Source organism: Solanum dulcamara, chromosome 5, assembly GCF_947179165.1.
Source record: "Solanum dulcamara chromosome 5, daSolDulc1.2, whole genome shotgun sequence".
Taxonomy (NCBI): domain Eukaryota; kingdom Viridiplantae; phylum Streptophyta; class Magnoliopsida; order Solanales; family Solanaceae; genus Solanum; species Solanum dulcamara.
In genome coordinates, this window is record NC_077241.1 from 78,672,176 (window position 1) to 78,794,546 (window position 122,371).

Below are 122,371 nucleotides of genomic sequence, written 5' to 3' on the forward strand. Positions count from 1 at the left end.
AAGTTTAGTACAAGTTGCACCTATTGGCTGAAGCTAGATACTCTTAGGCCGTTTTGTTTGGATTGAATCTGTTTGTTTGGATGATCAAGAATCCAACTGTATGAACTGGATAAGTTTCACAGTCCTATTCTTTTATTCCTTTTTATCAAAATTATCATTTCATTTTATTGTTTTTTTACAAATTAAAAGAAATCTTGGAAAGTTAAGCACGTTCTATGAAGTTATCTGACTCTCAAGAAAAAAATCTTATAAAGATGTACTTATTCTTGGTTTAAAAGAACAATATTATCAGGTCACCTAAATAATATCTATATATTTTTAAAATATGATATTTATAATTTTAAAAGTAAAATAAATTATCTCCAGTGACAATTTTATGAATAATATAATTATTTTATAACTCAATCGTTAATCATATCTCTTCTTATTTATGAAAAAAAATGAAATTTAAGTTATACTTTCATTATAAAGGACCAAAAAACTATAAGTATCAACATATTCTATATGTTATAAATATACTGTATTGTGGATGTCCATTTAAGTACTTTTATAATTTCTTGAAAATTTTTTGCAATCAAACAAGTAGCTAGCTTATGCAAACAGCTTGCTAGTAGATTTCTGAAAAGCCTTTAGTAACCGGCAAACAACTAAATTGCAAATAATTTAAGTAAATAAATTGTAACTCGCAATAATTTCTTTTTTTATATTTTAATAATAAGTAAAATCACTATGTATTCTAAAGTTAACTTTTTACCCTAAATTTGAAACTTTATTTCATGGTAAGAATTTAATCAGAAAAAGGAAAAGAATTGGGAAGCCACGGGTAATGAAAAAACTGATTATAGGAGAAGTTGGTGACGATTGGGGAAATAGAAAGTTAGAAACTACTAAAATTTTGGAAAGAAAAGTAGAAGTGAACATAGTCATAATAAAATAATAATAATTAAGATTAAAAAAATAAAAAATAATTAAGATTAAAAAAACAGAACATTATTTAAGATTTGACCGGAAAACGAGGTTGCCTTCCCACGTTGTTCTGTTCCTACCTGTAATTAAGGTGGTTAAAACTTTGAAAATGTATTGATTAAAATAAGTTTAAACCAAGTCAAGTGGTAAAAGATTAAACTTTTTTCTGTTATAAAAGGCCTCGAGTCATTTAGGCGCCAAATACTGAATAACAGAAATTATTAAGAAAGGTACTAAAGTTAAATCCTACGATCGAAGTAAATATTTCAGATTATATACAATGGCGGATTCAAGATCAAAAAAATTAAAATATAACGCTTGAGATTTAAATATTTCAGTATAATTTAATCCATAATAATAAATTACTAAAATTAGTATAAAATTATCTTTACTAAAAAATATTTTATTCTAACACACACGTTCAAATTTAATTAATTCCTAATATCTATATCAATCAGTAGAACTAAAAAAGAGTATAATGAGCTACACTCAGCTAATTATCATTTTTCCTAGGTTACTAGTTCACATGTATCGTATCACAACATCTTAATTGATAAATACTTATTTACATTTTCTTTTAGATTTTTTTTTGATATTTAGTATTTTTATTAAAATTTGACTAATCTAAATTTTATTGTGTAAGATTCATTATGCATTTTCAAGCAAAGATTTATTTTATTCAAGATTCAAAATCAAGACATCTGATTAATAAAGGAATATCCTCATCTGCTGCAATACATGGGTGAGTATTTGCATTCCATGTAATACTATAACTTTAAAAGCTACTATAAATTAATATAAAAAACTTATGACATTCATCACTATTAATGACAGAAATTTATACTACAAACAGACCATTTAAACCAATTTTTATAAAAAAAAATTTGTTTTGTTGTAAACAACGTAATTAAATATGGGTGGACCCCCTTTTTTATGCAATAGAAAAATCCATTTAAAAAAAAACAAACGTAATTAAAGATGGGAGGTTAAAATTACTTTTTAGTCAAAGATAGACTGACGTGGTAGTACTTAAGCCATTTGACTGACTAAATTAACGGAACCATGCGGTCCGCTATCACGTGACCTGAATTCGCAGTTTTCAAGGCTCACAAGTTTCCGCCAATTGCTGAGTCACCTCCATTTATCTACACCGTTAGTTCACGCCGTTAGTGGGGCCAAATCCACGTGTCGCCACCACCTTCTACCAAAAATGCGGCGGTTCGTAAAAATATCTCATCACCCCTCGTCGGTATCTTAAACCTCCGGTAAAACCCCATTGTTAATTTCATTTTACTGTTTAATTAGTCATAATTAATCTTGATTAATTATTTGTTTTTTTATAATTTTTTTACTGTTTCGACTAGAGGATCCTATATAATAGGATTTCCAGATGTTTCGGTCTCCACTCTTCACTTCCAACTATAGGTCTTTCTCCTTTACACTCAGTTCAAAATTGTACTCTGTTTTCAACTTTCTCAGAAATTTTCACAAGAAAATCATTCTGTAATTTCACAGAATACTAATTTCTTCAGAAATTTTACTTCTTATAGCAAAGTGATTGATTCTCCAAAGTTTATTCTTTTCTTTTTTGTTTCCCCTTTTACACAGTTCTGTGTGTCTCTGTTTTCTTCTGAAACTTTTTTCTGTGTATTTCCTGCTTCTGGTGTTTCAGAACTGACGTAACCCATATTTTTTTTTTGATATTCTTATCCTAGAAAAAAGATTTTGAAGATCCTAATCTTCTTTTTTCTGCTACTTTTTTGGGTTTAAAAGGGGAGGTTTCCAACACAATCAGTTCTTGAGGATTTTTGTTTTTAAGCTTTTCATACCAAAAACTGTTACAAAAGCTTGTGCCTTAAAGACCCTCTTCTCTCTTTAGTCTTCTTTATTCGAAGAATCTTTTTTCCCTTTTCTACTTCACGCCCTCTCTCACACTTTCGCTTTCAATGCGAATCTGAGAAAATCACATAAAAATGGACCAACAAACCATGTTTTCTAGTGGTGTTAAGTATACTGAACACAGAAAGCAAATCACTATGGTTAGACCATCAGCTCCGGCGAGTTTTACTGGCCGGAGGAGGAGCTCAGAGATGAATGCCAGCGGTCCTAGAGTTGTACGGATTACTGTTACTGATGCTGATGCTACTGACTCTTCAAGTGATGAAGGAGAACAGGGGTTTTATGGCCGTCAAAGAGTGAGAAAATTTGTGAACGAAGTTAGGATAGAGCAGAGTAGCAACTGTAATGGAAGTGTTAATGGGGTTCTGAGAAATGTGTCGTCGTCGTCGGAAACTGTTGCCGCCGCCGCTCCACCAAAGAGGCGGAAGAAGAATGCCGGAGCAACGACGGCGGCGAGTAAGCTGAAAGTGAACAATGTTAAAAAGTTTCGCGGCGTACGGCAACGGCCATGGGGCAAATGGGCGGCAGAAATCAGAGATCCACTGAGACGTGTACGATTATGGCTAGGCACTTACGATACTGCTGAAGAAGCTGCTATGGTGTATGACCACGCGGCCATTCAGCTACGTGGACCTGACGCGCTCACAAACTTCGCCACTTCTCCGGCGACTGCGAAGACTAGCTGCTCCGGCTACAACTCCGGCGAGGAATCTCACAACGATCAACGCTCACCGAAGTCAGTTCTCCGTTGTGCTTCAACTTCATTTGATGAGTCTCAGAATAACGAAGAAGCTGAAGCTGAGTCATTACCAATTTTACCCTCCGAGGAGTCCGTTAAGAAGAACTCGGATTTCAGGGACGGTAATGACATTTCCATGTCGGAAAACTTCTGCGACTTTCCACCATTTGAGAGTTTCTTCACCGATGATTTGTTTCAGTTCGAAAACCCGGTTACTCTATCCGACTTGTTTGAACCGACTACTTTACCCGACTGCAGTAACATATTATTCGGGTCAAGTACTACTGACTTCGGTTTCGGATCTTCATCCTGGCCAGAGGAGGATTACTTTCAGGATTTCGGAGATGTATTCGGGTCTGACCCGCTTGTGGCTCTTTGATTATCGGCTATTTCCATTGGCAGTTTAATCGGCGATCAGTGAATGGTTTAATATCGTATTATTATTTTGTTTATTTTTTTAAGTTTCGTTTTTAGTTTATCAGTTTTGTCTAAATTCGTTTATTAATGTGAGTGATTAATGAGTAATTAGTAATTAGTAGTATTAATATGTAACAGCTCCGTCACATTAACGGTGATGATGGATGAGATTTTGCGGTACAGTGTTGTTTTTGTGTTTCGTGCTTCTCTTTCGTTGTTAAAAATAATAAACCACTTGAGCAATTATTAAAATTTCAGTAATTATTCTTTTATATGCTAATTAATGGATGGATTAAATTTAAGGTCCTCAATAAGTTAGTGCAAAAATTGAATATGACTGAAGATTTTTGGCTTTGAGGAGTTGGGGTGGGGTGGTCTGATAAAGGCACGTGACTTGAATAGCAATTGGAATTAGGTGAAAGAAGGAAATGGCATGAGTGCTTTAGCCTGCATTCACACATTCTCAATGCTTCAATTTTGAGTCTTGTGTTAGCACTTTTTTTTTTCGCATTTGGTGTTCTATATTTGCATCTCCGTTTGATTAATTTGAATTTGCTACTATACGGCTTATTAAAAGACAATACATTTCTTGACATAATAGTTTTTTATACACAAGATTAAATTTGAGACTTTTGATTAAGAGTTAAAAGAGATCCTATTTAATCACCACAACTCTTGATGTTGTATACTACCACTAATTTTAACTCATGTAAAAACAAATAGTATAAATTTTTTATACTATTAGTATATTTTAGACGATGATTATGCTCGTCTTGAACCTAATCCTGTCCTTTTAGGCGATCGCTTATGCAACTTCGGTGTGAATGATGGTGTCAATGAAAAATGTTCGGCAACAACCTCTCTATCATTAAGGTAATAATAATAAAGATAATAATGATAAGATCGATGTACATTCTACCCTCGTAAATTTTATTTTATGAAATTATACTTAATAATTGTTAGTGTTGTTATTAAATATACTTTAACTTGCTATAACACCTATCATGAATGATTGTATACTTGCTATAACAATTCTTGGAATGTGAATCTTAAAAATGCTCATTTCATGTGGACAAAAAATTAAATGTAAGAACTTTTTACTTCACTAATTGTGGCTCCACGATTAGTAATAAATTGGGAAAAAGGGTCTTACATTATTTAACCTATAAATGTAGGATGATACTTTTGGTAGCACCACCATGTAATAGAGGACAATAAGAGGTTTTGGTTTTGGTTTTTCCACGTTGCATTTCCTTGCTCATCAAAATCCAAGGTTCATAAAGCCTTTGTACTTGTGACTTTCTATTCATGATTAACCAATTAATACAGCTAATTTATTTTATAATAGCATCGTTGATTTCTAGATTTTATTTATTTTTCAGGTAGGATAAAATAATTTCAAGTTTGATGGAATAAGGTGGAATATTCATGATTAAGTTTAGGGGAAAATTCAAAAGACTGAGTTTATCGAGTTTAAATATTCAGTTGGTAAAGTCGTAAATAGAAGGGTCGAGTTGACAATTCAAACTAAATACAAAGACCTTTAAAATCATTTCACATAAAATTTATATTGTATTTAGTTGACAGTATAAATATTTTAAAATAAATTTATACCGTCAATTAAACATAATATAAGTTTTCTTCCAAACTTAATCCTTAGATATCTATCTCAACTTATCTCATTACCCAAATACACCTTGGGAATTGTTAGTGGGATTAAAACTCTCCACTTAAGAATGTAAGACAGATTTGCAACTACTACTATTGTACTTTCTTTGTCTGCGTTCTTTATATTTGTTTATATTTTTATGGTTTTATTATATGATCTTTTTAGTGAAATTAGACAATAATTTAGTATAGCATTTAATCATCTAAAGCAAATTGCAAGAAAGCGGGGCAAATAGGTCACATGTGTATATTAGATTTATTAATATAGCCTTTTAGCATAATGTTTGTAGATATATAAATACTAGTTCACACAAATTAAAATGGCATGTATGAGTTGTAAAAGGACTTAACTAACTAAATGCCACACAATAGTACAATTATTTTACTAGTGAGCCTTCATTGAATATAAATAGGGGAGAAAATCGAATTTAATTCTTTATTTATATAAAAAATTATTTAAAAAATAGAAATAAGTTCGTGACACATTTGTATTAGCTAATTAAAAATACCTGAAATTAAATATATATATTAGATGCTGAAATTAACTTTATAATTAAAAATATATATGTTTGAATAGAAGTGTTGATTTTGATAATAAGCAGTTAGTTGTATTTGATAAAAAAAAAATATTTAAAGTATTTTTCCATTAAATTTATTGAATTGCACCTAAAGCTATTTGCAAAAAAAAAACATGATGTAAATTTAGAAGTATTTTTACATTAAATAAAGGACGAATAACGAATATTGAAAAGAGAGACAACTAAAGGTTGTTTTAGGAAAAGTACTTTGAATATTATAAAAGATATTAAGGGGGTGAATTGCAAAACATCAACTTAAACTAAAAATGCTTATGTAACTTTATCTGATTTTAACTTAAAAATATTTTATGTTTACCAAATATGTTAATAAGCTAAAATATACTAATAAGCTAATTAATTTGATCAACTTATAAGTTTACCTCCTTGTCTTAATTTAGTAAGTATTCTTGTTAATTTGACCAGCCGATAAGTTTACCTCGTTGTCTTAATTTAGTAAGTACTCTTACTAATTTTGACAAGCTTATAAGTCTCCTTGTTGTCCTAGTTTAGTAGTTGATTTTCTAATATTGTCACAACATTAATTTCTCTTCTAATTTGACACCTATAAGTAACATCTAAAGAATGAAGGAATAATTTGTTGAAAAATGAATGTCATTTTTGAGATGAAATGTGGTCAGTAAGACAGAAATTCAGTTAGAGAAACACAAAATAATGTTGGAATTATAGGAAAATGAGGCAATAATTGTGGGGATTGACGACATGTTTGTTTGGGACAGAAGAGATCTCCATTTATCGTCAAAAAATATGAATTTTGTTTCCATTTTTTCTTCAGGTGATGATTTATTGGGACCCCTTTTCTCGTGCTTATGTCCTTTTCCTCAAATTAGCAATGTTTACACACACAAAAAAATTTTAAAAAAATTGTATACCAATATAAAGAGTTCATTTGCATTCCACAAATTTAACAAATTTAAGTTCGTTTTGATCTTGAACGCGATACATTTAGAAATATCATATATTGATATGAAGTTTATTAATGTGTTTTTGCATGTAGAGTGGTAAGGTATCTCTTTTTTCATTCCGATCTGAAATACCATCTTGAATTAATATAATTGTTTGCGTGCAATGTGGTAAGACATCTTTTTTTTTTTCATTTTCATGCCAACATGCAATTCATACACAAAAGAGAGATTTAAAATGATTATCTAACACTTAAATAGTAATCATACGTTAAGTTTAATATGTAAATGATTTAAGATTACAATTTATTAGAAATATGAATGATCACCATGAACGTTATTGTTATATCTAGTATGGTAAGGCATCTTCTTTTTTTCGTGCAAACATGCAATTTGTACACAGAGGACAACGATGATCGATGATTATTCCGTCTTCTTCTTTTTCAAAAAAAATCAATGAAGAAAGAAGATATAAGATGATTATTCCGTCTTCTCCCTTTAGCGATTCGCTTTCTACTTGTTTTCTTTTTCTTGGTGGTAAGTGAGCAACAAGTGATAAAAAAGGAGTCTACAAGAATTTCAAAAAACATTTACGTTAATTTGTTTGTAAAATCAATATCAAACTCAACATGGTAAGTGGTCCTATGATGATGAGCTGTTATTGATTCAAGAAATGACAAATTTTGGACAATCAACTAGGCCTCTCTCTGTTATTACACTGCAACACCCAAACAGATCCTTCTGCATCCCTCTTTTTTTTTTTTTTTTTTACAGAATTAACACATATTATCAGACAAAATCCAAGAATTACATTAATTACGCTTTTTTTTGGAATATTGTTCTTTTCCTCCTAAATAACCAACAAATTGACAGCAAATCCAACTTTCTATATTGGACCCCTTTAAAGAACCTAACACAACAAAATGTCCCCTCAACTTCTCCTGATTTCTGCCTGAAGAAATCAGCCTTTTCTGATATTATTATCTTTCTTAAATATTTGTGAAATCTTAAAAGATTTATTTTCAAAAAAATGGAACATGTGAATGAGGGGTCCAATTCAAGTTCTTGGTAAATTGAACAATTATTCATTCAGATTTAATTTATAGCAAAAATTTAAATAAAATATAAACCAAATTTTGCATGAAGGAAAATGCTTCCACTCTATTCCGATTGAGGTGGTTTTACATTTATCAGCACGTAAGTGTTCTAAATTTCATGATTGAATTTTTCTGGCCTCTATAAATATTTTTTTTCAATTAATATATTAAAGAGAGCCTCTCTAACTGGTGAAAAATGATGGAGATCCACTAAGGACCATCCCTAGGTATGGTTCGTCGATCATATGTTCATTCTTAAGAAAAATTAATTATATGTATAGAAAGATGATCTTTTAGATATATACAAATAAAATTCACATTGTAGAGAACATCACCATTCTTGAATTAGTTCTTCTTTCGTTTCAATGTCATCATGTCATATTAAAATGAAGTAGACTCAAGCAATCACCACGATGAACAATATCCTACAAAAAAACAAAAAAAAAAAAAAGAGGAAAGGGGAATTGTGAAATTTTTTTTGGAATAAAGGGAGGTATATATTTTGGTTGGTCTAGAATGTTTATAATTTATATTTTGAAAAGCATAAAAAAAAGGGATAGGAAGGGACCTACAATTAGTAGGATCTTCTGAGCTTTCTAGCCTTAGTTCCAATTTGCCTCGTAAAGACAGCAATTTGCTGGCAAAAGTCATTTTCTTTAGAAATTCTAGTATCTTTGTTTTGGGTCCCAGAAAATCTTGTAGAATAATAACAAGTGCAATTTTTCCCTCTCCAACTACTACTTGCATTGCTTGTATTCTTATTATTACACAAATTTCCATGACCTTCATTACTACTTTATGTCTTTTGTGTCTTCTCTTTTGATGATATTTCAATTTTGTATACTGTTGTTAAAGTATTGTTTACTAACTAGGTCATAAAGAAAAGTAAATGATATAAGGTTCTCTTACCCTACATTTCCTAACACTATATGTGGTATCATTAGCTAAACACCATATCTAGTGTACGTAATTTTATAATAAGTGAAATTTGAAGAGGGTATATTGTATATAAACCTAATGATCCTTAATTATATTTGTGAGATAAGAAGATTATTTTTCGGTAATAAACCCTCGCTTCAAAAGAAGTGTTACATGTATGTATCAGAAGCTCCTAAACAATATTTAATTTGTTTTAATTTAGGTGACATACGTAATTTATAGTCTCTGCAAAAAAATATATATCAGATCTTCATATATATTTTATAGTCTCTCCAAAAAAATTCATTTTTCATAAACTTTCTTGTCCAATCTACCAAAATTGAGATGAAGGAAGTATATGTTATTATATACATATACTCAACCAAGAATGCTCCAAATATAGTATGTTATAAAAAGTTTTTTTATGCAAATTTCAAAAATTGTCTCCACCTCAAATTAATTATCACATAATCAATCACCCCGATTCATGAGCTTATATAAAGATTCATATTCATATTCTTCGAATATTTATGACGATCAAAACCCAAATACATACATATTTCATTAGCTCATACGCATGTTTCCAGAAAATGGAACGAACAGTTCTTTTGCTGTTTTTTTTTTTTGGGGACTCTTTTCTCGTGCTTTTTTTCTACAACATTAATTTCAAAGTCTCAATTCTCATCTAATAAAAGATAAGATACACTGTTCAATTAAATTAAAAATAAAAAAGTAAGCGTGAGCATGTATGAGCTACATTTACGTGAAATTAAATTAAAGGTGTGCTTTGGATGTTTCCACGCTTCAAAATATGATTTCCTTTTTCTTACTTTTTGACAAGTATTGATATTTTCGAAACACAACTTTTATTTAAATTCACTAGAAACTTCTCCCTCATTCACACGAATTGTGATAAAAAGATATTGGTATCCCAACTTATGATATTTATTTATTTTAAGTTTATAAACCTAATTATAACATATTCAGTATAGTCCAACAATTAATAAAGCTAAGAGAGGGTAGGTTATACATTGATTTTATACTCATGTGTTTTCAATAAACACTCGGTTTAAAAAAAATCATGGACATGTGTATCTACTTATTTCCATAAAATACACACGAATAGATTTATATTATGCTACATAAAATGGGCGTGTTCATTTGTAAACACTTAAAGTTGAAGGACATAAATATCAAATGAAGCAAAATTAGAGAAGACGTTTATATATTATCCATGTAATTAAAACAAACTTGAAAACATAATCAAGGTTAAATTTTTTCAAAACATGAGGGTCCAAGAGGAATCAGTTAAGAGTAGTGGTCAAAGAAAAGATTCTGAAAACTTTACAAAGATTGGAATCAGAGAGAGTCAGCAATAAAAAAGATCTTCTTCGTTTTTGCTTAAAATATACACCTTATGTACCTCAACGGACCATAGTAAGCCACTGCAACAATAACCCTTCCCAACAAAGAGCTTGACATATCTAAAATTTAATCTCTACGAGTTTAATCTTTAATACTTTTAACGTTGGATTCATTATTATTTTAAAAAGTTCTGGATTAATTTCTGCTTACTATTTATTGCAATGTTTTTATATTTTAACATATAAATTAATATTTTATTATAAAAATATTGAATTTAAATAAACTCGATATCACTCCGCTTAAGTCAGCTGGTCCCGTAAAATCATGAGGCACCCCACTTGGCATAATTCAGCCACTATTGCTAAAAAAAAATACTGCCAATTGCGGCAGCAGAGCTATTTTGCGCAGGGCGAGTAATACAACCAATTTTTATTTTATTTTTACAAAAACGTAGTTTTGATATTTCTCTAATGCAGTTTATGACTCTTTTTTATGAAAAGAAAAAAAAACACCTGTAAATACTGTAGGAATATTTTTAATGACGAAGGCATTCTGGTAAATATAATGTGAGCTCCAACCAAAGCAATTATTATGTGTTAAAAGATTATTTTTGGATTCAATTAGTTAATAACTATAATTAAACTCAATGATTTAGCAAAACGAATATAAAGATAACAGAGCAAGATGAATATAAAAGAATTAAAGATAACAGAGTAATGGTGTATGGGATTTACTATCGGTAGTTGCTTGCAAGCTTTTTATGACATAATTAAGTACCTTGCCGATATGAATGTCAATCACACGTATTTAGCCTAAAGCGAGCTCGTGAAAAAAAAATTTATACAATTTTTCCATCTCACCGTCAATGTAATAAGTAAATTTCACTAGCTTAATAGCTATAAAATCCAGTTAAATACATAAATTAGTTAATAAAAATTCAATATCTCCTATAAATTACATAAAAATAATTTTAATTATATATAAATAATATAATTTTATGTTGAAGGAGAATCACTCGACCTTATCTGGCTCCGCCTCGTCAAGTTGGGCAAGTACTTGGGCATAAGTCACGAAATGGTAATGGGGAAAAGTACCAAATAACAAGTGCTCGTTTGCCTTTTCCGTCCTTTGTAAAGGCAACCCCTCTGCTCTGGCTGCATGCCCATGGTCCCTCACTGCCCCAAATGCTCTTTTCCTTTGCTCTCTCTTTCTTTTTTTCCTTTTTTCTTCTTACATTAGAATATTTTTTTAATCATCTTTTTTCGAAAAAATTCATAATCAAGAAGATTATTGTTAGAATATATGAAAATATATTCTGCCAGATTGTAACATATTGTATATATTTAGTTCTAATTTATATATATTTAATTTCCTTAATTATAGTCTAATTATACTCTTGTATTTTGTGTATATAAATTGATGAGGTTAATGAAATAAATCAAGGGATTAATCTCTTGGTATCAGCTATCTAGGGCACGATCCGACCTTCTTCATTCTTATCGGATTCTCGCTGCCGCCGCCCCTCTACTCTCCATCTTCCTCTCTTCTCAATCACCACGTCTAACTCTAAATCTTCCTTTCATCCTGCTCTTGTTGTATCCAACATCAAGAACCATATTCCCATTACTCTTGAGATGAAGAACGTACAATATTCCACATGGGCGGAACTCTTTAAGATTCATGCAAGATTCCATTGGGTAATTGATCATATTATTCCTCCGGCAGCTGGCATGGTGAAACGTCCTCAACAAAAGGAGGACAAAGAGTTGTGGTCCACCCTTGGTGCCACCGTTCTCCAATGGCTCTACGCTACTATCTCTCATGATCTTTTGCATACAGTTCTTGAACCTGACACCACGACGATGGAGGCTTAGAATCGCTTGCATGAAATATTTCAGGATAACAAACACTCTCGTGCAGTCACCCTTGAGTACGACTTCACTCATATAGACATGGCAGATTTTCCGAATGTCTCTGCTTATTATCAAAATCTCAAATCTCTGGCAGATCAACTTAAGAATGTCGGCTCTCCAGTCGCTAACGATCGACTAGTTCTTCAACTGGTCTCTGGCCTTACCGAGCCCTACTAAGGTGTGGCCACTCTTATTCGCCAACGTGACCCTTTGCCTCAATTTTATCAAGCCAGTTTGATGCTTACTTTTGAGGAGGCTGGCCGAGCTAAGAAAGCGGCCCAAAGCTCCTCCGCTGCCTTAGTTGCTCGCTAGTCCGAGGGTTCTCCTAATGTTCCTGATAATTCCTCTTCCAACCGCAATAATAATGGTGGGAAGAGGAACCACAATGGAAGCAACAATGGTGGAAAGTATAGCTGCAACAATGGTGGTCATGGAGGCGGCAAAGAAGCTGCCAGCAGCGGCAGTAATGCAAGCCGTGGTAGTCAGCTTGGAAGCAGAAACATCTGTGGCACTAGGTAGCAATCAGCGGGGCAGAACCCTCCACCCTATTCTCCATGGGCTGGCAGGCAGCAGTGGCCGTAGATGGCATCATGGGGTCCATGGGCTATACCACCGTGTCCATATCCTTCAACTTCTTGGTTCCAACCCAATTATGGACAGCAGCAGCCACCATGAGCGGGTGTTCTTGGCCCCCGACCTTAGAAGGCTTACACGGCAGCTCCTACTCCTACGAATATTGAAGCTATCATGCATACTCCTGGGATCACTCTTCCGGATGCAAATTGGTACATGGACACCGGTGCCACTTCTCACATGACATCCACGCAAGGTAACGTCATATTTTATTTTAGTAAGAGCAATAAACGTGGTATAATTATTGGTAATGGTCAATCAATTCCAATTCATAGCTATGGTCATATGACTTTGCCTTTTCTGTGTCCTCCATTGCACTTAAAAAATATCCTGCATGCCTCTTACCTAGTTAAAAATTTAGTGTCCGTTTGAAAATTTACCACTGATAACTCTGTCTCTATTAATTTTGATCCATTTGGGTTTTCTATGAAGGATTTTCAGACGGAGAGGCTGGTAATGAGGTGTAACAATCGGGGAGAGCTTTTATTTAATCACCAATCTAGTCACTTCACCATCTACTTTTGCTTCTTTGGCAACATCTATTTGGCATGTTCGTTTGGGTCACCCGGTAGCACCTGTGTTGAATTCTCTTAGGAAGAATAAATTGATTGATTGTAATCAAAGTAGAGATGTTCGTATTTGTCATTCTTGCCCTCTTAGAAAATATGTTAAGTTGTCATTTTATGTTTCGATTTCTAGCACTCTTATGCCATTTGATATTATACATAGTAATCTTTGGACATCACCTATTTTGAGTTTCTCAGGTCATCGATATTATGTCTTGTTTATGAATGATTATTCTAAATTCTTGTGAACTTTTTCTTTATCGCAAAAATCACAAATCTTTTCCATATTTTTAATTTGCAAAACATTTATTCAAACTCACTTGGGGGTGACATCAAGAATATTCAATATGATAATGGCACAAAATTTAATAATGGCCCCTTTTGGGACTTCTATAAAGCCAATGGTCTGTCGTTTGATTGTCATGTTCTCACATATTTCTTCAAAACAAAAAAGCCGAAAGACAAATCCGTATGATTAATAACATTGTTCATATCTTAATGGCCCATGCTTTCCTTCCTCCTTACTTTTGGCATCATGCTTTGCAAATGGCAACTTACATTCTCAATATCCTTCCTCATAAACTGGTAAACTGTCAATCCCCTCTTCGCATTTTTTATCAGAAAGATCCCTCTTATTCCATCTTCATGTATTTAGGTGTTTATATTATCCTCTCATTCCCTCTACACTCATAAACAAACTTCAATCTCGTGTATTTTTTTGGATATTCGTCACATCATCTTGGGTAAAAATATTTTGATTTGTCATCTCAAAAAATCATCATTAACCGTCACGTAATAGTTGATGAGACACAATTTTCTTTTGTCAAGTTACATACTCCTCAAAATCACACATACCAATTTTTAGACGATAGACCCTCTCCCTATGTGGTTTATCATCTCACTACCTCCACAAACTCATCGGATCGCCACCTTCCTCCCACACCGCTTCCCGCCATGCCCAGCCAGCTGATCTGCCCCCTCACCTGAGAAGATCGCTCATTTGCTTCCTGCTGGGCCGATCTCAAATGTTAATGTTATTCGGTGTATGTGAATTTTTACTCATAAAGAAAAATCTGATGGTTCGTTTGAGCGACATAAAGATCATTTTGTAGGTGATGGTAAAACCCAACAGATTGGCATGGATTGTGGTGAGACATTTAGTCCAATTTTCAAATCGACGACTATTCGTACGATTCTTAGTTTGGCTCTCTCCAAGGCGTGGCCGATTCATCAACTTAATGTCAAAAATACTTTCTTACATAGTGAACTTAAGAAGACTGTTTACATGTCTCAATCTTTGGGCTATCGGGATCCTGATAGGTCCAATCATGTGTGTTTGCTGAAAAAACTCTTTATAGGCTGAAATAATCTCCGCGGACTGAGTATAAGCGATTTGTTAATTATGTCCATACTCTTGGATTTTCTCACAGTAAGACCGATCATTCATTTTTTGTTTATCGTCGAGGTACTTCTATGACTTATCTTTTATTGTATGTCGACGATATTATTTTAACTGCTTCCTCTGATGCGTTTCGTCAGTCTATCATATCGCTTTTTAGCTCCAAATTTGCTATGAAGAATCTAGGCCAATTGAGCTATTTCTTGGGCATTGTTGTCACTCGTCATACAGGTGGTTTATTCTTTTCTCAAAAGAAGTCTGCGGTCGAGATCATTGACCGAGCTAGCATGTCATCAGTAAGCCATCTCCTACTCCGGTTGCTTCAAAATCGAAGCTCAGGGCTACTACAAACATACCGTTTGAGGACCTATCTCTTTATTGGAGTCTTGCAGGAGCATTGCAATACCTCACGTTCACGAGATCGGATATTACATAAGTTGTGCAACAGGTATGCTTATTCATGCATGACCCATGGGATGAGCACATGCACGCTCTTAAGCGCATCGTGCGCTACTTACAAGGTACTTTGGATTATGGTCTTCACCTTTATCTCTCTTCCACAACCACTCTTGTCTCGTATATTGATGCTGATTGGGGTGGGTGCCCCGATACACGGCGTTCGACGTCGAGTTATTGTGTCTTTATGGGTGACAACTTAATCTCATGGTCCGCCAAACGTCAAGCTACTTTTCCCGTTCGAGTATAGAGGCAGAATACCGAGGGGTTGCCAATGTGATTTCTGAGTCATGTTGATTGCGAAACTTGCTTTTGGAACTTCATTATCTTATTCCACAGGCTACTTTGGTTTATTGTGATAATGTTAGTGTCATATATCTGGCTGATAATCCTGTTCTGCATCAACGCACTAAGTACAATGAGATGGTTATACATTTTGTATGGGAAAAGGTGGCTCGTTGCCAGGTTCGAGTGTTACATGTCCCTTCTCGTTATCAGATTGTTGATATCTTCACCAAAGGCCTTCCATTGGTGATATTTGAGGATTTTCGGGACAGTCTTAGCATTCGGCGACCTCCCACTTTGACTGCGGGGGTGTGTTCGAATATATAAAAATATATTCTGACAGATTATAACAGATTGTATATATTTAGTTTCTAATATATAGATATTTAGTTTTCTTAATTATAGCCTAATTATACTACTGTATTTTGTATATATAAACTGATAAGGTTAATTAAATAAATCAAGAGATTAATCTCTTTCAATTATATTGAATCTCCAAATGGGATGCATGGTTGATCGTCACTTCCTTCCTAGAGGCTCTCCGCCCGCGCATAAATATTCTGTCAAAAATAGACTCTCTATCTTCATAAGATAGAGGTAAAACTGATATCCCATATTGGTGAGGAATGAGATTTCTTCACTCCTTATATGACTTTGAGTTAAGCCTGACAATACACACGCCCTCCTCAAGCTTAGTCAATTGTAAAATGGCACTCAATATATTATTGTTGTTGCACGTGAAAATGAGTAACATGTTCATTTTGTGTCAACTATAGATTAATCCGAAGAATAAAAATTGACCTTCTTTAATTAAGTACATTGTTCCATGATAGCTTAGTGATAGTGATACTATGTTGAACTATCACATCGAATGTTTCTTTTCAATTGAATAAATGAAGAAAAATCTAGTGATTATGTAGTTTATTTTCCTTTAGAACTATATTTTGATCAGCTACTTGAAATGGTGGTGCAAGTATATAAATAGGTGTTTGAATAGGAATTGAGTGATATTTTAAAATAAAATATATTATCTACGTTTCGACAATTTTGAACTTATAGAGATGTTGATAGTTTATGAAATTATCAATTGTACAACCTATATTTTTTAGACTGCTCTCAGCAAAAATTACTCTAAAACAAGAGTGTATTATTGTTGTATATTTTGTCCACTTGATGTCCCTTTTGAGGAAGAAAAAATAATTGAATTCATGAACCAGGAAAGAGCATAAAAGTGGTCCACTATATAACGCATGAACTTTAATTAAATTTTAGCAACAAAGGAATAAGGCATTCATGTGAAATATGTATGGATGTACTATTATGGAGTACTATATATTGGTACAAATAAAATACTTTATTGCTGGAATTTTCCATTTTCTAACCTCCCTTCCCTTTATATCACTTAAATAATGACATTTTATATTCAAAACATCCATTTTTGTATTTTAGAGCACAAATTTTAAAATCACATAAATTGAGATGAAGGGCGTACAATTTTTTTCTTGAATGACAGTCCACGTGTCGATACAGGGTGACTCCATTTGCTGCCATCGTATGGGTGAAATATTTAAGGCCATTGTTATGTGTCCCTTCATGCAATTTGGCTGCTAAATAAAAGGCTGTTTTTGAAAACCCAATTTCTGTGCAAGTAGGGCCCAATATGTCACTCTCACCTACCGACAGGAAAGTGATGGAGCGGAATGTAAGAAATCTTTGGGCTGATTTCTTAAAACTGGGTCCAGACCCGGAATGAAAAGTAAAAATAAAGTATTCGTACATTCTATTTTCATAGATCTCGTGAGATTACATTAGATATGTTATAGTAGTTGATCTAGTGTTTTCTCTAAGTTTGTCAGTTTGTTCAAAAGAAACTTATATATCGTGATCTAAAAGATCTATAAATTACAACAAAAATATTATAGTCAGTGTAGTTTCACAAAATGTAGTGTGGGGATCAGAGATAATAGAGTATACACACATCTTATTCTTACTTTAAAGATAGAGAAATTATTTTCGATAGACCATTAATTCAAAGATATAAAAATGTATAAATTACAATTAATAAGATCATTTACAACTAAATAATTGTACCAAAAAAAGGACAACCAACGAAAATTCTACTATTTTTTAAGATTGTTTGTAAAATTGAAGACTGTAGACACATAAAGAGGCATGATATTATTCATGATAATAAGTACAAAATGGGCTAAAATTTATTATATTCACGCCTCGCATGCCTAAACTTGGCCCACTTCTTGTGGGCCTTTTTGTTTGTAGTAAAATTTTCATATATCATGCTTTTGTATGGGTTCTCAATAAAATGCTAATAGGATATATTTTTTCTAATGAAAAAGTCAAAGGCTCTAGTAAACTACATTAATTAATAGTTTTCATTAGAGCAACACAATTTTTCCTTTTTTTCTATTCGATATTCGATACTTGATTTGAGCCTGACTAATCCAATTCGCACCATACAATCCAAGTTGTAGTCTGAATCCCCCTTTTGAGTACTATTCCCTTCTCTGGATTAATTGGTCAGGTATCGCATGAAATATAAAATCATGATCGATTATATGAATTCTTACTCTTCATATCTGACAAAAACATAATCTCTACTAATTGGTATCTTATCAAAGAGAAATAAAATTGCAAGTGGAATCAAATATTAAAGAGTAGAGGTGTGCTACGCTCTACTACTATTGGGCCAAAAGTACACAATGTAGGATGAAAGCCCACGGTAAATTGCTGAAGTCCACATTTATGGGCCTTGTCTTCATACAGGCCCATAAACGAGAAACACAAAATATCCAATGTCTTTGCTATTAGAAACAATCTCTCTACCCTTGAGATAGAGGTTGATTTATCTTTTCTATTTTTGATGAGAAAAAAAAACTTAATTCTCAAAAATTGATTCTTATTTCTAGCAAATTCTATTTCATTTATTCGGATTCGTGGGGGGGTGAGGGAAGAGTGAAGACTAAACTAGATTAACATTGATCAGAAAACTAAAGTTCAAACTCGTGAAACTGTGATACGAATTATAATCAGTTGAAAGATGTAATTTTCTTTATCGTAGAGTAAACGATATTTCGAAAATCACATTAGTAAATGTGATCTACTCCATAGTTTTTAAAATTACTATAGTTTTTAAAATTACTAATCCTATTGTTCCTTTAGAAGATACTTATATTAGTTCCCAAAATCTATGTTGGAATTGAACATATGCTAATAAGTAAAAAAAGGGTCCAAAAAATTGTGGAACTACTATATGGATTTTGTTGAAAAGTCTCAAAACAAATTAAGAAACTTACATAAATATACAATATTAAGAAAATATTTATCATTTATAGCAATAAAAAAATAATTTCACTGAACACTTATAATACATTTATAATACATATTGCAGAGAACTATTTATAAAACATATATAATACAAGTTTTATAGATGGATAATACATTTATCACATATTTTAATAGACTTATAATACATTATGTTAGTTTCTTACTACACAAACATAATATATATTTTAAAACATTTATAATACATTTATATTGTATGCATAATTTACTTTTAATACAAGTATAGATTTATCATAATATTGCTATATATTGCTATAAATAGTAATAAATAAAAAATATCGCTAAAATTAATAATTAATTTTTAAAAAACACTCAATCAAGTAATTTTTCCACAAATTAATAGCATGTCAAAAGTTAAAATGAAAATGACAAAATTTACATGTTCTAAGCACACAACATGACAACAACCTTATATATAATATATGTATAATGTCCAAATAGTAGGCACTGACAAAATTATTTAATCATCTTCACCAAAATACAATTAATAATTAATTAGACACTAAAGGGAACATCAGCTTAGTGAATGAAGTATGTTACTGCCAATGCTAACAACATTAATACGTAAGCAATCCCTTGATCAATTGTTGTTCCTGAACACAATAATAAAATTAATTAGATGAAAAGATATTAGACTATTAATTATTGCTTATATAAAAATTAATCTTGTAATTATCTCATGAGTGACATTATTAATAGGATCTCTTCATCCTTATACAGAGGTTTCAAGTTTGAGCGTCGTGGGAATAAAAAAAAAATTGATAATAAGTGCTTTTTCTTGTAATGAGCCTTATATAATGTTATCCAGATTAATCATGATCTCAAAGCGGATATATCCCATTCTAAAAGGCCAAATTACCTCCAAATTTATGTTACCAGGAATATTAAACCTAATTATAAAAATTAACCACAACATGTTAAGCTGCCTAATTTAGCCCAAGAATTCTGGAGAACATAATGTTCCACAAGATCATGTCTACCAAACATAATTAGACGCAAAGAACATCAAAATAAATCCTAAAACGAAGAAAAAATAATAGAATCGATCAACAAATTTAAACTAACAAAAAAACAACAACGTATTTTGTGGGGGATTTAAAATTTAAAGTTTATAAATTATTATAATTCCATCATGTTAATATATTATAATAACTAAATTTTATAGATAAATATTAGTAATTTCTTATTATACATTCAAGCTATAGACAAAAAAATTTAAATTCCAGTTAACTCAGAGTCCATCCAGAATTTAAACTTTATGAATTTTTTTAAGAACCCTAAGTTAAATGTACAATAATAATGAGATTTATCGTCAAATATTTATATATATTTAGTAAAGGAATTTTTTTAACACATACAAAAAATTTGGACAAAAATTACTAAATTCAGGTAAACTTACCGTCACTTGCCGGAGCAGGGGACGGAGCAAAAGGCTGTTGGGCCTGAGCAGTAGGCAAAAAAATGGAGAAAAGTAAGGCAAATGCAGCAAAGAAACCAAACAGCACCTTACTAGAAGAACCATTAATCGCCATTGTTAATTAATTAATTAATTAGTAATTAATATATTTTTTTAACTCTCTCTGCGAACAGCTCTTCTTTATGTAAGATTTTAAAAAAAGAGCTTTATTCGCAGAGAGAGCGAAAGAAGAAAATGTATCAAAATGGAAAGAGATTATTCACAGCAAATTTTCGGGAATTTTTAAGGAAAATTATGATTAATGAAAAGATTTGAGATCATGGAAATATTATTTTGTTTTATAATTAGTAATATTGTTTTCTTGAAATTAAGGTGGATGGCTGACCGGGAAGATAGGTAACCGGTAGGAAATGTGGGGCCCGCAAAATGTATGGGACCAGAGAAACAGTCAGTTAGACTGTTATTTGTCCCCTATCCTTAGTTGGCGCCATATTGTGTGGCCTGGATCTTTCCACGTGTCAAACTATGATCTAAACTGATTGTATTGTTGGGCCTGCTGCTTTGTTTTGATTTGGTGGACTCTAATTTTTTGGGCCATATACTGTTAAAAGCGCAAACAACACAAATTTTACTAGTTTAGAGCCTAATTATGTTTCTTTCCATGAGTTTTTAAACTTACAATTAGTGCTAGATTTTGGTCCTCAGATACATGCATCTGGACATCTAGCAAACACATGTATCTCAGATACATGAGATCAAAATTAGTTGTCATTTGTTCCAAATACACTATATCCAATTGGATCCGCATATATCTGGATACACTGACTCTCTTGCTCGCTTCTGTCCCTATGTATCTGTATTTCAGAATATATCTAGTATCCGAGATACATATATCTAGTGTACGCGTGTATCTGGATACACTGACTCCCTCACTCGTCTCTCTCTCTCTATGTATCTATATTAGAGAATGTACCCGGTATCTCATATACATGTATCTATTGTGTTTTGCATTTATCTAAGATATACTGACTTTCTTGCTCGTCGCCTCCTATCTCACTCGCCTCTTTCCTTGCTCGCCTATCTCCTTACTCGCTCACTCGCCTCTCTCCCTATGTATCTGTATTTCAGAATGTATTCGGTATCCAGATATGGGTATCTAGTGTGTTTTGCATGTAACTGGATACACTGAATCTCTCGCTCGCCTCCCTGTTATCTTTCTCGCCTCTCTTCTCTCTTCTCTCTTGCTCTCTTCTCTCCTTATGTATATCTATATTTCAGAGTGTATCTGGTAGCAAAAATACATATATTAAGGTGTAACTGATTTGATATCTGGTATAAAATTATTAATTAATGAGATAATATGTAAGAATTAATAAATATGGTAGGAATGTTATGGTGTAATTAGGTTATTTTGCCCTCTTAAAATGGCCCAAAAGATCATTTTTTGTTCTATTAAATGTAATATGAATTTTAGATGGTCCCCACAAGGTGAATACTCGCTCGTTCTGAGCTAATAAATGAACAAGTTATTGACGTAGTTTTAAGATTTTGTAAAATATATATTTATACTCTACATCAAAAATATGGAGTGAACGAACTCACTAATTATTAGTAGCGTCAATCGTCAATGCACTTTTATCGTTGTTCTCTAATTATTCATTGGATCAACCTACCAAAAATAAAATAGTAATAATAAGAAGAAAAATAAATTAACAGCTATTTCACATTTGTATATCATTGGTGGTTCGAGATATACATGCACAGGCTTTGATAGTAGCATGTGCCGTGCTTGTTAGGCATATATACATATACGTTTCTTTCTTCTTTTTTCGGGGAAGGGGCACTTGAAATATGCTATATACTCACCGCTTAAAAGTGTTTAATGGGCGAGTTGAGTCAAATTTGAATTAATAAATGAGATGGTTATTGACCTGCTCAAAAGTTACTTGAGTTGAAATAGATTAAAAGGGAATCATAATCCAACTCGTCAAATCCTAACTAAGTTTTAATTGTTTCATTATAATATATATTTAGGAGCCAAATAAAAAATGGTTCGGAGCCAAATACCATATCAAATTAAAAAATGAATCTTTGAAAAGTTTTTGATAAGATTTCTCATTGATCAATTTGATTATATATCAACCCAATTTTTGATCTAAGCTAATAAACGAACGAGTTAACAACCAATTCAAACTCGGGCGAGTTGGAGGGGGGATGTTATATTTTCATGGGGTATTTTGTCACTTCTACCCACTGCTAAAGTTATGGTGGGAATTATAATTAGTATTCAGTCTCGAAATTTAAGTTCGAGCTCTGAGTATGAGATCATGCTATTTACCCATAGTAGAGCTTTCTAGTATATGTATATATATCAAGTTAATTGAATTCACTCAAGTGGATATAAGTAGCTATGATGTAATTAATATTCCAAGTACATAGCCACCCATCAGTCGTGATCACTCTCTGATCATATATGTAACAAAGTCAAGCAATTTGCTAGTACAATAAATTGGCCATGGAAAACAATTTTGCAGTTCTATACTGGAAAAAAAACGACAAAAATTTAAAGTGCACAATGGAGAAGATATGTAACACATATGCATTTAATTTACTCTGCTAGGTTTGAAAATTGAAATATCAAAAAAAGAATATTTTAATTATATGTTGGGGAGGAAAGACAACTTTCACCTGCGTAAACCTCAAAGTAGATTGTGGTGGGATAGTTGAAATACTTCCGCTCTAAATTAAAAGTCTGAAATTCAAGCCATTGAGAATTAAAAAAATCTTATTGTGAGTGTCACTCCGACCTTGAAATAAGCTTTGCAAATACTTTCGTTAGGACACTCCGACTAGACAAATATATATTGGACTCTCATATTTGATATACATAGCCTTACTTCATGAGCTAAGTTTTAGAATTGAGTTATTTAGGTTTAAGGAGGTTCATTTTTTATTATCAAAGCCAAATTCATCCTTTATATTAGTTGCCCACATCGAGCATGCATATTATTTTATCAAACGTGGATTGTAGTTAATTTTATGTGGTATTGAACAATTCTCATCCCGCAAATTTGATTTTGTTTTGGAGATAGTTTAGGCATGAAATTCACACTCTCAATAGTTTAGGTATGAAACTCAAAAAAAAAAATAGTCTAAGTGTGTTTTTGACAGTTTACTCTATATAAAATGATTCATATAGAAGATACAATTAATTCATGATTCAGTCAAAGGCTAACTGACTCAGGAATCGGAGTTGCAAATTGTTCGACCTTAGGTAAAATTGGATAGGGAGGTCTTTCCACTTTCTCTTCTCATTGATGAAAGGTACTAAGAAGAACTGTAGTTAAATTGATTGAATATCGAATTAACACGATACTTATTTTGATCACTTAATATTGCCTCCTGGACACGACAAAGGTACTATATGTAATATAGTACTTTGTAATAAATGAAAAAAAAAAGGATCTATCCAATGGATTAAGATTTAGTCAATACTGTACATTGTATGTGGATGCAAAACCTTATCACAACTACATGCAATATTACTTTCATACTTAAAAAATAAGAATTCATTACGAATTGTCGCTAAGAGTTACTAAGATTTTTTTATAATTCGTCGCTAATTTATTATTAAATAGGAATAGCAATAAAATTACGACATATTTTAGATTGTTACGTTGAGCAACTGTTGAAATAATTGCTTTAGCAACGCTAATTTGGAGCAAAAAGAATATTGTCTTGTATTTTCCAAGTGATAACATGATTTGCCTTAAAGGCTCAACATTTTAATAATTTATAAAATCTGTGGCTAATTGGAAATGTATTTTGCTGACACAATTTACATAATAATGAAGTTCATGACAGAAATAAAGGAGAAAACTTGGTATATTACATATATACATTCAATTGCAAGATTTATTAAACTAAGTAAACCCCCTTACACCATAAAAGAATGTGGTGTAGTGGATATGGTTGCTCCTTCCTTAACTAGAAATCTCAATTTGAACGCCCTGAACGAATCTGGATAAGTCGTCTCCAATGAAGGCCAGACACCGAATGAAAAAACTCAGAAAAAAGAAGAAAAAGCAACCCCTTGCAAATGTATAGCTACATTGAGAATTCTTGTAAAGTTTTGTTAAAATTAAATTAAAACAGCTGATTGAGCTCACAAGATCATTACATCATATAGTAAATTTAATTAAAGCAACCTTAATCTAGGGAGAAAATATAGTACAAGATAAAATTAAAATAAAACCACTATACTAAGGTTCCTATAGGATACATCATGACATATGATATCAAATTATTTCATCAATACTAAAACCATGACTATGATCATAGTTCGATATCACAATTTCTAGATAAATTCACGATTTAAATTCAGTAACGTTCAGTTGAACCTGCAGAACTCGTCCTAGAATATCCAGAATTATTCAAGTGTTTTAATTTTGGCTAGGCCAAAGGAAAGCTCCCATAGCAAACTTTCTCTTGTGATTGACATCTCCGATCACCGGTAGTCCATATTGCCGGAGAAGGCAATCTAGTTTCCACATCGGCATCGTCTCGTAATCGGATTTTTTGTACCTTGGATAGTGCAACGGCATCTGAAAATTACTACTAGTACAAGTACTAGAAGTGAAGCATGATTTCGGATTTTCAATTTTGGTCGTGTTTTGTAGTAGTTGTAGTTGAGGTTGATTATTTTTGTTTTTGTTCAAAGAAAACATGGTTGTTTTACTATAAGTAGGGTTATTATAAGGGCAAGAACCACTTCCATTCATTCTTGTTCTTTGTGGTTTGGTTTTTCTCCTTAATTTCTTCAATTTCTCAAATGTAGTGGCCTTTTATAGACAATATATCTTGAGATGAACTAATTATGATTCGAAGATAAAGTCAGAGACTGGTAGATGCCCATCTCACTAACGGATACAATTGGAAACCTTTATGGAGTATTAAATGAATGAATGTACTATGAGCTACTTTATCAAGGACAAAGATCTAGGGCTCTTTATTCTTTTTTCGAAAGGAGGATGGAAAATTAAATAATTAATTTACTTAGTCAAAAATTACAGGAACTAAAATTACTAGAATTTATCAAATAACTGAGCGATCAAAAATTGCAATCAACTCTGTGTTAATTCTTCGTTAGGTAAACTAGTAGTATATCAAGAATCTAGTCGGATTTGAACCATGTGAATGAATTCGCTTTTGACAGAAAGCCGTTGAAAAAAATAGAAGTAACATGTTAAAATTGATAAGATTCTAGATAGTCTTAATGAAGCAACTTGGTAGGTGAAAATTAGATGAAAATTTGATAAAGTTTGACATTTTGACAAAATGTGATAACATTAAGAGCAAGAATTTATTCCTATAAATAGGTAGCTCTTGATTCATTTGAAACACACCTCAAAAACATTTCTCCCTTGTCTTCTCATATTCTAAGGTATTTGCAAAATACATTAGAAGAGTAGAGAATTGATAGCAATTCTCTTAGTTGTATTTGGGATCTCTCCCATTTCTTTGTTAATATAAAGACAATTGTTCTCTGGTGGACGTAGAATTATTCTGATCCGAACCACGTTAAATATTATTGTTCTTCCTTATTCTTTATCCCCGGACCCTGCGTATAGCGGAAGCTTTAGTGCACCGGACTGCCCTTTTTTTTCCTTATTCTTTATATTTTCACGTTTCCGCTAAGAGAACATATTTAAATAAGCCCCAAAAGATACGGAATTGCGTTAACGGCCATTTTCAACTCAGAAATCCAAAAGAAGCAACTTTTCCATTTTCTTGATCATCAGGTTGGCAGAAAAAATGAACAAAAATAAACCTTAAAAATACATTAATTGGTTCTTTTGTCAGTTTTAGAACAACCTATAATTTGTCACCCTTTGATAATTTTATGTTACTATAGTCACATAAAATTTGGGGTAAATTTTTCTGAAGATTATATTACCAGAAAGCTGGTTTCTTGATCAGATTAAAAAAAGGGTTGGTGCTGAAATTCTATTGGATTCATTGCAAACTAATAGAATTCAGCATTTTCCCTTGTCCAAGTAGCAAATCCAACCCAATTTTTTTCCAATCTTGAAGGGCATTTTGTGGTCGGTTCGCGTTTTTAATTAATTTCATATTATTATTTTTTACTTGAGAATATAGTATATGATTATATGAAGTAATGAACATACATATAGCCGATCCCAACTTGTTAGGGACTCAGACATAGTTATTGTTGTTTATTTGATTATGTTTCTTGGGGTTATCCTGCACTTGGAAGAAATAGAAAGGAAACAAATATAGTGATAATATGATTCTTCGTTGTTGTAGTAAATAAAGAGAAAAGTTGAATTGAATTCTTATATTCATTGATAAGAAAGAAAATGGATTGATGATGAAGTGGAATCCTGGTCGTAAACGATGAAGCTTCACATGATGCAATCTTCTTGCTTGTTCTATTTGGTATAAAGGTTAAATAAGTTTTTATGTGATGATTAATTCCATTAGTGGTTCAACATACCTTATTCTTGGATGTTCATATTATTTCTCATGCAATGAAATTTTTATTAATGTTGCTCTAATTTCAAATATACCATCAAACCTCTTTACAACAATGTTGTTTGTTCTGATATTTTTGGTTGTTATAGCGAAATGTTGTTGTAGAGAATATATACGAAAGATCAGTTCCACAGAAAAAATGGTTGTTATAGTGAAATGCTATTATATAGGATGATTGTTATAGAGAGTTCTGACTGTATTTAATTATATTTTTCTGTTCCTAGGCCATGTTGTGTTGAAACTTTTTACTCTTGAAGCTGAATGGATCAATTCAGGCAGATTGGTGAGGTAGTTGGGAGCTTAAATGCTCTAATGATATTGAAACATGACATTCAAATAAACCAGAAGCAATGTTGTCTTCTATTTGACATGTATGTACAAGCCTTCGACACGATTTCTGAGGGGTTCAAACATAATTTAAGGTTAAATGAGAGGAATACAAAGTGGAAAGCACTTGAACATCCAATGAGAGAGCTTCATAGGATCTTTAAAGAAGGTGAAATGTACGTAAAAAGTTGTTTGGATGTGAAAGATTTGTGGGGCAAAGCTATAAGTTTACATCTCAATAAGGATTGTGTTGAGTTTCATGTTCATAATTTGCTCTGTTGTTTCCCTGTTGTGATTGAGGCTATTGAGACAGTTGCAGAAATCTCGGGATTCGATGAGGAAGATATGCAGAAGAGGAGGAGTGCACTCGCTAAAAAGTACGAGGGAGAATCAATGTGTGATCCAAGATTCTTTCAATGGATGTTTGGGAAACAATACTTAGTCACTAGAGATATATGTAGTGAATTGGAGAGTTGTTGGAAAGAAGATAGATGGTATCTTGTTGAAATGATAAGTCAAAAGATGAATGCTGCAGAAAATTTGGCGACAAACGAGCATAGGCTAGCTGAGATATTGCTTAAGAAACTAGATGGATCAAAAGAAAAGCAAATAATGCTCTTGCCTAGTTCAATCTTGATTGGAGCAAGTGATTATCGTGTGAAGAGACGTTTAGGCTCGCGAGGAGGACATGTTAAGGAGATTCAATGGTTTGGAGAAACGTTTGCATTGAAGAACTTTTTTGGTGAGCTAATTGAACCACTAGTTGCTGAAATTTCTTTAGTGTTTTCACTTTCACATCCCAACATTCTGCAATATCATTGTGGTTTTTACGACGAAGAAAAGAAAGAAGGGTACCTTGTTATGGAGCTAATGAACAAAAGTTTAGAGACTTACATAAAAGAGCATTCTGGTCAGAGGAAGAAAGGACCGTTTACTGTCCAAGTTGCTGTCGATATTATGCTTCAGATTGCTCGAGGAATGGAGTATCTGCACTCAAGAAACATCTATCACGGAGAGTTGAATCCATCTAACGTGCTCCTTAAACCAAGAAATTCCTCCGCGGAGAGTTATTTTCATGCAAAAGTTAAAGGATTTGGTTTAACATCTATTAAGAGTAGTTATAAGGCTGTTGATGACAATGCTGCTGAGTCTTTCATATGGTATGCACCAGAAATTCTCACTGAAAAGGAAAAACCAGAAAGCAAATGCACTTACAAGTACACAGAGAAAGCTGATGTTTATAGTTATGGAATGATATGCTTTCAACTTTTAACAGGGAAAGCTCCGTTTGATGAACATCTTCAAGGGGAGAAAATGGCGCAGAATATTAGAACAGGGGAGAGACCTCTCTTCCCGTATCCTTCACCTAAATATCTCGTAAACTTGACAAGAAAATGCTGGCAAACGAATCCAAACCTTCGCCCAAGTTTCTCTTCTTTGTGCAGGATTTTGCATTATATCAAGAAAGTACTTGTCATAAATCCAGGACATGGCCAACCCGAATGTCCTCCTCCACTCGTAGACTATTGTGAAATCGAGGCTGGTTACTCAAAGAAATTCCCGGGAGAGGATAGCACTGGTTTGGCCCCGGTATCACAAATTCCTTTCCAGATGTTTGCTTATAGACTTGTTGAGAAAGAGAGAATTTCTGGAAGTTCTAAAGACAAGCACTGGGATTCATCACATTATGGTTATTCAGGCCACAGGACAGCATCAATGCAGAGCGACGATGAGCATATGGATGCAATAGATGATCTCTTTTTCGCTCCAAGTGATAGAAGGTCAGTTTGCTCAGAGATAATTGAGAGGAAAGATTCAAGATTCTGGGATCAGAGATCAGTCATCTCCGAGACCCCACTTCGAAAAGTTTTCTCATTCGATCAAATGTCAGTTAGTTCTGAGAGTCCAAAAGAGAAATTTCCAGCAGCAGAAGCAGCAAATGAAAAGACAATTTATGCTGATATTCCAGAAAGGAAAGCAATACTAACACCATCAGGCAATCAGAGCTCACTGCGTGTTGATACAACACAAGGGAAGACCATTTCATCAATGAGAAAGAACCAAAAGCTGAATCTATTGGAAATCCAGGAGAATGTAATGTCTACGAAAACGGATGACAGAAAACCTTCATCGAGTGAGCAGAAAATAGTGTCTCCTGTGATTTCATTGAAGAAAACTTCATCAGGTGATGATCAGATCTTAACTTATTCCGAGATTCAAGAAAAGAAACATGCACTAGATGATCAGAAACTAACAAGTTCTGCAATTCCAGAGGAGAAAAACTCATCTGATAACCAAAAACTAAAAGATTCTCAAAGTCCAGAACAGAAGCATTCATCAACAGCTGCCAATGTCAAGTCCATTCGTGGTGATTCTACCCAAAGGAAAGATCTTTCAAGAAGAACAAAACCCAAGAATCCAGAGAAGAAAGTTCTATTAAGTCCGGAAGCCAATCAAAACTCAATGTCATCTGAGATAACAGCATCGAAACCAAGCAACTCAAAGGTATCAGTAAAGAAAACGCCATTTCACAAAAAACTACAGGACAAAGAGAGTAGCGCTACACCAGGTTAGCTCTTGCAACTTTGTCAACTTGCATGTTTTTGTTATGAGAATATTTAGCTCGGATTCTTAACATAAATGGCTTTTTGTAGAGAAACTGACCGATCCATCGCCAAGATCTTCACCAGCTAGAGTTAAGAGAATACAGTCGTCAACTATGTCTTCTCCAACACGAAGCCTAAAAGCTTCATCTCCAAGATCACCTGCGATCACTACATATGGAAATGGATATCAATCCCCAAGTGCATCACCATTAAATCCATGTCCTCGCTATGGCAGAGTAAATCAAGAGCTCCACTTGTCCTCAGCTATGAGCCCAAGTAGACCAAGGAAACCTCATAGCAATAGCAATAGCCAATGTGTGCACAATAGTTAACAAAGTTCATGTGGTTTTCAGTTTTCCAATTTGACTGGAACAACTTTGCAGCTCAAAATTTTTGAAGCAAAGGATGGATAAAATTTGTATATTACACTTACACGTTACGCTTTTTTTACTTGTTGGAGGTATGTACTCTCTGGATTTCACAGGTTTTGAATGCTGTTCAGCCAGCCATTGATAACTGCTATAGTTCATCAAAAGAAAATCTGCAATTCACGTATCTGAATCATATTTTGCAAATTTTGATTCACATCAAACTGGTTTCAGTTGAAGCAGTTTCAACCTCTGCAAATTTCAATGAAAATGTCACTTTGGATTTCTCTATTTTATGTTATTAGATAATGGAGAAAGAACATAAAACAAACTTTTCGTCATATGTACCCCAAAATGGCACAAAAGAAATGGCAAAGCACTAAAATTCATTCGACAATTCGATGTACAATTTTTTTTATATATTGCTATGTAAGGGTAAGGAAATTATGACATGTACAACAACTCATCATCAACTATATTGCTTCCCAAGACATGCTTTTACAATGCCCGTATCTATCTAGATGTACAAATGAACACCGCACACCAACAAAATTGATTCGACTGCAATTTCATATGGAGTTCACTCAGCTACACCGTGAGCCTTCCAAAATATGGAGGACATCACTATTATGCTTGCATCTGTTTTGAGGGGATATCTCAAGATTCAGGCAATTATGTCACAGAAATGGCTCTTCATCACATATCAGGTCCAATAGTTCTTGCATTGCATCTTCAGAAATGTTGCATATGTGGGCCTTAAGCGAGTAATTTCAGCAGCCATTCCCTTTCCAGTTTAAAAAAGAAGAATCCCTCCATCATACTGCCGGTTTCTGTTCAGCTTCCTAAGCTTTGTGAACCAAACAACCCACAATTATCAAGACAAGTAGCAGACTCGGGTCCCTTCTCAAAGTTTAACCTTACAACTTTTAGAGAAGATATCCCAGAAATTACCAAGGAATCATACAGCTGCATTTCAACACGATCCATTCAAAAATTCACACAAAACTTGAGGAGGAAGGAGCAAATGAAGACTGCAATTCTTCAGCTGGTCTACATCTAAACCATCTCGAGTAGTTTTATGCAGCCACTGGAACTGGCAGCAAGAACAGTGTTTGACTTTTGTCTCCAGCAAACGCTTGAGACAAATTGTCCATTGTCGTCATCGGTCTCTTTACCAGATATTGGATCAATAGAGCCAAACTTGTAAGAAGTAATAGGCATAGGCAGAGATTTGTAATACGCAAAGACCTGCAGGGAAGAGATAAGCCTATAAATAAGAAGTCCTCTCCTTTCTGCCGGAGAATTAATTTCTACAGAGAATTACAGCAAAGAAAAAGTAACTGGAAAAAAATAATTTTCTGCATGCATGTTTGACAGGAGAAGGAAACTGTAAAACAAGAACAAACCGTTTGCTTTCATGTTTGGAGGAATTTTTGTGAGTGTTCAGCTGCCTTTCTGCACTTTCTTGTTAATAATTTACAACACTTCCTTTTTCTTTTCTTAGCAACCAAAGGCTTTGGGTTAAAAAAAAACTGTCCAGGAAATTTTGTTTACCAACACGTCTGGTCATAATATAAAAAGTTGGTGCGATAGATGCACAATATGATAAATACACACACTGTAGTACTATTCACAAATTCTGTGTTCTCAGCATGAGGGTTCATTGCTAAAAACTACCTATAAAAATCTCTTTTACATATGGCTCCTTTGACTCATTGCAGAAAGTGAGTTAAATAACTTTTCTTTTTTAAAGCATAAAAAGGTTGCAAATGAGGAAATTCAACTCAACAATAAGGCAACACTGATTCATTTTTCTGGGGGAGTGAATGTCGCAAATGACTAGCAGGATGTGTTTCTTCTGCAAGACACAGAAGAAGCCTAAGACCTCAGTTTTACTATATTTTTGCAAGGAAATCTAAATGTAGAAGATAGCCAATAACTTGATCAAACAAATCAACATTATCAATGTCAATAGTATGTGACTGTATATATCCTACATACGGGTCAAACTTAACACGTCAACCCTCCTTTCCGATTAGTTCCCATCTTCAGTCATAGCAATAGAAGAGATTCATATGGTTGTATTCCTCATTAAAATGGGGAGCAAGGAACCTACCTCATTTGTTTCTGACCCGCAAGTTATGTATCCATTGTTCACAGATAATCCCACAAAATTCTAAGAATAAAAGACAAGATGTCAGTTCATACAGCAGTAATGGTACTGATAGTGAAGATAGTATGATTAAGTAGGCAATTCAAAAAATTGGAACTCATAGATATACAAGCAAAAATGACGGATATTCTATTAATAGCCAACCTTCTCGTTGGTGTGCCCTTTAAGGGTTAAGACACAAGCATCGGTCGAATAGCCACTTGAGTTGGTTTTATTGAGATCCCATATCTTCAGACTGTTGTCAGTGGATGCAGAAATGAGCATTTCAGCATCCAAAAATTTTGCATAACTAACAGATTTCTCATGGCCAGCCAATATACACCAAGGAGCTGAGGTATTACGAAGATCATAGCAATAAGTCTTGTAATCAGCAGAGCTATAAGCCAGAAAATGACTGGAGTCAGGTGAAAACTGAACACTGCAAACATTTGCTTTGTTTCTGATCGTGCACACGCTGTTCTTCTGCACAAAAGGAAAACTTCATACAATGAACACTATGAAACAGAAGAAAATGAGATAATATCACATATATGAAGAAAAAGTGGATATCTTTTTTTCTATACCTTCATGAATATTTTGTTGAATTAATTTTTTCACTAAATTAGATTAAGTGGACTATGTATAGGTGACTTTTCTTTTCTCCGTGTTCTATATATATATATATATATATATATATATATATATATATATATATAGATTTAGTGCCACTGCACCCAAAAGAGACAAGCAAGCCATGTCTAATTTCTGATTTTATGGACAAGTAGAACATTCACATTCCTTATCATATTCATTATTTCTAATATTGAGGGGAATACACACGGTATAAATTCAAAAATTTCTAAAATCTCAATTTCCTTGCATTTCTCTGTACACTGAACTTCAAACTACGACTTTTCCTTTTTATTCTCCAACAAGGAGATTTGTGTTGGAGGGAGGGCAGGGGGGAGGGAACTTCTCAATCAAAACATGGAGGTACAATGTAGAGTAGCATGAAAGAGGGAAGCATGCCTCATTGATGCTCCAAAGTTTCACCAAATGATCATCACTTCCACTGGCTAACGTTGTGGGATTCACACGAGAAAAATCTACAGACCATGCCCTTTCATTATGCTCAGTCAAATGCAAAAAAGCTTGACCAGTAGACGCATCCCATAACTGAAACCATTGACAACGTGACGAGATATTCAGATAAAAGTAGTGAACTTAACACCAGCATTTACAGGTCAGAGTTATGAGCAGTAAAACATTATTGCAAAAATTAAGCAGTATGTCAAAAACATAATACAAGGGTGAATTAACAGCACAGACATTAAAACTAAACAAAGACTAGCAAAATCAAAATTGGGTGAAAAAGAGAACAGACTGGAAGAGATGCAGAGCCTAGAAGTTCACATTTTATTTAAGTTGTTTATATAACTATATCGAAAGGCAAATTAGGAGATATGCAAAAAGAAGATGAGGTAGTTATGTCATACGAGGATCATAGTCAATCCTCTCTCAGTTGAAAGTGCTCCAAATCTAAAATTATTTCTAGTGGATGGATCAACTTATCTTCTGGAACAAGGGTACAACATTCAGAGAGTCAAAGTATCACCACAATATGTTTACATAGAAGTATTGCTAAAACAAAAAAAGAAAAAAAAGAAAATATGTAAGTTGCCTTGACATAAAGCGCAACAGATATATCCAAGCCCTCTCATGCTACAGTGCAACTCACTCCTTGAGTGAAAGATGAGTGATGAACATAAGACTCCATAAATTGACTCCACGAAAATTGAGCATATAGCACCACATTCGGAAGACAATTTCCTTCTAACTATAAATCACCTCAATAGCCATCATAAGCAATAAATATGAGCATGGGACAGGTTAAACATACATACAAGGCAATACTCTACCAATGCCACTGGCAGCAAACTAAAAACCAAATACACACCTTAACCACACCATCATAGTCAGTGGTAGCCAGATAGTTCCTGATATAGCTGTTCCAGCAAATGCTGCTGAGCTTAGATCTATTTGACATCTCAATAATTGGGTAATGAATGTCAACAGAATCATCAAGGAGAGCATGATACTCAAATATTTTAATTTTCTTTGACACCCCACCAGCAGCTAAATATTCCTCATCCCTATCAAAGCTTAGAGAACAAATGACATTTGCAAAATTGTTCAGATCTGCATTTCTTAATATTCCCCTAGCTCTGAACTTGCTATACCTACCATACTTGCATAAGCCATCAAAGAAACCTCCAAGCCGATCTGTCGGTTTATACTTCCCTTTATCATTTTCTGTCGAGGTAAAGTTCTCCTTATTGTTAAAAACTTCTTCAGTTCTACGGACCATGCCAACATCATCAAACGGCTGAATATTGGATCTCATGGAGGAGTAAGCACTCTCAAGCTGCTTGATATTCTTGATCAATCTAGTTTCATTCTCACATACAGGTGGAAGCTTCGGATACACTTCTGAACTTGATGCTCCTTTCTGAATATACCAGTTCTGCTGCTGAACAAGAGACTCCGGGCGTGAAGACGCTAAAGGGGCTTTGCTGCTTCGACGCCTCTGAACCTCTTGGACATCTGCTTCTATACATTTGAGTTCTTCCACTAACTTTGTGGCATCCTTCTGCTTTTGATCTTTCAGTGACATGAGGAAGTATAATAATAACTCTGACTCAGATTCCTCTTCGTGTATAGATGACAGTGAGACGTCTCCAGGTAATTCTTTAATCTCAGCAATAACTTCAGACTGTAAGATTTCCCTGTTCCATACCAGTAATGAGATAACTGAAATACTACAAAAATACTAATGAAAAGGGAAGACTGAAAAAGAAACTGGCAGGTTTCAATACACTCAAAACTATACATTAACGAGTCACATTTAGAAAACCACAATCTTATAGCGAGCAAAAGTCGATACTTCCTCCCTGCAACTTGTAAATTCATCTTATTAAACATAACCCTTGTAGTACTGTATGCAACTATCAGACCTAAAGTTCCAATACTAATCTCTTCATAAAATAATTCTCTCTTTGTTTTCATTTAATAACTATCTCCTGACGAATAATTTTAAAATCAAAAGACTGTTTGAGAAAAATATCACTTATTCCAAGGTCCAACTGTCAACTAGAAAATGATTTTCTGCACAAAATGATATTCTAGCCTCATCTGTTCTGTTTATGAAGAATGTGTCTAACCAGCACAGTAGGGAAAGAAAACAACATTGAATGGAAAACAAGGCTTGACTAGCACTGTTCTCAAAACTAAGTTTAGAGATGTTGGACAAGCTATACTCAATCGGTGAAACTGGGCTAGAACAACCTCTATACAAACAAAGCAGATATGTAGTCATGTGAGTTGAAACAGTTTGCTAGTTTCAGTACCTACAGAAGTAAAAGACTAACACCTTAAACAAAAGCCAAAAACAACTTGGAGCTCTTGTAAATGGCTGCACTTCCCTTGAGTGTCATTTCTAATAGAAGTACATCAGTTAGCACGGATAATACATTGGGCTATACTGTTTAAACTTTTAAGTTATGAACAATATCATAATTCGGAAGCCCTAGCTTGATCATAATCTAATTATTGTTTTTTGTCCTTTTCCTTATGGTCATTTCTGGCATCACAATTGATAACCTTAGAGGTATCAACTATCTGAAAGCTCTGTTAATCACCAATAGTATCTCAAACACTAAATGAGTTCAGTAACTGAACTTTTTAGGTCAAGCTCTCTCCATAGGCATTCACAGTATTTTCAGTCAAGGAGCCAAGAGAAAACAAACATAACCAGAAATTTTGACCACCTTGTTGTTGGACGTGCTGAAGGTTCTGGATGGAGCAGCCAAAGACAAAATCCAGCTTCTTTGGGATTCTCTGATAGGAAACAAGAGGGAAGAATTCTATGGCGAAGATCCAGCATTGCAGAAGCATGAGACCTTTCACAGTCAAATGAGCCAAGCAACTGAAAGACAGAAAAACCTATCTTAGTAATGAAAATACAGTATCAACTGAGAGCTCTAAGACAGACACTTAAGAGGTGGAGAGAAATGAGACAAGAAAAAGAAAAGATTTTGACTAGAAGTTTATTTTCAAACCTCAAAGAGAAGAACCCCCAGGCAGTAGATGTTTGATGAAAATGTGCAGCCGCCACCCTCACTAAACAGCTCAGGACTGGTGTACCACTTCTCCTCCAACTTAAAGCTCATGGAAGTCAGCAATGGTTTTGACATAATGGATAGTTGAGGCAATCTAAATTTGGTCGGGTTGTTAGGTTCTGTCTTGAGGCAATCCTCTTCATTTGACTCATCACCATAGCCTTGTGCAGCATTTAATTTTGCATTTTTGCAAGAAGATTTATGGCCTGACTTGAAGGGGTATTGAGGCCACTTCATCTTCAGGTGCGTGTCTCCACTAAGTTTTTGCTTCTTTACACAAGGATCGACCAAGGAAGACATGTTTTCCCCAGCTGAACTTCTCTCTTTCTGATTATTCTCTGACTGGGAAACACCTCGATCAACCACAAATTCAGTCAACTGAGTGTGTAAAGACGCTCCACTATATACAACTTGGTTTGAGCGCAATAATTTAAAGCAAGATGGACGCAAGTCTTGTACGCTAATTCCTTGAGAGTGAGCAAAATCCACCAAACCCAGAACTTGTTTGAAGATGTACAAGCCTTCATCTTTGTTTAACTTATTCCCCCCAGCTTTTAGCCGTTCTCTTAAACTGATCCCATTTTGATAGACATTGGGATTAACAAATGCATCCATGCTTGCAACGGTGGAAGAAGCATTAATGCACTGCGAATGAATCTGGCCTCGAGACTCACGAGCAGATACTCGGGGTAACTGTGTTTTGCAAATGATTCCTTTGCCTTTCAATGTGCTTTTCACAAAATACTCAGAAAACCCCGACTTGGAGATAATCTTACTACGGATACCCTCAGAAGAGGGTAATACATTGTTCAAAACAGCTTTATCACCATTATTCTGCAAATTTTCTGTGTCTAGATTACGATTTTCATTTAATGTGTTCTGATTCAGATTCAGAAATCCGGTAAATAATGTGTCTCCGTCTTCTTCCTCCCAGAGACCCGATGATGTCCTACACCTGTCTCTATAGGCAGCTTCCCCATGTGAGCTTGCGCATGCAGATCCACCTGCTAGCTGATAAAACCACTGGTTTGGTCTAATATGCATTGTTTCTTTATTGCCCAAGGTACCAACTACAGCCAAGTTCTTCCCATTGTAGTTTCTCAGTGTCAATTCTTCAACCATGACCCCAGCATCACTCATACAACGGGGACTAGCACTTGCATGTTCTGAAGATCCTATCCTGTCCAGATTCTTTCTGTCGAGATTATCTGTAAACAAATTCGGAGTAGTTTGGTAATGATCACCCTCACCGAGTGTGACTACTTCATGTGATTGCAGCATAATGGAGTTCCCAGACCTCAAAGTATAGTCAATCTCCTTACTTCGAAGTTGTCTACCATCAATGGCATCCAGTCCGTTCACCTCATCGCCAATAGCTTCATCAACAGCTTCATCCATAATGCCAATATGTTCTAGTTTAACTAAATGTTTTAATAACACTGCAAATCAAACCTTGTCAAGGAATGGAAAAAACTTTAGATCATATATTAAACTAGTAAATTAAAGATAACTTAAGCCAAAAGGTAAAACTAATGCTTTGTGATAGAATAATACAGTACAACAATATTTTCCTTTTTCTTTTGTTTGTCAAAAGGTGTTATAGTTAGTTCAAAATTGCACGGATCTTTCAGTAAAGCACCTTTTAAAGGGAAAAGATAGGAGGAAATCACTAGCAGAAAATGCTACCAGAAAACCTACACCCCTGCCAGAAGTCATCCCCTGGCTTCCCCACTAAACTGCAGAGCATTAAAACAATCGCCTGACAGTGTCACTACACCAGATCAATTTTTTGGTCAAATAATTGATCATGAGATTATATGTGCATCACCAGATGGCTTCCACCAAATAACATTCATCTAATCCACCACATAGACCACCTTGAAATGATGCATGATTGCCATTTCATCAAAAATTGAAGAATGTGCTAATAGTCATGCAATCAAATGACCACATACATGACATATATTCAAAGGGTAACTCTCAAAGTAGGAACCAAGGAAAAACCTTCTCTTGGCATATTTCTTCGAGAATCTGAAACAAATTTTAGTGCTTGGAAAGATTGTTAGCCATACACAAAAAGGAGGGATCTAATACCGTAGCTGAGGCAGATAGAACTACTAATGAGAACCAGATAATTCCGTGTCCGAGAAAATGCTTTGTTCTACAAATCACAGAGCAGCTCAGGGAATCTTCTTTAGTATTATTTGCTTAATTAGGTTTCCTTAGTTTCTGATAGGGCATTTCTTCCCATGTTCCTTAGTTTCTGATAGGGCATTTCTTCCCATGTTGACTACGCAGCCCCACTACCTGCATAAACTTTTGTTTTCTTTACAATTTTTCTAAAAGCTAGTTCGGAATCTCTAATTACATCTCCAAAAGAGAAGGGATTAAAACAATATCATTGCCCTGTTTAAGAATAACAAGCAACGAGTACATCTAAGCAGATCTAAACAGTGAGAGTACCCTGAACCTCCTAATTTTCAGTTTCCCAATCAATCATGTACTCTAAAAAAGTCGGTGAAAATCAAACACACATTTTAAAGCACCAAAATTATTTTCAAATCAGCAAACTTACCGGAGTAGCGTATTTTTGGAGTAGACAATATAAACCCTCTATATGCGTTCCACTATACACTAAAACTCAATTCATTCCACTACTAAAAAAAACTTTCCATCTAAGGCAAATTAGGCTAGCTAATTAACAACAAAGAGCAAAATTCAGTTATTTTCTTCTGTAATTCTTCTCTTCCATTAAGCAGGGGAACACTCTAATTTCTAGTTTCCCTATTAAGCATGTACTCTACATCAACATCAGAGAAAATCAAACACAAATTTTAAAGAAGCAAAGTTATTTTCATATTAGCAAGCTTATCCAATACCTCAACACCCAAAATATTAGGAGTTAGCAGATTAACAGTGTGTCACTCAATCAACTAAGCCATATCCAAAATCAGTAGGAGTAGACAGTAAAAATAACTCTAAATTCATTCATACAGACGCTGAAAAGAAAAATCTACTTTTTAAAGCAAATTAGGTTAGGGGAGAGGACATAGGGAGGAATTAGAATGTGGAGAATCGAACCCTCACCAACAAGGTGGGAACTGAGGTAGCCAACCAACTAAGCTACTAAGATTCTACGGCAAATTAGGTTAGCTAGATAACAACAAAAAGCAAAATTCTGTTATTTTCTTCTCTAATTCTGCTCTTCCAATTTCCATTGAGCAGGGGAACATCCTAATTTCTAGTTTCCCTATCAAGCATGTACTCTACATCAACATCCGAGCAAATCGAACACACATTTTAAAGCAGTAAACTTATTTTCATATTAGCAAGCTTTTCCAATACCTCAACACCCAAAATATTCGGACCAACATATACTAACAGTATATCAATCAATCAACTAAGCCATATCCAAAATCAGTAGGAGTATACAATATAAAACCTTCTATACCCGGTTCCAGTACACACAAACATTTCATTCATAACGACACTGAAAAACAAAAATAACCTTCCTTTTAAGGCAAATTAGGTTAGCTAATTAACAACAAATAACAAAACTCGTTTATTTTCTTCTCTGATTCTTCTCTTCCGCCATCACAAAAAATAAAGTACGAACAGTTCAATTCACAACACATGCATTCAGATGAAGTAACAAATTGAAGCGATAAAGTGAAATATGAATCTATTGAAACAATTTTGAAGTAGAAACTTACCAATTTTGAACTGAGAAACGGAGAATCGACGGGAAAAGGAGTGAACGGAGAGAAGGAGAAGGTGATATGGAAGAGAAATGGTGAATTTTGTGAGCCATGGAAAAAAGGATTAAAAGAGGTTTTTGTTTGTGTGAAAGAGAGAGAAAGAGAAGGGAAAGACTTATCGGACTTACCTGAAATGGAAATAATATCTATTGGTTAATTACAAACCACTAATTAAATGTTTAATATAGAGTACTATTTGTTAAATACTCTACTACTTTTGATCTTTTAATTATTAATAAATTTTAATTTTAGTCCTTTTGAACATTATAATATCTAAGTACATTTATGATTTAGTTTTTAATTACTTGAAATGTGTACTTTTAGGATGTTTCACTTATGAGTATTTGATAAACATAGTTTTAGATTTGAAAATTGAAGTTATTTTTAAATTTTTGTGAGCAATTTAGAGTGAAAATGGTAAAAATATTTTTTTGGTGTTTTTCAAATTTCTAAAGATTTATTTCAAAAAAATTCAAATTCTTATGGTCAAACGTCCGGTAAAAATAACATTTTCATGGTGAAAGTCTCTATAATTTTCTTTCTTGCTCATGAATAATTATAATTTTTTCGAAATTTAACTGTTTCATTATTTAATTATCTATTTACTATATTATACTTATATTATTACTCCATATTGAGGATAATTTACTTAAGTCATACGTTACAAAGATCAAAACTAAAAAATTTCCATAATTGAAATATCAAAAAAAATTATTATCACTTATTTCAATTGAATGAAAAAAGGGGTGTGGTAGTGTTTATATGTTCGTATACAAATGAGTATGTATATATACGATATATACGTCATAAAAATTTTAATTTTTATCTATTTGTTTTTTCTACGGTACATTGTGATCTTATCTATTCATGAGTAGTACAATTATGAGAGGGAAAATTCATCCCCACGTAAGTGTCTATATTGAGCATGTATTTAAATATTTTTAACAAGTAAAATTTGTTAAAATAAGGTTATACTATCTCAAAATCAATTAGAATATACTTAGTGAGTTCATATTTTTCTTATTTAAGTTATTAGATAATTAGTGACTTTTTATCAACTAAGAAAAAGGTAAAAAATCTGAATAAGAAACTTTTAAATCGGCGTATATATTAATACTTAAAAATTTTATTTTAATAAGTTATAATATTTTTAAAAAAAAATTATTGTTAACAATGGAATCTATAATTATTATTCTGTAGTTATGCATATGATAAATTTCGCTTCACTATAATAGCACGTAAATCATATAAAAGAGATAGACGATAGTAAGCGAGGTTCATACCACAAATCAACCCTGAGAACCACATTTAAGAGATCACATGCTCAACAAATTTGATCAAATATCACTTTAACTTGTTGTTTTTGTCAAGTTGCTAATTAATGCATATTTCCCTAAATGGTGCTTATTATAATTTTTTTAGTTAATACCTTTAAATACTTTTGAACATAAAGTAGTGGTCATTAAATTTTCAGAAGCCGCACAACACTTTAGTACTGATTCGACTCTTTCTATATATTTTAGTATTTTTTTGTTGTTACCCACTTGTTTGATCTTTTTTCCAAAGATAAGCTTGTGAATATAAAATGAAAGTAGAAGAGAAAAGAAAATCTTTGATGAGATTTTAATGCACGTTCAACAGATTTAAGTTATATATACATCAATAATATAATAATGATTTTCTATCATGATAGTTTAACATATGATGGCATATCATTTTTACTATTCAATTTATTTAAAATTATTTACAAATGACTTGATTATGAAAATGCTTACCATTTCAATAAAATTACAATCACTAAATATATTTTTATTTATTTTATTTTATTTCGATAATCAAGAAATTCTTCAAATCAATTGGTGCAAGATAAGTATAAAATCAACTGAATTTCAAAGTGTCCAATCAATTTGTACATACCTAATTAATTACATATGGTATTTCATATCTTTAATTAGCATATATATGGAGTAACTTTAGTAACGAATATAGCAAAATCACCTAATATTCTTACTTTGTAAGAATTTGATCTTCATTTTAAAAAAAATGAAATTGTGAAACAGATGGAACAAAAAAAAACGTGGCGTCATAGATGAGAAGTTTGAGCCTAATTCCAATTAAGTTATATCATGTGAATTACTAAAAGTAGAACAAAACATGAAAAAAGCATATTTTATATTATAGTAGGTGCTTGGTTTGGTTCAAAATGAATCTATGTTGGATAAATACGATGATCGAAAATTGTGATGGGCTAGATAAAAATTTAATATAAATTGATAAAAAAAAGAATGCTCATTTTTCTCTTCATTAAATTTTACGTGGTATAAATACAAATTAATTACAATTTAATACGAATATCGAACATTAAAAGTATTTTTCTTCATTTGACAATTTTTTAATTTCAACATTTCATATAATGACCACAAGATTGGAAGTTTTTTTAAAAAAAAATTCGTATCAAATCAAATCAGATAAATAAATTAAAATAAGCTGATGGTATGAAGTGTCAATAAATCATCCACGTCGGTGGCATAGCGTTGATGAGGAGCAGCCAATAGTGTTGAGGCAATGGTTAAGAAGCCGACACCAGCTTTGCAACAATACAATAGGCAGCCAATTTGTGTGTATTTATCCACATGGGACCAAACTTTTCCTCATTCACATATTGGTTCCTTTTTCCACCAAACGTCATTTCCAGCTCATTGGGTTACCTATGCTTCAAGTTTGTTTTTCTTGTTTTCGAGGAAGTGGATAGTACTGTTCACACAGGAGCTTGTCATTTAGCTGCCTCATACATCTAACTTATTATTTAAGGGCTGTCTTTTTTGGTAACGAGTTATTTTGAAATTATTATTTATTTTTAATGTGAAAAAAATTAATATTATAATTATGATATAAGTTATTATGTTATTTTATTGTAATCAAACATAGGATAAACTTATTTTAAAATTAATCATGGAAATAGTTATCCCTTATTGCTCATACCAAACAAGTCCTTAAGGGTCGTTTGGTTTGAATATAAATTATGATGAGATCAGTTATGCTGAGATAAAATATATATCTTGATATTAGTTCTTAGTGAAATTTTGGTTTTTTATATTAAAAATAATATCTCGCATAATTTCTAAGAATAAGTTGTCTATATACAAAAATACCATGTGTAAAGGAGTGAAAAGTAAGGTATAAAAAGAGTTTGAGGGGATATTTTTGTCATTTTAACTATTTTTTTCATGAGAGAAATTATCCTACGATTGTTATTCCATCCAAAAATAACTTATCATAGTACTCATTATTAATCTTGAATTGAATTATATCAAACAAAGAATTAAAAGGTAATAAAAATTTATCCCTATCTCCCTTTAAGAGTATTAATATAGCACCTTGCCATAGGACGATATAATAGTTTGTCATATGATAATTCAATAGCTTTGTCACCTTATTCTTTTGTTATCCTTTTCTTGATGAGATTAGTTATCATCCCTAACTTTCAGTCCAGTGTTTTGGTTGGTGATTGTTAGTCTTTAGGTTATACTGATTCAATTATTATTATTTTTCTTTAAATAAGTGAGTTCTTCTTGAAAATTGTTTCTAATCTTGTTCAAGCTTAAAATATACTATATGGTGAACTCTCCTAGCTAATCTTATTTATGTTGGGTAAAAACTACTAAAGGACAAACTGCTTCAATTCTCAAAGTTCAAACCCAATATTTCTAATTAAAAATGAATGAATCTCAATCATCCCATCATATTTTTTGATAGTTCCATTCTGATTCATTTTACCTATTACGGAAAATACGAACTTAAATTTGGTTCTTTTTGTTCATCGGTTATATAATCGCCCTTTTATCAAAAGGTTCTCCGTATCTTCTGATTCATTTTTACCAATCACACTAATATAGTCAGTACATCAGTAAATCAGATATACTTTTGAAGTATTCAATGATAAGGTCTTTTAAAGCTAAAACAAAGCAGAAGAAAAAGACAATTTAAGGAATCAAAAGGTGACTAAGCCAAAAGCACCCAATATAAGAACCTTACATACAAAAGGGAACAAATCTTCAACATGATTCAAGGGAATACAAAAAATATACTCCTAAATTTTTACATACACCAATCATCAATGACCATGAAAACCTATATATATCAGTTGTTAACTATTCATAATCAGCTATCCACACCGAAGTCACAAAAGATGAATCAGACAGACGCCTTGGTTACCAGCTGCTACAGCAAAAGCTTCCATCTTGAGCAGCAATAACTGGGGAGTGGGAATGATCAAAATATGCAAGTTCACATTAGTTAGTTTTTAATATCCTTGGGAACAGCATACGTATAGCAGAAAAGGAAGATCACCTTTCTGTCTGTTTTTCTGCTAAACTAGAACTTAGGGATTAGGCGAAACAAATGATCCTCCTTGTTAAGGTATATCTGATATAGTTGGTGGCAGTATTTAGTAGCTAATCTTTTACATTCTGCATGATCCTTTGGACGTACTTCTTCCACGGCTTTTCTGAGTTTATTTCCTGGATCCCCATCGATCAGATATTCACCCAAAGCAACTATGCTGCACAAGAAAAAACATAAAATAAGTTATAGAAAGCATAATGAATATAGTGCTAGTTTAAGGAAACTTAAATACAAAGCCACAAGAAAAGCAATCACATTGATTATCAAAACAAATTGGATGTTGCATGTTCCATTTGACATTTGGATTAAACAAATGCAACAAGATCTGATCAAGTAGTTGGACTCAGATCCAATCGCAGATCACTTACCTCACAATAGGAATGTCACAAATATCTGTCTTGGGTCTGTATTTTAACACAATATTTCAGTAGACAATCCCCTTCTAAATTGTATCTACTAAATTTGAATGTTGTCCTTGTGTTTTGGTTTTATAAGTGTCTTCTGCCTATGTTTTTACAACTCCCACTTCTAACCAACACTTTTGGCACTAACCACCTTGAACCTAATGTAGACACCCAAAAATTGATGTTTTTCTGGAATTTTTGGACAGCAACCTCTACAATATCAAACACACCATTATAATTGATCATTTCCTGATTAACTTGAGCATTGATGCCAAGAAAGGAGGAAAGATAAAGTCTCACAGAAGCCACATGCAAGTTATTCCATCAAATGAAGGCAGCTTTAAATGTTCCTCCCAACTTTAGCTTTGTTAGCACCAAAAAAAAATACAAATGAAGCTTACAAGCAATATGTGCAAACAATACAAGGAAAAGTTTTACTAATACCTAAAGCCCACAGACATGAAATGTGCCCCAAGGATAAACTTTGATTGATGCCATGTTATAAAAGACCTTAACAGGTAAACCATGCAGATACAGATAAAACAGTTAGTAATGAAAATCAACCAGAGCAATCCGATAAAAAGGGGTTCAGATACCCTTTTTTAGGAACAAATTAACTCATCTAGAACTTTCCATAGGCTAAATTTTCAACATGCATTACCAATATTTTGAAAAATCCACACAAGTGCCCATGTCCATCTGCTAGAGAGAAGGCAGAAGTAAAACAGGCAAAAAGAACGATTTGGTGACCCTTTTTCTCAATATACATGAGTTCAAATAACTTAAGAATAGTTGTTTCCAACCTTTTGATTTCCATTCTTGTAAATAAAACATCTGATTCGACCAGACACCCTTATTTTCTTCGATAAGTTAATTAGAGGCCATTAAAGAAATGACAGTTAGAAGATGTAATATCAACTGAAACAAAATACGAGGCCTTAATCAAGGCTAGAGGTAAGGAAAAGGTCGTTCGTTAATAAGTAATAGTGAATCCAATATAGTATACCATGCTGTAAAATCAAAAGTAGGCATTACCTCATATGACCCAAAAGACATTCAAGTAGGATACCGAGAGGGTTATTTTAGACATTCTTTTATGGTAGTATACCCATTTAGTGATGTTAGAGACATTTGGAAGTATGGTGCATTTAACATGAAATACTACAAAGAATTTTTGGACTACTGTCAGTCCCAAATTTCACACTACGAAATTATTTGGGAGGAAATTTGTAGTACCAGTAAATCAAATTAAGAATGAATATACTTTACATGAAATGCAATATTAAGACCATTACATCACATATAGGTATCAATCCTCATTGTTCATTAAATTTCAATTTGCATGACAAGTTTCAGATTTACAAAAAGATTTATATTCTGATTTCCTCTTTCTATCAACACTGAGTTGTAAGTCCTTTTTCTAAAGAACAAAAAGGACATATTAATGCATTGACTTATCTGTGAATATATCTACAAAATGAACACCAGATTGACAATAGTTATGACATCGGAAGAAACATAGTGGTGGTGCTTTTTCTAGATAAGTACAAGATTGGAATTCTTGATTTTCTTTGCTATTAAACATTGACAGTAACACTGGCTTAGTGGTTATGCTGCTAAGGTAAAATAGCAGTTCAACAATCAAAATAACAATGTCACCACTAGAAAGATAAACTTGTCAAAGGATCAGGTAGTAATTACACACCTGATTTTATCAGATAGACTCAACCCCTGACTCATGCCCTTGGAAGAGATGTTTGGAGAAATCTGTTTCCTATAAAGTGCACATACTGCATTCATACAAAGTTCAGGGTCTTTCTCAAAGGACGATCTTAAATCATCTTCTGATGAGAACACTTTACGTTTTGTAATTCTTTGGATTAACATATTCATACTTTTGTCACTCAAGGGATCATTCTCTGAATCTGAAGAACTATCATCACCAATCCCATCAAGCTTTAATAAATCAGATTTTCTGGAAGAAAGTTGAGAATAAGACTTCCCTCCGTCTTTGTCATCGCATCGTCTTACGAACACCATTTGATGGGAATTGTCATGAGCAAAGGATAGTTTTACATCACGATTTAATTCTTGAATAGACCCTGTCTTTTGTTTGCCCAATAAAGAACCATCCCCATTGTCAATATCACTTAAGCTTCTTTTCCTCTTGGACAATGAAGTGTCCTTTACTTCCTCTTCTTTTATCTGGTGTGGAAATGTTAAATTCTTGCCTACACCATTACTTTTTGAAACACAAGCCTTTGCATTCTCATCATCACTGTCGCTAATGTGAACAACAGTTGAAGACCCAGCCATTCCAGATATTGTATCCAAGTTATTCTTAACACAGTCTTCTGCTTCACATGCTGAAAAATCTACAATAGGTGTTCTCTTCTCACAAGCCAAGTTGATAGGGAGAGGGTCTGAAAGAAAGCACCAAGGATTTATTCAGTTTACACAAGTATCAGAAACATTTGTCTTATATAAATTATGAGAGCCATCACTATAATGCACATGACGTATCCACAAGCTGGGAAACGTCTGTGTGTGTATGCACATTGCTGATAAGATGTATACAGATTCTTAGAATCAATCATCATGTGCAGAACCTCAAATCACATTCATGGTTAGACTACACAAGAGTTGAAAGGACCAAAAGGCGAGGCACCTAATGATTTTTGGGTTACGCCAAAAGTGTAAAGGTGACTACAAATAAGCTCAACTTTTAAATTATGTACTTGCTGTTTCTTGAAAAGATTTATTTTTTTAAAAAAAAGAGGGACTTGTGTACTATTTATATAAGAGTTAATATAATATTCTATTTTAAGAGTGGATAGCATCAGAATCGACCCGAGCAAGAAACTCGGCTTTAAAAATGAAATATAGGAAGTACAGTTTCTCTAAAGAGATGTATGAGAAAATACCACTTCCACTAAAATGAATATAAAGTATATTAACCTTAAACAAGTGGAGCAAGTGCTCTTTTTTATGTAATCATTAAAAAGCTCCAGATGTGTCTCTGTGACTGTTTCTGAGAGAGAGAGAGGTCAGATAGATAGATCCACAAGCTAGGAAATTTAAAGATTCACAAAGTTGACTAAAACTGTCTCTCAATAGCTGCTTCAACACCAGAGGAGATTAACTTAGTGATATTGTCACACATTTTTGATGACTAGAAGTCACTGATTTATATCAAGTAATGCTCAAATTTAGAAGCATTAGAAACTAAAAATAGGAGCCAGTATTGCCCATTTTCTACAGATAGGATCACACACATTTATTAGTGTTACTAGCGGAGGGAAAACCAATCTCAGAAGGGAAATCCGGATGAAAGGGAAAATTCCTGTGATTCTTGGTTAGCTGACTAAGAGCGGATGGGGCGGGCAAGGAGAGCGGCATTGCTATAGGTTCGATTCATCAATGTCGGTATCTCAGTCACAGATTGATGTTGTCCTAGTTTTTACTCAACTATATCCGTAGTATCAGGAGTATAACAACATATGATTTTCAGGGTTTTGAGAATTATAAAAACTTTGACATCGCGACTGAAGTATTCAATCAAAGTATAGCAAACTTTTAGTAAGAGAACTAAAATCTACATATTGTTTCTTCCTTGGTATGAGGCAGAGTATAGTTCAACTGTCATTTCTTTTTATCTGTTGTATTACTGCCAGAAACACACAATACATTCCTTTAATGTATAGAACTCCTCTGATAAGTAATACATCGAATATTCTAATGCATTGGAGCTTTATCAAGACCTAATGTGATAACTGGCCTGTCACTTCTTCAAAACTGCTGGCAGTAGCCTCCTAGTCATAAGGCTACATGCACTATTTATTTAATGGCTGATGCTATCCAACAGTCACTAAATAACATGGAGCTAAAAATAAACCCTCTACTCCACTCTCTAGCTGAGTTCATTTGCTATAAGAAATTGATAAATTCTACTCCCCAACTATCTCAAGTTTACAATAATTTTTACAGGCTGAGAGAGCAATTCAAAAGTCTGGTTTGCACTTATTTTCAATTTATGTTATGTGATACAAGGTAAAGACCCTACGTTCTTCAACTAAGCTCAAGCTGTAATGAAGTATGCTTGATAAAGTTTGTTAAATGAATAAAAATAAAGTCCATGGAAAATGAAGACCTACGACTTTTCCCTCGATACACCATGCAACATATAGAAGCAGTATATCTTGGTCAATTTCCATACACCATGCAAGAAATAAAACTGCAAATATCCTGATCATAGAACCAAAAGGATTGATATTCTCACTTGTCAAACCAAAACTAGTTAAGAGGTTGGTTGATGAGACAAATAACAAAAGAAATGTTTGAATAAGCATGACAAATCAGATATACCTGCTTCCTCTGAACGACATCTTTTCTTTTCTATGTTAGAAACATTGCTATTGACTTGAACAGAACCTCCAGCAGAAGGCATGGGATGCAATGTCTGGACATCAGGACAATTAACCAGATACATTTTTGTTGAAACGAAATCCGTGTTACCACTCCCTGTAGCGACAGCCATGTGACCATGTTAATCCTAGACTTTGAAATTAAAAACAAAGGAATATAAACCACATCCACTGCACGCAATCACCAAATCAGTGTCTACCACATTTCCAGTTCCACATATATACTAAGGCGTCCACAACCAAGCAAAAATTACAACATGCATGTATAGGTAGGAAAAGTTTAAGCATAGCACAGAAACTCTCACTCAATGACTGTAACAAAAAGGTCAATAAGACACATATAAACATAATACCTTCATCTCTTGATTTACCACTTCCATTTCCAGTTGAATCAACCGAGGGAGCCCTAGGTGACAACTGCTTCTCCTGAAGATCCCCATCAGCGCCAGAACTTTTACTATTCACTTCTACAACATCATCATCCTCAGCTTCCAAATCTTCTACCATTTTTTGGATCACTGAGACATCCACAGCACGATTTTGGGCAGCTTCTTCCTCCTGGAGTGCTACTCTACTTTCCAACTCTTTGAACTTTTCCAAATAAATCTTTAGCTTTGCCTCAACTTCAGCTTTTTCATTTTTTACCTCCTCATATTTCCTCTGCATATCCTTCAATTGATTCCCCTTATTTAACTTTTCCAGGTCAACAATAGCTTGTTCCTTGTCTGCTAAATCTCTCCCCGTCTTTACGGAATCAAAATCTCTCTTTAGATTTTGAATTTCTGTCCGCAGCTGTTTCTCACGGTCCATCAGAATTCCTTCCACCAGAGAGAACTCCTTGTCACGAAAAGCCGATTTCAGATAAGAAATCAGCTCGGGTATAGAGGAGGCTTGCGAAATAGAGGAAGAAACCATTGATTTCAACTCGTATGACTTCTCCGTGTTCCATGTGCTTCTAGTAAGCGAGGTAATCACTGGTTTCGTCTCAGCACTCATCGGAAAACCTATTGAAAGTTAAAAACCTAAAATCTTGTGAAGAGAGAAGAGTCGTTACAGTTTCGCGATACAAACCGAGAGAAAGTGGAATTCCGGCGGCGGTGAAGAAAACGGCCGGCGAGTAGTTAGTGAGGTGGCTTTTGCAGTTTCTGTTTCAGGAGGAAAGTCGCGCGACACCAGGAATATCAGTGTACGGGGATTAACCAAGGGAGATAGATGAAGCGGGAAATTGCTGTCCCTCGGCATGATAAATATTTTAATTGTTTTGAGTTTAATATTTCATTAGAGAGTATTAATTACGTGAGTTTTGATAAATATTTGATAATAAAACAATTAAAAAATTAAAATATTTTACTCACCTAATAATTTAAATATGTTTTTGATCTTTCCCTGAAAAAATATATTTTATTATCCAATTATACTTTAGTTACTTGGCCACGAAGGATTAATAGTGTTTGGAAGGAAAGAAAATAGGTAGAAAAGCTAATAAAGGTTGTTGAGAGATTGGTTTAGTTTGTGAGATAATTTTTTATCTACACTTTTTACAAGTGGGTAATTTTATTCAGTTCCAGTTAAGAATTAATCAATATTTTAGGGAGGAACTATCTTATTAGATATAAATTTATATCATATATATTAAATTTATCTATATTTTTAAATAATTATGTATTTTATAATTAATTAAAAGTTTTTTTACTATATATTGAAAAAGATATACCTAGATATATATTTTTGCTATCAGATGCATTAAAAATAGAAAGACAGGAGAGCGAGATGGGAAAGGAGGCGAGTGAGATAATCATGTATTCCAGATACATATATAGGAGAGTGATAGCGAGATGGGAGGAAGGTAGACGAAATTTGTCTATGTATTTCAGATAAATGAGAATTCAATTGGATACAACGTATCTAGAATAAATTATACCTAATTTTGACTTCATATATCCCAAAATACATGTATCTAAACGTATTTAGATGCACCAAAATTTAATAAAATTTATAATATTATAAATTAAAATGTATTTAAGTAATAACTTTTAAACAAGTGAGATTTCTATAAATTTTCATATTTTATTAAGTATACCATGAAATAGTAAAGGTGTGCAAATCAATAGTTGGAAAGAAAGTGGATCATTAAGCTCACATGTTATTTATGTGAGAATTAGAATACTCCAGTGATTCAACAGTGACCTGATTGTTTATGCATTTCGATACTTAACAATTTGCATAATAATTCATCATTTTGTTAGTTTTTCAAACAATGTCCGGTATCTGTATTGAGCTCGACTAAATTTAAATTCGTATCAGAAAATATCACGTTGGTCTTTTCAAAAGTGATTCTGTATCTAAGGCTCAAACTCGAAGCATTCGATAAAAACGAAGGAGTACTTACAACTGCACCACAATTAAATTGGTCATAATAATTGATTTTAAGAGATCCTGAAATAATGCACACTTTAACAAAGATCTACAAATATATATTAACTTGTGTCAAATGTAGAATAATATTTAGTCTTTAACAAAAGTGACTATGTACCCGAGGCTCAAATCCGAAGCATCCGATAAAAAATGAAGGAGTACTTACAACTACATCACAATCAAATTGGTCATAATAATCGATCTTAAGAGATCCTGAAATAATGCACACTTTAACCGAAATCAACAAATATATATTAACTTGTGTCAAATGTAGAATAATATTTAGTCTTTAACAAAAGTGATTCCGTACCCGAGGCTCAAACCCGAAGCATCCGATAAAAAATGAAGGAGTACTTACAACTACACCACAACCAAATTGTTCATAATAATTGATCTTAAGAGATCTTGAAATAATGCACACTTTAACAAAGATCTACAAATATATGTTAACTTGTGTCAAATGTAGAATAATATAAAAAACTTAACTTGTGTATACCCCTTGTGGCAAAATAGATAACAACTTACAATAAACACCAAACAATTCAAACATACTTAGGTTATAAACAAATCACTAGAATTTTTGGCAAAGTTTTTCCTATAACTGGGAATAACTCCATCTTATGAAATGTGTATCATTTCTACTTAATATACAAAAACAGATCAACCATCACGTATAATACAAATTAAAACTCGGGTCAAATTTCATAACAAAAATAAAGTCTCAGTTTTGATTTCCTCTTTTTATCAATTGTGAGTTGTAAGTTCTTTTTTTTGAACAATCAAAAAGACACATTAATGCATTCAGCTATTTGTGAATACAACAATTAAGCCTCAGTCCAAACAAGTTGGGTCGGCTATTTGTAAATATATCGACAAAATGAACAGAACATTAACAAGTTATGGCGTTGGAAGAAACATAGTCATCACGAGCTTGTATAAATCACATCTTATGAAAGAAGGTTGAGAATAACACACTTCCCTCCAACTTTGTCATCACTGCGTCTAATTAATGAAAATGCTTTTCTATGTTTTTTTTTTTATTTTCTAGTGTTTGGTAAGTAAGCAAGAAATTAAAATATTATTTTAAAAGCATTTATATAGATTCCTTTCAATGAAATTTTTCATGTTGCACTAAGTTACTTACGAAAGCCTCTTTTCCTTCGGCCCAGTTAGGTATGTTATTTGTTGTTGTTTTGAATATTTGTATTTTAAATTTATAACAAAAATGTAGTGAAATTTTTGCGTCAAAGAACTCCTAGTTTAATTCAAAAGACAAATTAACCATTATTGAAGTGACAAGTTATCCAAAAATTTTCTTAATAAATACAAAAAATATAGATATTTATGTATAGTTGGTCTTAACTAGTTTAGGACCCAGGCAGTTGTGACTTGTGTGAATAATGTCTGCATCTATTTGGTTCAAACCACAATAAGATGACATTTTCACCAAACAATAATTACACATTTTGTCAAACATAATAGTTAGACAATTGCATCAGTATAAAGACAACTTGTTTGTTTTTCTAATTTTCATTTAGTGTATAGTATTCGTATTAAGACTTAATTAAATTCATGTCACGTCGAGGTATTGCAGGAAAAAAACAGCAAAATTTGATTCAATTTATTGTAACGATTAATTAACATGTTAGTGTGTAGTATCCATATTAAGACCTAATTAAACTTCGACTCAAAAATTACATTACTTATTTTAACGACTTGAAAACTTCAAATTTAAAAACTCTGATTAAGGATAGAGGGATCTATCTTATAACGATCCAGGTTAATAAGTAGAGACAACTTGATTATCCTCGGATGTCATAATTGTATCTTATGCATGTGCAGGTGTACTTAAACTAATTTATTTTGGCCAAATAAGATTCTATTAAGTGTTCTACGTAGACGTTGGGGTTTATTATTTCTTGGCCTTTCATTTCGTTAAAAAAAAATTGCAATAGGATAGTCAATTTTTTTAGTGTTTTAATTAATATATTTTATTTCTTAATCTTTCTGAAGTTACATAATTAAAATTAGATTAAAAGTACTACAAAGTATAACTTCTTATAAGTTATAATTTAAAATACTTAAAAGTTATTTGAGACCAAAGAAAAATTATTTTACTTCCCAAATAGTTATAATATAATTTTATATTGTCTATAACAAAGAAAATAATTTTTTTTCCTTAATAACAATGTCTAGAGTTGAGGGTGTGTTTTATATGAAGGAATTTTTCTTGAAAAATTAAATGATTTTCTTACTTTTTTTTGTTTGGTAAATAAACAATAAAAAAATCAAAAAATATTTATATAAAATCTAAAAACCAATATATTAGCCCGAGACTAGTAGGATTTCTTCACTAACAACATGGTACACCGTACATGCATTAGATTCTAGCATATATTAAATTATTAATATTAATAACATTTTCATTGATTTGTGTATTTATTTATTTATTTTATCTTCTTTAGTGGGGAGAAGGAACTGGCTCGGAGTTGGGGACAATTAAATCTCGCAAACATGAAATATAATGATGGGGTTTTACTTCCTTCGATGTATTTTTATTTGTCCATTATATTTGATATTTATTTTTTTTAATTTTAAAAATTAAGAAATAATTTATTATTTTATATCTAGTTACCTTTATTATTAAGTACTACTCTACTATTCATTTCTTAATGTATTTTCTAAACTTATTATTTTATTAATTACTTTTTAAAAAATGTATCAAGTCAAATATAAATAAATAAAAATGGATAGGAGAGTACCATTAAAATGACCAACACATCATCTTTCATAAAATTTACTTCCTTCTTTCATTTTTATTCGTTCAATTTGAGCTTTATACGCTTTGTAAAAATAATGATTGACATAAATATTTCATCACCATACTCATATTGATCGACCTAAAGATTTTAGTCTTAGGTTGATTAAAACAAGCTAATAAGATATTATGGATAGATTTAAAATATATATATATATATAAAGTTTATTTATTTATTTTTCATCCGATATTCAATATCCATATTAGAGTCTGATTAATTCAAATTTATATAGCGTAGGACTCATTCGGAAGAAACAATCTCACTCAAAGATATTTTATATATTAGGACTCAAAATTAAAAATATCATGATTAAAGAAAAAATAACAACATAACATCATCCACTACACCATATTCATTTGTGATTAAAATATATAAAACTACTTAAAGGGCTAAGGCTGATTGAAACCATAATGGAGAGTCCACATGTGAACATGATCCATGTCGTCAAGTATTTAAGGAATTACGTTCAAACCTTGAAAATGTCATTTTTTTAGTATATTCAACCTTTTTCTTTTAATAAACCATGACTAGAGTTCGATTTTGAATTTTAAGGTAGATATATTCTTGCCATTAAACGTGGAAACCATTTATCATAGGTGTAGTTTTTGCTCTATTTAAAAGACAATTACAAATAACAATTTATAGCAAATATTGAATTAAGCAATAAAAATTATGAAGGGTAAATAAGCTATTACAACGGATGATTAGAGAGTTTATCAATTGTAAATAGTAACTCATGCACGTGAAGAGTACAAAATCATTGTGCACTAATCAAAAGCAAGTTGTAACGCTTATATAAGTCATCATTAATCACGTCGTAAATTAACTATTTTTATATTAATAGATACTACCAATAGACAAAAATACACATAATTATGCACTAATTCAAAGCAAATTGTAACGGCTATATGAGTCATCATTAATCACACCATAAGTTAACTAAATTTATATTAGTTATCGACAGTTATTATCAGCATACAAAAACACACAATAAGTATGCATCAGTCCAAAGTAAGTTGTAACGGCTATATATGTATTATGAAAATCCATCATAAATTAACTAATTTTATATTAGTTGCTAGCTAATATTATCAGTATACAAAATAACATAATAGTTATGCATCAATTCAAATTCAACTATAATAGACTATATGAGACAACACTGATCACACCATTCATTTCATATCTATATTATGAAAATTTATCATAATTTATTAATATATTGTTTGCCAATTGATATTATCGCTATACAAAAATACATAATAACCATGCACCAATCCAAAGCAAGTTCTAACGACTATATCTGTATTATGAAAATCGAGCATAAATTAATTAATCTCATATATTAATTGCCAGCTGATACTATTGGTCTATGGAATAACATAACAGCTATGCACCAATTCAAGGGCAATTATTATAGACTATATGAGTCATCACTGATTACACCATTCAATTCATATCTATATTATGAAAATTTATATTAGTTATCGATCAATCAAAAGTTCAAAACCCCCTCCTTTGTGCTCACTTAAAATCGATAATATAAATAAGTTCACACAAATAATAAAGTTTACACCATTATGAGTTAGATCTAAAAATGACAATTGATTATATATTACACATATATAACTTAAACTATGTACTATAATAAAACCAAGGCAAATACATAAAAGTACAGAAAAAACACTGTAATTAGACAGAGTGACCCAGAGTATCAGAATATGATTGTGGAATAATACCACAAAGGCACAAACAATAACCTGTTTCAAGCCAAACCACAAGGCTACCACTTAAAATAATTTAAATAAAAAACAATAAAAACAAGGAAAAATTACACCTAATAGATCAATTGTTAAACTATTTACTCAAATTGGACCCAATTCAAACTATTTACCCTTAATAGACACATGATCCAAAATATTTATCCCCTTACACCCACTTTTTTCCTTTTAATTTCGCGCATGACGTCATGCTAACGTCAATATCATTGCTCATCTTTGATATCATCAGAGTACATTATACTCTGATGGTATCAAACAGTTTCTTTTTGATACGATCAGATTATAATATACTCTAATGGTATCAAGTAGTTTCGCTGAAGCACTGTCACTTCCTTCTTGATACCATTAGAGTATATATATATTCTCATGGTATCAAACGTGTATTTATGCCAGTGCCCCTTTCCTTGTTCCTCTTTGATATCATCAGAATATATTATACTTTAATGGTATCAAGCAATTTATCAAACAGTTTCTTCTTGATACTATCATACTATAATGAAGAGACAATGATTCATAGAAACTGCTTGATACCATCAGAGTATATTATATACTCTCATGGTATCAAGTACGCGAAATAGTTAAAAATAAGAGGTATGAAAGTAATGAATATCCAATATAAGTAGTTTTCTTTTTTGGGATATAACAATAATTATCCCTAAAAACAAACACCCACTTAAAATAAGTTAAATAAAAAAATAATAAAAACAAAAACAATGGTGTTCTTGTAATATAACAAAAATCAAAAGGCAATTTAGATTCAATAAAACTCCAAAGATTCCATCTTCTTTTCCTTCAAAAAAAAATTTGAAGTTAGAAATGCTGTACCAGTCGCTTTTAGCCTTATAAGGGCTCCATATATCAGACAAATATACTTTTTTCCCCTCATCTTTTTCTCTATTTCAAAAGTGACCCGCTTTACATTACAGTCCGTAGTACAAAGTCACTCCTCTCTTTGTTTTTCTTCTTCTCTCTCATTCCTCAAATTTGAAAAATTGCTTTTCGATTTCATCACTCTCTCTATAATTTTTTTTTTCCAGTTTTGCTTTGCTTCAAGCTGTAATTTACAGGTACGTCTTTGAATTTGCTGAACTTGTATTTTTTGAGATTACTGTTAATTGTTGTTGTTTTTGACTGTGTTTTGATGTTAATCTACTTAATTTTGTCATTTTGCTTGTGTTTTGATCGTGAATCCGCTTAATTTTGATTGTTCTTCGTTGAGGAGATTGCGAGAGTTTCAACTTTTGATATAGATATTCATTTTTGGTAATTTTAAGATGTTTTAGCGACTTGATTGTTAATCTGCTGATTTTTGATTGCTCTTTGTGTAGAGATTGTGATCGTGTTAATCGTTTTCGGATCAATTTGATGAACTTATGAAGTTCTGTTGTCTGTGATACTTGTTAAGCTCTCTGATTCATGATTTGGATGAAATGATTGAGAATTTGAGAGTTAATAGCTGATTAAGCTTTGATTCGATAAAGTTGTTGCTCGAATCTTCGGTTTCGATGATTTTGTTCGAACTGAGTTTTTCTGAGTTTCTTCGAGATTTTGCTCTGCTTTTGCGATTGAATTTCAACCGTCTTTCTCCTGCTCTGTGATGAATCTTCTCACAGTTTTCTGCTAAAAATTTTTGATGAACTTTCTCTGTCTTCTGTTAATTTTGTTATGAATTTTTGTTTTTGTGTTCTGTTTGATTTATCTGATAATTATGAATCTGCAGATCGCAAGTTATTCCGTATGATTTGTTCATTCATATGAACTTAATTCAGATTAATTAAATTCGTTCATAAATTTTGAAAAAGTAATTGTTCAGTTTTGGCTTTTGGAATCAATATGGTTCTTATTTTTTGTGTTCAGTGGAGAACTGAACAGAGAAATCACTACACTTTGCTTTACTCTTTTACCTTCTTTTTTTGGAATGTTGTTTGATTAGTTAATAGTGACATTTAGCTGACTATTTCGTAGTAATAGAAAAATAAAAAGAAACGAAAAACGAAAAATAATTGGAACGTATAGAAGAACATGTCAATATCTGTTATTATCTAGCTGGCATTTTTATTTTTCAAAGTTGGCTAACCTTTGTTTTACCTGCACGCTGGTCATAAACAGCCAAGATATAAATCTCTGATTGCCCAACGAAAAAATTGGATCTGTCAGTGCTAAATTTGCCCAAACAATAGGATTTGCAATTTGTTTGATCAGATTTCAATATAGATAGATAAATGCTAAAAAATTTCTGCTATTGTCTTTCAAATAATTAAAAGATTATTTTATTCGTCTTATGATCATAGTATTATATAAGACATGAAATAATTGTATTAAAATATTTGATTTATGTTTAATTATTAAAAGAATATACGACTTAAAGAATACTTTTTCCGCCTTCTATGTAAAATCATTAAAAAAATTTAAAGAATTCAAAAAGTGTAAATGCTTTGATCTTATTTTCTAAATCCTTTTGGTTTGAAGGAAGGAGAATATGCCGTTTCCCTCCATATTTACCTAAAATGATTTATAAAAAGTATGGTTAGTTGATGATAGGCCATTTCCTTTCTGTAGGCCAATTTACATAGGGCCTATCGCCAGAAAAACACATGTTTGGCAGCTGGACTTAATTGTATTTCCTTTTTTAGCCTCAGGAATTCCAATTTCTTTCGTTGGACAGAATCTGAAAATAGATAATTGCAAAATGATTTAAGAAAACACATGCGCATTTTGGTAAAGGATTTTAGGGAAATTGCATAATTTTTTACAGTACATTCTGAACATTTTGTGAGTCTAAATTTCCCGAATATTTTATCTTAGTCCAGAATACTTTGTAGTCCAATTAGGGGTCATTTGATTGGGGAATGAATTATTTCTGAATTGACTATTAGATATACTTTTATTGAAAAATGTTTGGTTAGTTAGATTAGAATGAGATATAAGTGATATAATATTAGACATAATTTTGATTAGGACCTTAAAGTTCTCTGCTTATTTCGGAAAAGGATACCAAATTGGGAGTACATTGATCTACACATTCTATTTTCAGTATGAGATATAAGTGATATAATATTAGACATAATTTTGATTAGGACCTTAAAGTTCTCTGCTTATTTCGGAAAAGGATACCAAATTGGGAGTACATTGATCTACACATTCTATTTTCAGTATGAGTTGATGCACCTATATCTTCATTTTTTGAAATGAAACTTACATATATAAAACTTGTATAAAAAAATATGTACTATGAATCATAAATTTTATAGCAAAATGTTTCCACTTTTTAAAAAGAAGCAATTAGAGTTGAAGTCTATTTTCTAACTACTGATAGACTTTTCACATGAGAGTGCAGTTTCTTTCTTTTTCCAGATGAGAATGTAGTTGAAGATTTGAATGAGTATGTTCCCCACTTTCCGGGAATATTACAGTATATCATGTCTAGTTGTTGGCAAACAGTATCTTAAAATCATACAGCGCAGTCTGCCTCAGTCAATACATTTTTCTTTTGACCTCTGAGATTGCCATTTATGAAGGAAAAGGCCTTTTGGTTAATGGCTAGCACAAGGATATTGAGCTGATGATCACAATTCTCATCCATATATTATAAAATGCTTCGTATTTCTTGAGATATAATTCCTAGTTATTGTTCTTGGTTAGTGAATAGACTACTTAAAAGCTATGTTGTTCGGACTCTTAAAGAATAATGTTGCATCCATGTTCAATGTTCCTAATAGACTACTTTGGATTCGACGCCGTCGACATTTTCGAAGGCGTTGGAGCAACATAGCTTAGAAGTGGAATTGCGTGCATTCCAGATCATCAAATTAATGCTCTAGGCATTTAATACAGGAAAAAGAAGCTAATAAGAATTAGGTAGAAGAACGGAAACTGGACATGATTGAAAAGATATTGAGTGTGCAGAATTTGGACACGTGGCCATGCTTAAAATAACTAGACTGTTGCGGAATAAACGAGATGAACATATGAACAATGGTCTTGTATTTTATTCGTTTAACTTCCAGATTCATAATACTAAATATCTTAAATTTTGGAAATCCAGCAAAAGAGGCAAGTAGATTGATTTCCCTCTTTTGTGTTTGATTTTCTTTTTCTCTCTCTATCCAGCATGTTGTGTAACGTGATTGGTAGTTGATATTGACGATTCTTTTCTCAACTACTTTTTGTAGAGAGAGATCCAAATAGACTATAAAAATTGGTTTCAGAGCTATTAGTTGTTTGGTAGATGTAAATTTACTGTCTCAAATCTTGATCACCAATTTTCTTTTTTCAGTACTGGAACTTAAACTATTCGGGATGGACACAACCCTTTGTTGTTGAAAAGACAGAAAAACAGTTGACTAGTACATAAACACTTGAAGAGATGACAAAGCATCGGTTCAGGGAAAAAGTTAAGTCCTTTTTAGGAAGTCACGTTGATCCAGAGAAAGATGAAGAGCTGAAAGAAACCAAAGCAGGTATATACTTATCTGGCTAAGAGCTACTGAATCCAACTTCAAAATATTGGTTTTGGTATCTACCATACCATGTCCACCCCTGCTATAAATAGTCTAGAAAATTCTTTGGGCCCTATTGGAATCTTCAGGCAAAGTTAATACTTGGTCCTTACATGTTTTGCAGAAATTGAAGACAAAATTCAGAAGATCTTAGCCTATCTTAAAGGAATAGATGGCAGAGATGAAAAAGAACCATTGGTGGAGGCAGTTGAGGATTTTCACAATCATTACCAATCACTGTATGCTCGTTATGATCATCTTACTGGAAAACTGAGGGAAAATGTGCATGGAAAACACGAGAAGGATAGTTCTTCCTCCAGCTCAGACTCAGACTCAGATTCAGATTTCAGTACTAGAAAAAAGGGGAAGAAAAATGGTAAACTGAAATTCACAGAAGTAACAGATGGCATCAAGGAAGAATTGGCAAGCGCAAATCTGGAAATAGTTGAGGTGAAGGCTCAGTTGATGGCTGCGAAAGAAGAAAAGGAGGCCTTGCAATCCGAGCACCAGAGCGCTTTGAGCAAATTGCAAGAAGCAGAAACAACAATCTGTAGTTTGACTAGTGAAGCTGAAAGGTTGAAGAAGGAAAATTCAAAGCTTCTAGGAGAGACAGTGGACCTCAAAGAGAATTTGGAGAAATCTGCAAAATTGGAAGCTGAATTAATTCAGAAGCTGGACGAAATAGCTAAAGAAAGAGAAAGCTTACTCTTGGAGAAAGAAGCCATGGGAAACAGCATTTTAGAAGGCGATAGTACTATTGAAGAATTAAGAAACACCATGGGGCAGTTGAAGGAAGAGAAAGAAACCCTACAGATAGAATTGGAAGCCCTAAAAAGCGAACTTCCCTCGGTGAAGGAACAATTAGGTTTTGCTGAAAGAGAAATAGCTAAACTAAGTCAAACGCAAAAGGCCACAGAGGAAGACAATTCTTCACTATCATCGAAAGTTTTACAGCTCTCGGAGGAAATAGGCCAAGCTCAACAAAAGATCCAAGACCTTGTGACTGAAGCTGACCAGCTAAAGGGGATACTAGATGAGAAAGAAAAGGAGTTCTCTTCTCACAAGGAGATACATGATGCTCACAAAACTGAAGCATCGACTCGTTTAAGAGGTATGGAACTGGAGATTGGCTCACTGCAGTCTCAGAGATCAGAAATAGAGAAACAGAAGGAAGATGAGCTCTCTGCATTGCTGAAGAAACTTGAGGAAAAGGAGGAGGAATTCTCATCCCAGATGGAACCTCTGACAATAAAGATAAACAATATGCAGCTTGAAATTGAATCCTTAAATGAACTGAAAGGCAAGTTGGAGGAGGAAATGGAGCAACAAAGAAACAAGATGTCAGCTGAAGTAGAGGACTTATCAAACGAGGTGAATAAGAAGGACCAAGAATTGGGGTCTCTTTGCAGCCAGAAACTTGAATTGGAAGCAGAACTGGAGAAGAAAGCACAAGAAATTTCAGAACTCTCAAGTGAGATAGAGAGTCTCAAGCAGGATATAGCAAACAAATCTGCAGAGTCACTGAAAATTCTGGAAGAGAAAGAAAGTTCTCTTTCACAAGTGAAGGACCTAGAAGTGGAGCTAAAATCACTTCAGAATCTGAAACATGAATTGGAAGAACAGCTGACAAGCAAAGATGAGACAATTGTTCATATGAAAAACGACAAGGAGATGATGCAAGATAAAATTTCTGAAATTGAGAGGGCATTAACTGAGAGAGAAAGTGAACTATCCATTTTAAGGAAGAAATCTGAAGATGGAGAAACTGAAACATCTGTTCAGATTTCTGCCTTAACTTTGCAGGTGAGCAATCTGCAAGAGCATTCGGAGAATTTGCAAGTTCAGAAGTCTCAAATAGAGTCTCAACTTGAGGCAAAAGCTGGAGAAGCATCAGAATACCTCAGCCAGTTGGAAAATTTGGAGGAGGAATTAGCAAGGAAAACATCAGATGGCCAGAGAATGCTGGAAGAGAAGGAAGGCCTAGTGGTACAGGTCAGGGAGGAAAAGGGAAGTCTCCTAAGCAAAATATCTGAACTGGAGAATGCATTAGCGGAGAAAGTGGAAGAGTATGGAACCTTGCAAAAGAAGCTAGAGGAAGTGCAAAATGAAGCTTCTACTCAGATTGCTGCCTTGACAGAAGAAGTTAATAAGTTACGGCAGCAAACAGAATTGCTGCAAACTGAGAAAAGCCAGCTGGAGTTGGTAATTGAGACAGGTAAACAAGAATCCACAGAAAGTTTGGCACAAGCAGAAAATCAGAACACCGAATTATCAAAAAAGCTTGTGGATCAGGAAATAAAGCTGAAAGAGAGGGAGGAAGCATTTGGGAAGTTGGTGGAAGAGAAGGACAGTTTAGTGGTACAGGTCAATGATCTCCAGGCTGAAGTGAAGTCTCTTTGTGAAAAGATGAGCACATTGGAAGAAAACACAAGCAATACAAACAATGAGATCAATCTGATGAAGGAGGAAAAGGAAAGTTTCCTCTTGAAAATATCTGAACTGGAGAACTCATTAGTCGAGAAAGTGGAGGAGCATCAAGCCTTGCAAAAGAGACTAGAAGATGTGCAAAATGATACTTCTGCTCAAATTGTTGCCTTGACAGAAGAAGCTAACAAGTCCCGGCAGCAGATAGAATTATTGCAGACTGAGAAAGACCAGCTGACATTGGTAATCCAAATAGGTAAACAAGAGTCCACTGAAAGTTTGGCACAAGCAGAGAATCAGAACACTGAATTATCACAAAAGATTGTGGGTCAGGAAATAAAGCTGAAAGAACAGGAGGAAGCGTTCGGGAAGTTAGTGGAAGAGAAGGAAGGTCTAGTGGTACAGATCAATGATCTCCAGACTGAACTGAAATCCCTTTGTGAACAGAAGAGTACCTTGGAAGAAAACATAAGCAGTGCAAACAATGAGAACAATCTGCTGAAGGAGGAAAAGGGAAGTCTCCTAAGCAAACTATCTGATCTGGAGAATGCATTAACTAATAAAGTTGATGAGCATGGTCAGACTTTGGCACACGCCGAGAATCAGCACACTGAATTATCACAAAAGATTATGGATCGGGAAATGAAGCTTAAAGAACATGAGGAAGCATTTGGAAAGTTGGGCGAAGAGCACAAACAGCTTGATGGTATGCTGCAGGAGTACAAGGGAAGTCTCAAACTTGCAGAAATGAAGATTGAAGAGATAACAGAAGAATACCAGAAGAATCTTGAAAGTAAAGATAAAAAAATAGACGAACTGGATGACGAGATTGAAGATCTGAAGAGAGATCTGGAAATGAAAGGAGATGAAATCAGCACACTGGTGGAGAATGTACGGAACACTGAAGTTAAGCTACGATTAGCCAATCAGAAGCTTCGGGTGACTGAGCAGTTGCTGGCTGAGAAAGAAGAGGACCACCAGAAGAAAGAAGAGAAGTTACTGCAACATCAAAAGCTACTGGAAGAGAGGATTGCAATATTATCAGGAGTTATCGCTGCATACAAGGAAACTCAAGCAAAAATAATAGCAGACCTTTCAAATAAAGTAAATGACACTTTGAATCAAATGGATACGTTCAATATGAAGTTTGAGGAAGACACTGGTCACCTGGAATCCCGAATATATGAAATATTGAATGAGCTTAAGGTTGCTTTGAACTTGATCAAAGTAGCAGGTGAAGAAAAGAAGCAGCTGAAGAATGAAATCGACACCCTAGTGCAACAACTGAAAGATGAGAAAGAATGTGCATTGGTGCTAAAAGAGAAGGTTGAGGAATTAGAAAACGCAGAGAAAAACGAGGTGACTCAGAGGGGTAGTTTGACGGAAACCATTCACCAACTTGAAGAGAAGATAGCTACATTGCATAAAATGATGACGGAGAAGGACGAAAAGATGGGAGAGTATGAAAAGAAGATGAATGACAAAGATAAGGGAATGTTAGAGTTGAGTGAGGAGAAACGAGAGGCTATAAGGCAGTTGTGTATCTGGATCGATTACCACCAGAGTCGCTATGATGATCTTATAGAGATGATCTCAAAAACTAAGGGAAGAAGGCAAGTAACTGCTTGAAATTCCTGTGTACATTATTTTTGTTATGCTTTCCTGTTTACCCTAGTTTTGGTGATTTTATTTTGGAGTTATTGGTCGTTTTTTATTTCAGAAGATGAGTGATATTGTTGCTGGGCCTTAGTTTCTTTGAAATACCCCTTTCTTTTAGGTTATATAATGCTACCATTTTTTCAGTACTGGAACTTCATTCATTGGATATATCGGTTAGTGTAATCGTAATATTGTGAGTATTACATGCATATTTATAAGATTGTCTTTGGTGTATAGAATTCTTTTCTAGACTTTATTCTACAGAATTTTTCATTTTCCACCCCCTCTTATTTGATTCTTGATTCCTTGCCATGAAGAGTTAATTAGATATTTTCGCTTTTGTGCCTGATATGGTTCAAAGTTGTAATTTGCGCTTAACTCACATATTGTTAACTGTGTTCTTAAGATTAGACTAAAGCTTTGGAAGCAAGGTGGAATGGACTAACTTTTCAAGGAGTTTGACCTGCAATTTATCTCGCTAAGCTCGATTATTACACAGAGTTTAATTTTTTAAAGACAAATCACGGGTGTATAACGGATTTGGGTCCATAACCATGGGTTTCTATAGCACACAAGCATTGCTTCTACAAAGAGTATTACACTCTTGGTCGTGAAATGTTGATTGCTTGTTCAAGCTTATGAATTGCTTGAAAGTTCTCTCACAACACGAGCAAATTAGAATAATTTTTTACATTGTGTAGAAAACTGCGAAATGTAATAGTTTTAATGCATAATTTGTGCCAATATGGCAGAAATAAACAGTGATCAAGTGTACCAAACAAAACAAATGGAACATCACTAGAGCAAATCATAAAATTGACGACCAAGATTTCTATACAATATAAGCGTTTGTGTAAAAATACTGGCCAAATGAGTATTTTGATTCCTATAATGTGAAGCGCACCTACTGCTACTTCTGGACCACTCTTTATTGTTAATATATCTCCAATATAATGTAAACCTAAAGGAGGACGGACGCAAAGACAACTGGTGGGTATGCGTAAAATACATAACGGTGCTCAGGATCTCTCCATTTCGAAGTCAACAAGATAACACTTTCACCAACCTTCTCTGCTGCTCCGAGCAAATTAACATCTAGGTACGAAAATAACCTGAGCTTGCTAGAACAATTCAATCAGATATCCTCATTTCCACACCAAGAATGTCTTTTACCACCTCATATGACACAAACGCAATTGCTATAGACGGGACCACCTGAAAATATAAGGATAATGTCATATAAACTCAAACAAATCACTCTTAATAAATACAATAGAAAACAATATTTTCCGAGGCTAGGCACTACTTAGCCTTATTGGAAAACCATGACAATATCTAGTCATCTAGATATCGATTGAAGTGAATTGTTTACCGCTCCGTTCATACCTGGACAAGTTGGGGGAGAGAATCATTTCTAAAGAACACATAATGGGTTACACTAACCTTGACTGAATTTGGGACCAAGCCCTTGTATAAAGCTCCAACTCCCTCATGACGAACTGTTTTCCTGAATGCATCTATCATACCACTATACTCTACAGGTGTGTTGCTCTTCCCATCACCAATAACAACTGAAGCAGCATTTTTCCAGCCGCCCATCTGCATTCTTCGACGGATGACATCAAGAGGGTAAGCAACCGTTTGCCCAATGGTTCCAGCAACAGCACCGCAACCAAGCTTTGTCATAACACTCAATTCAGTGTCTTGAGCTAGTCCAAATGGTCGAGTTTTGACCAGCCAATCTTTTAAAGACTCATATACAGCAAAGTTTAAACCTACATAAGGAATCTGCATTTTGAACTTGCATCAGCAATGGCGTCATTTGTTAAACCTACATAACATGTGCTGAATACATTGGCCATATCATTTTCCTTTAGATAAGTAGATGGGAATATCTTTTCATTCAATTGTTTTTTCTCTTTCTACCTTTCTTGATAAACCATTTCACTCTTGATAACATCTTAACACAATCTTCGGAGAAAATTAGGCAAATGGAGGGAGGAAAAGTAAACATAAAATGCTTAATTTTGCAATGACATGGCAAGGCAAGTAAAACCAATTTTATTTCAGACAACAAGGCTTAATTAATTGGAGAATAATAACAATAAGAAGCAACTAGTGTAGAATCTTAAGCTGCTTGATATCTGAATCTGAAACCATGCTGACAGTTTACCATGAGGAAAAAAGGTGGAATATGCACAGAGTCAGACAGTTCTTTAAAAAGGACACTTGATGAGAGTTTGAAAACAACAGGACATCCAATTTTTAGCACTATTCAACAAGAGGGCTCAACTTTCAAGCTAGTATCTAAAGCACAATCTCTTATTGAGGTGCTAAATAGAAACAGTCTTTCAGTTCATACTAGAACTTCTGTAGTAAAACTGCAATTGAAAAAATATCCTCCAATTTAACTTAATATCTCCAGCACTATGTAGCTTAATGTACAAACAATCTCTCTTAATGCTCAGAATATTCAATATTAGTCCCTTGAATAAGCTGGAACATCCCCATCACTTGCAGCAAAATTCTTTTGTTGAAACTTAATGATATAAAAATGCAACTAGTCAATGACTGATCACACAACCAATATTCTTATTACTGAAATATGATGAAACTGCAATGGTCTTATATAACCAAAAATAACTGAAAGAACTAAAGTGTACCCTATCCATAGAAAGGGGATATCTTGTATAGATTAGTGAATGACGGGGAAACAGAAACCATGTGCTTCTGAATTTGAAATTATAGCAAGTTAAATCAAAACCATCACTTACCACACCTATCACAGAAGGGAGCCATCCTTTGTACAGGGCACGAGGGCCTTCTTCAACAAAAACTGTTCTAAGAGCATGAAATATCCCTCTGTATTGGCTAGGAGACTTATCTGTCTGCAAAGAGAAGCAGAAGCATTACAAATTAACAAAAACCTAGGAAAAGTAAGTCCATTTCCATTCACAATCTGTATGGGGTAAAATTGCAAATTCCACAGATGCAATACCTGGACAGTAATTCGACCTCGTACCAAGTCCATTGGGTAAGTTGCTGACATGGCAATGATGCCTGCACATGCTCCAGCACCAAGGCGTAGAAGAGGAGTAAGTTCAGCATCCTCTGCAGCAGGTAAGAGAAAATACAGTTAATATTGCAAAATAAGTCTATGAAAAAGCTTAAACTCATAAATTGCTAAAACTAGGTAGAGCCAATAACATAAAATATTGCAAAATTTGTACTTCTACAATGGAGAAGATGGATGAAACAAATATCTTGGCAGACATGGAAGAAGTATATTTCTCAACAAAGATTTTGCAGCATAAAATCTGCGAACGATGGAATAGCTCAAGTCTTGATAGTAGATGGTGGGCAGAGAAAGAGATACAATGAAGAAAAATTTGGGTAGTCAGTTAATAGTACCATTTCCAGTTTGCTGCCGGTAAAACCATAAGATTCCCCTGCAACATTTTAAAATAATAAACAGACAAGATATTAGAGTTCATAAGCCATAAAAAACCACATTAGATATAAGGGAAAATAAGAGAATTTTTATGTTAATTTTAGTTTATCAATAATCTGAAGTTGAATTCAAAATTCTCTCACTCAGGGTATCACATTAAACTCTTGTACTAGCTAAAATATTTGGAATTTCATATCCCTTGTGCAATCATTTTCATTCTCAAACACGATAACTGTCAGATAATCAAAATATTGGTATCCATCAATCCAAAAACAATCAGAAAGAAACCGAAATAAAGGTCCACCTACAAGATGGCATGGAATCCATTCAAGAGATCAACAGTAATTACGAAATTCTCTCCAACAAGAAACATGTTCCCATTCTGTATCACAAACTTATATCTTTAGGGCCAGTTTGAATAAATCTAAAAAAAATGGATTTGAAATACCAACTCAAAGTTAGAGTTCACTTCAACCTTATTTGGTTTCATTTCAAACGACAATTCTGAAAACATGATATTTGAATATTAAGACTTTGAAATCCTTTTGGATCTAAATAACTCCATCCAAACAGGTCCTTCACTTTTTCCTTTTTGGTTGACAATGGTATCCTTTTAATAACTTTAACATGAACTGGCAATTTTTATCAAAAAGTCTCCACTTACAATGTTCTTCCTCTAGCTGAATATCAAAGAAGTGAAAGGAACGAAAACCGATGATCAGTTGTCTTCTGTTAAAACCTTCCATCCATTGTTAAAGTTGAAGAATTGGAAGAATTGTATTAGGACAGATCCATAACTGGTCAGAGTATATATTCGACAAAATTCTGACTCCTTTGTCCTAATCTCCCCCACATGAAAGAAGGAAGAACCTTTTTTCTTCTGAGAATTGGTATGTATTGAACATCAAAGAGGGAAGACTCCCCCACCACAATCCTCCAAATAATTTTTTAAAGAAATTATATCTCTGAAGGGGGGGATTGAAAAGAAAAGGGATGTCAGAATCCAAATCAATTTATCCTCGTCTTTTACATTTCATAGAGGAACTAACAACTTGGCAATTAAAAAAATGTTTTCCGCTTCTGGAATTGGACTAGTTAACAGCACAACTAAAGTAAGCATGTTTAAGTCCCCTGATCATAAATTTACAAAGGAATTAAGATAAACACTTTAAAGGCTTGCAATGATGAAGAATTTGACCTTCGTGCCAAGTGCACTGATCATTTAATACAGGATTAGCCAAAACAAATCCTGCATTTATTTATTTTTTGATAGGGTAACTGTTCCAAAACAAATCTTGAATAAAAAATATATTTTCTTTGTGAGTGGTGAATTTGCATCTTTCAGCATTAATACTGACCTTTTTCCAACCAGTAAGTTTGGAATGGATAACTCCTACCTGATCTATTCATCTCACCAAGTCACTGAAAGTACTCTTCAATAAGTCAGACTTCTGAGCAGAACCCGTTACTCTTCCTAGTTATTTAACCTTTCATTCTTTTTAGGCTCAAATTCCAATTTCCCAATTCACTCCCCACATTGATAAACATATATGTTAAGAACAAATTCAGAGACCAATGAAAGAAAAATATGTCCCGCTAGTCCAAATATTAATTTGGTAGAGCATCTCAGAATTCAACAAGTTAAAGTAATGCTCTTTAAAATAATTTCTACGAATCAACAAACTAGAATGGAGAAGTACAATGACAATTTGAAAGAGATTTTTCTTCAAATGTGATGTATATGGAGTAGCATTTAACATTCTGAGAGAAAGAAGTGGCATGGCTTACTTGGATGCTTCCTCATAGCTGAAGAACTTGACGGCAGAGTTTGGAACAATGCGGGCACAATTAGTACCATTTCCTTTGAACATTCCCCGGAGACCCTCAGTTCTCCATATATATTTCAACCCCTGAACTGTACCATTGTATTTTATACTGTGAGAATTCTGAACCTGCACTTCAGCGAACAGAGGTCAATGTAACATCCTTGTAACCTATGGTGTGTGTTTAGAACTATTTCCAGATTAGTGCATCTACATAAATTCTACTTTATACGATCACACTAACTCATGTAAATTAATAAGTACACATATAGTTAACTGAAAATTCATGTTTGATATCTAATGGCATCACTTATCAAATAAATATATAATAATTGAATTGATATCCACCACTTTTACCCAAGTTTGTTCAATGCTTCAGATGCAACTAAAATCATATTGGTACATTTTGTTCTACATACTGAATTGGGTTCTCAATCACTATCTTAAGATGCTAAAAGATGCATATTTTTGGGTATAAATCTCGATATAGATCACTCATATACTCTGCAGGAACAATTTTTCATTAGATTTCCATTCACTTCATTTATGAGAAATGAGAAATCTGCAACGATATACAGAAGAAACATCTCACGTAAAAAAGCTTAAAAGAACTTGGAATATGTACCTGGAGCAGAATTTTAAGCCTTTCCAATGGAGCAACGGCAGTCCGTGACCTGTAACACAAGAATACAATTTAACTTGTAAAATTCTGAAAATAGGGAAAAGGGGCAAGAAATGCATTTAACCTATTGTGATAAGTATGTCGTTATCCTCAAAATCAAGAAATAATTACATAAGCAATGAAACTACACCATGCAAATGATCCTTTTAAAAAATGATAGTGGAAAGAAACACCTCTCGGGGTTACTTTTAAGTAGATTTCGGGATGTTAATGAGGCAGTCAGAAATGCAACAAGTGAGAGACTTTCCTTCTACTTTTCTCCTTTCAGGCAACAAAAAGAGGAGAAGATACAAAAAAAACTTCACGTCATTGTCCATGAAATCATATGAAGACATGCAAAACCGCGTAACACACAGCCCTCTGTTCATTTCATTTTCTTCCCAGAATCCAATATCTAAACGAAACTCTAGTTGGGTCTGTTTAATGCAGTTCTCCCTGTTTCCTGTGATGACGGTTTCTTTCTCTTTCCTTTTCTCCTGTCCCCTTTCCTCCATCTATGAGGGAGGTTCCTTCAATAGAATCTACTAGATGATGGAATAAAGGACATCGCGCTAGTTGATTCTTTTGTAACATGACAGGCAGTCGACAATGGTTATCTACGTAGGTATAAACATGTGGTCCTAACTATTAGTGCATGCCTGCTTCTTAGCTTCCATGGTGATATCATGACATACTGGCATCGCACAAGCACTCTATCTAACCATCACTAATGCTATCTAGATATGCCATGAACTTTTTTTTTTTGATAACCGAGAAATCCGTATGTGGTCCGCCCTTTGGACCAACCATAGCCTTCTAAACTCGGTGGATAATAGGCCTGCCCCTCTACCCTTCTCCACTTAACTACCAAGCTTCGCTTTGCACGGTGTGGGGCTTGAACCTGTGACCTAAGCCACAAATCCTCCAACCTTTGCCACTCGAGCTAGGCCCTGGGGGCGATATGCCATGTACTTGAAAAACACATTTCGCTCTCGCGGCCTGCACCGAAACCGTGCTTTACCCCTAGATGTCCAGTCAACTGCTGCGCCTCAACGCATTTCGGGGAGAACCAGCTAGCTCTGGGCCTCCACAGAGCGAGCTCCCCTTGATGTACAATAAAAGCCCTGTAGAATATCATTAAAAAGTCTTGAAGAAGTTTTTCTCGAGGCGTTCCGCAGAGCAGTACTACAAGAAAGCTGTAAGACAGAAATAAGTCGATTGCTTAATTAGTTACCTGAATTAAAGAGGACTCTTTCATAAGTTGACTTCGCCTGAGAGTCCCGTATGACATTCAGAAAACATTCATATCTGGCACTTGAGGAGGTCAATCTTAAGTGTTGGATATCAAAGCAACCTGTTTCCTACAAAGTATTGCTAGAGGAAGCCTCTGTTATGTACTATGGTCTATGTGCGTGCAGTAACCTCTAGTTAACCTTTGCATAATAAGCATTTATCTGCTTTAATATAACTCAACTAAGATGCATCGCATCTTTGCTAAAAGAAAACCCCTTTTTTACTTTTTATTTTTTTAAAAATTGTTAATGAATACTTTTGATATTCATATACTTATCCAGCTAGCCATATGAATTGTTCTTCCCAACACCTCTTGTTTCCTTTTCTTCTCCTTCAATTTTTGTTTTTTTAAGTATGTTCTCTTGGTTGTGTTCCAGATGCAAGAATCCTTGAGTCATCCACGTTTTACCTGTTTCCACTTTTATGCCAGAGGCCAACCGTTACGAGAAAAAGTGGTTTCATAATTACGTTATGTCACCTATACAAATGCATAACTACAATAATCTCTTTATATCACCTTAGACCACTATAATATGAAATTTTAACATATTCAAATTTCTTTCTTACTCCAAACCATATTTAATTTCACAAAAGATCAAAAAAAACTCTTATTATTTCATCATGTATTAAAAAAGCTCAATATCATCATTGACAAATATGCACTAACCACGCAACTGTTCAAACTTATTTTCTAACTTCTAAAACGATCAAGCCTAGGTAACAGCAAATGAGATTCTCTTACTGTCTATAAAGTTGCAACCATATCAGACGAAAAAATAAGAAGGAATTAGTTTTTATAAATTGATTAAGTCAAGCATAGGTAAACAGAAAATGAAATTTTTGCTACTTAGGCCATGAACATCCAACTATCATACTGTAAAAATTGGATAGGTTCGCTCTATAGTCATTATGGCCTCTTAAAACAATCTACTAAATTAATTAAGTTGTTCCAAAGGATTAAAAATGGCCAGTTATTAATGGAATTCCTTGTCGACTCACTGTAAAATACTCGCTTGGCCGAGGGCTTCCAAATACATCATACGCTAAACCCGTGCAATCTATCCCTCTTCAGAATCATATCAGAACCCAAAAAAAGGAAAAAGAAAGAATTATCTAATAATAAACGAGTATAAACTAAAAATGGCAAACGGAGATATACTTTTCTTTTTGGAATTGTTCGTAATAATTAAGAACAATCTAGGTAACATCAATATGAAATTTTCACCTATGTCAACGGGCTTCCGAACCAAAACAGAGAAAAATACAACAGGCGGAAAACGAATATACACAGGAAACAGCGAATGCAAATTTTATTATTATTATTTTAGTTATTGTAGTAAAAATTAAGATCAAGCCTAAGTAATCGATACAGTTTATCAGCTTCGGAATCATAGGAGGAAGAAGAACTGTTAACAAAACGAGTATAAACTATAAACAGCAAACGATTTTTTTTCCTTTTGCGCTATTCATAACATTCAAAATCAAGTACAAGTTCAAATGAAATTACGTTTTTGTTTATCGAATTCATACCTTAACACAAAGAAAAAAAAACAAAAACAGGACTAATAATAAAGGAATATGCAGTAGAAAATAGCATAACGAAAAACGAAGGATAGAAAACTGACACTCCACCGGCGATTCCACCAGCAGCGAGAGACTTGCAGATACTGAATATAGCAGCATGACTCGTAGCTTTGACACCTTCGCTCGCCATTTTAGCTTCTTCAGCCAGATTGACGATTGTAGTAACAGCACTTTCACTTCTCTTACCTACCACATCCTCCGAAGCCATTCAAAAAATCCTACAACTCGCCGGAACCCTAGAGAAACCTAGTCCCAGTGCTCGTCAGTGTTCCCCGGCGATCGAGAGAGAAGGGAAGGGAAGGGAAGCACTGGATTTTATTAGTGCTTTCCTTGAGAAATGAGCAAATACAAAAAAATGAAATTATGTATTATTATGTGGTGAATTATATAATGGGATAGAGATTCAGTTAAATACATACTCCTCTCTGGTCCATTTTACATGTTATATTACCTTTGTTGCGTTGGATAAAAATAATAAATTTTGAGGAAAAAATTATTATTACTTTTATTTGTATTTTATTTAAAATATTATTAATTTTGAAATAATGTCAAGATTAGTTATCTTGTATATGATATGGAAATGGTAAGTTTTTATAGGATATTCATGTTATACCAAACTATAAATAAAAAGAATAATTTAATCACCTTTCATCGTATTAATATCTTTTCGTATTTATTAAAATAAATATCTTAATTTATAAAATGGAAAATATTTTAGACCTGCTATGGTGCATTTTCGACTTATGGAGGATAAGTGTTTAAATAAAAAGATATGCGGATACGGATAAAAGATTAGTAAATAGTTAAGATTTGGCATTCAATATCATTTGAAGTTTAATGTGTTTAGGTAATCGCATCATGTTCCTTGCATATAATTGTTACTACTTTGCTATTTGTTATCATGTTTCTCCATTTGTTTTTTCATTTTATTACTGCTTTGATTTGCTTGAGTTGAGGATCTTTCAAAAATAGTCTCCACCCCAAAAAGGTATACACTCTCTCGACTCCATTTTATGGGATTTCATTTGATAAGTTGTTGTCGTTGCTGTTTCAATTTTTCCGAAAGGGTATTATTTCTGTTATTAGTATTTAGTCCTAACAAAGCTCTAAATTGAGGATAATTTCAATTTTAATTAAAAAATTTGTGAATAAATTTAAAAGAAATTTCTCGAATAATTAAAGCTCGTAAAATCCATCTATTTCATTTTTGAAAATTTGTTAATTAAAGATAATTCAAAGACCATTTACTAACCTCCAAAGTATAAATAGACAAATGAACAAATTAAGTAATTTTGGATAGTATAATATTTGAGCAAATTTAGATATTTTTCTTTAATGATAAATAACCATTCTTATCTCTTCCAATTTCATTTTGGTTAAAAGAATAATACATCCCCCTTTTAGATTAATAAATTTTTATGCACAAATAATTAATACACACACTCTTTTTACGTTATACAGATTAATAATACATGAATTTTCAAATATCATTATTTTATTCTTTAATGCTAATGCGACCAATAAATATATTGTTAATTTTGGATATAGATAATGATGACACGTGGTAGTTAGGGTTAAGATATGGTGGGCCGGAGTCAGTTGAAAACGGGTTTCAGGGCCAGTCTAGTATAGAAAGTCATTTTCAGTTTTAATTTGCTTTCTAACTTTTGACATTTTATCACAAAGTTATTCCGATCACATAAATTATTTTGTGAATGTTCACATTAAAAAATGATTTGATTTAACTTAAGTTTTATTTGATACGAAAGATAAGTGATAACTAATTTCGAAATTAATTTTAAAATAAATTTATTTCATATTTGATTATAATAAAATTGCGAAATAACTTATCTCGGAATTTTAGTGTTATGTTTATGTCACATTAACTGAAAGATAACAATTATGAAATAACTAATCTCGGACTAACTCATACCCTTCATACGAGCCCTTAAATTAAAGTGTCTTAATTTAGTTTTAGGCGAATTATTCTAGAGTAATTTTGTAGAGAATTATTCATTTCTAATGCCGTTTCTCTCAATATATCTACACATAATCTAAATATTTTTATTTTTGCTTGTGAGAGTTCTTAAGCTTAATAGACCAAATATTGTGCTTAAATATAACCTCTTTTTATATGTTTTTTTTTTCTTTTTCCCTATATTATTCTATAGGACTGCGTTGTGGATTCTGTATACTCTATAATTTATATTAAATTATCATTGGGAATGTCGATAGTCAACTGGTTACACTTTGAATCATAATAGTTGTAATTATTATGTTGCCTAACAACTTGTTATTATGTTGCCTAACAATTCGTTTCTATCGTCGTGATGTGTTATTTTATAAATATGTGATTATTTTAAATATATTAATTATTTTTTTATTTTTCAATCACTTGAAAGTGACAAAAGAAAGATTCTAGTATATATTTCTTCAATATTTTTTTATCGACCTAGTGAACCTCCTAGAAAGATTCTAATCTAGATGAAGTTCGGATCATCTATCAGAGAAAAAAGATCGAACAAATCTTGTAGGATATTTTTCAAAAAATTCGTTGATTTCTTCTGAAAATAGGTGATTAATCATCTCCTTCTCATGCTCAGTGAATAGCCGAGACTAGGGCTGTACAGGGCAAACCGATAAACCGCACCAAACCGACAAACCGAACCAAACCGGAAAAAAAACCCGACTAGTGGTTTGGTTTGACTTGGTTTGGTGTTTGAAAAAAAAACCCGACCATTATAGGGTTGGTTTGGTTTTAACTAAAAAAAGTCAAACCGAACCCAAACCAACCCGATTATAGATATACTACTTTTAAATTATGATATACATAAAAATATTTATTAAAATATAATTTATAAATATTTTTTAAAACTTTTTCATAATTTTTGTTTTCTTTCTTACATTTAGATTTAGATTTGAGAAGCTCATCTAAATAATATACAAAAAAAGTTCATCTTATAAAGTTATATTATAAAGTTAAAACTACAAACAGTGTTCTGCATCCATCTTATATGTTGATATTTTGTACTAGAACTCTTTTTAAGAAGTACTGCTCTGTGCTTTTTACTAGATACTATGAAAACCCGAGAAATCCAAAAAAACCCGAAAAAACCGAAAAACTCGAGAAAAATTGATATCGAAAAACCCGACTTTTATTGGTTTGGTTTGGTTTATAGATTTAATAACCCGACACAAATGGTTTGGTTTGGTTTGTAAAAAATCCGAACCAACCCGGTTCATGTACACCCCTAGCCGAGACATTGAAAATTATCCAGAAAGGCATTTTGAAAATCGACCTGATTCTATTTTTTTTCGTTCCGTTTGAAAAAAAAGGATCATATCATATTATATTATATTGTTATTATCTTTTAAGATATAATACTTAAATAGATTGTATTATTTTTTCTCATGACATAATGTCATATATAAATAATGAAGAATAAACCTACAAAGATCATAAGGAAAAATATGATACATAATACTCTAATTTTAAGAGAAGACAATGCAAAGAATAAAATAAGATTATTGAGTAATAAGCAAACATGATCGCATCAAATCAATTTTGAAACTTATTACAATACGATAGTACAATACAATAAAATTTAAGTAACTTTCAAAATAAACATTATATTTACAATAACAATATAATACATTACAAATATGTAATAACTTAAGTATCCATAGACATGTGTGTTGGTTACGTTAATGGTTGAAGTAACTTGAAAATGATGGTCCTCAATGTTGTTTTGTGGTTGTTGATCCTTTTAGGTCCACAGCTTATTAATCTAGCAACTTCCTACCTTTTTCTTTTCTTGTGTTATCTATAGTGTAGTACTAAAATAGCTTTTGTAAATTTTGTTCTAAAAATAGTAAAAGAAAATGACATTGAATCTACTTTGCTAATTTTGAAAAATCAACTGGATGGATAAAACCATGCTTTCATGGAATTGTGGGATTTTTTACTTTATTCATGATCTTATAGTACCACTTATATTCTATTTCACTAAAAAGGGTGTGTTATATCTAGAACTTGCAAAATATGGTAAATATCTCTTTAAGATTGATATAGTAAAGGTTGCAAATCAATGATGTACAACTTGATTTTGAAATATGGCACACGTCCTTTTGTGATAAATAATTTTTTAAAGTGTCGGAATATAATTTATATCAATTTTACAAGGAATAAATGACGCTTTTCATGATAGTTTTGAGTGTTAAAGTTTAATTATATATTAATTGAAACAAGCAATTTCAAGTACTATAAAAAAAATTATAAAGAAAGATGATTTAAACGTATCAATAAAGTAATTTCCTCATTATATACAAATTATTTTTCTCAAGAAAAATATTCTCAATAATAATATAATATAATTGAATTCTTAAAAAGTAGTCTCATCAACCAAAACGTTTTGAAGCATAAATAAATTGGATATCATAAGGGGTGATTTTGAACTTCAATTCTGGTCATTTTAACAACAATTTAAAACATGACATTTGCGGACCATCAAATATAAGTTGTATTTCTAGAGGCCGTTTGGATTGACTTATAATCTGTTTTCAGTTTTTTTTGAGTGTTTCGCTGGCCAACTTAAAATCATTTTGTGCTTAAAATAAGCCCCAATAAATAGTTGAGTTTATTTGAATGAACTTATTTTAAGCACTTTATAAATTGAAAACAGCTTATAAGTCAAAAAAAAAAAATTGGTCTGCACATCACTCAAATTAAACATTTCATATCCTTGGTTCAAAAATCTATCCACCATAATATGCTATTAAAGCCCATTTGTTTTTAGCCAAAATTTCGACCCACAAACTACACAATATGAAGCCCAAATCGAATAAATTCACATTGCAAATTGCACTGAAAATAAATAAATAATTTATGTTTATTTATTGATATCGAGGTTTCTATCTCCAAATTCTATGGAAGTGTGAATTTATATCGAACTCTTAACGTTGGTGTTCTGTATAATAGAATACGGCAAAAGGTACTAATATATGTCTTTTGGAATTATAAAAATGTAATATATCTACTATTTGACCAAAAAAATAGGACAAATTATTTAAGTTAATAAAAAGTAATAATGACAAGTATATGAAGAACCATAAACCAAAGATCGAGTTAAGTAATTCTTTTTTTATTTTACTATTGTAAAGGGACAAAGTTAGAAAACAAGATACGCGTGTACAATAGAATTCAATAACTTGATCCAAAATTCAGTAATTTAAAAGATTATAATCGTGAATCCATAAACTTCAAATTATAGTTTCTCCCCTGCCGCGTACCACAATGTTATTTATTTGGTTTGTTTGTTTGTTTTGTCGCATAAAGTATATATTAACATGCCATTTTCGTCAAATTCAACAACAAAAAAGTAAAAAGAAAATTCGTAACATAATTTCCAATCATATTTAAGGTTAAGTAATCAATAAGAAAAGTTGAACAATGATTATTTAGTGTTATTAAAGATTGTAACAATAAAATAGATAAAGAAATTAAAGTGCCTCCATCATGCCATGTAAGAACAAAGTCTCTCGATCATCAAGTAGGGGCAAAAACTGCAACAAATGGGGAATTTTCGAAATAAAACTATTATTAGTATTAGTTTTTGTAGATCAATAATTGAAATCATTAATTAGTATAAATCTCTTATTGAAACCATTAATATAAATGCTTTACTACTGATTCAGACAAAAAGTTCATGTGCTCCATGCTACTCGGATCAAAGCCTAATTAAGCTAGTAATGTTTTTGACTATCGAAATTTTGCAAATTTCTTATTAAAAATATTATTCTAAATATTTTTTTTATTGACTCACACAAAAAATTTATGTGCCCCATGCTATTCAGGTCAGAGCCTAAGCTAATTATACTTTCTGACTACGGAACTTTCATAAATCTCATATATATTGAAACTTTTAATATAAATATTTTACTATTGATTCACACAAGATTCTATGTGCTACTCGGCTCAAAGCCTAAATAACTGCAGCTAAGCTAATTATACTATATTGAGAGAAAAAAATGTCATGTTAACACCTGCAAAGCACATATATTAATGTTAATTATATAAGCTTAGATACAAATACTTACATGATTACACGTTTTCATACACCACCCACTAGCTATATATAAAACAGGAAAAATAAGTTACGTTTTGTATATGTATGAAGAAATTTTTACACCATTATTCAATATATCAGATTAATTTTACTTATAATAACAGGTAACTCTTTATATTTATAGTCCAGATAAAGGTAGATGAGGGTAAAATACTCATTTTTCAGACTTGTAATTTAAAAATAACTACATATTTAGGAGTCATTGAAAAAATAACCAATTTTTATATTGATTAAAATACTAATCAAAAGATGGTATAATTTATAAAATTCTTCAATGATCTAATGTGATCAGAATTTAAATTCTATGGGTTCAATATTTGTGTTTCTTAGATTGAACTAAATATAATATTTATTGCAATTTTAATGAAAATTTATATAAAAATTTATGTTCCATATTAAAAGTACTGAATTTAAATGAATCATAACGTTTAATCCGCCCCTAAGAAGAATAGTATAAACATATGTTATATAACTTTAACTACAAAAAGTCATGTATAAGAAATATAAAACAAGAAGAAAATTCCATATACTAGAATTTGATAGAAACTTCATTACTACTATATTTTTGCATGAGTCATCCATTAGGTACTCCAATTGGAAATAAATATCAATTTCTCCCAACAAGAAACAAGAAACTGAGTCAAACTTAAATTTTTATTCCGAATTTATTATCCTTATCTTATCTTACGTATCAAACAAATATATATAATCTAGCTAGCTATCAAGGAAATCAAAGTTTAAATGACAAAAAAATGAACAACAAAGGAGAAAAAAATGATAAAACTTCTTCTTATATTATATGGGATTGTGGGAGCCCATTATATGATTCATTTGAGTTAGTTTCACTTGTACATTTGATTGAACGGAACACGATGATCTTGCCGGAGACCGGATATTCATCGCCGGTGACGGAATCAGAGCCGGAGATAGACGTACTGAAGATGAGAAGATGTTATAGCTCAAAGATTAATAGTAATGGAAATAAGGTGAGAAAACTTAAGAGGTGGTTTTATACCTTTTGTTCTAGTATTATTGGTGATTTAATTTAAAATAATAATGAAAAGCTAAGGTGTAATAATTATTGAATGAACGTTTTTTTTTTTTGATAATATAAGTTGTTATTATACCAATTATTATTGCTTAAGAACTTATTAGCAACTTCTTTAAGTATACTTGACTTCATATTACTTTACGTACCGTGATTAAATCAAAAATTAAGATTAGAATCTATATTAACTAACTATGATTTTACCAATAAGAATCTAATACCCCAACCCCCTTTTTTGAGTATTTATATGTTGTTGCATGATTTGCGGTTTTATATATATAGGTGGTTTATATAAATATTTTTACATTTGTTGGCAGATTGGATTCTGAGGGGATCAAGAGTATTTTGGCACCATTTGAAGGATTGTTGAAATTTTTTGATGTTGGTGTCTTCTTTGCGTTCCGTTTTATCTAGTTCACTTATAAGATTTAATAGTATGTAAATGTATCGCAAGGACACCATCCAATATTGAAATCGTAGCTAAAGGGAAATAGGCATTGGGAAGGGGGAGAGGGTGAGGGTGAAGGGCGCAGCCATAAGGGCTAAGCTAGGCCAATCCCCAGTCAATCATTCTTCACAAGAGCTGAGCATTGGTGCCGTTGTCTAGGCCTGGAAGACGAGAATTACGCGATGAAGGAATTATAAACTATATAAAGCTGAGTTTGAAATTCAGTAATGATTTTTAACAGAAAACTTGGATTTGGGGCTATAGCCTTTCAGATTTAATACATTTTAGACTCGTAAATTAATGTATTTAAAATTTGACTTGTCAAAATCTAACTTCATAAATGTATGTCTGAAATTTCTAACTCCAATCAATTTAAGTTTTTGATCCAATTTGACAATTGTATTATACATAATAACTAATAGAGGCCGTTCAGATTGACCTATAAGCTGTTTTCATTTTTTTTTTTGAGTGTTTGACTGACTAACTTTAAGTCATTCTGTCTACTAATATATGCTAGCACTAACCTACAACTTATCAAAAAAAAATTGGACATTATTTAAATAGTAGGATGAAAATGTACAATTTCCATGAATCAAATCAAGATTACATAAATAAAATCACTGGGCCAGCCCATAAATTAACCAATTGGGGCAGCCCACACCACAGACAACACGTTGTGGTTCGTTGACTTAATTTGAGTTTTCAAGTCATGATGTCTTATCCAAGCAATTTGTCGACTTACTTGAATATATTTCAAATATTGAAAATCCCTTATTTGCAAATACTGATGCCAAATCATTATTAGTTCTTGATTCATGTTGATACTTTGTTGCAGAATTAGATAGAAACAAAGTCAAAATTTAAAGTTGATGAGTTGAAAATTCTATTTCTTATATGTTATTGAATTCTACCTATTTGATAAAATTCTTAGAATTATACATGATTTGGATCATAAGCTGTTAATTCGATTGAACCCTAATCAGATGAAAGAAAATACCATGTAATAATAAATTGAAGATTATGATAATAGAACAATAATAATAATAATTTTGAATGATAAAATTCAAATCTTAAATTAGCCTCGGACGGATCATGTAGAAGACTAGGACATAAAAGCCTTTGGAGAAAGTAACAAGTCATGAATGGAAGATGAATGTAAAGTCAGAAGATATATAATGAGTTTGATTAAGATTCTCTGAGTCAAGTCACATGTAATTTCACAGTATATATACATTATAATATTATATATACATGTGTGAAAGAATCTTTGCAGAAAATAAGTACCCATATTAATCAATGTATATAGTGTGAAAATTTCCCTTTATTCAAGTGTACATTGGACAAAAAAGTGTGTCTGAAAGTAATATTTTTTTAATTTCTTTTAGTGGGAAATAAAAGGTTAGAAACTACAAATCTAAGTCTACGACAATGATAACGTAATCTCATACGTAAAATTTGGAAAAGATTTACTTTTATCTTGTAACTTGTAGGTAGAGAGGTATAAAACAGGTCTATTTTATATATTGCTTTAGTTTTTAAAAGTAGGGTAAAAAGAATTTGTCATTTTAGAAAATAAAGAAAATATTAGTTTGTGACTGAGTGATAATTAAATATTTCTCCATTATTGATCAGATGTAATGAGTTTGACTTTTGAGAATGGAATTGGTTCTTGATAGGGAGTGCTTCACCTCAAAAATGAAATTTTTCGATGAAAACTTGAATCAATTTGATTTCAATGTGAATATCAGATAAAAAACTTTTCCAAACTTTAATTATTATTTTTCATTTCCACTGTTACTTGACTAAGAAGGTATATAGTTATTAATTACTCATTTAAGGAAGAAAATAGTGAAGAGTAAATACTAATCACATATCATACGTATTTACATCAAATCATATTAATATACCATAATAAAGTGACTTAATGAGGTAAGAATTCATTAATCATTGATTGAATGCTAAAAGTTTATGTGAAAATACATGTCATTCATCTATTAATTTGATATGAATATCAAATATGAATAATTTTTACCTTATCAAAATCTTAAACGACAGAGAATAAAAACTAAAATATATGTACGAGAAGATTGAAATCCTTACATTGACATAAATCTCAATATTATGATTCGAATTACGACTTTTAGTATAATTTTGATGAGGTAATTTAGGTGTGACTTTATGTCAAATTAATATCAAAAAGTATATTAACTATAAAACTTTTTAAAAAAAACAATCTACAATATTAGCTATCTTAAGGGAGAAGAAAATAAAAACATTTATGAGGTGTACCACCTGAGAATATTGTTCTTTAATCATTATGCATGTCACGTTGGTTGGTATGTATTTTTATATTATATAGTACGTATTGAGTGAGAATTAGTTGCAGTTTTTCTTATTAAACCTATTACTATACAATATTAATTAAACTGGAATATTTTACTAAGTCAAATATAAGAAAATTCAAACTTAATTTAGTTCTTTATCTGATAGTAGTATAGTTGATTTTTCAATAACTTAAAAGTCATTCTCGTATATGTCATTCGCAATAAATAATAATAATCGTGGATGTTAAATAACAAAAATGGAGGTGGTTCAAGAATTAATTTAAGTAAGTAAGAACTAAATAAAATAAGTGAAACGACGAAATAGTATATATTACATTTCACGAATCAAACAAATTATAAATACTAGAATCAAATATTGAGGCCGTTTGGATTAACTTATAAGCTGTTTTCAGCTTGTTTTGAGTATCTGCCTGACCAACTTAAAGTCATTTTGAGTTTAAAATAATTCTCAATAAATAGTTGGGTTTATTTTGATGTACTTATTTTAAGCAGTTTATAAGTTGAAAACAGCTTATAAGTTAAAAAAAAGTTGGCCTACATCTATTTACTTTTTTTAACTTATAAGCAATTTTCAACTTATAAGCTGCTTAAAAATAAGTCAATCCAAACAGGCTAATTATTAATCTTTTTTTTTTTTTTTACTAACATGCCTTAGAATTCAAACTTTATTTTATTTGAAACCAAACAATCCCTTAGTTATCTTACTCGGCATGAATAAGAAAATGTCATATTGGTGAATTTCAAATACTCAATAATTAGAAAAAGGACATTGTACTTCAAAGACAACAATGTTTCATATATCCTAATATCCACAAAGATCTGTTTCAAGTAAACTTTTGAAAACAAAGTAAAGTAAAGAAAAGAAACGAAAGATAAAAGGGCAAAAACAAAGATCTTGTCAAATAGTGCATGGAGTGGAGTGATGACCAATTCACATACAGGTGTATAGAGTGCTAAATATTCTTATATTTTTCATTAAAAATTTTAGAGTCCAATTTTGTGTCTGAAGTTACCTTAGGAAGCACATTACTGTTTAATACTATCAGAATATATACTCTGATGGTATTAAGGATGAAGAGGCAGTGGTTCAGTAAATAGAACAAGGGGATAGTCGAGTAAATAATTTGGGTCGAGAGTCTAATCAAAATAAATAGTTTGAATTGAGTCCAATTTAAGTAAATACTTTGGCTAATAGGTCCAATTTGTGTAGTTTTTCCTAGGGCGTTAGTCATAATATTTCAAAAGTCATACCCTAGATCTAAAAATTTTTATGCTTTATTAAATATAAGTTCGATTGCTAAAGAATAAACACAATAAAAATTAAACACCAACTCGTTTAAAAAACAAAACATATACTGTTAAGAAAAATTCTAACAGAAATTCAAAATTTAATGAGACACAATATAAATACAGAATAATTGGTAAAAAAGACAAAGAAAGTGAGGACCAAGTCCCTCAAGAAGAAGCCACAATTGAATCTACTTTTGACTAAAGAAAAATGCACAAACAGCTTGCAAGCCTCAATCGCGCTCTCTCTCTCTCTCTGGCTTAGTCAAAACCACTTTATCATCGAAAACGATTTATCAACCACATCTTTAAACTATAAAACAGTGTCGTTTAACAGATTTACCAAACAAAATGATGTCGTTTTAATGTTTGTGAGCATTGGTAATGGTCCCCCTTATTTCTTTGAAAAATTGTTGTTATTTATGACTTTATAATATAATCTAAAGAAAAGCAAGAAATTGTCGAGAAACGGGTCACCATTTATTCTCTCTCCCTCCAAATCCAAACCTTCCCTTTTCTCTTTCTTGGGAGAATCAAATTCTGCAGATTTTTTTTTCTTTTAGGAGCAAGAAATTGTTTTTTTTTTTGTTTTTTTTTTGCTTTTTAGACTGTATTGTGAAGTTTATTATACATTTTTTCTTTTCTTGTGATTCTTTTGTACCTCAAAAGTGTTAAAGTTATCATCTTTGTCATTTTACTTAAATTGGTTTAGTCCAAGAACCCATTTTTTTTCATTTGGGTGTTTTCTTTTTTCACTCTGGTGTCTGTATTTGGAGTGCAATAGTAATAAAGTTATCTTCTTTGCATTAGTCCAAGAACCCATTTTGGTCTTTGCATTGAGCTTTGATCTGGGAATTTTCCCTTTTCAATCAGTTTGTTATTTATCTTGTATGATAAAGTTATTGTCTTTTTGCTATTTCTGCTTAAGTTTTTCAAGTTCAAGACTTGATTTTTGCTCTCTGGATTGGTATCTGAGGTTTGTTTTCTCTTAGAGGAACTTGAACATGGCGGAAGCTTCTTCAAATGTTCGTTTGGTTCGTTGTCCTAAGTGTGGAAATCTTCTCCCTGAGCTTCATGACTTTTCTGTTTATCAGTGTGGTGGTTGTGGTACTGTTCTTAGAGGTACTATTCTCTCTATTAGTCTATATTACTCTTCTATGCCTTATGTTGAACTAAGTAAAATCATTCATAGAGAAGTTTAAACTGTTTGAGTGGAGCTGAGTCAGGGTTTTAACGGTGGGGTTGATTCAACACTATCTATATATACATAAATGATAATCTTGATCATGTATATACTCCCTCCGTTCCAATTTGTTTTCTGATTTTGACATGACACCAAGTTTAAGAAAGTAAAAAAGAGTTTTGAATATTGTGGTTACAACAACAACATATTTTGTATAGTCCCACAAGTGGGTCTAGGTGTACCTAGACCTCAGCCCTACTTCTCAAAGGTAGAGAGACTGTAGTTAAATACCCTTTAATCTTGTTGTCTTAAATATGCCATACGGAAAGTTTGAATTAAAGAGTTGTCAAAAAAGGAAAAAGACATTCTTTTTTTAAATAGACTAAAAAAGGAAAGTAAGACAAACACATTGAAATGGATGGAGTACAGTGTAATTTTAGAACCCCTTCTGGTATTCTAGCGACACTAATGGGTGTCTGAGCGTATGATGACATGAGTTGGGCTTTCATATAGCCTATACGAAATTGTGTGGGACTGAGGTGTTGTTGTTGTTGTTTGAGCAGACAAAGATCTTGAGTTCTAAAATCTCACCTTCACTACAACAACATCTACGACTCAATCCCAAACAGGATCAGTTATATGAATCCCTACTTCTTGATTTAAGCTCATTTCCTATCATCATTAAGTTCTAAGTCTTATCTTCACTGATTCACCAAAAAATATTTTCAACTTGCTAGTTCTAAGAAAAAAACCAGCCCCCATGTGAGGGAAAGAATTGAAGATGAACAAGTAAAAGGTGCCATTTCTAATGGTTCAAGCTTTTAGATGAGGCTTTTCACATAGTAATTGGACACTTTCTCCCTGTGCATTTACTTTTTTGGTATTCTCATATTCAGTACAGCCGAACTTTTGTAATATTTAGTTTAGATGATAGGATAAGTTTAGAATTGAATCTTGTTTTTGAGATTCTTAAGTTCTGTTTTTGCTTGTTATTGCGTGGTGCAGCTAAAAATAAGGGGATTTTGGATGATGGCTTGTCTGAGGTATCAGATGTTGAAAAGAGTAGAGCAGTTCCTGATAGAGGAGTTGTTGCTATGAATGTAGATACTGTTTCCGACTTTGATGAGGAACGTAGTGAATTTCAACCGGGTAGGACAGTAGGTAGAAGCCATAATGGAAGAATGGTGTCACATCCTCGGGTCATTTCAGGATCCGATGGTAAGGAAGTTTTGGATGATTTTGATACACCCAAAGAGGGTGAACCAAGTTTAATTAGTTCGAGGTTAGATAGGTTTAGAAGAGAGAACTATTATGATTATGATGAATGTAGTACTTCTAAAGGCAAGAGGGATAATGGTGTTGGGGTGGATAATTATTGGGGAAAGATTAATACTGTTGAATCTGTCGGTCTTAGTGTTAGAAATGAGCTTAAAAAGGCAAGGCCTTCGATGGAGTCACCAGGTTCAGGACCACCTATGGACAGTCGGTACGTGGAAAGATCTTATGCAAATGGTGCAAATCCGACAAGGCAAGGGAAGTTCAGTGCTTCTCCATATCCTCAGGAAGGGCCTTTAGAAAATGAAATGGGTTCTTACTATGGCTCTGTTAACCATAGGAGGTACAATGGTGGTTTTGACGGGGTAGTTGGAGTTGCAGACTTGGAGATCAATAGAGCCGAACTTTTAAGGAAGATCAATGAATTAAAGGACCAACTTAGCCGAACTTGTGATGTTTCTGAGAAACCTAAGGATAGGGTTCCTGTTGATGGAAGGATGGCTTCAACATCCGTTGATCCTTCTAGCAGGTATGATGTGCATAACCAGGCGTCTTATGGTGCTAACAGACATCCCCTAGGTCCATCTAAGAATGTTCTAGAGCGTCCATACCCATATGGACGTCCGGGGAATGTTCCTTATAAGGGTGCACATGGTTCAATGATGCCAGACTCTTATCCTTCAAACAACTTTTCACATGAATTTGGATATGGAATGGAATATCGCCAGCAAATGCACAGAATGCCTCCCCGTCAGATGCCGTATCAGCATTTCCCCCCAACATACCCTGAACATTATCCTGGGCATCACAATGATAACTTCTTCATACCACATCCGCATGAAACCCTTTTCCACCAGTCTTCATGCTCTTGTTCACATTGCTTGAGCCAAAATTATCAAATTCCTCCTGTGATTCAACCCTCTGGTTTTGTCAGCCGAAGGTCACGAAACGTCCCTGCTAATCCCATTCTACATCACCACATGAACTCTGTGGGTTATGGTCCAGGGGGCTATACATCTGAAGGCTCCTCTGCCCTTAATAAGAATTATCATGAAGGGCAGCGACTTACAAGAAGTCCTAGTGACCTGGAGTCAGAAAATCGTGGCCTTGGTCATCGGCGTTATCCTAGAAAAGCGGTTGTTGCCCATAGAGTTGGGCGTGTATATCAAGCTATAGCAGGTGGTGCCCCTTTCATTACGTGCTGTGGCTGCTTTGAGCTGCTGAAAATTCCTAAGAAACTAATGATAACAGGAAAGAGTGAGAAGAGAATGAGATGTGGATCTTGTTCGGCCATAATTCTATTTGAACTTGGTAGCAAAGAGTCGGGTGTATCCGTTCCTACACAAGTGAAACAACTGTCTGCTGAGTTTGCTCCTGGTACCAGTGACGTGCCAAATGAGAATCTTCAAAATTCTAATGGTTGTTTGATGAACGATGAGATGAGCCCTTGGTCTGATGATTATGATAATTCCAACTACCATTTCACCGATACTAAGCTAGAGTCACCTTCCAGGAGTCAGAAATCAAATTCCACTGAACTCGAGAAGAGGTATAGTGCTCTTTCCTCACCATCTAGTCTTTCTGAAGATGAACTAAGCCCAGAGAGTGTGATTGTTAGACATGATCTTGCTCACCGTACTGAAATGCCCCTTGAAGATGATCCTATACCGCTCCTGGATTCTTCTCAAAACGACCATGCTTATAGTATTTCTCCCAAAGATGTGGTAGAAAAAATCAGGAAGGAGGACATGAAGGAACACACTGATCAAGAGAGGACCAGACTTGACAGAAGTACCTCTAGGCAGAATTCCATGAAAGATGTATCAATGGCAGTGGAAATGGATGTCTCGACGAATGCATTTGTACATAGTGGTGTATCTGTGGAATCAATTCAATCAAGAAAAGAGGAAAATTTATCAAAAAGCTACAAGGGGGGTCAGTCCTTCATGGGCTTTATAAAAAGGAGCCTTGGAGAATTATCAAGATCTAATCAAAGTTCAGAGAATGGAAGATCAAATGTGTTTGTGAATGGCAGACCGATACCAGATCGTGTTGTTAGGAAGGCAGAGAAGTTAGCTGGGCCCATTCAGCCTGGAGATTACTGGTAAGTACATCTGTACTGAGAAGGACAAAAGATATTGTGTGATATAATAGTTTAAAAAATGCATATTAGTTCAGCCTTTTCTTGTTTACTTTCTCATAATTACGGATATGGATGCTCGTAAGAAATTCACTCTGTTCACTTCGTCCTCTTGGCGAATTTTACATTGTGATGCAATTATGCTTTTTAATATGACGACAGCTTTAAATTATCGGAAATTTGACTTCAAACTCTATTTAAATGGTGAACTAGGTATGATCACCGAGCTGGCTTTTGGGGAGTGATGGGCCATCCCTGCCTTGGTGTCATTCTGGTATGATTCAAATCATTCAATACTGTCTGATATAGAACATATCTATCTCTTGGAAGAATTTTGGTGGATTACCAAATTGATGAAGTATGACAATTTTGCTTGCAGCCAAATATTGAAGAATTTAATTATCCAATCCCAAAAGATTGTGCTGCTGGGAACACAGGGATCTACGTGAATGGACGTGAGCTCCATCAGAAAGATTTAGATCTACTTGCAAGCAGAGGTCTCCCTATAACAAAAAATAAGTCTTATTTCGTTGAGATTTCAGGAAGCGTAATTGATGAACACACTGGTGAAGAACTTGATGGCCTTGGCAAACTTGCCCCAACGTGAGTTACCTATTCGATTAAAAGCTAAACATTTTTCTGAAGACATAACCTTGTTGGTTACTTTTTAAAGAACCTACCCTGGCACTTCTACCTATTCAAATTAATTCAGAACACGGATATGAATTTCTGAAGCTAAGGATATGAATATATGCATGTCACATCAGAGGAAGTCAGGAACACTACTAGATTAGGTGGATTAAAGTAAGGTATAATGCATAAACAAACACTAAAACTCGGCCTCAGCTGACAAATAAGCACTCCAACTTTGAGAGTGCACTCACTTGACAACTAAACACTCCAACTCGTTCCACTGTGTCTTGTGGATATCTGAAGCTGACGTTACACATAAATATTGGAGGTGTCTAGATGATCATTTTGTAAGCTGGAGTGTTCAATCGACACAATGAGACGAGTTGAGGTGTCTAGATGTGCATACTTTAAGTTATAGTGCTTACTTGCTAGTTGAAGCCACGTTTAAGTGTAGGTTTATGTATTATTTTTGAACTGATAGATCACCATCTGGACTCTTGATACTCCGGGATGTAACTATTCCATTTATCGGTATGTTTGTATAGTTTCAATGGATGTTTTTCTTACAACCTAATCTGACGTTTCACTGATTTTTGTTATCGCTAACAGGGTTGAAAGAGTAAAGCATGGATTCGGTATGAAAGTCCCAAAAGCAATTGCAGAGCAATTATGTTAGTTCAAGGCACTTCAGTTGCTTTCTATCGCCGAAAAGATGAAGGTTTTCTTCTTTGGTATCTAAACCTGAAGTGAATCAGATATGAAGTCTGTGTAACTAGAATCTGCAGATTTTTGTAAAAAAAATCCTTATTTGGTGAGAGGACTTAGATCATTTAGTTATTTATTGATTTATCTTGTTTAATGTAGCCTCAATTGTTCTGAATCTCACATACTGTTCATTTCTGGTTTGTTATATATAAGTAGAATGTTACAAACTTCTTGATAGAACAACATCAAAGAGAGAATTGTTGATTTTGTTTCTCATATATTTTTTGTTTATTGTTTAAGTAACTTCAAATTGCATATTTACTTTCCTGATCAGACAAAAGACTAATTTCTTGAAAGTTCTATTCATAGTTATTCAATTGACTAGCTAATATTTATGTTGTCCGGACTCTTTAAAAACGGCAATGTTAATATGTGCATGTCGAATTTTTTATAAATAGTATATTTTTGGAGAATAGACATATTTTTAAAAAGTTCTAATAATTTTCTTTCTTTCTATCACCGAGACACCCGAAGGCACTTCAAATCAAAATAGAACGGCTAGAACATTAAAAACCAATAGGAGAGGTGTAAACTATGTCAGTGCATTATTATCTTACATTAATTTACCTTTTACTCATCGGGATATGAATTTTTAGTTTTTAAGTCACCTACTTTAACACAAAAGCCTAATTTAAATTAAATAACTGTAGAAATTAATCCGTGATTAATATTCCTAAGTTGTTTAGGATTGGTAGTTGCTAGTTTCCTAAGCTCATTCTGATTAAATTTTTTTATTACTATAAATAATTAGTAATCCTAATTTGTTTAGGAGATGGAATTTCATATTTGTTACGTTTCTTTATTTTACCGTAAATAATATTTCCTAATAAAAATCAAAATACGTTTTCCTATTTCTAATCAAACTGGGTCTCGTAATATTATATATACATATGCTACTGCACTTTTAAATAAGAGTAACAACAGCATATTCAGTATAATTCCACGAGCCATGACTAACGTATTATTGGACACCCAACAGACGTTAATTTCTTCTTTCCTTGAGATCGCCGTCGGTCAAACCGTCGGTACTGCCCGGGAATTCCTTCAGGCAACAAACTGGAATCTCGCGGAAGCAATTCAACGTTTTTTCTCTGGAAACGACAATGTAGCAGCAGAAGCAGCATCCTTCAATTCTTCGCCATCAATGGAAAATAATTCAACACACTGGGAATCGGAAGACAATGACGATGTACGTCCGCCTTTACCCGTAAAATGGAAAGTTCTTAATGGTGAAAATTCAGGACTATATAATTCAGATGAGGAGAGAGAGCAAATATCGTCTTCTACTTTTGCAACATATGATGACAATAATACCCTCGCTGTTCTGTTTCGTCCGCCTTATGAATTGTTGTACGACGGACCATTTGATTATGCGAAAGAAGCTGGAATAGCCCGGAACAAATGGCTGTTAGTGAATGTGCAATCCAGGGCTGAATTCACCTCTGATATGCTAAATCGAGATACTTGGGCTAATGATATCGTTGCTCAGATGATCAAAAACAATTTCGTGTTCTGGCAAGAGGAAAGTGATACAGAGGAAGGTAGGAAAGTTTTCACCTACTACAAACTAGATTCTACGCCTGTTATATTAGTGATTGATCCTATAACAGGTCAAAAAATGCGTTCCTGGAACGGAATGGTTGATCCAGAGAGGTTGCTTGAGGATGCTATGAATTTTATTGATCGTAGTCCTTCAGAGTATCATGCTAATCTAATTAAAAAACAACGTGAAAGAAGAAGAATTAATCGCGATAGAATTGAACAAGAAGAAGATGATCATGAAGAGATTAAGGAACTTATATGTTATCTTCCCTTGCCTGAAGAACCAAAATGTGATAGGAATTTGATCTGCAGAATCGCGATACGCCTTCCTGATGGACGTAGAATTCAGAGGAATTTCATGAAAACTGATTCGATTAAGTTGTTATGGTCCTTTTGTTCTACTCATCTAGACGAAGAAGAAACAAGGCCATTTCAATTCAAACGAGCAATGCCAGGGGCAAATAAGTTTTGGGCAACCAACTTTTGGGATTATGATAGTAATTTAACTTTTGTGGACTCATGTCTAGACAATTCTATTATTTCTGTCGTAATGATATAGATGTAGATTTTTATTTTTATACATATCATTCTTTTTATATTTGTGTCTTACAACTTTGTTTTTATTGTGATATACAAAATTTCAATATTTATTACTAACATCTGATTAGATCGAGAATCATTCAAATTATGAAAAAGCTCGTTGGTAAAACTCGAACATGTTGCAGTCTTAAGATTTTTCTTCTTCGTTAGCTACTTTTAAGCGGTTTTTTATTATAGTAAAATTTAATATAATAGTTTCTTATGTCCAAAATTTGTAACATGCCAAAATGAGCATTCGTGTATTCAATTATGATTTTCTATAGTTGGTAAACTAATGAATCAACCAAACAATTACTACCCACATTAGGTAAGGGGCATAAACCATACAAGGCAAAACGTATATCTCTCAATCATAATAATGTTACCCTATATTTTGGAGCCTTCATATTGAAGAAAACGAAACCAATCACCAAAATAGCACATCATTAAATGCAAATTCATACCCCTTTTTTTTTTTTCATTAATGACTTGAACTGATAATTTTAGAATCGAAGATGAAGCGTTTAATATTTGAGTAACCACTTCTTTTCTGCGAATATTTCTTTGTGAGCTTGTTTTTATTGAGAGTTCCAAAATCAAAAAAACGACTTTAAATTTATCAATTCATGATGAATCTTCAAAAATTAGAAAAAAAAGAAGAAGATTTATATAGGTATTTTTTATTAATCGAGAATAAATTTTAAACTTGATAGAGATATCTAATATTATTAGTAATAACAATTATATATATAATTTTATTTTGATATGATGATATTAATTGAACTTAAATAAAGAAGTATTTGAAACTAAAATATGCAACTGTTATTGTATTTTATTACTAACGACAATAAGATAGGAGTTGAGAGTCCACCTAATTCTAACTTATTTTTTTTTTTTATATATATATATATATATATATAGTTTTTCTGGGCTGTTATCCAAAAGGTTCAATAATGTATACACATTAGACATCTTGAGGCAATTATAGATCTTGGAAGGCAATTTTAATTGGTCAATAGAAATCATTATTTTATATTTGTTTTCTTATGAGTTTAGTTCATGTGAAGACTGAAGAGTCCCACGACGGCTATTTAAGAAACATGCTATTTTTTAATATGATTTGAATAATTTTTTATTTTTAAATTATATTTTGAGATTGAATTAAGATTCACTTTCAAAATTCATAATATGATATTAAAGTAAAACTCATTTTTTTTAAAAAAATATTAAGGTAGAAATTTATGGATGTTTATAGTTTGGATAAAAATCAATTCAAATTAAATTAAATCAATTAAAGAAATCAATTTTAATTGGGTTTGGTTTATTTTGGTTTTATATTTTTAAAAATCGATAATATTTTTTTTGATTTTGATTTTGTTTAAAAAAATTGAAGAAAGAAATGAATCGAATTGATAATTATATACATATATTTTATAATTATATATGCATAATATATATTTTTATGAACAATTTTAAATATATTATAAATTTTTTCATCAAAATTTAGTTATAATTTATTATGAAAGCAAAAATATTCAAGACGAGAGCATTAATCTTATTGATTTAATGTATATGAGTGCTTATGGAAGTTCTTAGTGAGATTAGGAATGTCACTATCTCTTCTTTATTTAGGCCAAAATGGTGAATTTTGAAGCTTTATTCACTGTAAATTCAATGCTCATATAAATGTATATTATATTTAATTTAATTTTAATAATTTAAAAATTGATATTTTGACTAATAATCCACCTAAATCTATCTGTAATTTCCCTAGATAGGATAAAAAAAAAGAAGAGGAGATTACAAAATGAAAAAACTAAAACTCACGACGATATCCAATCAATTGAGTTTTTAAGATTTTAGTATTACCAAATATGCTTAGATCTAGAAATATGTATACAACAAAATAAGTATATAAAACAAACTTGGTGATAAGGAACGCAAATTAAAATATTCTCTTGTTCCTCTGTCTGTGAGTGTCCAAACTCCAAACCAAAATTCAATTGTTTAACATCTCTTCATTACTCCATGCAGTCAAGATTTGTCGGTTCCTTCAACTTGCATTTAATACTGTATCATCATCAATATCTGTTTTAACTTAAAAGGTTGATGCCCTTTTGAAATCTTCAGCTAAAGATTACATTTTTATGAATTTTCATTGAAGATCTTTGCCTATACTGATAGAGAAGAGCTACAGGAGAAGTGGATATGCTCAAGAAAATGTTATTTCATTGGAAATTTTGGTGGAAGTCTGTTTACAAGCAAAATCATTTTGTTTTGAAGTTGGGTTTTTCGATTCTCCTTGTGGGTCTTGCTTTTAGGCTTCTATATTCAAGATCTGATGTGATTTCTGAAGTTCAAGAAACCCCTTTTGTTCAAAAGACTCTATTTTCACCTCCCCCAGTTTCTTTCAGTTTGCCTGAAATTGCAGATCAGATTGGTCCTGAAGGTATTTGAGCTTTTTCCCAATTCTTGGATTTCTAATTTTGAGTATGTAATATATTAGAATGTGATTAAAGAAGGTAATTGCTTAATGATCATTTATTATCCTTTAGGAAGAAAAGTTGCATAATTGAGAATGTGAAAATTTAAGTACTTTTGGATCTGTATAGAGGTATCTGGTTATATTAATTACACACCCATTATACAAGCGAGTAGTGTGTGTGTGCAGTGTATTCTTATTCTATACTCACTGAGCTATGATCATGGAGCCTCTGATTTTTACCCTTATCTTGTCCTTCGATTTTAGTGTCTCCTTGGCTTTAGTTATTGTATTATTTGTTGTTGCTACTGTTATCTTCTCCATTTGTTTCAAGTATGTATTCTTCACTACCATATTTGCTTTGCATGCTTGATTTTTGGATATGTTTTACTTGAGCTGAGGGTGGGTCTATTGGAAACAATCTTTCTATCTTACAAGATAGAGGTAAGGTTGCGTAGACACCACCATTGCTAGACCTCACTTGTGGGATTATACTGTATACGTCGTTGGTGCATTTCGGGATTCTGGTTCTTAGCAGTGCAGTTGATTAGTTGTAATTTGTTTGTTTGTGACCGAGTAAGTTAAAATGTGCAAATAATAGATGCCTTATTATTGGTTTTGTTTTTCATTTGGTATGGAACCTTGGGGTGGTTGCCTAGATGGGGGGGGGGGGGGGGCTTGACATGATTGAAATTGTTACAAGTGTTGAAGCTGACAGGGTAACATAGTACTACACTTTGTTTGATTCACTTAGCTTGCACTATGTCATAGTAGGTTACAGATTGTTTGGCTGGTTCTTTAATTGTTTTCCCTTATAGTATGTCTTATTTTGGAATGTCAAGTTTGTTGTCTCTGTCGTCACATAGTGCCATTTGTTTCCTTGGCTGTGTTATAGAGCAAGCAGGGAAGTGTAATCTTTTCATTGGAGATTGGATTTCCGATCCAGCTGGTCCTGTTTACACGAATGAGACATGCAAATTTATTGAAGACCATCAGAATTGTATGAAGAATGGCCGACCAGATAATGGTTATCTTTACTGGAGGTGGAATCCACAAAATTGCAAGTTGCCTCGGTTTAATCCACATAAGTTTCTTCCATTAATGAGAAATAAAACATGGGCATTGATTGGTGATTCAATATCAAGGAACCATGTCCAATCATTTCTTTGCGTACTTTCAAAGGTAACAAGTTACGGTCGTTGTCAATTGCTCTAAATTGTTTGTGTAGGTTTTGGTTGTTCTTTTCCATGTTTCCACCATAATTTAGCATTGGCATTGATCAAGTACCAAAATGATCATTTCGGTTCATTGCTTGGATTGTCTTTTTCCTTTAAGGCACAATACATTCTGCTCGCTTGTCTTGAATAAGTTAGCGCTTAAATTTTTGCCTAGGACATTTTTGGTTAACCATTTGGTACAAATAATGATCTCGATGAGATGGGGATTATGATGTTCCATTCCCATGTTTGGTGTTCTCGATTATGTTCACTCCGTGCCACCCAAAATGAACTTTCCGACTTGTGTTGTTGAAGAAAGGGGTAGAGAAAAGTTTGTCCAGAAGTGAAAATTTAACTGTTACAGCTTTCTATACTAATAAAAAATGCATTAAAACTTTCTATTTTATAAAAAAGTGGACAGCATTTGGGGCAGCCCAAGAAGAAAAGCCAGTCAACTTGGAATGGATTTAGTATTTGTTTTGGATATCTTTAAGTTAGGTGTTTCAAACATTAAAGTGTAAGCATATAACTTTATATTGCATGGAAGCTGTTACTGGGAGATAGCTTGAATGTTATCTGTTAAATGTCTTAATCACCATTATAATGTTGCCGGAGTATTTCCCTGTGTGAGAATGTGCATCGTTCCTCTTGAAGAGATGTTGCTGGTTTCTTTCAACTTAAATTCTTAGTTGAAACCTTAAAATCTTCCTTGGTTTGTTCATGTTTGTTATTGCTTCCTTCCGGTAATGCTTGTAACGTTTAGTTATTGAGCTGTCAAGTTTGGTTAGGCATACTTGGGGTACCAAAAGCCAACTAGTTGCATGGTAGCAGGTTTCGGCATACACATACTGAAGACCTTATATTAAGTAGTTGAAGTAAGGAGCCTCCTGTGCAAAATATTAGATGCTTGTATTATCTTGGATTTGTCGAAGATCATACTGCTTTTATGACAATCTAATAAATAAAAAAGTCGGTTTATCACAGAGACTATAGTGTTATATAACTATGGTATCTATTAACTTTTCAATCTTGGATGTGACTCTTGGGCATGGTGGATGTTTCAGTAATGCTGGCCATCCAGTGAGCTGATTAATTGCTTGCAATCGTTGCTAGTCAACAACAAAACAGCATAGCCGGTGTAGTCCCATAAGTGGGGTCTGCATAGGGTATGATGTACACATACCTTGGTAGACCCTCGGCTCAAAATATAAGTTTTCGAAGCAAGGAAGTGATTTGTAGGGCATAATCACTCAATTGTTGCTAGACATTTGAGTGATTATGAGATAATACTCATCTGTCTTTTATATTTTCTTGTATAATCTACAGCAGGATTTGATGCTACTATTTGAAAGGTCTGATTTTGTGAGCTTGTCGCTCTTCTAAATGTATGTTTGTGCTATTTTAAAAAAAATCTGTAGCTATAGGTTTCTTCTTGAGCCAGCTTGGTAATTGTTAAGTGATGTTATTTCAGGTAGAGGAAGCCATTGAAGTATACCATGACAAGGAGTACCGATCCAGGAGATGGTTATTCCCCTCATACAACTTCACCGTTTCAGTAATTTGGTCCCCCTTTCTGGCACAAGCAGATATATTTGAAGACTACAATGGAGTTTCCACATCTGAGATTGAACTTCATATCGACAAACTTGATATGAGTTGGACAGATCAGTTTAAGAATTTTGACTATATGATATTTGCAAGTGGTGAGTGGTATGTCAAAACTGCAATCTACTATGAAAACGATACAGTATTGGGCTGTCACTACTGTCCCAAAAAGAACTTGACTGAGCTTGGTTTCAACTTTGCGTACCGTAAAGTTCTTGGAAATGTTTTCAACTACCTTCTCTCATCAAATCACAAAGGCATGATCTTTTTCAGGACTGCGACACCAGACCATTTCGAAAATGGTGAGTGGTTTAGCGGAGGAAATTGTAAAAGAACAAAACCAGTGAAGGAAGGTAATTTCAGTTTGAGTGAGGTCAACAAAATTCTACATGAGATCGAGTTAGAGGAAATCGGGAAGGCTACAGCTAAAGCTTCTGAGAAAGGTTTGAATCTAAAGCTTTTCGATGTAACTAACCTTTCATTAATGAGGCCTGATGGGCATCCAGGTCCATACAGGCATTTCCAACCATTTGCAAAAGATAAGAAGGCAAAAGTCATCAATGACTGCTTACATTGGTGTTTGCCTGGACCTATAGACGCTTGGAACGATATGCTAATGAAGATGGTGCTAAATGGTTAATGCAATGAACTTCCGCAGTGGAATTTGTTTTCCTGAGTAAATAGAAATCAGTTCACTGGGATGGCATTTACTGAGTCAAGCATTGCTCTCTGTGATGTGAATACTAGAGATTGAAGGCACACAATGGGTGCTCCTCACCCTATATTCCACGGACAATGCATCAGTTTGCCTATATATATATATATATACATTTTTTCAATGAGGAAGTTCATCTTGATTGCAATGTTAATGCCTGCTTCTCATATACTTGATTTTCCTGGAATCTGTAGTGGGTGTTCTTTTTTCTTTCTTTTGGGATTTGGAAATATTTATTTATAGAGTTCTGAATCAAATGAGGATTTGATGTTGGTGAATCACAAGATTGTGTTGTATGTACACTTTGTACTTATAATAAAATTTGCAAGTCACAAGCAAAGATAGTTTGGTGCAGTTTTTTCACTTATTACTTCTTTGATATTCCACAGTTTTGAATGATTAATAAGCTTATTCAACCAACTTGACCATGAGGAACATTGAAACTAAAAGGAATTATCTGGTGAAATCTTGGTGGACATAGTTACTAGTGCGTGTTGGTAGAAAGTAGCATGTACTATGTCATTGGGGGAGGGGGGGTTGAGTTGGGGGGGGGATCTTGCTTATGATACTCCACTTCTACTTTAAAGTAGAAAAAGAATAAAGGAGCCTAAAAGGTTTTTCTTTTTTAGACTAGAGTTTGGTCATAAATTTTGAGAGTATTTTTTAAAATTTATCTTTAAATATTTTGTTTGACCATAAACTTGACCAGATTTTGAAGATTTGATCTTCAAATATTTTCGAGTTTTTTTTTTTTTTGAATTTTTGGAATTTTATCTATAAAACTTTAATTTTTTTTCAAGTATGTCCATATTCAACATCAAAAACTCAAATTTCAAATTCAACATTTATTGTCAAACGAGAGCTAGATTTAAGTTTTAAGATTTTTCCAATTTAAGAGTGTTTAACAAGGATATAGCACATCCAAATCCAATTCTGCCAACGGTAAAAGTCTATTAATTTCTTTACTTTATGAACCTTGGAACTCAAAGTGCTCTTTTGAATTTGAAAAAACTAGCCGTTGGCTCTCCATTTTCCTATATAAAGCTCCATTCTTTCTCTAAACAAATACCATTAAAAAGATTTTACTTTTCTTGGTTTAACTTTTTTTTGTTCAAGCCCCATAAGCCATGGCTACTGTTGCTGAAATGACCCTTCCCTCTCCTGTCCCCGCGAAGAAGGGGAAGTCGAGGAAGGCACTGAAGCAGAAGAAACAATCATCGAACGAAGCCAATATATTAGCTGGAACTGTATCTCAGTCGCCTTCCGTGGTGATGCCTGTGGATGATTCTGTTAAAGAGAATGTTGAACCACAATCCCAGAAGAAATCGAACAAGAGAGGGGCATCAAAGGCCTCGAAGCAGCAGATGGAACAGAGTTGTTTTGAGAAGGAGTTGCTAGAAATGCAAGAAAAGCTTCAGAAAATGACACTTGAGAAAGAGCAGACTGAAGAAATGTTGAAGGCTAGAGAGGATTTGTTGAAGCAGAGGGAGGAAGAGCTCGAAGCTCGAGGTAAAGAGCACGAGAAGCTTCAGACTGAACTCAAAAAGTTGCAGAAAATGAAAGAGTTCAAACCAACCCTGGTATGTTTCTTGAAAATTGTATCTAACCTTAGATGCGGATGCAGAATTTTTAGTTTATAGCTTTTGAATTCTAAAAAAGACAGCTTTACTTGGTTCTCGATAAATTACAAACATACCTAGTGTAGTCCCACAAGTTGTGTCTCTGGAGTGTAGAGTGTACGTAGACGCTTACCTTGGGGAGGTAGAGAGTTTTTTATGGTAGACACTCGGCTCAAGGAAAATCATATCAAAGTAGATAGAAAAAGAAATCAAAGCTATTGAGTTCTAGATAAATTATTTATATATCTATTAAGTTGAGTTTCCACTAAAGCTACTGGGATCTGTGGAACTCGTTACCGACTCTCTAGATATGCCCCTGTTTGATTTTATCTTTTTGAACGTTCTTTGTACCAAAACCGACATTTTTATCATTTGGGATTGAAGTGCAGTTGATTTGTATATTATAACTAGTTTGTATGTTCTTTCTACAATTTGCGTACATTTTACCCTCCTCACACCTTAGGGATTACACTGGTCACTAGTTAGGTTGTTTTTGTTACTGGTTTTTTTCAAAGCTAACATTTTCGTTATTTCCATATTGTTGCTTTAGAACTTCCCTATAGTTCAATCACTGAGGGACAAAGAGGGAAAAAAAGAGAAGAAAAAGGCGGATCCTTCGAAGAAAAGGCCAGTACCGCCATATCTATTGTGGTGCAAAGACCAATGGAATGAGGTAAATGTGAAGAAGGGTTCATCAGTCTCAATTGAAATGTTCTTTTAGTATTATTGGTTTCAAAATGGGAGTCGATTATTTCAGGTGAAAAAAGCTAATCCAAATGCTGAGTTCAAGGAAATGGCAAATTTATTGGGGGCAAAATGGAAAACAATAAGTGCAGAAGAGAAAAAGCCTTATGAGGAAAAATACCAAGCTGAGAAAGAAGTTTTCTTGAAGATCGTTAGAATGGAGAAACGCGAACATGAAGCGATGAGGCTATTGGATGAAGAGCAGAAACAAAAGACAGCTATGGAGTTACTTGAACAATATATTCAATTCCAACAAGGAGCAATAGTGAATGAAAACAAGAAGAAAAAGTAAAATTCACTCCCTCTCAGTCATATTTATTTGGAGCTTACAAACTTTAAATCTTATATTTGCCTCGTTAATTCGTTATAGGAAAGAAAACGACCCCTTGAAACCAAAGCAACCTTTATCAGCATTTTTCCTGTTTACAAACGAGCGTCGAGCTTCTCTACTTGCTGACAACAAGAATAATGTGAAGGAGGTCAAGATTCATGATGAGTTTTGTTGTTTGCTATCTTCCTTGGAATTTCATTAAATTTCTAAATTGATACTTCCATTTATAGGCGGCCAAGATTACTGGTGAAGAGTGGAAGAACATGACAGAGCAACAAAAAGCACCCTATGAAGAGGTAATTTTTAGTTAATCTTGGAAAATTGAAACACCTTTGTCTCAATTTTTTTCTTACTCTCTCGGTTTCAATTCGTTTGTCTCGTTTTGACTTGATGTGGAGTTCAAATCTTTTGAATTATGTGGTGTTACAAAGTGATGTTAAATCTTGAAGTCTTAAACATGTCAAGTTCAAAATGTAAGAGTTGCCTAAAAAAGAAAGATACATTCTTTTTTATATAGACTACAAAGTAAGTATTTAAGAAGCTTATATGTTTTCGATATATGCAGATGGCAATGAAGAAAAAGGAGCAATATTTGCAAGAAATTGAAGTTTATAAGAAGAAGAAAGACGAAGAAGCTGCTGAACACATGAAGGAAGAGGAGGAGCTAATGAAACTCAAGAAGCAAGAAGCACTTCAATTGCTCAAAAAGAAAGAAAAGACAGAAAATTTAATCAAGGTTTCTCTAGCCATTCTTGATCCAATTTCTGATCAGGCTATTAGCAAAGTTGAATTTTGCTGATTGATTAGTTTTTTATGGGTGTGACTATCAGAAAACGAAAGAAAATCGCCAAAAGAAGAAACAAAAGGAAGACAATGTGGATCCGAACAAACCAAAGAAGCCTGCTTCATCATTCTTCCGTTTCAGTAGAGAGGAAAGAAAGAAACTAGTCGAAGAGCGTCCTGGAATTAACAATTCTAATATTAATGCTCTCATTTCACTGAAATGGAAGGTATATATAATGCACATTTTTTAGTCCAAAGTAGAGTTCCTTTTCTCCCCCAATGTGTTCCATGTGATCATTTTGACAGGACTTTCATCATTTCCGCATTTTCTATATACTGCTTTGATTTTGTATTTTCCTTGAGCTGGGGTCTATCGGAAACAATCTGCGTATAATTTATCCTCTCCAGAGCCTACTTTTGTGGGATTACATTGGGTATATTGTTGTTATGTGTTCCATGTGATCATAAGATGTTTAATGCATTGGATTGCCCTTTAGTGTGAGTGGATATGGAAGGACCAAGTCTTGGAGCAATTGTAAGGCTGTGTGTGGTATACACGCCTACACCCCTCACTCCATTGGTGTGTGGCCCTTCCCCTGGCCTAGTGTGATCAGTGATCGCGATATGTTTTGTGCACCAAACTGTCCTTTGGTGTGTATTGATGTAAGTCTATTTTTTATTTTGATGTGTAGGAACTGAGTGAAGAAGAAAAACAAGTCTGGAATAACGAAGCAGCTGAAGCAATGAAAGCCTACAAAAAGGAAATGGAAGAATACAACAAAACTGCAGCTGAAAAGCAGAACAACAACAATTAGAAGCAGTAAGAAATAGCTGCTTAGTAGTTCAACTGGTTATGTTGAACATAGAAATGTTTGCTACTTGAAATTGTCATTTGATGTCCATTTCATTTGACTTCTAATGGATGACTTTGGATTTAGCCATATTGAGTTTTCCACAAACTTCATTAAGGGCTTATTATCAATTTTCACACAAATTTTGACTATTCAAAATTGACTTTATTTGATGTAGCTTCATTATGGCTGACTAATTTGATGTAAAGAGTCCAATAAGTTTATATCTAGCGTGGAAGGGGATGTCAAAATTGTCTTCGAGTTAATGTTAAAAAGTTATTTGTTCTGATAAAATCAATTTCTTTATTATCACTATATTAAAGATTTTTTTTTTTAATAATTTCTCATTGATCAATTAGGCTATATCTATGTTAAAGAATCTTTTTAAACATAATTTCTCATTGATCAATTCGGTTATAACCTAACTTATGAACCGGATTTTAACTTGAGCAAGAATACATTTTAACTGGCCATTAAGTGGTCATATACCTCAAATTATGATAAACTTTATTAATTGAACTAAATTAATAAATAAATGAATTAATAATGAATTCAAATTTACATGAAGCTAATTTTATTACCTTTCACGCATAATTGTCTTCGAGTTAATGTTAAAAAGTTATTTGTTCTGATAAAATCAATTTCTTTATTATCACTATATTAAAGAATTTTTTTTTTTAATAATTTCTCATTGATCAATTAGGCTATATCTATGTTAAAGAATCTTTTTAAACATAATTTCTCATTGATCAATTCGGTTATAACCTAACTTATGAACCGGATTTTAACTTGAGCAAGAATACATTTTAACTGGCCATTAAGTGGTCATATACCTCAAATTATGATAAACTTTATTAATTGAACTAAATTAATAAATAAATGAATTAATAATGAATTCAAATTTACATGAAGCTAATTTTATTACCTTTCACGCATAATTGTCTTCGAGTTAATGTTAAAAAGTTATTTGTTCTGATAAAATCAATTTCTTTATTATCACTATATTAAAGAATTTTTTTTTTAATAATTTCTCATTGATCAATTAGGCTATATCTATGTTAAAGAATCTTTTTAAACATAATTTCTCATTGATCAATTCGGTTATAACCTAACTTATGAACCGGATTTTAACTTGAGCAAGAATACATTTTAACTGGCCATTAAGTGGTCATATACCTCAAATTATGATAAACTTTATTAATTGAACTAAATTAATAAATAAATGAATTAATAATGAATTCAAATTTACATGAAGCTAATTTTATTACCTTTCACGCATAATTGTCTTCGAGTTAATGTTAAAAAGTTATTTGTTCTGATAAAATCAATTTCTTTATTATCACTATATTAAAGAATTTTTTTTTTTAATAATTTCTCATTGATCAATTAGGCTATATCTATGTTAAAGAATCTTTTTAAACATAATTTCTCATTGATCAATTCGGTTATAACCTAACTTATGAACCGGATTTTAACTTGAGCAAGAATACATTTTAACTGGCCATTAAGTGGTCATATACCTCAAATTATGATAAACTTTATTAATTGAACTAAATTAATAAATAAATGAATTAATAATGAATTCAAATTTACATGAAGCTAATTTTATTACCTTTCACGCATAATTGTCTTCGAGTTAATGTTAAAAAGTTATTTGTTCTGATAAAATCAATTTCTTTATTATCACTATATTAAAGAATTTTTTTTTTAATAATTTCTCATTGATCAATTAGGCTATATCTATGTTAAAGAATCTTTTTAAACATAATTTCTCATTGATCAATTCGGTTATAACCTAACTTATGAACCGGATTTTAACTTGAGCAAGAATACATTTTAACTGGCCATTAAGTGGTCATATACCTCAAATTATGATAAACTTTATTAATTGAACTAAATTAATAAATAAATGAATTAATAATGAATTCAAATTTACATGAAGCTAATTTTATTACCTTTCACGCATAATTGTCTTCGAGTTAATGTTAAAAAGTTATTTGTTCTGATAAAATCAATTTCTTTATTATCACTATATTAAAGAATTTTTTTTTTTAATAATTTCTCATTGATCAATTAGGCTATATCTATGTTAAAGAATCTTTTTAAACATAATTTCTCATTGATCAATTCGGTTATAACCTAACTTATGAACCGGATTTTAACTTGAGCAAGAATACATTTTAACTGGCCATTAAGTGGTCATATACCTCAAATTATGATAAACTTTATTAATTGAACTAAATTAATAAATAAATGAATTAATAATGAATTCAAATTTACATGAAACTAATTTTATTACCTTTCACGCATTTCAAAAAAACTGGCTCCTTTCTCTTGATGTTGTTGATAGAAGTGTTGATTAGGCAAGTTTTCCTCTTTTTAATGTGAAACGGTTGGAAGTTTTTCAATTATGGATGAACCGACAAATAATTTTCGGCAAGTGAGGTGGTAGTTGAGTGCCTTAATTATTTGTGTAGAGTAGCAAAAAAATATTTAATTTGGTATACTTTTTTGATTATTTTTTTTAAAAAATTTATCACCTGTAGCAATTTAATCAGTTAATAATATTATTCGCTCTAAATTTAGGCTCATCTCATTTTAAAATGCATCACTAAAATGTAAGATTTGTTAATGAGATTTTGTTAAATTCAGCATTGAGTTTTGTGCCGCCTTCTAGGGCTAAATTCAGTTGAACTTTAATCCACTATTAACATGACTGACACATGAGTGACTCTAATAACATTTGTAACGATACAACTTGCTAGTAATATTATCTGTTATAATTCTAGATTCACACGACTTTAAAACGCATTACTAAAATGAAATATTTACTTATTTATATACTCAGCATCTCTTTTTTATTTTGCTAATATATAACTCTTACTATAAGCTACATTGTCAGATCACCTTAAAAATCATAAGTTATCTAACTCATTAGAAAATGAAGAAAATAACTAGTACTAATAATAAAGATAAAGTAGATAAATAATTTATTATTATTATTTTTAATATATTAAACCAATAAAAATGAAGGAGGAAATAATAGAAGAAGAAGGAGAAACGTTTCATTTTAATATTTCGGAGCGTGCAAGAATTTGCTAGAATTGACATCACTTTGGGAAAATTACTTAGTTGGTGGAAAGGTGTTTTACATATATTTTTGTTCTTCTAATATATGGACAAAATATCACTTCATGTTATCATATTGTTTGCCATTTTGATAATTTCTGTCTCACTTGATTAAGAATTTTTTTATTAATAAAAAATAAATAGGTGGTACTAATTGAATGTCGAGAGTTAAAAATTTAAATTTTAACTATGAATTTAAATTTTTAAAAATAAAATTTACATGTATAGAAATTCAGTAAAAAAAAAAATACTATATATCACAATATGGATGATTAAAACAATATTTAAAAGATAAATACAAAAATTACGATAAGAAAACTCATTTGACTCTTGAAATTTAAATGATGCCATACAACTGAGACGTAGGAAGTACGTGATAAATAATTGACGTAGGAAGTATGCAATAAATAATTTATTATATTTTTAAAGATTCAGGTATTTTTATAAATATTAATTTGTCAAAATAATTAATATTTGAAACTTAAATTACTACTTATTTGTGTTAATTTATAATGACATATTTTTTTTAGTCTGTTTAAAAGATAATGTCACTTTTTTATTATTAGAAATAACTTAATATTAAAATTTCTTTTTCATCGTGAATTGATTTATAATTACACAGTTTTTTTTAGACTACATATTTTAAAAATCTTCCTTTTTTTCTCAAATTTTATATAAAATTAAACAATACCACATAAATTAATACAAAAAAATCACTTATTTTTTAAATTTTACACAAATAATCAAACTGATTTACTATTTATTTATTCTAATTTATAAACATAAACTATACAGTCATCATCCATGATCATATCCAAATCTGTTAGGAGTCACATCGAAATTGGACAAAGCACTTACAAGTTACAATTACTGTATTTATATTTAAAGTTTTTTTATTTAATACATGTAAATAATTTATTTAAAATTCTGTTTGTAGCTTTTATATCTTAAAACTAGGTACTTAAAAATTCTAACTTCACATTTTCTGTGTGATTAATCCCTAAAGGACAAACTTGTTTAACTTTAGCAAATTGTTTTAATAAAGTGAAACATGACATTTTCCTAACTTCGAATCTCTTTCCACTTTCAAGCCCAATTCTTCCTTTATTTTATTTGCAGATTATGTTTTTGGTTGTTCGGTAATTAGTTAGAATTATGTAAGTATTATAATATAAAAATTAGTTATTTAAATATTAATTATTTAAGTTTTTTTATTTTACATAAAATAATATATAAATATGTTAATAATTTATATATATATATATATTAATTATTTGAATTTCTAAATTTTAAATCAAATATCGCATTAGATTTGTTGAATTTTATACGTAATAAAAAAAGGAAAAGGGTAAAAAATGCATTTAAACTATGTGAAATGAACAAAAATGTCTTCCGTTTATAGTTTGATTCAAAAATGTCCTTGCAATCAATATTTTAATTTAAAAATGTCTTTATTATTACTTAATTGGTCAAACATGCCTTTTTCCAAATAAGTATATTATTTATTTTCTTTTTGAACACATAATTTTAGTAATAATATTTTTCTATTAGCAAATAGGAGAATTTCTGAACCAAACTATCAACAATAATAGCATTTTTTTTATCAAAGTATTGACGGGAAGAACGTTTTTTGATCAAACTTGTCACGACCCAAATACGGGTGTGATGACACTCATCTCAACCCACCGAGATAAGTCAGCCTAATACTCAATGAAAAGTAAATGCGGAAGTAATTGAGATAAAAAAAAGGTTTAACTTAGTCAAAAATAAATAAATAATCTCAAAATCCCTCAAGACTGGTTGTCACGTATACAAGCCACTACTAAATTACCGAAGTACGAAAGAAAATACAGTCACAATGTCTTTGTCTCTAGAGTAGGACTAAAACATAACAAAAGAGTAAGAGGTGTCCGCTACATGGATGTAACAGCTACCTCAACACTCGGAATGATAATATCCTCAGAAGCGGTAGTAAACCGTAGGAGATCAAGCAGGCCTGTGCTCACAACCTACACAAGTGTGGAAGTAAGGGGTGAGTACCAAACAACACGGTACTCAGCAAGTGGATAACTAAAACTAAGCCAAACTTAATAGATACAAGTACTCCTTTCCTTCCAACCGAACCTCCTTAACTACAACCTGCATAAAACCAGTCCAACTCTACACTTGTACAATAACAGCGGCAATATAGTCCACGAATACTCATCAATAATCTCATCAATGAATCATATCAAGTCAAGTCAACATATACATAGCAATATAGGGATAAACAGAAATTCACAAATATCAGAAAGGTGCAATGCGATGCAAGGAAATGATGCATGTCTGTCCTATCGGTACACATCCGCTGAATCACAGTCCGAAATTCATGGGGGACATTTCTGTCCATGTAACCTGCCACGGAACGTGTGGCCCGTCCCCTCAATATATATATCTTGCCACGGAGCGTGTGGCCCGACCCCTTTGTTTCATAATACCTGCCACGGAGCGTGTGGCCCGACCCCTTTGTTTCATAATACCTGCCACGGAGCGTGTGGCCCGACCCCATTTGTTTCATATCGTTTTCAGTCTCAACACAATATGTTAGAACCAATGCAATCAATTCATGTTCATATAATTCACGATAATAACATGACAACAACAATAATTTTTTTCCTATCTCACATCAACATAGTCATTTCACATGTCCAAAATCACAACATATCAATTCCACCAATACATGTCATTAGATTACCATTTTATACCCCTCATCTCCATTTTTAAGGTCAATCATACAGTCAATAACCCAGTCCAATTCTCATTATTCCCTAGTATATATGACACAGAAATACAAGCATCTATAAGCTTAAACTGAGGTTTAGAAATTCACTTGCCTTAATTAATCAAGCAATTACTCAAGGACTTGAGCCTTCCCTTTTCGTTGGGCCTCCAAATCAACGTAATCTAATCAAATAAATAACCACAATAAGATTTTGAAACTAACAACACCCATATTATTATATGTCTAGCCTAGACCCAACACTTACCCAAATCTATAATCAAGTTCTCCAATCTTGATGACAATTAATAAGTCAAATCTTATATTTTCCAACTATCAAGCCTACGATTAAGCCTCATCTTCTTCAATATCACAACTCTAATAGTGTTCATGTAATATCACAAGCCTGATGTTTAATTACCTATCTTAATATATCAAAACTTGAATTATAAAAAGAAAATTCTAGCAAAATATTAACGCCAAATTATGGAAATAATGTCTGGGTTCTTGGAAGATCACAATTAGCAGAACTCAACTCGTATGCTCTATATTCCAATAAACTAATGTGACACAGTCGTTATTGAATCCTAGTGCCAATGATTGACCACTAACCATTCTACATATAATTCTAACACGAGTAATAACTGGGCATTAATATAACTGATTAGTTAACACTACATCACTGCCTACCTAACTTTCCAATCAAGCCTATTAAATTAATATATTATCTAAGCCAAATTCCAATTCCATCAATCACTGCCAACTATTTCCTTAGCAATTTCTAGCCATCACCATTGCAATATTCCATAACATACATGACACCGCAATTTCCATTTATCCAACATAGTAATAACGATAAGGTGACCACCTTTCTTTGTAAAGAAAAGATTTAGGCGAGGGATTATACCTGAACGAGACACTCTCTTCTCCTTTCGTGCGTAGCAGTTATCAAAAGAAATATCAAACTCTAATCTACTTTATTTTAATAAATATGGGATAAGTGGTATATGGTATTTAAATAAATTATTAATTTGATCCACCAATTAAATTAATTTTCTAAAATCACCCCTCAACTAATTAATTGTAGTTATCGAAAAGTCCAAATTTCCCAATTTAAATATACGAAAGAGATCTTTTATGGAAGAAAAAGGACTCGTACTTAAAATTACTTAGCGGGTCATTACAAAACTATAAACAGAGGACATTTTTATTCCTTTCAAATAGTTTAATGACATTTTAAATTCTTTTCCGAAAAGGAAAAAAAAAGCTACCAAATATGTTACTTCTAGCTCTTTAACTAATGCCAAATAAATGACTTAATTCTTGTACGCAAGATCACCAATAATAGGTTTAGATAAATTCGTTGTCGCTATTTTGTCTTGGCCACTTCTAATAAGAACTTTGCTAAAAAATAAATTTAATTTAACTATCTTATAAGTTTTATCAAAACACTCTTATTTTCTTTTCTATGTGAAAAGTTGATTTAAAAGCTATTACTATGAGCCTGTTTAGATGAATTAATTTTGATTAATTTATAAATTGAAAACTGCTAAAAATAAAGTAAGTGCAATCCAACTTATTTTTTTGACTTATAAGTTATTTTCAACTTATTAACTGTTTAAAATAAGTACATTCAAACAAAGTCAATTATTTATTGGAATTTATTTTAAGCACAAAATGAATTTAAGTTGGTCAGTCAAATATTCAAAAAAATTAAAAACAGTTTATAAGTAACTTATAAGTCAATCCAAACGAGCTCTATAAATGCATTTGCTTTTCGAAAAATAAACTAATGGGGCCCTTAAATAACAAACACAATATGGAAAGCAAATAAATAAACAAATATAAATCCAAAGTGTCTTAAAAATTAAAATTGAATTCTCCATTATCAAATATGCCAAAAACCTCTAAAACCACGGCGGGGAAATCTTATTTTTGCCGTAACATTGTCTCGAGGTGTTAAATAGATGGGTCGAAGTAAATTTAAAGGGATAGAAATAAATTGAATTAATAGACATGCGAATTAAGTTATTTAAGTTGAAATAAATTAAATTTAAATGAGTTTAAACAAGGGTTATAACTTAATTTATTCAATTTATATTAAGTTTTATTTATTTATAATTTTTTAGTATCTAATAAAATTATTTATTCGTCTCAATTTAAGTATCTTGTCTCAAAAGAAATGTTTCTTTCTATATTTATATTATAAAAGTTTCAATTTCAACATTCTACTAAATAAATTTAATACCACAAAATTTTTAAAAAATTAAAACTATAACATTTAAAAGTCTTCCGTTATTCTTTAAATTTCATAACCAATCAAATTAAGATACTTAAATTGGAATATAAAAAATAATTTTTCTTTATTATTATATATACTATTAAATTAACGAACAACCTCTTTATCTTCTCGAAATAATCATAAGATACCGCTTTGTGGAAACCTAGAACAGAAGAAAGTCTCAAAAAAAAGAGCGTTAGGGAAGAGAGAAAGTTGCAGAAGTGCTTCTAGATCTCATGGAATAAGGCAGAATTTCGAACAAAACTTTTCATGACCCGCCAAATCGCATATAAACGGGATGCGAAAACTGAATCAGATCAGGTCTATGTACAATTAATTGTTCCTAGATTCCACTTTTGAAAGTATATTAAGTTATTTTCGTTGTTGTGATAGAACATAATAAATTTTAAAAAATCTAGAATATTTTAATATTTTCTTTATAATCAATCTAAATTACATATCAACTCGATTAAATAAATATACAAATCATGTTTTCCTGAGCTAATTGTGTGTATTTCTGTCATTGTGCCTTCGACGATTCCTATAAATCAGGAAGCCATTGTTATTTAACTTCTGCAATTCCAATTTCTTCCCGTATCATTCTTCTATACAACAAAGACCCAATCACATATAAGCTCATCACAGTTACAGAAAAGAATCGTTAATGGGCGTTCCAGAGTCTCTCCGCCATGACCCTTTACCTGAAATTCGCCGGGAAGACGATGCTGGTGCTGCTTTCGTTCTTGAATCAAAAGGTCACAAAAAAAAAATCAATAAATCTTCGTTTTTTAAGCTAAACATGTCATCTTTTACAGTTTTATAGCTAAAGATTTCATCTTTTAATAGTTTTATTGCTGACTCTGTTGCAGAATCCCATTTATAGCTGTGCATGTTAAAATGGGTCTTTTATTATTTTTGGGAACAGGGGAATGGTGGCATGCCGGATTTCATTTGACGACGGCGATAGTAGGACCAACGGTACTGACATTGCCGTATGCTTTCAGAGGACTAGGATGGGCATTGGGTTTTGTTTGTTTAACGGTGATGGGGTTGGTTACTTTTTACTCATATTATCTCATGTCTTTGGTTCTTGATCACTGTGAAAAATCCGGTCGCCGGCATATCAGATTCAGAGAACTTGCTGCTGATGTTTTAGGTAGATACTCCCCACCCCCACCCCCAATCCATGAAGAATTGTTCTTCTTTCTCCTACCTGCATAATTTTACTTTTTCTGTGATGTCTTGTTGATATGTTTATTATTGTTTCTTGTTTAACTAGTAGACTTTTTCCTTTTTGATAATCCTGGTGTCGGGGTTAGTACCTCGACTGATTATACGAGATATGTGCTAACTCTCACCAGCACAAGTGTAGGAAGAAATCACCTAGTGTTTTTGAATTTGCTGAGATTTGAACTTGAGAGCCTTTTTCCTTTTTGATAATCGTGGTGTCGGGGTTAGTACCTCGACTAATTATACGAGATTCGTGCTAACTCTCTCCAGCACAAGTGTCAAAAGAAACCACTTGGTGTTTTTGACTTTGCTAAGATTTGAACTTGAGAGCCTTTTTCCTTTTTGATCATGGTGTCTAGGTTTGTAACTTGACTAATTATACAAGATATGTGCTAACTCCCACCAGCACAAGTGTCAAAAGAAATCACTAAGTGTTTTTGACTTTGCTGAGATTTGAACTTGAGAGCCTTTTTCCTTTTTGATAATCATGGTGTTGGGGTTAGTACCTCAACTAATTATATGAGATACTTGCTAACTTCCGCTACCATAAGTTTCGTAAAGTAATCACTTGGCGTTTTTGACTGAGATTTGAACTTGAGACCTTTTGACTCTACTGAGATTTGAACTTGAGACCTCGTAGTTTTCGATTCGCTCCATTGACTATTAGGGTACACCCTTATATGTTCTAGTTCAACTAGTAGTCTTTTAAGTTATCTTTTAGTTTAGTTTAGATATTTAGTGTTACAGAACTACAGATTAGTAAATACTAGAACGAAACAAGCACAAATGAGTGAAATGGATGGTGATGGATCATATGCCGACTCGAACTAGTTTGGAATTAAGTTGTGGTAGTAGAGGTTGTTGTTACTCTCTGATTTGTCAATATTTTCCTTAGTATTTTGAAAAAATGTGAATGGACTTGCAAAGAGGAAAAAAGGAAAAGGTGAAGGTGTTTGTTGCTTTTAAGAATAGAAGTCTAAACTATTGAATTAATCAAATGATGTAGCATTATTTAAGATTATTGTGGTCGCTATTACACTTTTTATTGTGCGATTTGATGCTGATCTAAAGGAAGGGGGTTGCTGTCCTTAAGATAATTGTATTTACTACTTTTTGGACTGAGATCCAATGATGATTTAGTTGGTCTTTCATTTGAAGTTACAACCTTTTGCATTTTTAAAAGACTTAAAAGGTTCTTTTAGATGAAAAAGTTATTCTGGCCTGTGTTAAAAGGAATTGATTCCACTAAAACACATAGTTTTCCTTTAGTGTTAGGTGGCCTTTGATGCTTCTAGTGGACCTTCAATGTAATTGCAATGTTGATGTGACTTTGCAAAGGGTATTTAGCATGATTATTTTGAGTACAGCCACCAGACTTTAATGATTTTGTTAGATTTACTCTAGGTATAAAGACATGAGTTGTTCAGACATTAAACACCCCTCACTTCCAACGCGAAGGTTATGAATTTAGCAAAAAAGGTGGGAGCTCCTAGGGAGGGGTAAAAAAAAAATTAAAAAAAATTCTAGGTATAAAAGAACAAATAAATAGTTGGTGTGTTTTGTATCTTTGGGACATAGTGAATTTAGATAATTGGTGTTTGTTGGAGGATGCTGATAAAAGTAATGGATGGAATAAATGGTTTACGTTCTGAACCTCGTAGCAGTGTACTCAAGACAAAAGGCGTTAAAAAGTTTTCTAGGTCAATCAGGGCTTTAAGCAACAAAGTGGAATTAAAATGCGGTGCTTTAGTTAAAAGGGGCGCAACAACAACATAGCCAGTGTAATCCCATTGGGGAGGGTAGTGTGTACGCAAACCTTACCCCTACCTCAGAGGTAGAGAGGTGGTTTCCAATGGACTCTCGGGTCAAGAAAAAGGTGCAATGAAGAAAAAATAAAATAAAAATATATAATGCAAGGAAAAAAAGTAACAACTTCATCGATTTCCATTACCCTTAATATATCTTTTTGCCAATCATTTTTGTTGTTTAGTGCAGCTATATTCAAGATAGAACTTATGAACAATGAGCCGCACCACTTATTGCCTTGCCTACACTTAAATGCACCCTAAGTGAGGCAAAGCACAGATCCTGAGCTTCTCTGAGCTTCAGGGCTTAAGCGTGTCTTAAACAAGGTTTTGACAACACTGTCTCGTAAGAAGAAGTTAAACATTCTGAACCTCATATGAAGAAGTTAATCTACAATGCTAGACGGGCATTACATTAATAGTTTTAATATTAACATCTTCTTTTCCAATTTAGGCTGCTTTTAGAAGTTTTGCTTACTGCTAATATTTTCATTTACTTCTCACATGTATTGGTTACATTGTATAATCTATTAGCATTGAACGGTAAGATATATGAATGATGCCAACTCTAAATCAAACTTGAGTACCTTATAACAAGCTGCTTTTAAAACTAAAGGATTTTGTGTTGCACTGATGTAGGCTCTGGATGGATGTTTTATTTTGTGATATTCATTCAAACAGCAGTTAACACTGGCATTAGCATAGGAGCAATTCTGCTGGCCGGAGAATGCGTTCAGGTACTTGCTTCGGGAACAGCCAATTTTCATTTTCCAGTTCTTCATTCATGTTAATTGTTAATAAACTTCTTACTTCAACAAGTTTGCATTTCCAAGATTTACATATATTTGTATTCAGGAACTTTTCCTTTCAGTTATCCGCTTATCTTGTTCCTCTTTAAGAATCTGACTCGACTAATATATATGCTTTACAACATAAATACTAAGAATTTGGAAGTTCCATGAAATTCACTAGCAGAGTAGCATAATTGTTACAATAATATCACATGTATTAGCTGATTACTTGGACTTAGTACATGTCATCATCCATATAGATCATTAGTTTCTAAATGTTAAGTATGACATAGTAACGTTGAATGAATAGCATTTTGTTTGTTTAAACTTCTGAAAGAAAAGAACTTGGTATCCCTAATACAATTAACTAATTATGAGCGAGGCATCAATTTTATCATTGGTTATGCACAACGTTTCTTGTTTCTGTGCAGAATAAGTCCATTATGATGTATCTTAAGATCTTCAATATGATACTACCTCCGTTTTAATTTGTTCGTCTTACTTTCTTTTTTAGTCCGTCTCAATAGAAATGCCTCTTATTCTTTCCTTTTCTTGAATCATCACATCATGATTTAACTCTAATTTGTTAAAAGGGTTTTGTTTCGGTAAAGAAGTAAGATGTGTGTAGAATAGCTTGTTTGTAAATTAAGTATGCCAAGCATTCAAGGACACCCCAAAATGAAAAATGAGTTGTACTAGGACTTTGTAAGTACAAAATGGATAGAACTGGAGGTAAATGTCTTTTTGTTTGTAATTTTGCCTGCTTTGTTTTTGAACTGTTAGATCTTTTAGTGATTTTTGTACTCAACGATAAAAATGATGGATATTTTGTTATCAAAAGACTTGAGGCAATACAAAGGTTATTCAGTTTGTGGTATGCCTCAAGGTCCTTAATACTAAAAAAATAATTTAGGATGACAGCACAGTTGAAATAGTTACTACTAACTATTGCTATATTTATATTTTTTTCAAGTTATTGAACAATTTGTTATTTCTTGTTTGCTTTTACAAGATCATGTACTCCGAACTTTCACCACATGGGCCACTGAAATTGTATCACTTCATTGCAATGGTTACAGTAATAATGATATGTCTCTCTCAATTTCCATCCTTCCACTCCCTGAGGCACATCAACTTAGCATCGTTGTTTCTGAGCTTGGGCTACACTTTCCTAGTTGTTGGTGCTTGTATTCGTGCTGGTAAGTTCTTATGTTCTTTGTGGTTCAGGTTCTTTTTCATGTCCTCGGAATATTTCTGAATAATTTGGAGAATCAAACACACAAGGTTACCAATTATCTTCAACCTGCATAAATTTGGTTACTAGAAGAGAAAATCATGCAGTTTTATGATGGAGAACAGCATAAGCCTTATTTCTTTTCTCGTTAGATGTGAACCTTTAATAGGTGAGTAGAATTGGTTTCCTTTTTTCAGCCGAGTTAATGGTTAAAAACACAATGAAACTATTCCGGTTTTTTGAGTTCCATACCTAAACTATCAGGTGTGCAAGTTTCTTACCTGAACTATTACCAAGTATTTAGTTCAGGTAGGAAACTTGCACACCTTGTGTTTTTGACCCTTCACTCTTTTCAGCCGTGACAATCTTCCTGTAATATGTCATTCTAAGATTACTCTGAAACAAGAGTTCAGAAATCAATATACTTATATTAGTGTATATGCATACCTGGCCTGAAGCAAAGCAGAAGTATTAGTGGAGACGATGTTTCTTGTTATTAGCATCTCACTTTACTATACATAGGTCCAGTTTACCTGAATATTTTCAGCATTATGCAGGTACATCAAAAAATGCACCTCCGAGGGATTACTCCTTAGAAACGTCACATCTATCACGGTTGTTTAGTGCTTTCACTTCAATCTCCATTATTGCAGCCATTTTTGGTAATGGAATACTACCAGAAATACAGGTATGAATAGTTCCATACATATTGATTTTCCCAATCTCATGATGTCCAATGGTCTTCGCTAGTCCATGATACATGTTGTAAAGTATGTCATGTTATGTATGTACTGCCAGTCAATAAGTTTTGTCGACATAGAGACATAATTCGTAGTCCAATTAATGCAGGCAACTCTTGCTCCACCGGCAACGGGAAAGATGTTAAAAGGCCTTATGTTGTGCTACTCTGTAATTTTGGTTACTTTCTACTCTGCTTCTGTTTCCGGATATTGGGTATTTGGAAACAAATCCAATTCAAACATTCTAAAGAGCTTAATGCCGGATGAAGGACCTTCCTTGGCACCGACATGGGTATTAGGTCTTGCGATTGTCTTTATTCTTCTTCAGCTATTTGCCATTGGTTTGGTAAGTCATGCATTAGCTGCACAAAATAAATGTTGTTTCGCCAGCATTTCTTCGTGTACATGGTGGTAACTATTTAAAAATATGTCACAGGTATATTCTCAAGTTGCTTATGAAATCATGGAAAAGAACTCAGCTGATGCAAACAAGGCTGTGTTCTCTCGTAGGAACCTAATCCCCCGGATAATCCTCAGAACGTTGTACATGACCCTTTGCGGGTTCTTTGCAGCTATGTTGCCATTCTTCGGTGACATTAACGGTGTTGTAGGAGCCGTTGGCTTTATACCCCTCGATTTCGTTCTCCCAATGCTACTTTACAACATGACTTTCAAACCAAAGAAATCATCTATTATCTTTTGGATAAATATTTCTATAATGGTTGTATTCTCTGGTGCTGGTCTTCTTGGATCCTTTTCTTCTATAAGGAAATTGGTTCTAGATGCCAATAAATTTAAGCTTTTTAGCAGTGACGTTGTTGATTAACCTCTTTGTTTATATGGCAAATGTATACTAATATGCTTAGCCATATGTATGGAAGTTGTTGATAGTGAGTATTCATACCGCCGACCTCAACTACTAGCTTGGGATTGAAGCATAGTTGTTGTTTATATGTGTGGAAGTTGTATATCTATCGAACTGCGGGAATTTGTATTTCAAGTAGTTTTCTGGTCTCTCCATCAGCATTATATATACCTGTTTGCTTATTATACATTTCATCAGCTGGAATTTTCTTTGTCAAAATTAAGAATGGGATACTAACAAATATGATCATTAATCTTTCTTTGATTGCTAAGTATATATGGTGCATTTTTTTTAGCAGGTCAAATGATTGTGGAATTTTCTCAATGTGGGTTATGAGTCTTTTTTACCTTCATACTGCGGAAAGATCAATATTCTTTGGTGCCCTTTCTTGGTAGAGTTTTTTGGAAAAAAATGTCTTCATAATGACTAAAAGACCTATAGGCTGGACCAGCAAAGTAGGAACAAAAAATAATCTATATATAATATAAAGGAGAAATATAGATAAAGTGATGTGACATCTTTCTATAATTTTTATTTGTATTTTTTTTTTCCTTTTTTGGGATTTTTGTCTTACTTAAATTAACTATTTTATTGTAAAAGTGAATTACTTAATTGATTACAAATATCTATTTTATTAATGAAGGAATATTTACAACAAAGACTCTTCACATGCCAATTACAATTAGGTGTAACTATCCATAACTCACACCTCTGTAATTTCTACTCTTAATAAATTTATTTTCTTTTTTTGACCTTCTTCTAATTATAAAATGATAATATATTATAATATTTAAAGTATCTTTTTTTATTATTCAATCTATATTTATATATAATAAAAAGCTAAACATAAAAAAGGTGATGTGTTATCTTTCTATGATCAATCTTTTTTGATATTTTTCTTCCTGAAAATATCTAAACATAATTTTTCAATTGCAAAATTTTCATTTAAAGCTTTTAATAACACTAAAAACTATTCCCTGTATTCCATATTAACTGAATTTGTGAGGCAATGCACATATATTAAGAAAAACATTCAAGGACATAATTTGAACCATACTTTCCACTATTGCCCTTTATAAAATTATAAATATAACTTTTCAGGTAATGTGATTTATTTCCTAAAAAATATAACACTTCAATAAATTAAAGGGCAAATATGAAAAAAGTTTCAAACATCCATCTTGAACTTTGAATAATTTAATTATTTTGAATAATAAAAAATTCCCTAAAAATTCAATTAATATGAAATAGATGGAGTACATCATAATAATATCTCAAATTTCTTGGGTTTTCTATCTTTATTATAATCTTTAAACCTTATTTAATTAATAAGGGAGATGAAGAGAATTCAATTTAATTGAATAAAATAAACAATTTTAAAGACTTAAAAGAAACAAAGGTATATTGCCACTTTTATTTTTCTTCACAATTCACAATTTCAATGAAACCTCTTTGTATTATTTTTCCAAAACTTTATAGTATTAGAAATAATTATACCATTATGAGTATTAAATTGTATCTAATTTATTGCTTATTTTTTGTCCTTTTCAATACTCTACTTGACCACCCAATTTCCAATCTAACAAATATATATATATATATATATATCAAATGTTACACGAGTTGGCGAAAAGTTTTGCAACCTTAAAAAGTTGATTCAATATTGTTACACAACTTTTACTTTCAAGTCTTTTTTTGTTATTTTTTATTTTTGTATATGTTGTATATGGATCATAGGAGCTGCAAATGATAATCATTTGACATAAATATTTTTTAATATTTATTTTGCAGAGTAAAAAATATGGTGAAGAAGTTTTTATAATTAGTTGGATTTTACTAATTAATGATTACTTTTCGTTGCATGAAGAATACCATCTGCGTACTAGAATGATCCATTATTTTTCATTACATTTTTTTTGGACATTTTTCTCTTATGCTGCCCCACTAAAGTATGTAACAATTTTAATATTTTCCCTCTTTTATTTAAGGTGTATACAAGTAACTTCAAAAATTAAATGAGGTAAGAAATTAAAATTTATATTCCTCTTTATGATTTTTTTCATATAGTAATTGCCAAAAAGTAAGTCTAATGAGGTAAGTAGAAAAAACAATTATAGAAAAGAGAAAGAAAAAGATTATAGAGAAATTATAAGGTTGGAGTAGAGAGAAAAAATAAAGATAAACTGAAGAGAGATTAGGGAATGGAAAAGAAAGAAGATCAATAAAAGGAAAAACAATTATGAAAACATGTACATGATTGGAGATTTGGAGTTTAACTGGTGGATTTTCTTTTTGTATTTTTAATTTCTTTACTTTCATTTTCCATATTTATTAAAATGTTTACTATTTAGCGAAAAGAAAAAATCAAATACATATATACTTCCATCTCTCTCTATATATATATTATTAAAAGTGGAAAGGTGCAAAATAAAAAATTGAATTATCATTTTGCCCATACATTAAATTAAAATAAATCTAAATATAATTTAAAATTTAATTAAATGACAAATAGTACAGGTTAAATTAGAAAAATATAAATGTGGACCATCGAAATTTTCAGCTTTTATTAGGTCCTTTGGGCTTCTCAAATCATTGATGAAGCATGTGAAATTGAGCATTTATTTTTCTCATATTCAAAATTGTAACCTTTCATTAGCAATTCTAATGAAAAAAATGTTATTTCCTTATCACTGTTAATGAATCATCCCAATCCATTAAAGAAAATCACCAAATTCTATATAATTTTTTTATTAAATAACGTAGAATTACGTGGGTTAACATTCATTTTTGTCTCATGAATAATATAAAACTGTTTCTTTATTGTAAATATTGATGATAAGTCATACAAAAAGTCATTTTAAAATCTATATAATGAAGAAGTAAAAAGTTGACAACATCTCAAAGACTCAAAGTCTCTTCTATCCTCCTCTTTTTTAAAGATCTGTCTTCAATGTCACTTTCATTTTCAAGGTATTTGAACGCTCAAGAACTGATCTTGAAAATATATATGGAATGCAGCAATGAAGATTATGAATCTATCCTTAAGAGATTCAAAAGAAAATTACTTTTAACTATAAAGTAGTATTTTATTGTTTTGACCGACTGTTTTTAAATTTTTATCGTGTATGTATACTTCAGAATTCTGTTATTACTTACAGGCCGATGAAATTTTGTTTTGAAAAGATGATGGGATAAGCTTTTCATTTGAACAAAAGTGCACTGATGGGTATACAATTTCATATTACGTACTAATATGAACAAATAGTTTTCTTCTTGTAGAAGTCCAGCCACTGTAAAAATTCGTTTAAATCAATTCTTTCATTTTGTGTTGTTTATGGTTAATGTTATGTTTCAGTTTGTGTGTTGTGTTGTATCGTAGCAAAAGTGTGAAGCTTCTGAGTGAAAAGTCAAAACTAACCATCAAAAATTGAACAACTAATTCGTCCTTTGGACAAAATTATTTCACGAACTTTTCTGTAACTTCTCCTTGGCATCAAAATACTCTAAAACATCTAATTAATTGGATATTAAATATATTCATATCATATTATATTAAATATTAAAAGTGGGAATGTGTTAATCAAAAGTTGAAAGTATCATTTACGCTAATCTTTTTCTTTCCTTCATTTATTTATTGTTA

At 32.6% G+C, this 122,371-nt stretch overlaps 11 protein-coding genes across 14 annotated transcripts; 8 read left to right on the forward strand and 3 right to left on the reverse strand.

Moving 5' to 3' along the window:
• The first annotated feature begins 2,494 nt into the window (after window positions 1–2,494).
• Window positions 2,495–4,201, forward strand: LOC129888601 (ethylene-responsive transcription factor CRF1-like). Its single transcript, XM_055963552.1, has one exon. It carries the CDS (start codon window positions 2,940–2,942, stop codon window positions 3,981–3,983), a length of 1,044 nt encoding a protein of 347 aa, XP_055819527.1. The 5' UTR covers window positions 2,495–2,939; the 3' UTR covers window positions 3,984–4,201.
• Window positions 4,202–27,386: 23,185 nt separating this feature from the next.
• Window positions 27,387–30,584, forward strand: LOC129888602 (uncharacterized). Its single transcript, XM_055963553.1, has 2 exons — window positions 27,387–30,047; window positions 30,133–30,584. Exons 1-2 carry the CDS (start codon window positions 27,413–27,415, stop codon window positions 30,414–30,416), a joined length of 2,919 nt encoding a protein of 972 aa, XP_055819528.1. The 5' UTR covers window positions 27,387–27,412; the 3' UTR covers window positions 30,417–30,584.
• Window positions 30,585–30,849: 265 nt separating this feature from the next.
• Window positions 30,850–40,656, reverse strand: LOC129890135 (protein SPA1-RELATED 2). Of its 3 annotated transcripts, XM_055965677.1 has the most exons (9): window positions 40,496–40,656; window positions 38,877–39,089; window positions 36,723–38,234; window positions 36,432–36,589; window positions 34,562–35,390; window positions 33,634–33,780; window positions 32,770–33,087; window positions 32,569–32,628; window positions 30,850–31,700 (listed from the first exon to the last, which is right to left on the reverse strand). In XM_055965677.1, the coding sequence occupies exons 3-9, from the start codon at window positions 38,178–38,180 to the stop codon at window positions 31,509–31,511; spliced, it is 3,162 nt and encodes a 1,053-aa protein (XP_055821652.1). In that variant the 5' UTR covers window positions 38,181–38,234; window positions 38,877–39,089; window positions 40,496–40,656; the 3' UTR covers window positions 30,850–31,508. The 3 variants fall into 3 exon arrangements, with proteins under 3 accessions (XP_055821652.1, XP_055821653.1, XP_055821651.1); XM_055965678.1 differs by lacking the exon at window positions 38,877–39,089 and having other exon boundaries at window positions 36,723–38,221; XM_055965676.1 differs by lacking the exon at window positions 38,877–39,089.
• A 3,866-nt stretch (window positions 40,657–44,522) lies between these two features.
• Window positions 44,523–51,002, reverse strand: LOC129890137 (uncharacterized). The gene is made up of 5 exons (XM_055965679.1): window positions 50,126–51,002; window positions 49,714–49,869; window positions 47,054–47,771; window positions 44,891–45,101; window positions 44,523–44,795 (listed from the first exon to the last, which is right to left on the reverse strand). The coding sequence occupies exons 1-4, from the start codon at window positions 50,766–50,768 to the stop codon at window positions 44,915–44,917; spliced, it is 1,704 nt and encodes a 567-aa protein (XP_055821654.1). The 5' UTR covers window positions 50,769–51,002; the 3' UTR covers window positions 44,523–44,795; window positions 44,891–44,914.
• Window positions 51,003–57,731: 6,729 nt separating this feature from the next.
• LOC129890138 (COP1-interactive protein 1-like) lies at window positions 57,732–65,602 on the forward strand. The gene is made up of 3 exons (XM_055965680.1): window positions 57,732–57,854; window positions 61,064–61,247; window positions 61,411–65,602. The coding sequence occupies exons 2-3, from the start codon at window positions 61,154–61,156 to the stop codon at window positions 65,337–65,339; spliced, it is 4,023 nt and encodes a 1,340-aa protein (XP_055821655.1). The 5' UTR covers window positions 57,732–57,854; window positions 61,064–61,153; the 3' UTR covers window positions 65,340–65,602.
• A 555-nt stretch (window positions 65,603–66,157) lies between these two features.
• Window positions 66,158–74,552, reverse strand: LOC129890139 (mitochondrial adenine nucleotide transporter ADNT1-like). The gene is made up of 8 exons (XM_055965681.1): window positions 74,223–74,552; window positions 71,269–71,317; window positions 70,609–70,772; window positions 68,781–68,818; window positions 68,368–68,480; window positions 68,144–68,257; window positions 66,813–67,157; window positions 66,158–66,584 (listed from the first exon to the last, which is right to left on the reverse strand). Exons 1-8 carry the CDS (start codon window positions 74,387–74,389, stop codon window positions 66,501–66,503), a joined length of 1,074 nt encoding a protein of 357 aa, XP_055821656.1. The 5' UTR covers window positions 74,390–74,552; the 3' UTR covers window positions 66,158–66,500.
• An 11,345-nt stretch (window positions 74,553–85,897) lies between these two features.
• LOC129890140 (protein ENHANCED DISEASE RESISTANCE 4-like) lies at window positions 85,898–91,648 on the forward strand. The gene is made up of 5 exons (XM_055965683.1): window positions 85,898–86,556; window positions 87,623–89,996; window positions 90,246–90,306; window positions 90,412–90,635; window positions 91,275–91,648. The coding sequence occupies exons 1-5, from the start codon at window positions 86,439–86,441 to the stop codon at window positions 91,339–91,341; spliced, it is 2,844 nt and encodes a 947-aa protein (XP_055821658.1). The 5' UTR covers window positions 85,898–86,438; the 3' UTR covers window positions 91,342–91,648.
• A 731-nt stretch (window positions 91,649–92,379) lies between these two features.
• On the forward strand, window positions 92,380–93,543 carry LOC129890807 (plant UBX domain-containing protein 7-like). Its single transcript, XM_055966284.1, has 2 exons — window positions 92,380–92,971; window positions 93,041–93,543. Exons 1-2 carry the CDS (start codon window positions 92,380–92,382, stop codon window positions 93,529–93,531), a joined length of 1,083 nt encoding a protein of 360 aa, XP_055822259.1. The 3' UTR covers window positions 93,532–93,543.
• Window positions 93,544–95,452: 1,909 nt separating this feature from the next.
• Window positions 95,453–99,910, forward strand: LOC129890141 (protein trichome birefringence-like 23). Its single transcript, XM_055965684.1, has 3 exons — window positions 95,453–96,000; window positions 96,929–97,215; window positions 98,722–99,910. The coding sequence occupies exons 1-3, from the start codon at window positions 95,760–95,762 to the stop codon at window positions 99,493–99,495; spliced, it is 1,302 nt and encodes a 433-aa protein (XP_055821659.1). The 5' UTR covers window positions 95,453–95,759; the 3' UTR covers window positions 99,496–99,910.
• A 602-nt stretch (window positions 99,911–100,512) lies between these two features.
• Window positions 100,513–104,230, forward strand: LOC129890142 (high mobility group B protein 6-like). The gene is made up of 8 exons (XM_055965685.1): window positions 100,513–101,150; window positions 101,740–101,862; window positions 101,947–102,221; window positions 102,304–102,412; window positions 102,495–102,560; window positions 102,830–103,000; window positions 103,095–103,274; window positions 103,740–104,230. The coding sequence occupies exons 1-8, from the start codon at window positions 100,698–100,700 to the stop codon at window positions 103,860–103,862; spliced, it is 1,500 nt and encodes a 499-aa protein (XP_055821660.1). The 5' UTR covers window positions 100,513–100,697; the 3' UTR covers window positions 103,863–104,230.
• An 8,320-nt stretch (window positions 104,231–112,550) lies between these two features.
• Window positions 112,551–118,925, forward strand: LOC129890143 (probable GABA transporter 2). 2 transcript variants are annotated; one of them, XM_055965686.1, is made up of 7 exons: window positions 112,551–112,821; window positions 112,992–113,222; window positions 115,741–115,838; window positions 116,905–117,091; window positions 117,684–117,814; window positions 117,976–118,212; window positions 118,303–118,925. In XM_055965686.1, the coding sequence occupies exons 1-7, from the start codon at window positions 112,731–112,733 to the stop codon at window positions 118,690–118,692; spliced, it is 1,365 nt and encodes a 454-aa protein (XP_055821661.1). In that variant the 5' UTR covers window positions 112,551–112,730; the 3' UTR covers window positions 118,693–118,925. The 2 variants fall into 2 exon arrangements, with proteins under 2 accessions (XP_055821661.1, XP_055821662.1); XM_055965687.1 differs by having other exon boundaries at window positions 112,735–112,821; window positions 112,936–113,222.
• Window positions 118,926–122,371: the final 3,446 nt, after the last annotated feature.

Coding starts and splice junctions, on each gene's coding strand:
- LOC129888601 (XM_055963552.1), top strand. CDS start 2,940: ATGGACCAACAAACCATGTTTTCTAGTGGTGTTAAGTATACTGAACAC.
- LOC129888602 (XM_055963553.1), top strand. CDS start 27,413: ATGGATCAATTCAGGCAGATTGGTGAGGTAGTTGGGAGCTTAAATGCT. Junction 30,048..30,132: donor AGAGAGTAGCGCTACACCAG/GTTAGCTCTTGC, acceptor GGCTTTTTGTAG/AGAAACTGACCGATCCATCG.
- LOC129890135 (XM_055965678.1), bottom strand. CDS start 38,180: ATGGATGAAGCTGTTGATGAAGCTATTGGCGATGAGGTGAACGGACTG. Junction 33,088..33,633: donor AACTTTGGAGCATCAATGAG/GCATGCTTCCCT, acceptor CCTTTTGTGCAG/AAGAACAGCGTGTGCACGAT. Junction 32,629..32,769: donor AAGGGCACACCAACGAGAAG/GTTGGCTATTAA, acceptor TTTTATTCTTAG/AATTTTGTGGGATTATCTGT.
- LOC129890137 (XM_055965679.1), bottom strand. CDS start 50,768: ATGAGTGCTGAGACGAAACCAGTGATTACCTCGCTTACTAGAAGCACA. Junction 49,870..50,125: donor TGGTAAATCAAGAGATGAAG/GTATTATGTTTA, acceptor CTGTCGCTACAG/GGAGTGGTAACACGGATTTC. Junction 45,102..47,053: donor AGTCTATCTGATAAAATCAG/GTGTGTAATTAC, acceptor TTTCTTGTGCAG/CATAGTTGCTTTGGGTGAAT.
- LOC129890138 (XM_055965680.1), top strand. CDS start 61,154: ATGACAAAGCATCGGTTCAGGGAAAAAGTTAAGTCCTTTTTAGGAAGT. Junction 61,248..61,410: donor GCTGAAAGAAACCAAAGCAG/GTATATACTTAT, acceptor CATGTTTTGCAG/AAATTGAAGACAAAATTCAG.
- LOC129890139 (XM_055965681.1), bottom strand. CDS start 74,389: ATGGCTTCGGAGGATGTGGTAGGTAAGAGAAGTGAAAGTGCTGTTACT. Junction 70,773..71,268: donor GGCTTAAAATTCTGCTCCAG/GTACATATTCCA, acceptor GCTGAAGTGCAG/GTTCAGAATTCTCACAGTAT. Junction 68,481..68,780: donor CCGGCAGCAAACTGGAAATG/GTACTATTAACT, acceptor TACCTGCTGCAG/AGGATGCTGAACTTACTCCT.
- LOC129890140 (XM_055965683.1), top strand. CDS start 86,439: ATGGCGGAAGCTTCTTCAAATGTTCGTTTGGTTCGTTGTCCTAAGTGT. Junction 86,557..87,622: donor TTGTGGTACTGTTCTTAGAG/GTACTATTCTCT, acceptor TGCGTGGTGCAG/CTAAAAATAAGGGGATTTTG. Junction 90,307..90,411: donor CCTGCCTTGGTGTCATTCTG/GTATGATTCAAA, acceptor TTTTGCTTGCAG/CCAAATATTGAAGAATTTAA.
- LOC129890807 (XM_055966284.1), top strand. CDS start 92,380: ATGACTAACGTATTATTGGACACCCAACAGACGTTAATTTCTTCTTTC. Junction 92,972..93,040: donor GGAAAGTGATACAGAGGAAG/GTAGGAAAGTTT, acceptor ATCCTATAACAG/GTCAAAAAATGCGTTCCTGG.
- LOC129890141 (XM_055965684.1), top strand. CDS start 95,760: ATGCTCAAGAAAATGTTATTTCATTGGAAATTTTGGTGGAAGTCTGTT. Junction 96,001..96,928: donor AGATCAGATTGGTCCTGAAG/GTATTTGAGCTT, acceptor GCTGTGTTATAG/AGCAAGCAGGGAAGTGTAAT. Junction 97,216..98,721: donor TTCTTTGCGTACTTTCAAAG/GTAACAAGTTAC, acceptor ATGTTATTTCAG/GTAGAGGAAGCCATTGAAGT.
- LOC129890142 (XM_055965685.1), top strand. CDS start 100,698: ATGGCTACTGTTGCTGAAATGACCCTTCCCTCTCCTGTCCCCGCGAAG. Junction 101,863..101,946: donor GCAAAGACCAATGGAATGAG/GTAAATGTGAAG, acceptor CGATTATTTCAG/GTGAAAAAAGCTAATCCAAA. Junction 103,275..103,739: donor TCATTTCACTGAAATGGAAG/GTATATATAATG, acceptor TTTGATGTGTAG/GAACTGAGTGAAGAAGAAAA.
- LOC129890143 (XM_055965686.1), top strand. CDS start 112,731: ATGGGCGTTCCAGAGTCTCTCCGCCATGACCCTTTACCTGAAATTCGC. Junction 117,092..117,683: donor TGGTGCTTGTATTCGTGCTG/GTAAGTTCTTAT, acceptor AGCATTATGCAG/GTACATCAAAAAATGCACCT. Junction 118,213..118,302: donor AGCTATTTGCCATTGGTTTG/GTAAGTCATGCA, acceptor AATATGTCACAG/GTATATTCTCAAGTTGCTTA.